Source organism: Pipistrellus kuhlii, unplaced genomic scaffold (assembly GCF_014108245.1).
Source record: "Pipistrellus kuhlii isolate mPipKuh1 unplaced genomic scaffold, mPipKuh1.p scaffold_m20_p_21, whole genome shotgun sequence".
Taxonomy (NCBI): Eukaryota; Metazoa; Chordata; class Mammalia; order Chiroptera; family Vespertilionidae; genus Pipistrellus; species Pipistrellus kuhlii.
Window position 1 is genome coordinate 4,067,904 of NW_023425520.1, and position 141,285 is coordinate 4,209,188.

The 141,285-nt window shown below is 52.6% G+C and overlaps 2 protein-coding genes across 4 annotated transcripts in view; both read right to left on the reverse strand.

The window, feature by feature from the left end:
- The window catches only part of EGR3 (early growth response 3), a 5,078-nt gene extending 875 nt beyond the window's left edge, over nt 1-4,203 (reverse strand). The window contains exons 1-3 of one of the 3 annotated variants that reach the window (XM_036450353.2): nt 3,799-3,936; nt 3,288-3,340; nt 1-2,422 (exon numbers count right to left, since the gene is read on the reverse strand). The exon at nt 1-2,422 is cut by the window's left edge and continues 875 nt beyond it. In XM_036450353.2, the coding sequence (XP_036306246.1) occupies nt 1,413-2,422; nt 3,288-3,327 (1,050 nt within the window). In that variant the 5' untranslated portion in view covers nt 3,328-3,340; nt 3,799-3,936 and the 3' untranslated portion in view covers nt 1-1,412. Of the gene's footprint in view, nt 2,423-3,287; nt 3,341-3,483; nt 3,652-3,798 lie in introns of those variants that run through there. The other 2 variants (XM_036450352.2, XM_045585898.1) reach the window with 2 other exon arrangements.
- A 19,596-nt stretch (nt 4,204-23,799) lies between these two features.
- PEBP4 (phosphatidylethanolamine binding protein 4) lies at nt 23,800-120,650 on the reverse strand. The gene is made up of 4 exons (XM_036450576.2): nt 120,479-120,650; nt 36,954-36,999; nt 34,509-34,622; nt 23,800-24,019 (listed from the first exon to the last, which is right to left on the reverse strand). Exons 1-4 carry the CDS (start codon nt 120,563-120,565, stop codon nt 23,811-23,813), a joined length of 456 nt encoding a protein of 151 aa, XP_036306469.2. The 5' UTR covers nt 120,566-120,650; the 3' UTR covers nt 23,800-23,810.
- Between the last annotated feature and the right edge of the window lie 20,635 nt (nt 120,651-141,285).

Consider the following 141,285-nt stretch of genomic DNA (forward strand, 5'->3'; position numbering starts at 1 on the left):
AAAAATCCCCATCTCTTTTAAGGAAAATTTGGACAGAGATGTGTATGTGTGTATATGTATATATATACACATATATAGGTATTTCATCAGTTAAGATTTTCATAAAAAATAAATCATTTAAAGATGTATATGCCTACAAATTCTCTTTATTCCAGTGCACTGCACTGGATAGCCAAGTACCTTAGAGATTTTATTTTGCTAGGAATACATATTGTATGTTATATATATGTATGTGTATGTGTATGTGTGTGTACACACACACACACACACACACACCATCTACTAGTACATAGATTTGAGGTCTACCTATTGGTGGCCAGGGGCAAAAATGAGCCTGCTTTCCCACCACCAATGGGAAGAAGAATATGTGAGAGAAAACAAAAAGATGGTGAAATAGGTGGCTGGTTGAGGCCTGCCTTTCTGGTAAAAGATTTTGAAAGAGATGGGAGAAAGTTTGGAGGGGAGAGGGTGGGGGAAGGGCAGAGGGCAAACTCAGGACCTAGATTTTTAAAAAGCGAGGCTGAGGAAATACATTTTTTTTTTTTTTAAAAAAGGCAGGTTCAGTGATAGCTGCTCCTTCTCCCTGCAGATCAAACTGCTCTGAGGCCTCATAGGGAAGTGCTCGGAAAAAGTGGGGTTCTGAGGGGCCAAACCTTAAGGGGCGGTAGTTACACCGCCCTCCGTGGTGGCATCCGAGGCATTTCTGTAAGAAACATTATTTCTGAGCAGATGGAAGACCCGTCTCATCTGGCCACGTGCAGGCACCCAGCCTGGGACAGTGCCCCCAGAGGCCTGGGGACTCGACGTGGGGAAGAGTTTGGGGTGCACATAGCCCAGTTCAGCTCAAAAGTCTGACACACACACACACACACACACACACGCACACTCACGCGAGCACGCACCCTCACGCGCAGGCGTGCGTGTGGCAGGCAGCAAGCTCTGCGCTTTGGTGCGCTTCTTACCCTCTCTCCCCTCTCGGGTCTTCCAGGGGGAACCGAGGGAGACGTACGTACGGGGATCATTGAGGTGCTTAGGTCAGGCGAGGTTTGCGTGGGCCCCGCCTTCAGTCCCCCCCCCGCAAGTCCTTGGTGCGGCCCCCCCTCTTCTCGCCCCCTCCCCCCACGGCCCCTGGATCAAGACGATCCGAACTGAACGAAGCGGGCTAGACGCCACTCTCTCACCCTCCACACCGCCGTGGCCAAAGGGGGGTGGGAGACAGCCAGAGGAAGGCGCCTCCTGCCCTGGCCCCCCTTGGCCGGTGAAAGGGTGGAAGCGGGGGACATCGAAGAATGACAAGGAGCCTTAGGTCCATGGAGAGGCCAAAGCACGGCCCCTGCGCCTCCGTGGCTGGCTTTCCCGCTGCTTTGAGGGCAGAGGGGAAATGTGGAAATCTGGGGGCCCCCCCCCGAGCCTCAGGCACAGGTGGTGACCACAGGGGCCAGGGTCACGGGGGGCGCGGAGGACGCCGAGGGCGCACCCCCCTTCTCGGACTTCTTCTCCTTCTGCTTGAGGTGGATCTTGGCGTGGCGCTTGCGCTCGTCGCTGCGCGCGAACTTGCGGCCGCAGAACTCGCAGGCGAAGGGCTTCTCGCCCGTGTGCGTGCGGATGTGGGTGGTGAGGTGGTCGCTGCGGCTGAAGCTCCGCATGCAGATGCGGCACTGGAAGGGCTTGTGGCCCGTGTGGATGCGCAGGTGCCGCGTCAGCTCGTCCGAGCGGCTGAAGCGGCGGTCGCAGCCCTCCGCCGGGCACGCGTGGGGCCGCTCGTGGAGCGGGGTCTTGCTGGGCCGGTTGGGGTACTTGCGGGGCCGGATGGGCTTGAGCGTGAGCGGCGGCTGGGGCAGGCTGCCGAAGCCGGGGTGGATCTGCTTGTCTTTGAACGCCTTGATGGTCTCCAGGGGGGTGATCGGGGGCGGGTTGACGCGGATGGGGTCCATGCCCTGGAAGGGCTTGTGCTCCGGCATGGAGCTCATGTCGCCGGGGTGGTGGTAGAGGTTGTAGTCGGGGATCATGGGGAAGAGGTTGCCGTCCAAGGCCGGCTTGGCCGATTGATAATCCTGGGGGGAGTAGGCGAGCCCGGGGTTGCCCTGGGGGTCGTGGAAGGACACGGGCTCCGAGTAGAGGTCGCTGCAGTTAGAATAGGGTGGCAGCGCCGGGTACATGGCCTCCACGTCGCTCTGCGGTGGCTGCACCATGCTGGCCGTGGAGGTCTGCGTGCTGAGTGCCCCTGAGGCCGGGGGCACCCCCAAGATGCCGGCGCTCATGAGGCTGATGATGTTGTCCTGGCACCAGTTAGAAGGGGAGTCGAAGGCGAACTTTCCCAAGTAGGTCACGGTCTTGTTGCCGGGAGCTGGCTGGAAGGAGCCCGAGTAGGAGAGTTCCGGGTTGGGCTTCTCGTTGGTCAGGCCGATGTCCATCACATTCTCTGCGGAGAGCGGAGGAGAGAGGGGAGGGGAGGGGTGAGTGAAGCAGCCAGAAGCCGGCTCGGGGCCCGGGTACCCCGGCGCCTGCCCAGGTGAGGAGGGCGCGGCCCCGGGCGGGGTGCGCAGCGCGTGGGGCAAGAGCAGAGCTGCGCCCGGCGCAAAGCGGGCGGCGCCGCGCTCCCGGGCGCAACCTGGAGACGGCGAAATACTACGGATCGGGCGTGGAGGGGCTGCCGCACACGCACCGCACACGCCGCGCACACACTCACGCACCACACACACACACACACACATACACATGCTCGCGCTCGCGCGCGCTCGCGAGCAGCATTGTTGTTTCGAGGTGGGGCGGGCAGGTAGCTGCAGCCACAGGTAGTTCCAGGCCAGGAGCGCGCCGGGCTCTCCCCTCTCCGGCGCACGCCACTCGGCCTCTTCCCCTAACCTGGTCCGCGCCCGGACGCCGCGCCTCTCCTGCCCCGGTGAAGCTCGCCTGGCGCGCTGCGCCCGGGCCGGGGACCCGGGGAGCTCCGGAGCTTTGTCCTCCGCGCGCGGAGGGGTGCTGCCCTCCCAGGGGGCTCGCCCGCCGCCTCCCCCCGGGCCCAGTCTCCTGGGGCCTGAAGAAGCTTTAGGCTCTGGCTGGTGGGAGAAAGCCCTGCCCAGCTGGCGAGGGTGGAGGGCGGCGGAAAATCCACCGATGTCTCCACGGCGGGAGTGGCCGCTCTTCCCAAGCTTCTCGGCCCAAGGATCGTTCCCCTCCCTCCCCCGCCCAGACCTCCGGGGCAGCCCCGTCGTGGATGGACCCTCTCCCCACCGTCCCCGCACCCCCACGGGCTTGCTGAACGCCCCGAAAAGGCAGCGTCGCAGTACCTCTCCCACCGCGGGGACTCCACGCCGCACACGGCTCCATCCCGGGTGGGGGGCTGAGGGAATAAGGGGAGAGAGCGCGGGTGAAGGGGACGCTCAGCTCCTCCCGGGAGAGGGGACGGCGGCACCACGCCTTGCGCGCAGCCCGGCGATCGCGCCCCCCGAGTGGAGAACCCCAGGGCCGAGAGCAAGCACCTACCTCCCTCCGGTCGGCGGCTGCCCCCACCCGGGAGAACAGAAGCCTCTCCCGTGGCGTAGCCAACCGAGCCTTCCCGAGCGGAGAGGGCGGGGGGCGGGGAGTGGGTGGGAAAAGCAACTCGCCCCCTGGAAAATTCCCAGCGCGCCCCCATCCATCCACCCATCCATCCATCCACCCATCCATCCATCCATCCATCCTTCCATCCACCCATCCATCCATCCTTCCATCCATCCATCGCTAGCTGGCTCCTTCCCTCCTCCCTTCCTCTCCCTTCCCTTCCTCGCTGCTGCTCCGCAGCCTCCCCGCCGCCCTTACCTGTAGCCATCTGATTGTAATGGGCCACCGAATCGCTGCTGCCGGAGAAGAGGTTGAGCGCGCTGGGGATCTCCTCGGGGTACAGGTTGTCAGGCAGTTGGTTGAGCAAACTGCTCATGGTCACCGGCAGCTTCTCGGCGAGTTTGCCGGTCATAGCACCCGCGAGCCGCCGCCGCCGCCGCCGCCGCCGCCGCCGCTCGCTCCTAACGCAGCTCCCAGGCGAGCGGCATCCGAGAGGCGATCCGTGGTGCAGGGGAACAGCATGCGAGAGGGAAAGTTCGGGGGGAGGAGAGAGGGAAAAGGGGAAGAAGGGGTGGGCCAGAGGAGGGGATCTTCTTTTTTTGGGGGGTGGGGTGGGGTGGGTGGGAGAGAGGGCAGAGGGGTAATCTTCTGGGCTGCCCGGCTGGTGCCTTAGGAGGCTGGGTCTCGCGGGGGGGCGTGTGCGGGGGGGCGGGCTGGGGTCCGGGGTGGGGTGGGGTCTCGGCGGAGGGGGTCGGACGCGGCTTCAGAATGGATCCTACAAACAGACGCGCTCCGAGCCCCCCTCCCCTCCCCCCCGATCCGCCGCTGCCACTGCCGCCGCCACCGCCGCTGCCTCTGCCGCCGCCGCTGCCGCTGCCGCCGCTGCTACCACCGCCACCACCAGCCCCGCCGCTTCCTAGCAAGCTCTCTGCTGCCCAAAAGCTCCCAGCCAGGGAACTCCACCAGCCTATTTATCCGGGCCCCGGGAAAGCTCCGTGACGTAGCTGCCCATATATGGACAGACAAAGCCCAGCCGAAGGGGCGCGACGTCACAATGGAAGCTCCTCACAATGGAACATTAGAAAGCAGGAAGCGGGCGGCCGGCGGCGCGCGGCGACCGCACCGCACGCGGATCTTGCAAAAAAAAAAAGAGAGAGAGAGAAATAGGGAAGTAGAAGAAAATCCATTTCGGAGAGGAGAGAGGACGGAGGGATGCACCTGAACGCAAAGCAAAGCGCAGAGCACGCAGCGCGCGTTTGAAAAAAGCCTTCACTGTCTGCGTGTTTATTTTGGGGTCTGCAACGAGGAGAACCTGCCGGGACTGCGGGGTGGAGGCGCGGACGGGAGTGTGTGTGTGTGTGTGTGTGTGTGTGTGTGTGTGTGTGTTTGCTCCAACACCCGTAGCAGGAAGCATGAGAATTGAAAACCCCGGGCTACCGTCCCTTTGCAGCCTGGGAACTTGCGGGGAACCCGGAAGGCGTGCCCTCCGACACCGCTCCCGCCGACTCCGCGCTGCGGCTCCGTTCGGGCCGAGACCTTGCCTGAGACCCGGAGAAAGGAAGCGCGTCTCTTCGCGGAGGAGAATTCCAGCGAGTCAGGGATGCCTGGTCGCACATCCCCCAGAACTTTGGTACCCCCATCTCTCTGATTCCCCCCCCCCCTCCCGCCTCTTTCCATGCCCCCCCTGCACCGACTCCTGGTGGAGCGCCGAGGCGGGGAGAGTCGTAGCTGCGAAGAGACTGAGCGGAAGGCGAGAACCCCGCGCATTTGGGGTCGAGAGATGTGTGGTTTTGTTGGCGAAGAAGAGAAAATGAAGTTGAACGGATAGGAAACACGTGCACCAAACCCTCGATGAATGCGCTAACGGTCCCTGAGCACCCCCTTTGGCCGTGGAGCGGCGGGAGGGCCTAGCAGGCTGGGGCGCAGCCGCTGTCTGCTGCCGCCTGGGAAGGGCCCGCCGCCGAGTCGCAGCAAGGATCTTGCCGAGCTCAGTGTCTGACACTAGGGTGGCTTCCCCGCGGCCTCCCCTGGTCTCCATCCCAACCATCGCCCCCTACAGGGCTGTCCCCGACGCCCCGCAGTCTCAGGCCGCCTGTGTGCCAGCCCGAGAGAGCTGTCACCTCCCGCCGCAGCAGATCCCGGGGGCGGCGGATGCTCCCCGAGGCCTGCTCCCGGAGCGCGCGCGGCCGGGCGCGGGGAGAGGGGAGGAGAGGGAGGGAGGTGGGGGAGCGACCCCGAATCACACCGGCTTGGCGTGGGAGGATTCCCTCCTCGGTGGCCGCGTGGGTGCGGTGAATCCCGTGTCCCCCGCTGAGGAGCCGGGCTGGGGGGGTGGGGGTGGAGCCGTGCATTTCTCAGGGGGAGGAGGAGTGTTGACAAGGAGGCAGAGAGGATCCCCGAGCCTCCCGCCGTGGGAGGGCCACGCGGGCCGGGGAACGCGTGGGAGGAACTCCCGGGCTGCACAGAGCGGTGGGGGTGGATGACAACCTCGCTTGCCCCCCTCCGTGTCACTCCGCGGAGAGCTGGGAGTGGGAGGGGTCCGTCTCCCCCGGATCTCCTCTAGTTCTTGGGAACGGAGGGATTCCCGCTGCCCGCGCACCCCTTCTCCCCCGCCCCTGCCGCCACTCTCGCCAGGCTCCCCCCAGCCTAACCCGGGGAAGCACTGCGCCCCTGGGCTCTCCTCCGCCCGCGCGGCGCCGGGAGCGGGAACGCTGCAGCCCGGGCTCCGGCCGGAATCAGGGCGTGCAGCGCCTCTGCCCCCGGCTCGCTCCCGGGGGGGCGGGCGGCCGGCCCGGCCGTGGGCGGCGGGCAGAGCGGGGCTGGGCGCAGGAGGGGCTCCGGCGGCTGCAGGGAGGGTCGCTGGGCGGCGCGCCAAGCCGGGAAGAGCCATACAAGGAGCGGATCCGGTGACGCGTCGGCCGCGCCCCTTCTCCTTGATTTGGCTGCAGATTCCGGTCCCCGGATTTGCATATTTTGGCATCCAGTGGAAAAGGAGAGACGAGCGGAACCCGCAGCCTTTAAAGGAACCGCACAGGCTGTAGCAGCGTCACCTCGGGAGGCGGTTTGGGGGCATGAAATAGTAGCCAGCGGCTCCGGCCAGTGGCCCCCGGACCTGGCCGAAGGGGCGAAGCGGGGGGCCGCTCCAGGCCCCAGCCACGGTCCCTCGGCGGCGGCGCCTCCGGCTGCGCGTGACCCCGGGGTGGCGGGGCTTCTCCGCGCGTTCCCGCGGGCCAGGCCCGGAGGCTCCGTGGGGTCCGCGGCCTTGGGCGAACCGCAGGTCCCGGTATTGAATGCAGTGCCCCGGTTTCCCCGCGAGAGGCAGAGCTTAGCCTGCGGGGGTGGCGGGAGGGAATGGAGAGACTTCCAGGCTTCTCAGCTCAACTCCGGAGGACCCTACAATGATGCACCCCCTCCCCACCTGTTGAAACCTCTCCTCAGGGGAGGAAAGTGAGAAGCTAGGACGCCCCCCCCCCCCACCCCCCAGTTTTGTTCAATTGAGACCCGCGTTAGGAAAGGCAATGGGAACGTTTGGGATCCTTGGGAGCTTCCAGGGCCCCCCAAAACGGTGGAGGAGTGTGGCTTCTTCAGAGAGGACCCCAGAGACTTTTAGGCTAGCTGCACTTGTTATATGCAAGGAGAAGAGCAAGCAGGACTTGCCGGTTTCCCGGGGGGGGGGGGGGGGGGGGGGGTAAGGGGGTGGGGGGGAGGGGGCCTTTGGATAGTTTGGTGAGATTGGATAGTTTTTTTTTTGGGGAGACACATGTCTTCCCCCTCCTTTCTACTAGTTCTTGACATGAAATGGGAGTCTTCAATTCAAATAAGTATTCATTAAAGCTTCAGTGTGATCTCGGACAAATTTCCTTCTTAGCCTCAGTTTCCTTATCTGTAAATTGGGATAATAATAGTACCTTAGGGAGCATTAACTTAGATAATCCTCAGAGTGCTTAGGCTAGACCCTTAGCAAGCACTCACTAAATGACAATTATTTATGTCCAATTGTATTCTCCCCCACCCTACCACGTGACAACAGCTTTTTCCTCTTGTGTGTCTTAGGAGGAAGTGAAAAGGGCCACGTTTGGAACTCCATCTCATATCAGTGTGATCATATGCCAGAGTATTAATGTTTATTGTTTAGAGGGGAAAAAGAAAGTTCTGTTTGAGAGCCAGGAACCTGCTGAGCCCTGCACCAAAGTGATGTTTAAGGAATGGTCTTCTGTGGGAGCCCAGGCAAAGACGGAACCTTTAGTAGCTGGCGGTGAAATAAGGCAGGGTACAAAGGAGTCACTCGGTTGCTCTAAAAAGAGCGTCTGGAGCACCCTTCTGGACATTCTAGAAGCACACATAAAGGGTGGCTATGGCTTTTAAAGTGGGTTAGGGGATTCAGTGCCCTTCCCTCCCTCCTCTGCCGTGGAAGGAGCCATGCTGGGGAAAGCCTGACTCTGCAAGCATAGGCCCTCACTGCCTGGCTCCTGTTCTGGCTGCAGCCCACCCTGATGATGGTGGCAGACGGAGACCAGGGTTCTGTGGCAGAAGGGGAAGACCCTGGGTATGATGAGTGGGGGGGAGGGTATTCGGACTGGCTGTTTGTAGACTAATAGCATTTTCCCTTCTGGTTGCCAAGCCTTCGATGCAGCATAGAAAAAAAGTTTCTCTCCTTCCCTCCCTCCTCCTCTTCTCTCTCCCTCCTGAACAGGCGCTGGGGTTGATTGTCTGGTTTACTGGCGGGCCCAGGTGAGATTGCCAAGGGCTTAATTACCTGAACTCCAAGCCCTGGACTTGTTGGGGAGCGAGTAGGCACTAGTTCAGGGCACCCTCACCCTGGAGATGGTGAAAGGCAGGCCAGACCCCTCTGCAGCAGGGCCAAGGCCGCCCAGGCGCTGGCTGCTCTCTGGAATCTGGCTGGCCTTACCCGTTGCACTTATGGGCACTGTGGCTGCTTGTGGGGGCAGGGGTGTGCTTGTCTTGGTGAGAGGATAAAGGAAGGGGGAGATGTGGCCCTAGACATCAACCGCAGAAAAAGGCCAGGCTGTTGCTGTCTTGCTTCTGTTTCTGTAGTCACCTCTGCCCTCTGAACTTTAGCTCCCCTTTTTGCTAAAGACGTCCAGGCTTTCTCTACTGTTTTAAAAGAAAGAAACCCCCAACTCATTTTGGGGTATTAGTGATTTAATGCATTTCCCTTCTCCGAGGGTATTTGCATTTCAAAAGAAAATGCTTAGAGAAGGTAATATTCACCCAGTGGATTTAAGGCCGATGCTTAGCACGATGCCTGGAAAATGGTAGGTGCTCATAAATGCTGGTGGAATGAGGTCTGATCATGGGATATCAGGCTCAGTGACAAAGAGTGGGCGATCTGGACACAGAGAGTGTCTGGGGTTCCTCAAATCGCACCAGGTACTATGTACAGGGCCCACTCCGGTGGGATTACTCCTGAATGACAGTTCTCTCAAGGGTCTTCAGTTGCTTTCCATTTTGGGGTGCCACACGGGAGATGGGTAAGTCACTGGTGGACTCTCCCTGGCCAGCCTTCCCTGATGCTTTAGAGAGCACCGCCGTTTCTTTGGTAATGACAGCCCTGAAGCTAGGTGAGTTCCGCCTGAAAGCTGGCAGAAGGGACATATTGTTGACAGACACGAGGATTTGGAGGATGGGCTCCAGGCTCAGAGCCCAAGCTGAGCCTCTTTTGGGGACTGCTGGAGACTGGGCTTGCAGAGCTTCTGTACCCACAGAAGATGGGGTAATGGGGGCCCTGGGGACATGCTTCGTTTTCTTCATTCTTTATAAGAACAATACCGTGAGGAAGCTTTTAGGACTGCCCCCTCAACATTTAAAAAAAATATTTCTATTGCTTTCAGAGAGTAAGGGAGAGAGAGAGAGATCAATGATTAGAGAGAATCATTGATTGGCTGCCTCCTGCAGGCCCCCTCCTGGGTCTCAGGGACCCTGATTGGAATTGAACTATGACCTCCTGGTTCATGGATCGGTGCTCAACCACAGAGTCTCATTGGCGGGGCAAACATTTTAATTAATTAATTTATTTTTTTAAATAAAGCATGTAAGGCATTGGAAAGAGTCTGAATATTTAGTTGGGAGGTACCTAGCCAGGAAGTGGCTGAACTGATATTTTAACTTAAGGCAATGACTCCAAAGCTGCTAATATATATATATTAATTTCAGAGAGGAAGGGAGAGAGAGAGAAACATCAATGATAAGAGAGAATCATTGACTGGCTGCCTCCTGCACACTCCACACTGGAGATCGAGCCTGCAACCTGGGCACGTGCCTTGACTGGGAATTGAACCTTGACCTCCTGGTTCACAGGTTGATGCTCAACCACTGAGCCACGCCGGCCCGGCCAAAGCTACTGTTCTTAATTGTGCTCTTTGTCTCCATTATGGCTGTCAGGGGAAGGAAATGAGATGGCAGATGTGGGGGAGAGGAGAGCTGGGTATAAAACTGGTGAAGGCAATGAGTAGAAGAAAGGCTAGCTGCAGTGTTGCCCCCCTTAACCCCTGGGGCCCAGCGTGGGATAGAGGAGGAGCCTCCATCCAGGAAAGTAAGGGGTTATAGCACTCAGGGAGGACAAGGGGACCCACCTTCTCTGGGCTCTCAGTCAATCATATATGTTTATTTTATTTTTATTTTTTAAAATATATTTTATTGATTTTTTACAGAGAGGAAGAGAGAGGGATAGAAAGCCAGAAACATCAATGAGAGAGTAACATCTATCAGCTGCCTCTTGCACACCTCCCACCGGGGACATGCCCACAACTCAGGTACATGCCCTTGACCGGAATCGAACTCGGGACCCTGGAGTCCGCAGGCTGACGCTCTATCCATTGAGCCAAACCGGTTTCGGCCATATATGCCCATTTTAAATCCCTGTTTGTGCCTAAGCTCAAACTAACTCATTATAATCATGTTAAATTTGGGGTGTTTTTGATCATACTTCAAGAGCATTGACTAGACTCTCCTCAGGATTTTGGGAGAGTCTGGTGACTAAAGGAGGAAGTCTTGTTACAAAACACGTTGCTGGTCCTGGAGGGCCCTCCTCGGACACAAGTCCAAGGCAGTGAGTAACTGCAAGGGGTCAGGGATGAGGGTTGTTAAGAGGACGAGGTTTCAGGGCCAGGCTGAGCTGGGGCAGGGAGGGAAGAAAGAATTTAAGAGAAAGGGAGACTTGGAAACATTAGGACAAGTACAAGCCCTGATCCAGGAATTGGGAGTTTTGGGTTATGCCACAAATCGTCTGTGTGACTCCGGCCTTGTGCTCTTGATCCTGGGCTTCTGGCAGGGGCTGGACTGCATAACCTATTTCTAAATTCCTCCTAGCTCGCCCTAACTAGTTTGGCTCAGTGCATAGAGCATCGGCCTGTGGACTGAAAGGTCCCAGGTTCGATTCCGGTTTGATTCAAGGGCACATTCCCAGTAGGAGGTGTGCAAGAGGCAGCTGATTGATGTTTCTCTCCCATCAATGTTTCTAACTCTCTATCCCTCTCCCTTTCTCTCTGTAAAAAAAAAATCAATAAAATATATTAAAAAATAAATAAATTCCTCAAGCTCTGTTAAGGCACACGTTTTGGATTCTATTGCAGAGAGGATTGAGAGGAGCACTAAGATATTCCTGGTAAGTTTGGGATCTTGAAAGGATTGGGCTGGGATCTTCAAGGGGAGAAGGGGTGGGTCAGGGGATGAGAGCTTGTAATGGGAACTTTTCAGGGGTTCTCACAGGGTAAGTGGAGTCATGTGCTCAGATGGCCTGTCATGCCCCTGGGGGCCACGGTGGGACAGCCCCCCTTACTCAGCTGGGAAAGGATGGTGTCTCTGCAGAAAGGACTCTTGGGGGATGGGGCTTTTTGCAAAGAGGAACTTTGTCATCTGAAATGAACCAGAAAAGGTGTGAATGTGGGGGGACAAGGAGGAGGCAGTCAGGGGGAGCAAAGAGGGAGTGAGAGATAGAAAAGGAGGGAGAGAGAGCTGTGAGAGAAGCTTTCAGAGCAGGGTCTTCCCCCCTTTCTCTCTCTCCACAGCCAGCCTCTTGCTGGGGGCAGGATGCACCCATGGGCCAGAGGCTGGATCCAAGAGGCTGGCAGGTCCTCTCCTCCTGGCCCTGTGAGGAAAGCCTTTGGGAAACCAGGCAGCCGTGGTCTTTAATCCTTGTCTCTTAGGCCCCAGCCTCAAGCTAGCAGGCCCTTTGCCTCTTTTCTCAGGGTGAGGAGTCGGAGTCAGCCTTTTGGGGTCTTTGTAGTTCTATGCAGTCAGAAACCTCTCTAGGGAAAAGCAGTTAGTGCCTCTCTTGGGCCCAGAATTTGAGCTCCTCTGGTGTGTTAACAACCTCTCACTAGGCAGCTTAGACATGGCCTCCCTACCATTGCCATGCCTTAGCTCTCCTAGAAAATGAACTGCTTTTCACCGCTATTGGGGTGAAGACAGATGCTGCTCCTGGCCCCATCCCACCCCCCTGAGGGCTGCGGATACAATGCAGCGATGTCTGCCCATCAGCATGAGCTTCCCTGCCAGGGCTCAGGGCAGGTGGGCAAAGGAGAAGGGGCATGACTTCCCCTTTCCATATTGCAGAACTATTTGGCCCCAGATCACCTCGAAAATCACTGGAAGATGAAAGATGGTATCAAGCTCCCCTAAGGCAGGGATTGAGTCCTTACTCCTCTTTGTCTCTTGTGCCCAGTAGCTGCTCCATCAGGCTCTGTTGACCCAATTCCAGTGTCCATGTTGGTAATTCTGAAACATGGTCTATGTGAGCAGCAGTTGGCCCTTCCCACGAGGTCCTTTCTTTTCTATGGCTCCAGCACTGACTCCTCCCCACAGACAGAGGATGGGGATCCATTGTTCACCCAAGTTCCATTTTGTGTGTGTGTGTGTGTGTGTGTGTGTGTGTGTGTGTGGGAGGGGTGGGCTGGGGGGTGGGCTGGGGGGTACTCCTGGGTCAGGGATTTACCTCTCTCTTTCAATGAAACAGATGTGTAGGAAGCACTTCCTGTGCCCTCTGTGGAGGGAACAGACCTGAGATATGGGTCCTGCTGTGGGTCAGGAGCAGGCCGTTCAAAGGGAAGTGAGAAGTGAGACTGTGGCAGTGATCGTACACAAGACAATGAATGTCTCAGAGAGGTGCAAGCAGGGAGCTCAGAGGAGAAAGGGCCACTGCCCGCTGGCAGAAGGACTTGTTCAAGGAGATGGGGAGTCCTGATTTGGGGGGGAGGGAGGTTTGATGAAGGCTTTGAGGTAGGACTAAGACCCATAAGTGAGGAGTGGAGCAGAGAGGAGGTGGAGAAGGGGATGAGAGGGGAGGGGGAAGGAGGGCAGGGGTATTCTGTGCTAGGCAAGGTGATCCCCCCATTTTCATGTTAGCAGTTACTTTTTTTTCACCTCTAAAACTAGAACCCATTAGCATTGACCTTCCAGACTTCTCTCTTCGTGCCTGGCCCAGGCCTGACAGGTGAGAAGTCCTCCAGGGGAAGAAGGGAGGCAGCACTGGGTCTGGGTGTGCTGGGTCCCATCAGGCATCCAGGCACCTAGGAGAATGGGAGTTCCGGGAAGGCAGAGGCCGGCTCTGAGCCCTGGACTGCTCTATCCCCAGCTCCAACGACACGCTTATGGCTGCTCCATAAATATTTGTTGAAGAATGACTGTGCCAGACACTCTACCAGGCCCCCATTCCTGTTGCCATGAGCAGGGACAGGAAAGGGGGTGACTCCCGGTGTGAAATCCAGGAGCAGAATGGGGCTTGAGGCCTCCAAGGCAACATGGATTCCAGGGAGGGGGTGGAGCAGGATTAATCAGACATAAACCCAAGTGGTAATAGCCCCGTTAATTGAGTGGTAATGATCCTTGGCATTTTTCATCTTCAAAGCTGGGAATAAACTGTAATTAATACTCCCGCCACCCGGGGGCAGGGTGGGGGGTGGTGTGGAGAATCTTGGGCTACTACTCACTCCTCAGTCCGGGGAAACCGAGGCACTGGCGGAGAAAGTGGGGTCAGGAGAGGTGGGTGCAAAGCTCTGCAGAGCCTGGGGTCAACGGCGGGGTGCAGAGCACACCAGAGCGGGCCCACTCCCTCCCCAGCCCCAGGCGGCGGGGGAACTGAGGCTCTGAGTAGGGAGGAGACGCGCAGGGCAGAGCCAGAAGTCTCAGCACCGGCCTGGGCCGCCAGGACAGCAGTGGGGCGCTGGGTTTGCGGTCCCAGCCCTGCGGGGGGGGGGCAGCGTTTTGAGGGCCTGAGGGCCGCGCCCCCGGAGGGGGCTGCAGGGGCGCGCGGAGCAGGGAAGGCGGCCAGTTGCTCCGCGCGCCTGGTGGCAGCAGGAGCCAGGCACAGTCAGCGTGAGTCACTGGCGGCTTTCCTCATCGCAGTCTGGCTGCCCCAGCCCGGAGGGAGTTCTTCATTAGGGTGATTACCCTGTCGTCATTAAAAGCCAGTAAATATTACCCAGGCTCCGAGGGCGCGAAGCCGCTTCTGAACTGCAGCTGGGTTCACAGGCCCTGGGCCGCCAGGTCCAATCCATTGTGTGTGTGTGTGTGTGTGTGTGTGTATGTGTGTGTGTGTGTGTGTGTGTGTGTGTGTGTGTGTGTGTGTGCCAGGGCTTAGGAACCCCCTCCCACCACCTTGCCACACACTCCAGGATCCTTTTCTCTTGGAGATGTCCCGAGGACGTGCATCCTGCAGCTCAGCCACCTCTAACTCAGAAAAGCTTTTCTTCTTCTCCTTCCCCCTTCCCCTCCCCTTCCCCCTTCCCCCTTCCCCCTTCCCCCTTCCCCTTCCCCCTTCCCCTTCCCCCTTCCCCTTCTCCTCCTCCTCCTTCCTCCTTCTCCTCCTCCTTCCCTCTTTCCCCTTCCCCTTCCCCTCTCCCTCTCCCTCTCCCTCTCCTCCTCCTCCTCCTCCTCCTCCTCCTCCTCCTCCTCCCTCCTCCTCCTCCTTCTCCTCCTTCTTCCCTCTTCCCCTTCCCTTCCCCTCTCTCCCTCTCCCTCTCCCTCTCCCTCTCCTCTTCTCCTTCTCCTTCTCCTTCTCCTTCTCCTTCTCCTTCTCCTTCTCCTTCTCCTTCTCCTTCTCCTTCTCCTTCTCCTTCTCCTTCTTCTCCTTCTCCTTCTCCTTCTCCTTCTCCTTCTCCTTCTCCTTCTCCTTCTCCTTCTCCTTCTTCTCCTTCTCCTTCTCCTTCTCCTCCTTCTTTTAAATCCTCACCTGAGGGGATTTTCCCATTGATTTTTAGGAAGAGTGGAAGAGAGAGGAAAAGACAGAAATATCAGTGGGAGAGAAACACATCCATTGGTTTCGCCTGACCAGGGCCCCTGCGAGGCGAGGCGGGATGGGGGTAGGGGGAGCCTACCACCCAGGTGCATGTCCTTGACTGAAATCGTACCTGGAGCCCTTTGATCCACAGGCCGATGCTCTACCCACTGAGCCAAACCGGCCAGGGCAGAAGAGCCTTTCTTCTGATGGCCCAGGTGACACATCAACACAGCTCCTAAGCCGCCTTAATCCTGCCGACCTTTTACATTCATTTGTGCAATGCTTAGATAACTATCTGCCTGCCACCCTCCTTCCCCAAACCTTCCAGAAGGTCTGGAAGCGCCTCTGGTTTTGTGCTGTATTCCCACTGCACCCCCCTCAGCCCCCCACCTCGCCTGCCCCGAGTGTCTGGTGTGTAGCAGGCCTCGGGATTTGGGGATGAACAAGTCCCCGTGAGGCAATAGAACTTTGTGATGACCATCCCTCCTCCCTATTGTCTTCAGCAGTTGACAATGACCTATTGTGCACCTGCTGTGTGTGAGGCATTGGGATCGCAGCTGTGAGGAAAACAGCCCAAGTTCTGGCTGTGGAGAGATGGTCTGAGGAGTGCTGAGGGTGGGGAGGGCAATAAGCAAACATATACGAGGTGGTGATGAGTGACATAAGGAAAAAGAAGTCAGTGTAAGGTGAGGGAGTGAGGGGAGTGCACGTTGAAATTTAGGAGCTAGCGTGAGTACCCCTGTCCTTCAAGTCCTGAACAGGACTTATGTGGGTCTGAAGCCCAGCCAGTTTATTGAATGATCTTTAAAACTATTTATGTAAATAAGATCTTTGTTTAAAGAGTTATATCAAAGTCCTCTTAGGAAAGTCTCTGAAGGCAAACCTGCCTGTGACTTGTCCCTTTATTCCTGGCATCAGCCCCTCGTCCCCGTGGACTCTTCCGCCTGCCAGCAGGTGGCCTGACAGTTCTGACGGCGCCCAGGGATGCAGTCCTTCACCCAGGCCTCCGGGGGAGGGAGGGTGGCGGGCCCAGGGTGCCTGTGGCTGTGGGTACCCCAGCCCCAATCTCAGAGCCGCACTCCCCTCGCGCACAGGCGCGTCCTCGGATCAATGGGAGCGCTTCGCTTAGACCCCAAATGAAAGAAAAAGTCGCCGCAATGGAAACTAAACCCTCCTCTCTTGCCCCACTTCCCTCCCGCGGTCACACTTCCGCCTGCAGACACAGGGTATTTTGGGTTCGAAAACAAAGCGTCAGATCTTATTTGAGCAACTTTTTTTCCATCGGAGTAGAAACCCTGGGCCTGTGGCCACCCCGGGCTCGGCCACTTCCCCAGGGAACTGACGCGTTTCCCCTTCTCCACTGAGGACTGATTTAGCAATTCGGATGCCACTTTTAGCTTCTTCTTTCCTTGGCCTGGCAGCCAGGGAGGGCCCAGAGGTCACGACGCTGGCTGTGTCTGGGTGCCTTCCTTGTGTACTTCAGGGGGAGGCCTGGGTCCCAGCCTCTGCAGAACCTTCCCTTGAACCCCCTCTCCCCCCTTGTGTACACACAAATCCTCCACAGATGCCGCACCCCAGCCACTTGCTAAATCCGTAGACTGGAAAGTGAGAGCTGGAGTTAGGCCTTATCTGGTCCTCCTCCGTTCAATCCCAAGGGTGGTGTGCCTGTGTCAGTGTGGGCTGGTCTGTACATAGGCTGTGAATGAAGTGGACGTGCATGTATGGAGACCGCATGTGTGTGCAAATCCTACAGCGGTGACGGCCCAGGCTGAACAATGCACGCACACACAGCTTGCATGGATGTCTAGAAAGAGCTTGGCAGAGTCGAAACCTCGGAGCGTCTAGCGGGTGCGTACACCATGTGATTGTGTGTGGGCTGGTGTATTTACAGTGTGTGTGTCTGTGTGTGTGTGTTCAGGATGCGTATAGTAGAGGTGTGTCTAAGTGTGCGCGCATGTCTGTATACGTGTGGACAAGCAGTGCCTGGATCCCGGGGTGGGGGTGGGGGATGGCAAGCTCTGGACAGTGGTGACCAGTGTCCTCATGGGGGCAGATGCAGGTGGTGTCTGTGGGTCAGGGGTGGGGGCAGGCTAGTGAACTGAAGTGTGAGCATGTCCCTGTGGGAGTGCTGGCTAGGGACCAGCAGTTTTCTCCTCATGCCTGTCTTTCGTCCTCACCACCTGCCAGGCCTCTCTCCTTGAGCCCCTTTCCCTTCACAGGCTGCCCCATCCCCTGGCTGGAACGCCTTCCCCTCCTACTTGTTAGCCCATCTTCCACCGCCTTTTCTGGTGCTGGACTCTTCCAGGCCTCACAGTCACACGATCCTGACAGTCTTTGTATCTGTCCATCTGCCCTCTCTCTCTGCCATGAAGAGCTTCTGGAAGACTGAGGCCTTCCCTTCCAGTCCCTTCAGCTCTTATGTAGCCGAGTTCCCACAAAGGCTAACGGATGGATGACCGCGTGCTGGTGTAGCAGCCACAGCACACGTATAAGGGATCCTTTGCTTTGTGATAATGTGCAGGTATATGTCCACTTGTTTCTGTGTGAGTGTGGTGTGTATATATGTGTGAGTGAGTGAATGTGTGTGAGTGAATGTATGAGTGTATATGTGTGTGTGTGTGCGTGAGTGAATGTGTATGTGTGAGAGTGAATGTGTGAGTGTATGCATGTGAGTGAATATGTGTGAGTGAATATGTGTGTGTGTGTGAGTGAATGTGTGTGTGTGTGTGAGAGAGTGAATGTGTGTGTGTGTGTGAATGTGTGTGTGTGAGAGAGTGAATGTGTGTGTGTGAATGTGTGTGTGAGTGAATGTGTGTGTGTGAGTGAATGTGTGAGTGTGTGTGTGTGAGTGAATGTGTGTGTGAGAGAGTGAATGTGTGAGTGTATGTGTGTGTGAGTGAATGTGTGTATGTGAGAGAGTGAATGTGTGAGTGTATGTGTGTGTGTGAGTGAATGTGTGTGTGTGAGTGAATGTGTGTGTGTAAGTGAATGTGTGTGTGTGAGTGAATGTGTGAGTGTGTGTGTGTGAGTGAATGTGTGTGTGAGTGAATGTGTGTGTGTGAGTGAATGTGTGAGTGTGTGTGAGTGAATGTGTGTGTGAGTGAATGTGTGTGTGTGCTCGAGAGAGTGAATGTGTGAGTGTGTGTGTGTGAGTGAATGTGTGTGTGAGTGAATGTGTGTGTGTGCTAGAGAGTGAATGTGTGAGTGTGAGTGTGGGGGGTGGAGGGTGTCTGGACTCCTTTAGGGCACTTCCCATGCTTGCCCTCCAGCTCGGGCCCTGAGGGAAGCCCACTTAACCCACTGTCTGCCTTCTTTGTGAGAACGAAAATGAAAGTTGGAGCTCAGGGCCCTGGTGAGGTTCTGACAGCTCAGCCTCTTCCCTTTGAACTCTCTGCTCCCTGACCACCTGACTTATGCCAGAGGCAGTGGGGTGGCTTCCTGCTCCTAACGAAAAAATGGGGTGCTTCTGTGTCCTGCTCCCCCCACTCCCTCTCTCCAGCAGGGCGTCTGATGGGGCTTCTGAGGCTGGGGTCCGGAAGGGTGAGCTTGTCTCTGGCTGCTGGGAAGGGACTCCTGAAACCCCGGGCTCTCCATCTGCCACATCCGCAGACTCCTCTCTCACCCGGGCCTCCTGGCCAGGTTTTCTGGCTCTTGCTCTATCCTACTGGCTTCTAATCACCTCACAGTCACAGGGACACCTCCCCCCCCCCATCCCCAATAACCACACAGAACTGCAGAACATTCAGAGAACACCCACCCCAAACTATTTCATCGCTGAGGACACTGGGGGCCCAGAGGGGGCCGCCGGCTTGCTCAGGCTCACACAGCAGGGAATGAGAGCACTGGCCCCAAATCGGTCTCCAGCGGCTCTCTCAGCTTCATCGGACCTGACAGCCATGGCCTTCTTTTCTGTTTCCTTCCCTTTCTGACTCTTTCTCTGCCTTTCTTTTGATATTAAAGTGTTTCCTTTTCCCTTTGAAATGCCCTCTCTGTGTTAAGCAGGACAGCTTGCGTGTGGCGGCAGCAGGTGGCATTCAGAGCCGGGACCTCTGTCCTGGCACAGTTTGGCAGTCCTTTCAAAGGAATCCTCTCCTCCCTGGGCTCCCCGTCCCTCAGGCTGCTCAGCAGCCGGGTCTCCCTCCTCCCTGGACTAACATATTCAGCTCCTGTTTCTCAGATGGGAATCCTGAAGGAGCTGGATCCTCTCTCCATTCTTGGTTTCCTGTTTCTAAAATGGGCAGGAGGAGAGGGTATCTGAAGGGGAAATATGGACTTTGGTGTGTGCATGCATGTATATGTGTGTGTGCATATGTGTGTGTGTGTGTGTGTGTGCACGTGCACGTGCACACACCTCATGTATCTCCTAGAAACAGCCCTGGGGGTAAATGTGAAAGGTAATTAGCACCAGGATGAAAGGTGCAGTGGGATAATGATCAGGACTGCTGGGAAGGTGGGGCAGGAGGCCCCTAGACCTCTGGGGGGTGTGGGTGGCCTGTAGCCCTACTCCTGCACTGAGATCAGACACCTGGAGCGGCGAAGGGGGAGTGAGAGGGAGCATTCTGAGTGCAGGGTCTTTGTCTTTACAGGGAAATGCTTGTTAGTTGCTAAGGAACTGAGTTATCTCTCCTGATCCAAGCCACCCAACGCTCTGCTGAGCTTGGGAGGGGGATCCTGGGCTGGGGCTTGGCCCTTTCGTGGGTCTCTGGAGAAGGACTGTCATCCGGGGAAAGTGATCTCCAATGACCGCACTGGGGAGCAGGACAGGTGCGGCGGAGGCAGGCAGGAGAGGGAGGAAAACCTGCCTCTCCGAGCAGTCTGCTGCTGGGCGTTGGGCCTGGGCACCACCCGTGTTATCTCACTGAGCCATTGCAACAGATCTTGAAGGAAGGCACTTCCACTTTTAAAGATTTTACTATTTTTGCAGTTGAAACACAGATCCAAACTAGTGAGTTGCCTGAGGTTACAGGACTATCAAGGAGCAGAGATTCTATGTGAATTCAGGTATACTAGGTAATAAAACTTGTGCTTTTTATTTATTTTTTATTAAGAGGTTTCTGGAATCCTAGTTTTTAAATATTTTTTAAAAAATATGTTTTTTTAAAAATTTGATTTTAGAGAGAGAGGAAGGAAGAAAGATAGAGAGATAGAAATATCAGTAAGAGAGAAACATCATCAATTGGCTACTTCCTGCATGCCCCCCAGCCCTCAACCTGGGATCCAGCCCAAAATCCTGGCATGTGCCCTAATCGGGAATCAAACCAATGACCTCTTGGTTCGTGGGATGATGCTCAACCACTGAACAATACTGGCCGGACAAAAAGTTGTGCTTTTAAAACTATACGATCTAATGCATTTACCAGGCTTTCTTCCTATGCCAGGGCTGCTCAGCCCTGATACCTGCACCCACCACTGCCATCACCACCGCCACCACTACCAACACCACCGCCACCACCATCATCACCACACCACTGCCACCATCAGGAAGTTTTCCTATATGGTTCCCCCTCCTTCCTCATCCCTCTTCCTTTCCTAAGAACAGTTACCACACAGGAGGGAGGGGTTAGTTCTGTGGGTTGAGGATGGCAAACGGTTGGGTAGTTGCCCTCGGCAGGTGGGGTGGGAGGATGATAATGACCTTGAGCTTGGCCAGGCCATTGCTGTGAGTGTCCAGGAACTGAGCCTCCCCACAAGTCACACTTGGTTGAGAATAGCTTCAACTTGGGGTGGTGGAGGCAAGATGCTTAGGGAAAGCACCCCTTAAATTCTTCTGGAACTTCCAGCCTTCCTTCTTGGCCCAACTGGCTTCTGAAGGAATGGAAGGTCTGCCTTTATTTTATGTAGCCCAGAGAGTAAAATTCCAGTCCTCTGGGCCTCTGAGCGCTGAGTGAGAAGGCTTGAGTTAACCCCAGATTTCCTCATTACTAGTTACAGAACAGGGAGTAGGTTCTTTAACCTAGCAGAACGCCAGTTTCCTCACCTATAAAAGGAGAATAGCAATGCCTACATTATCTCGTGACAATCGAGTGAGAGAATGAGCATGAAGGCCCATGGGCTGTGACGTTGTGCAGGAATGCGTGAGATGGGGTGCCACGTGCTAGGCATCTGGCATGCAGAAGATGCCCGACAACTGGTATCTGATGATGATGATGATGATGACGACAAAGGAATCAGTTCTCCTCATCCCTCTAGAGGGGTTCCTAATGCTCCCTTATGAGTTTTCGTAGCTGCTTCATTAGAGCTCTCTGAGCAATCTCCATGCTCATTTTGTTTCTGATTGGAGGAGGCAGTGGAAAGGGGCAAGGGCCCAGAGTGTTGTGCAGGCAGAGAGCCGAGTCAAGGGTGGGTTTCCCCCGAGGTCTCTTGGCGCCAGGTTTTCTCTCCCTGCCACTGAGTGAGAAGGCTCCCAGGACCATCTGCTAGGCTGTCTTTAGCCTATAGCCTGGGCCATCGCTGTTCTTTTACAGGGATGGCTCCTATAGCTGAACTAAAAGCCCAAAAGCACCAGGGGAAAGAAGGGATGGGGGTGGGGGGAGGGAGGAAGGAAAGCAAGCCGATAATTTCCTCGAAGGATAAACATCCGATTTTTTTTTCCTTCACCCAAAATAAACATGCTGGCCACAAAGAATTAAAAGCAGAAGAGGGGAGGATGTGTCTCGGTCTGGGGCTTGCTCTAGGAAGCCGACCTGCTATTTATTCCGGCCTCGGGCCCCAACAGGAGCTGCCAATTACACTCTGGGCCTGTGGGGCGGGGGCTGCGGGGAGTGTGAGGTCCGAATACACCCAGAAAGTCCCTTCTGAGGCTGCCTTCCACGACACTGCAAGCGGACACTTCCTTTTGCTTCTGCTTTTAGCTCTGCTGGCAAGCTTGTCCGGTGGGTAGAAGGGAGTAGGGAGTTTCTGCTGCCTGGGCTGGCATCCATGGATCTTCTGCGGAACGAGAGCTTGGTGTCCACCACTGAGGCGGGGCTTTGAATTTATCAATGAAGGGGAAACATGTCCGCCTCCCTCCCATTCGCCCAGGCAGTCTCCCAGCCCATTGTGTTCTTCAAACCCCACCGTGAAAGCCTTCCAGCGACTTGGGAGTGAGCGTAGCCTGGCGGAGGGGTGGCCAGGGCCCCTCTGCCTTCCTGCTAATGTGGGCCCTGGCCCTAAGAGGGTGATAACGTGGTGCCCGGCTGCAGCCTGCCCCTTTCACCTGGGGGGCTCGAGGCACTGTGCACACATGAGTCACAGCACTGCATATTTTAGCCAAGGAGTGTGTGTGTGTGTGTATGTGTGTATATGTATGTGTGTGTGTGCGTGTGTGTGTAGGGGTGTGGAAGCAGGAAGAGTTAACTCTTGGAGGGAAACTGAGCAGAGATTGAGGGGCTGAGAGGACTGGAGCTGGGGGTTGGGTAGTTGAGGTACCAGGGTTTAGGGTATGAATGAGACCATAGCTAAGAGGTGCTTCCAAGGGGTCCTTGGTGGGGAAGCTGAGATATTCAGGAGACACCCAGGGCAGGTAGTCACCGAGAATCCTTTCTTTGCAGAAACTAAGGAGTTTCTTTTTAGCTTTCTAAAAGCATAAATTAGATTATGCCCCCTCTTGCCCTCTAATCTACTTGTTTCACTAGAGGCCCGGTGCACGAAATTCCTGCACGGGTTCGGTCCCTAGGCCTGGCTGGCGATCGAAGCGCGAGTGTCTGGCATGGAAGGGCAGTTCCCAGCTGACCTCTGGGCCCTGGGCTGCACGTGAGCCCCTGGGCCCCCACGTGCCCCCCTCTGCCTGAGTCATGGTGCCCGAATCCCCACATGGGCAGCGTGCTCTCTCCCAACGGCCTCGCAGACCGGCTCCTGCATGAACCCACGGGGAGCCTGACTGGCCCCTGTGGCCCGGAAGCTGCCACCTGGCTCACCTGGAAGATACTGCACAGGTACAGGGCAGGCTCCTTGCAGTTGCTTGGCACCTGGGGAGGAGGGGGACTGAACTGGCATCCCAGGGGAGGGTAGCAGGAGGAGTGAGAGTGAGCTCAGAGGACACCCCGAATTCTCACTGCACCTTCATCCTTGTCACCCCTGCCTCCAGGTAGCCATCGAGAGAGGTAGCAGCCCCACGTCTGAGTGAGCACAGTCGAACTCCCAGTCTCCGGGTAGAACCCCGGTTGAACAACCGCCGAGGGGTCAATTTGCATATTAGGCCTTTATTATATAGGAAGATTTCCCCTTGCTTTCAGGGTACAATCCAAAACTTTACCCTGGTTGGAAGGCCTGGCATGTTCTGGTCCCTGCCCACTTGCCCCGGTGGCCACACCACTGGCCTTCATTTCCTGGAAGATGCCAGGCATGCCCCTGCTCACCATGGGAGCTCAGAGGTGCGCCCCCTCTCCGCCATGCTTGTCACCCCTGTGCCTACTCATAGCAAAGCTCCACCCGGCTTTTCAGCCATGAGGTCGGGTATCGCTTCTTCTGAGAGGCCTTGCCTGCCCTGCCCCCTGCGTCATCTAGCAAGTCCCCTCGGCACCCTCAGAGCATTTGTCACATCTGCTGTAATTTGTTTGTGGTCATCTGATGAAACTTCCTCTCCCCGACTGGATGGTAAGCCCCTGCCTTGTCTGCCATTTTCACACATGGGTCCCCAGCACCTAGCAGAAGGCCAGGCATGTAGTAGTTGCCAATGATAGTTGTTGAATGAATGGTGTTGGATGTCGGAGCTGGAAAGGACCCCAGAGATAAAGCAGCTGCCCCTCCCTCCTCCTCCTACCTCCACTTCATGGAGGAAGGAGGAAGCAGCACTCTAGAGAGGGTGGGTGATTCTCTTCACGTCACTCAATGCGCCTCATGGAGGTTCAGGGCTGGGATCTCCACCTCCTGCCTGTCCACTATCCCTGCCACTGTCCCCTCCGCACGTGCATGTATAGGCCTCAGGGTGGGGCACCAACTGAGTTCTTGCCCTGGGTGTTTGAAGGAGGACAGGCTAGGAAATAAAACATCCAACCAGTAAGCTTTAGACAATTCTTTCTTTTTAATTTGGAAGAGAAGGGGTTTCAGACCCAGACTATAGGTGGTGGGCAAGGTGGACACACACCAGAAAGGCGAAGCCTGACATCTTGAGTTTGTCTTTAGGCGCACTGACTCCTTGTGCGGGAGGGGCAGGTTCTGGCGAGACATCTGGCGAGTCCTCGTAATTCTGGGTCATGAACTGGGTTCTTGCTTCAGGGTTAGTCAGTTGGAAGCGAATCAGAAATTGTTCCAGTCCCCAAAAGCCTGGGAGGACAAACAGACCACAGGGAGGCAATGATTGAGAACCGTGGACTTGAGAGCTGTCAGGGGTGAGAGGGAGGCCCGCTCTGGGGGAGTGGAGACAGCAGGAGGTGGCCTTGGCCATTGGTCTGAGTACCTGGGGGTGCCCCTGGCTCCTCGCTGCAGGACACCCCTAAATGTTAGCAGAGCACCTAGGAAGGGGCTGCTCCCCAGAAAGCATTGGGGATGAGAATCTGGTCAGAGTCAAGTGCAGCCTTTGGTCCGTCCCCAGTGCCCTTTGTTTAGCATAACTCTGCTGCCTCGTTCACATGCAGAAAGGAAACTCCCAAGCAGGTTGTCAGCACCCTTCCCCACCCGCCCTGCAGGCTCTCTTGACCCCATGACTGAAGCCTTAAAGCTTCTTTCCTTCACACCTGGTCACCCCAGCTGCTGGGGTTGAGATTGACAGAAGTGCCGGCGCCATTCATTTAATCTCCTCCCCAGAACCCCAACCACCTTAGAGACTGTGCAACGGGTTTCTTTCCTGGCTGTGGCAGAAGTCAAGGGGCAAAGGGTACGGGCAGGACCCCTTCTCTCTGTTCCTGAACACCTGGATCCTGGAGGGGAGCTGCGTGTGGGTGAGACGCCCCCAGGTTGGGGCCTGGAGAAGCCCAGTCTGTGCCCAGGTCAGAGGGGCCCCCCTCAAGCTGAGAAAACACAGGGGCATCGAGGGAGGTGCATCTTCTGGGACAAGTGTGAACAGGCCCAGTAACCGGGCAGGGAGGACACGGCCCCGGGCACTGGGGAGAGGCCGAGGGAAGTGGTCAGAGGCATATTCCCACACTCTCGTTTCTCAAACTTGGTGCCTCAGGAACCCTTGTCAGCTGGTTGCCAGAGAAAATACAGGACACTCAGTTCAATTGACATTTCAGGTAAACAACAAATAATTTGATAGTGTATGTTTCACATACTGCATGGAACATACTTATAGTAAAAAATTATTCCTTGTTCACCTAAAATTCAAATTGAACTGGGCTTCCTGTATTTTCTTCTTCTCTCTTTCTTTCAATCCTCACCTGAGGATATGTTTTTATTGATGAGACAGAGACAGAGAGACAGAGAGAGAGAGAGAGAGAGAGAGAGAGAGAGAGAGAGAGAGAGAGAGAGATTCCGTGATTGGTTGCCTGCCTAACATATTCAATCCCTGACCAGGGATTGAACCTACAACCGAGGTATGTGCCATGACCAGAAATCGAACCATAACCTTTTGGTGGATGGGACAATTCTCCAACTGAGCCATCAGGCCAGGGCTTTCTTTCCTTTTCTTTTTTTCTTATTTTGCTAAATTCAGTAACCTTCCCTGGGGGGAGTGCTGCGGGAGAACCTTGTCCAGAACAGAGCTAGGCAGTGGCAGGTATGACCTGGACCACTGGAGGACAGAAATGCCCAGAGAGAACAAGGAGAGTGGCTGGCATCCTGGAATAACTCTCAGAGTTGCCCACTTACCCACCTGTGGCTCTCTGTCAGCACCCACCACCTGTTAATGTTCCATACTCCACCTGCCTTCCCTCCCTGCAGGGGCTGTTTGCATTTCAAAGATGTTCTCAAGGGGAGGACATTTTTTATCCAAATAAACAAAATAATAATAATGCCAAAAAAAAGGTAAAACACTGATGCAGTTTTTTTCTTTTTTTAAAAAAAAATGTTTTTATTGATTTTAGAGAGAAAGGAACATTGATTGGTTACCTCCCATATGCACCCTGACCAGGGATCAAACCCACAATCTGGGAATCAAACTGGAGACACTCAACTCACTGAACCACACCGGCCAGGGCTGACAGAGTGCTTTCTATGTGCTAGGCACAGTTCTAGGAACTCCATGCATATTCATTCAATTAATCTTCACAGGGAGACCATTTTTATCCCTAGTGCATAGATGGAGTTCTGGTGAGGTTGCTTCTTAGTGGTAAAAGGAAAAAAGGCCTCTTTGGGATCATCCAAATTTTATCGGGCTCAGTGACTGAGTGTTCAGATTGGGCTGGAGAGCAGCGGTTTCAGGAGTTCCTTTGGGGCGAGGGTGGCCGGGCCCCGGAGACAGCCTCTCCTATCTGCTGGGCTGCCGCTGGGCTGAGAGGTGTGTACCTGACGCTGTGGGTCTTCCACTGGGAGGCCTGGCCAGGCCTTCACACGCAGGGAGCCTGGCTGGCTGGAAAAATACTGTGGCTCATGACCCTATGTGCATGTGTGTGCACACGTGTGCACATGTGTGGATGCATGTGTGTGTGCATGTTCATGCCAGGGGAAGGGCTTTGGGTGAACTGGTGTGTGGCAGGCATGGGGACCAGCGGGCCTTCCCCACTGAGAAGGGCAGGAAGGAACCTGGGTGGCAGGAGGGAATTGAAACCCATCACGAGATCAGGGCAATGGCAGAAAGAAATCCCCTGTGCCCTGAGGGAGACCTGGCTTCCCGCTCCGGCCGTGCGCCCTCCCCCTAGCTCACATGGCTTCCCCAATGGAGCTTGCAGGGCCCTGGCAGCCTCGCAGCTCCTTCCTTGTCCTGCTTCCAACAAGCCTGTGGTCTTGAGCTTCGTGGGCAGCTCCTCAGACCTGCCCTCTGTCCCTCAGGTGGCTGCTGGCCTCCCGCTGCCTCCTCCCCTGGCTTGGCGGTGACTCCTTACACCCCCATTTCCTGCCACAAAGGGCAAGAGGAACTGACCCCGTGCAAGTTGTAGAAGGCATGGGGGTGAGTCAGGCCCTCAGGGGTGTGTGGGGAGTGACTGGGAGCTTGCGGGCTGTGGCTTCCATGGTCAGCCCATGGAGGAAAGCCCCATCCTGTATGGCACTGCTTGTCCGGGGCTGCAGGGGCCACTGCCACGCAGGAAGAGTGCTGCTGTCTGAGGTCTGGCCACTGGTGTGCCTTGGGTCCACCCAGGATGGGCTCTTCCTGTGACGGGTCATGAGGGGGGCGCGGGGCGGGGGGCGGGGGGAGTGCCCTTCAGAGGCCTGCCTTCCCTTCGGCTACAGGGAGAAAGAGCCAGGGTGTCTGATGTCTGTCTCCTGAGCCACCCAGGGACTGGAACACAGAGGTCTGGTCTCCTTAGGGCGGGGCTGCCACATATGAGGAGCAGGTGGGTCCCTACACAACCTTAGGGAGCATCGTTTCCGTCTTGCAGAATCAGACTCAAGCATCGTCTTACCTACTGGTTTTAGAGAGACAGAAACATTTATCCAGGCCCATTCTGGCCTCTGATGAGTTGCTAAGACAGTTAGCACTGGACTAATAAGCTAGACCGTCGAAGGGTGGCCTTGGCCAGCAGCTCAAAGTGCCCCCCTCCCCCAATTTCAGCTGATGAGACCCCACCCATATCAGGCCCGCCTCCCCCCCCCCCCCCCCCCGAGTCTCTCTAGCAGGCCCACTCTTAAATATATATATATATATATATATATATATATATATATATATATATATATATATATATTTTTTTTTTTTTTTTTTTTTTTTTTAAATTGATTTTTTACTGAGAGGAAGAGAGAGGGATTGAGAGTTAGAAACATCCCCCTACTGGGGATGTGCCCGCAACAGGGTACATGCCTTTGACCAGAATTGAACCTGGGACCTTTCAGTCTGCAGGCCATTGCTCTATCTATCCACTGAGCCAAACCGGTTTCGGCCAGCAGGCCCACTCTTAAGACTTCCCAACAGCATAGGAAAAAGTGTTCCCTGCGGGCCCTTGCTCTAGCCAAAGGACATTCCCCACCTGACCTGTCATTTAGTCCTTAGTAGGCCATCAAGTGTCCCCCTCTCAGCCTGGGAAGAGGGGGCTGGGAGGCAGGCCCCCATGCAGGCTGTAGAGCAGCAGGCAGGGTACTGAGTCTTGGGGTCCCCTCCTCTGAACCAGCATGTGAGCTGCCTGAGCCTTTGCTGGGACCCGGGGTGCCTGGCTCAGAGCCGCCCCGTCTCCACAGATGGGTGAGCTGTGTCTAACCAAGGTGGCCTGCCCTTACTCTCCCCCTCGGCTTTCAGTCAAGGGAAAACACAAAACATGACCGCCAGCCTGGTAACCGCCTCCCTCGGCGCAGATTCGCCCGCAATTTGTCTGGCTCTCCGCGGGGCTGGCCGTGGTGATGGGAGCGCTGATCCTTTCTGCCGAGATTAATGATGTCCTGGCGGTGGGGGCGGGAGGCCTGAGCCTTTTATTTTCGTGCTGTTAAATGACATCCGGAGACTTCCACTCGGGAGCTGAGAGGCCCGTGTTCCACCGCATCCAATTACTCCCGGGGAATATTTGCTGAGTGCTGATCATGCGGGCTCGAGAGGCTCAGGGCAGAGGGGACTGCTCTGACTTTGGCGGGAGTGAGGGGGTGGGGATGCCGGGGGGTGGGGGTGGGGGAGTTCCTGAGTGGGGAGGGGTGACCCGGCTCCTCTGGAGAACTGCAGTTCCTAGTGACCAGTAAGTGGACCCCCCTCCTCTCTGGTCCCTGTGGCTGGTGGCGGTGGGCAGGGGGTGAGAGGAGTGGAGGCTTGTGGCTGTGAGTTTTGCTCCCAGTTGTCAATTCCAGGATCTGGTGGTAGTGTTGGCCAGCGGGAATGTGGGGCAAAATTTGGCGCTGTTTCTCCTGAGGACGATGTGTTCGATATCGCTGTGGGTGGTTGATGTCTGGCTCAACGGCAGCCCGTGTCTCGATGAGGGCTGTGCGGGCCCTGTGGAGGGTGCAGGGTTCCCGGCCAGTGTGCCTGCCCCAGGGCTGCCCAGGATGGCCCCAACTGAGGTGCTGCCAGGTCCCCAGTCCTACCAGCTCTGCCAGGTGGGCAGGGCCCTTTGGAGCAGAAGAGGGCTGCCCCACACAAGCCCACACGGTGACTCAGGGGCTGGCCCCGGGGGCTTCTGGGGCCCGGCCAGGTGAACCGCCATGGGAGGCCATGGCGGGGAGTGGGGGCTGTTTTGCAGCGGGCCATGTGTGTGTTTGTGTCTGTCTGTGTGTGTGTTTGTGGCTGGGCTCCAGGCAGGCCCCCTTCCCTCCAGCTTTGCCTGCCCCGGCTGCTTCCCCCTCACTGTGCAGGCCTTTGTCCCTCCACACCGAGGCCACCTCCTGGCCTGGAGCTCTGCTGCCTTCATGCCCTCGGTCTGTGCTGTCAGGCATTTCCACGTAGCATCCCTCGTCTGAGTCACCCACGGCCTCCCAGTGGCCTTTAGGTGCCACAAGCAAGGCTTAAACTCTGCTGAGAGGCAAGTCTACTGTCCCTCCTCCTCTGACCCTGTGGGTGGGGGGCTCCCCTAAGCTGATTATATCAACCACCTGAGGTGCTGGAGAGCAGATTATGGCTGACTAGTCCAGAACCCAGACTCCGTCTCTGCCCCTCGCATCCCATTTTACTGGGAGCAGTCTCTGCAGGCCCCGGGGCTGCCCCTGGGAGGTGGTGACCGGAGCCTGGCATGGCCCATTAGCTCTCCTGGTGTGGACACACCGTCCCTGGCTCATGGCCTTGTAGAGGCTTCCAGAATGAGCTGTGGGAGGAGATTTCCCTGGCTCAGTTGCCAGAGGAGCGTGAGGCTGGCTCGGAACACCTCTGGGTGAGGTGTGTCCTGGCGCAGACCATAGTTCCACATGGCATTCAGCCACAAGGAAGGGGCTCGTGGGCCCGCTGCCTTGGGCGGCCGCTGCTGCTGGCCGAGGGTGCCGAGGGCAGGCAATTAGATTGGCTCCATGTCTGTCCCCACATCAGGGCCCAAGAGTCTGATGGTGCGGGTGGCAGGAGTGGGGATGATGGGCGAGTTGGTGACAGGTGCAAAGAGCTTTGTTCTAAAAGGCAGAAGAAAATTAACTTGCTATCCACAGAGGACCCTGGATCAACCAAGCCACCCACTGTCCTGGGCTTTGTTTCCGGTGTTGGGACAGGGAGGATGCGGATGTTGAAACTGTCCCTGGTGGGCCTGGTGCTCACAGAGGTGGCTGTCTCTCCAGGCTTTAGAGGAAGTTGACGGTGAGGTGTGCTGGGGAACATGGGGGTGTGAGAATGGGCGGGCCCGTGTGCTCCAGGCGTGTGAATGCGCTTACGTGGGTGTATCCTATACAAAAACACGCTCATTGACTGAACGTCCGCAGAGGGCTGAGCACAAGGACAGGTGGTAAGAGGGAGACAGAGACAGAAGTGAGCTCTTCCCTCGAGGAATTTACAGTCCCGTGATGGAAGTGGGGCCCATACGAATAAAAACGATTGAGCAACCCAAGAGATCAAAGCAGGTGACTAAAGAAGTGCAACAGAATGTTACGTGAGTGTCTCAGAGGAGCAGGAGAGGGCGGGTGGGGTCAGCTGAGGGGAGACAGGCCGAGGTCATGCCAACTCCAGACCTGGGGAGGTGAACTGTGCCTTTGCAGCACACGTCAGTGACACTGGGCTGCTCTGTCAGGGGCACCCGTTTGGGCTCCGTGAGCTTAAGCGCTGTCCTCTATTGGGAATGTGGTCGAGCCTGAGCCATGTGAATGTCCCTCCTCTCTCTGTGCTACCCTGGGTGACACACACATCCATGTGGCCCACGGCTCCTGCAACGGTGCCTCGAACGTGCCCGCGGCTCCTGGCATTGCTGGGATGAACATGGAGGTCTTTTCGGATCAAGCAAAGCATGGTGGGGGGAATGGCGGGCACAGGGAGGAGCTGTGGACAGGCAGGGGAGGGAGGTGGGGAGGATCAGGTGATCTTGCTTCATAAACCAGAAGCAAGATCACTCCGAATCCCCTTCTAGGGCTCTTGCTGTGGTGCTAGCAGCCCCGTCTCTGATCGAAGGCCTCCTCTGAGCAGCGTGTGTGTGTGTGTGTGTGTGTGTGGGGGGGGGGGGGGGTGAGGGTGTGGAGGGGGGCGTTGGGTGAGTCAGGCCTGACCCCTGCTCCCTGCATCTGTCTAGCAGAACTTGGACAAGGTGAGAGTGTGGTAAGCTGGGAGCAAATCTGCCCAGGGTCACTCAGTGGTGACCCACTAGCCCAACCCCTTATGCTGATGATGTAGAAACTGAGTCTCAGGGATGTGAGGTGGCTTGTTCAAGATCACACGGGAGTGTGGGTGTCAACATCCCCATTTATTGGCCCCATGTGTGTTGTCTTGGAGTCACAGAACAAAGAGGAATCCTGGAGAGGGTTTCAGCCTTTGGATCTGAGTAATACCCCCCCCCCCCCCCCCGCCCCCATACAAGTTTAACTAGAGCCGTGGTCGGCAAACTGCGGCTCGCGAGCCACATGTGGCTATTTGGCCCCTTGAGTGTGGCTCTTCCACAAAATACCACGGCCTGGGCGAGTCCATTTTGAAGAAGTGGCGTTAGAAGAGGTTTAAGTTTAAAACATTTGGCTCTCAAAAGAAATTTTAAATCGTTGTACTGTTGATATTTGGCTCTGTTGACGAATGAGTTTGCCGACCACTGGCCTAGCATCATCTCACATGCCCTTCTCATCCTAAACCTGCTATTCATACCTAAATCCCAGGGAGGAAGCCACCCAACAGGACTGGGCCAAGTTCACCTGGCTCCTGTGGGCGGACCTTTCCCCTCCAGTCTGAGAAGCTGTTCCTGCCTGCTCCTCCAGGGGCCTCAGCGGCTGGTTCTACCACTCACACCCCAGGACACACGGCTCCCTCCGCAGATACCTTCCCAGGGAAAGAAAACCAGAGCAAGGGGAGCCCCAGGGCCCGTGCCCATTGGCAGGGCTTCATGTCCTGGCCTCTCAAGGGCTGGTCCCGCCTGTGCAGGTGCTTCGGAGAGTGCCAGGCCCTGAGGAGTCCCCACGTCGCGCAAGGGCTGCTCCTGCCAGTGGAGCAGGTCCAACGACCCCAGGCCCCTCTTTGCAATCACACATCTCCGTGGCCCTGGAGCCCCCCCGCTCTCTTCCTCTGGCCGGTTGTACCCACTCCGGGATTCAAACCTCCTTCTTTCCCAGGGCCCAGCCCAGGCCCTCCCTGGTCCTCAGGGCCTCAAGGCCACATAGATTTGTAGATCATCTAGATCCAGATGAGGAAACTGAGGCTCACAGAGAGGTTAGCTGACTTGCTCAAAAGTCAAATCACCCGTTAGAGACTGAGATCGAGATCTCCTCCCCTGCAGCGAGGTCCTTCGGCCCCCTTCCTGGCTGAAGAGGGCATGTGTCCGGCAGGGAAGGGGGTCCCAGGAAGGGCCAATCCCTAAGTCTACACACCAACCGCCAGGCACACACAATTAACGGCTTAATTACAGGCTGCCCTGCATTGTGAGGTATTTCCAACGTTGGCTGTCAGGCTTTTGAGGGCAGGGGCCGTTCTCAGTGCCATCTTGTGTTCTCTGGGCCCTTGGCACAACGCGGGGCCCGTGGACGGCACCACACGGCGGGGCTTTATTTGGGAGGATGATCTCCCGCCTCCGTATCTGGCGGCAAACGAGGCAGCAGGGAAGCCAGCGGTGCTCTGTCCCAATGTGAGCCCGGCTCTGAGCGCTCATGTAGAGGAAAGGTGGGCGGTGGCAAGGGGCACCAGAAACCCTGGCTCTGGCAAAGACCCAAAGGGACTAATACTGCGTCTCAGGCCTGGTAGGCTTCCAGCATCCCTGCCTGCTTCCTTTCAGAGGAAGGGCCCATGGGCTGCTGTGTTCTTTCTTTCTTTCTCTTCTTTCTTTCTTTCTTTCTTTCTTTCTTTCTTTCTTTCTTTCTTTCTTTCTTTCTTTCTTTCTTAAAACATATTTTATTGATTTTTTAACAGATAGGAAGGGAGAGAGATAAAGTTAGAAACATCGATCAGCTGCCTCCTGCACACTCCCCACTGTGGATGTCCTTGCAATAGAGGTACATGCCCTTGACTGGAATCGAACCTGGGACCCTTCAGTCCGCAGGTTGATGCTCTATCCACTGAGCCAAACCGGTTAGGGCTTGTGGTGTTTTCTGGAGAGTGGGCTGGGCTCAAACCTCAGGACCCACCGTGGCAGGGGCAGGGGAGAGGGTTGGGCACACACCCTTCCTCCCTTGCCCTCTTCACGGCTCCTCCTGGCATCGCCTAATGCTCTCTCCTGCCCCCTCTGTCCGGCCCGCAGAAAGCACGTGGTCCAAGGGAGGCCCCTTCAGGGGACAGTCTGAGCCTTGTCCGGCCCAGGGCACTGCCCTGGGGCCCTGAGGGCTAACACAGGACCCACAGGCCCTGCCTTCCTTCAGGGGACTCCCTTGTGTGAGGGAGCAAGGCGGGCTCAGGTGCTAGTTCCCAGCCCCAGAAACCAGGAGGAAGGGGCTTCGTGACGGCTCAGGTGAGGCAGGGGTCCAGGGACAGGGAGAAATGGAGCTTGGCCCGGGGAAGACGCGTTTCTTTCTTTGTAGCCAAACTTCAAAGTGTGCCTTTGGGAAAGCTCTCGAAACAGATGTACAGATTGGCGAGGAGCTGAGGGCACCCGAGGAGGGTTCACCGGTGCAAAGGTTGCACCGGTGCGGCTCCCAGGGCGGCTGGGGCCTCCGGTGATTGGCGGCCTCGGCTCAGCGCATCTCAGCGCAGGGCTCCACCGCTCATCCAGGGCCTCTCTGGGCTCGGTCTCTGGGCCCCGGGCGGCAGGTTTGTTACAGTGTCGTCGCCGGCTTCCCAGTGGGTGGAGGTTGCTCAGGGTCACTGGGTGAGAGGAAATGGCTGACGACGCCCACTCACCCTCCTGCCAGCCTGGGGGATGTGCTCTCTGTACTCTCAGCCTGGCACTTGTGTGTTCACATTAGCTGCCCTTCCCTAAGATGGGGGCGGTGGTAGACGAACAGGAATTGTCTCGAGTCCCATTCTCCTGAGGAGAAATGGAAGGCCAGGAGAGGGGCTGTGGCTCCCACAGGGTCCGCTGGATCTCCTGGGGCACTGGAGTGGCCAGGTGGCCATGGCTCTCCCTGCCCTCTGCTTTGGAGGAGGAGCGAGGCCGGGCAGGCTGGGTTAGCCATTAGGAAGCTACGGGGTGGGTGGGTGGGGTAGTTCTCTCCAGAATGCCAGGAGGGCTGCTCGGAAAGCTGGTGGAGGGGCCATGGCTGGGGAAGCCTCTGCCCCACCACTGAGATGGCACCAGGCAGACAGAGCAATTAAAAGCCAATGAAGACAGACCGGCAGGATGGCATTCCAGGGCCCTCTTGCCCAGATCAGACTCAATTACAGGGTACAATTACCTGCGAAGTGTTGTGGGGTAGCTGCCTGCACATGCCATTCAAGGCTGCGGGGGAGATGCTTCTCTCCCGGGCTCCAGTTACTCCCCTTGAGATCCTACCTAATAGATTCCCCTTACCTGCCTCCCCCCACCCCCCCACCCACCCCCATCCAGCTAACGCCACCATCTTGGTCTATGGGACTTATTTCTGTGGAGAGACTACGTCTGACACCAGCGTTTCCTTTAGGTTCACTGATTCCAGTTCACTCCCAAGGAACACCACCCTTCGGCCTTAGCCTTCAAGGTTCATGCCTAGAGAGGTCAAGGTGCTGACTTCCCCATCAACGGAGTATCTGGTCCATCCCAGAATTCACGCTGGCTTTGAAGGGTGGAGGAAGCCTTACCTCGCGCTGCGCTTTCTTGCGGAAGGAGAGAGATGGCCTTGCCGTCCTGGAGAAAGACGCTGAACTGGTAGCGATGGAAGCCAGTTTGGGGAGGTGGGGTCGGAGGCTCGTAGGCTGTGGGCAGAGAAGGGAGAGAGGGTGGGTCCCACAGGACCCAGGAGCTCCTGGGTGCTCTGGGCCCGAGGAAAAGAGAATCATTTGTGCCTTTCCTGGTCCCAGCTGACCCTCCTGGGGTCCCAGGTGGGGGCTTACCCATTGCGCACCATTAGGCTTGTCTTTGTCAGGATCTCATCCTCAGAAGCTTCATTTAAGAAGCACATTTTGGGGGATGTGGGGGCGGGGAGGGGGAAGAGGTGTGGTAGTTTGAAGATTTTGGGTGCTGGTGGGCACCTGGGCCTTTCTGGGCCAGTGGCTGTCATCTTTTTTTTTTTTTGCTTTAGTCTATCCTGATAGATTTCCTGCCTCCAAAGAAACCCATCTTCCTCTGAGTACACTTGGCAGTGGATTTTTATTTATTTTTGCAGCATTTCCTTATGAACTCAATCCCCAAAGAAGTCAATTTCTTGGCTGGATCCGGAGGATCTGGAAGTGGTTACGGGGGTGGGTGGGACTCAGTTCAAAGGTTTGATCATGGAAGCCGTAGGCCCCAAGGCAATGGGAACCAACTCAGGCTCTTCCGGGGGAGAAGGCCAGCGCCCTCGCTTTCGTCCCCTGCACGGGAGGCAGATCTTTCCCGGGAGGACAGCAGAGGGAGGGGGCATCTTTTATCCTTCCCCCAAGACTGTTCAGGCTCCAGCAGGGCCTCCTCCCAAACATGCTGAGCCTCTGCCTCTTCCCCTCGCTCTCTTCCTCTCCCTCTCCTGGGAGCCGAGAACTTCCCTGGGGGTGGGTGTTAGCAATGAAGATGCTGGTGGGAGGGAGTGTGGGTATGTTATGGCCACCTCCCTCTCCTGAGCATTAGACAAGGGCCGCTTGCTGCGTGGAGCTGTTGGAGTGTTCCTCGCGATGCACTTCCGGCCAGGGCCTCCAGCTTGCCCGCAGCCAGGGGATTTCCTGACTATTCATCTCTCCCTGCGTTTTTGGATTGCATCAGATATATGTGTGTGTGTGTGTGTGTGTGTGTGTGTGTGTGTGTTCAGAGTGAGAACGGCACAGGGTGTTCCAGGAGCCATGAGGGTTTGTATACGCGGGGCAGGGGCAGGGGCAGGGGCAGGTGTTGGAGTAGCCAGTGAGCACGTGTGCTGAGGCTGTTTTGAAGGGTGTCTGCCAGTGTCGGTGCAAATGTGAGCAAGTCAGTTTTTTGTTTTTTGTTTTTTCCCCCCACACACATGGCCAGTGCTGAGAGACTTCTGAGCATGGGTGAGGGCTGCAATGTGTCTTTGCCTGCGTGGTGTGTGGAGGGTGGAGGTGGCCGGGCTGGCTTTTGGCGAGGAAGGTGGGTGTGAGGGTGGCCGAGTGAACCTGAGGGTGGGTATACCCCATGCTGCCAGAGACTGGTGGCCATGATTCCCAGTGGGTAAGGCGGGAGTTGTCACTTGCTGGTTCTATGCAGCTGGGAGTTAGCCTCAGGGGAGATGGAGCCGGAATCTCTTCACTAGGGAGCTTTCCTGAAGATCTCCCTCGGAAAGGAGAGGCGAAAGCAGAGGCGAAAGCAGAGATGAGAGCCATGACGGGGAAGGGAGGGCACACAGGTTCGGCCACTTCTCAGGGCCAGGCCCTGGCCAAGTGCCTCCCTTGTAACATCTCTTTAACCCTCCCTACACCCTGGTCGGGTGGGTGTCTTTGCCACGTTCTGGGTGAGGTAACCGAGGCGCTGAGAAGTGAAGCCCGGCCGACAGTGAGGGGTGGGGCTGGGGCTGGAATCTAGGCCTTCCTGGTGCCTGAACCGAGTTGGTTTCCAAAACCATGTGGCTCTGTTGGTCGTTTTGCTAAGCCCTTTGCCAGAGGCCAGCTTACCCCTGGGCATTCCCTGTAAGTCAGTGGAGGGCCTGCTCTTGCAGCCGGGATCTGAGAGGGAGGGGGACCTGGCGGGGAGGATGGGGTGAGAAGAGGAGGGCCTCAGAGAAGAGGGAAGTCCACGCAGCCACGTGCAACCATGTCAGTGGGGCCGGGAGCAGGAAAGAGGAGAGGCAGGCGGAGGGAAGAGCCGTCTGGGTGTTCTCCCGGAGGCCCCCGCATTGATACTGGCTCCTCACGCCAGCTGTGGGACACGGGGCAGGTGGGTCTGTGCCTCAGTGTCACTCTCTTTAAAATGGAGATATGGATGGCAGCGACTTGAAAAGGAAATTGTGAAGATTAAATCAGAGCGTACACACAAACGCTTGGATCAGTGCTTTCTTTGTACCCTGTGAAGCATCAACACAGAGTTGTACTGTTATCTGGCCATCATCATTGCCCTGGCTGCTGGGGTTGGGGGGAGAGGGGAGGTGGTAGGGTCTTACTCACTTGTTAACTCCTGGCCCTTTACCGTTCCTTTCTTCAAGTCAGCGCCCTGAAACAAGAGACAGGCACGGGTGTGGGTTACTCCTGGGGCAGCAGGAGGCCATGCCATCACCCTCAGTCCCAGTGGGCTCTGCTGAGCTTTCTCTCAGGGGTGGGGGTGGGCTGGGGGTGGGATGGAGGAGGATGAAGGTCCATGGCTGTTTCGGGGAGACGTTGCCAGAATGAGCCGTGGGATTTAGAATGGTGCCTCTGGGGAACTGGGAAGAGGGGGCAGACAGACCAGCTGAGGATGGCCTGGTGGTGAGGGGTGGACCCCTGATCTCTGGAGAGACCTGGAAGGACACTTCCGGATGGGCTGCCCCCCTCTTGCCATCTGTGCCCCCAGACTGGGCACAGGGCACACTGTCAGCTTGTGCAGTCCGGCCAGGTCTGAGGCAGGGGCTGACAGGGCCCAGAGGCTCGCTAGGCCAGACCATCCTTCGGGATGGCGTTGGGCCTCGGAACAGGAGGCCAGTGACGGCCTGAACCACCAGGAAGGGGAGGAGGAGGCCTGGCCCGAGGCAGCCTCTTCCCTAGCCTCCACCGAGCTCAGCCCGTACTGTCCAGGAAGAGTCTGTGGCTGCTGGGGCTGCCTCAGTTTCCCTCCTTTCTTTCCTTCCCCTCCCCTCTCCCCTCCGCTCAGTGTCTGTGGGATAATGAGGCGATCCCGGGGGCGGGTGCTAATTACTGTTTGTGCAGGCCTGGGAGATGCTCAGATGAAAGGGACTGGAGCCGGGCGCCTGGGTCCGTGCCACCGCTCGGGGCCTCGGGCCATGCCAGGGAGCCCCGCGGCCCCGAGGTGTGGGGTTTTATAGCCTTAATGATAGTGATTAGCGAGGCTCTTCGTGGGCTCTGCCAACACCTAACTGTGCCCTGGACACCTTTCCACCGGGCCCTTCCTGGTGCAGCCCCTGCTCCTCCCTGGGTGGTGGTGGAGGTGGGGGACGGAGGTGCTCAGGGTGGTGGTGGGGGGATGGGGGAGAGCAGTAGGGGGCGCCAAGGGGGAGTGTGAGATTCCCCCTCAGTTCTCTGTGGGGACATCTCAGGGTCAGCTCAGTGACCCAACCCCTGGTGCGGTTTGCTTCCTTCAAAACGAAAGCCCCGCCCCCTATTCTAGAGACCCCCGGTCTCCTCTCCCTTCGGCTGCAGCTTGCCCACCAACTGTTCTCACTCTGGACCTCCTTTGGGCTGGGTGTCCCTTGGGTGGCAAAAGGGCAGGAGACCATAGAGGGACGGACCCCTTCACCTTTGGCCCCTTCCCGCTTTGCTATCATCACCCCATGCAGGTGAGATCTCTCTCCTTGGGCGTTTTCCACCTCCCTCACCCGAGTCCTGTCTGCTCAGGTGCATCCAGCAGCCTTCACATTCCATCCCTCAGCGCAGCTCAGCATGCTCTGCCCCTGCCTTGGCCCTCCCAGCTCAGCTCCCCGACCCCCTCAATATTGGGTCTTGCTTTATCCAGGGCTAGCGTGAGGCCCAGGTGTGGCCAGGGGCTGGGATGCCATGGGCAACAGGATGGAGGGACAGAGTGGGGAATGGAGGCTCCTCGATACCCATCTCTCCTAGGAAAGGAGCTGAGGCCTGAGGCCTAGCAGCCGCTCTCCTGAAATAGCTCTCTGGCCGCCCCAGCAAGATGGAGAGAAGGGGGCTGAGCCCAGGGAAGCCCGGCCGGCCAGGCCCAGCCCAGCTCCGAGCTCCCAGCCTCCCCCTCATTCCTTTCCAAGTCAGTCCAGCCAGCGGTTTGTTTAAATAAAACAATAGCAACCTAAGCTGGCTGTTTCTTTTCAATTCCCCACGGGCTTGGGTCCCACCCAGAGTCATAAACAGGCCTCTCTCTCCTCTGAGTGGAGCGGGAGAGCGGGGGTGGGGGCTGGGCCTGTAAGGTCAGGGAGTTAGTGTGCAGAGCAGGGTGGAAAGTCTGATCTGCAGCCCTGGTCAGGGTGGGAAGACTCTCCTCCCCTCCCTTTCCCTCTGGGGAGTCTTTTCTCATCAGCTGGGGCCAGCTCTTCAGACACACAAACCCTGGGACTTGTGTGAAGCCAGTGGCCTTTCCTGCCGCCTTCACTGGGCTTGCTGACCTAAGCTCGGCCGAGGCAGCTGCCAGGGGTGAGGGGGGAGGGTGGGAGGTGTATGTGTGGGGGCTGAGCAGAGAGCTTCAATCGCCTTCAGAGGCTTTTTGGGTCTTTCTGGAGCTTGGCCTATGGAAGGGGGAGCATGTGGTCAGTGTGGCTGGTATTTGCTCTCGTTGGTTTGAGCATCAGCTAAGCCCCCTTTTCCTCATTGTTCTGTTCTGGGGCTTAAAATATCCACCATAGTATCAACACTTTGGAGGAGCCCGAGGAAACCAAATTCAAAGGGTGAGAAAGTTGAGCCCCAAAGAGCTCAAACTCCTCCTCCAGAGCTGCGGGAGCAAATGGGAGAGTCCCAGAATGTTCTAGGAAGTAGGGGCCTTTGACCGTTTGACCTTTGAGACCCACTGGCTCAAGGTCTCATGCCTTTTGGCCTGCAGAGCTGTCCTGTGCTTTTGTTGTTGCTGTCTTTTAGTTTGCATCCTTGAGTATATGTGTGTGTGTATGTGTGTGTCTCTCTGTGTGTATGTGTGTGTCTCTCTCTCTCTCTCTGTGTCTGTGTGTGTGTCTGTGTGTGTCTCTGTGGGTATGCTTTTTCTATGCCATCATGACAATCCCATCACTTCTCTAAGAGTCTTTAAAAAAAACACAAAGCCATTATTAAAATACACAGATATTACCAGGAAGGCTGGGGTTATGGTGGAAGTGGTTGCCCCCGCATCTCTATGAAACACGAGCTCTCCTAAAGCATCTTCGTGGATCACAAGATCACATTTAGCCTGAGATCACCTTTGAGAGCTGGACCTCTCTGGGGAGGGAAGGAACGCGGGGGTGTTTCCAGAGGGCAGAGGGAGAAATCTATTCTTCAGAATGCTCCTCAGGGAGACAGGGCCGAGGGAAGTGCCCTGAGAGCTGAAGATGAGCCCAGCTTTTGAGGGACAGACCTCAGACCTGTTACGTCTGAGCAGAGAGGGGCTTTGGAACGAGAGCCTGCAGGAGGGGAGGGGCTGCTGAGAGCCCATCTTGCTGCCTGACCTGGACCCCGACCCCCACCCCAACCCCCAGGTATGCTGCTGCTCTTTAAGGTGGGCTCAGGGCAGACAAATCCTCTTAAAACAACTGACATTTTTCAAAAGCAACTTGTCTAAATGGTAACGTTGAAAAAAGGAAATAATTACAGAATTTGTAGAAATAGCTTTCTTTTAAAACGTATTTTTATTTATTTCAGAAAGGAAGAGAGAGAAACATCAATGACGAGAGAATCTTTGATCGGCTGCTTCCCCGCACCTACTGGGGATAGAACCCATAACCCAGGCATGTGCCCTGACCAGGAATTGGGACTGGAACAGTGACCTCTCGGTTCATAGGTGGACACTCAACCACTGAGCCACCCTGGCCTGGGGAAATAGTCAGCTCTCTGATCCTCAAGAGCACTGACTGCCCAGGATGGTTTTGCAGGCTCTCAGGACAGGCGCACTCCAGGTGTTTGGGCTCGGGAGTTGTCCTGGGCCCTCCTTAGGTGCCAGGGATGGAGAAGGCAACCCCTTTCCTTATCATGAGATTTTCTCTCCTGCTCTCTGATGCCTCAGAGCCCACTGCTGCTCCGTCAAGATGGCTGGGAACTGGCACGTGAGATGCTTAAGAAAGTTGGGGCTCAACCGATAGACATAGCAACTCCATCCTTGGACCAAGGTGATGCAGGCAGTCTTGCTCTGACTGACTTGTCTCAGGCCCAGTGAAGAGCACAGCGAAGGAGGCTGGGCACCTGCCCCACCACTATTACCTTACATTGGTAACGAGCGTTCAGTGTTTATCCTGAAAGCCACTGTCCAACCGCTGGCTCTCCCATGGGAAGGGCAGAGATCGGCCTCCCCATTCGACTGAAAGAAGCCAGAGAAGCTTCTCGAGGTCAGGGGCTGCACTCTGCCCATCTTTGTAGCCTGTAGGATGCTGTGCATGTAATCTGGATAGTAGGCAATAGTTGATGCCCTGGACCGTCCCCTGACCCTTGCCCTGGCAGCGCTTACCAGCTCCTCTTCCAACCTGCTTATCCTGGCCAGCCCGGGCCCCAGAGTTCCCTGAGAGGATTGGTCCCTGATATATTAAGCACTTGGAGAGCTACCAATAGATAAGCCAACGAGATAGAAGTCACTTCTATTTGTTGTTTCTTGTCCCTACAGGGCTAGCCAGACAGCTCCATTTTCTGAGAATTGAGTGTCCAGAGACGCCCCTCCCTCCCCAGGCCCGGGGCTGCTTTAGGTAAGGGCTCTTTGAGACACGGTGGCCGGATTTGTGCAGCCTGGTGGATGGGGAAGGGCCTGGATCAGCGGGAAGGTCGGCCCCGTTTCCTCATTTCGCTTCAATTACCTGCAAGCAGCTGGCCGCCCACCTGGGTGTTGGTGAAGGCCCCGGGTACTTGGGCTTGCTGACCCCCGAAGCGAAGGGTCAGCTGCACATTTCCCTGAGTTTGAGGGAGACGATTTAATCTCTTTATCCACCTCTTCTTCCCATCTGGACGGGAGGATTCAATCACTCTGGCCTGCCCGCAAACCCGCCAGAGTGGGCAGTTCCACTTTTTGATCTCTGGGTGTGTGTGTGTGTGGGGGTCATCAGAAGAGTCCTGAACTTGATAGGTGAGGTACGGAGAGAAGTCACGGAGATAAGGGAGAGTGGAGGGAGAAATGAGCAACACAGAGCACTTGGCGGTGGGGGTGGGGGGATGAAAAAAAAAGGGAAAAATAGAAACAAGAGTTCCAGGCTCTGTGACACTGGCACCGAATGAGAAAGCTCCTTGCTGTTTTTGCACAGCTGCCTGCAAGCTGCCAAGTGGCAAAGGAGCCAGCAAAAGGCACAGGATTGGAAAGTGCTACCCAGCAGTCTGTGTGTTCTGCAATTAACAAGGGCTAAGTGAGTGGAAGGCACTGACAGCTCTCCGGCTCAGGGAGCCCCAGGGGGCTAGCACCAGCCTGGAGAGGACCCAGCCTCAGAGAAGAGTGCCTGCTCCAAGGGAAAGGCTGTGATCAATTCATCCCATGGCCTGCCTTTTTTTTTTTTAGTCATTATTATTATTTTTTTGCCCCAGGGCCAGGAAAAGGAGGGCCAGCCGCTGCAGTGGGTGGAACGAAGTCCGTGGGAAGTGGTGAGAAGAAGGCACAGACCTGAGCCCTCCTGGGAGCCTCTAGACACCAGGATGTAGGACGGCCAATTTGTGCCCCAGTTTCCCCTCAAGAAGTGTTAGCATCAAAGACTGGATATGCCTCCTCCTGGCACCGTCGTGGGCAGTGGGGGCCAAAACCAGAGAATATTGATTTTAGAATACACCGACAACGGAGAGCTCACACCAGGAGATTCTGGTATTCTTGGCACCAGTTGGCAAATAGGACCTGTGCAATTCTGATCCCTAGTTTGGCGTCAGATCTACTTCTCTAGATCTCCGGATGCCAACATAGGATGGGGTGTGCTGTGGCTGAGGGGGAATGATCATGGCCACCCACGGGAGGGGCTTCACCACACTCCCTGAGACTGGGTGAAGAGGCATGATTTCCCAAGGTCCTCTGCCCCAGGCCACGTGGAAGCACATGTGTTCCCAAGTAAGTCATGCTGTCTTGCACCTGCGTGAATGTGATAGTATCTAGCAGCGACTTGGCCCCAAGGAATCATGGCTGGGGAGATGGGTCGATAAATGAAAATAAATGAATGAAAAGCTCTGTGTTGGAGAGAGAAATATGAATGAGACACAGTATATGGTATTGCGGATCTCAGGGTCTAGTAGGACAGTTAAACCGACAAAGAAATAATCGTCATAGGCTTAAATAACGGAAGTCTATATAGATCCACAGGTTGAGAACCGCTGCTGTAGAGCCTAAGACCATCGGAAAACACAGGTATTTACATGACGATCCATAACAGTAGCAAAATTACAGCGATGAAGTAGCAACGAAAATAATTTCATGGTTGGGGGTCACCACAACACGAGGAGCTGTATTAAAGGGCTGCGGCATTAGGAAGGTTGAGAGCCACTGCTATAGACAATGCTGGAGGAGCACAGAGGAAGGAAGTTGTAGCTGCATGGGGGAAGTAACCAGGGAAAGCTGTTGAGAGGAGGGGGTACATGCTACCTGGGCCTTGAAGGCTATGCAGGGGTTTTTCAGTTTTCCAGTGGACACGATAAGGGAGGGGAAGGGCAGCTTAAGTTGACACTGCATAAGCAATATATAAATATGTAAACAAGCCGTGAAAAAACAGTTGGGTCTGGAAGAAGCGCAAGATAAGGTTGGGGATGTGGACTGGGGTTGGGCTTGAACAGCAGGCAATGCTTATGACTTCTGAGAATCAAAGCTGTCAGCCACCTAAACCTTGGGACTATGGACCCTGGGCAAAACTGTCAACCATGTCCTAGGAGGGTCATCAGAAGGGGATGGTGGAGCTGCCTCTCTGGTCAAGAGAGGATCTGGGGGTGAACAGGATTTGGGACACTGCCTGTGTGGCAGGTCAGAGCTTGGTGGAGCTGAACCCCATCACCGTAGCCTCTCTCAGAGCAGGGGAGTCTATGGCCCCCCAACCCCCAAACTTCCCTCTTACAAACTGTAACTTTCCCCCCAGGTCATTCAAGTATGATGTGTTCACTGTAAAAAAATAATTAAAAAATGGGAAAATAAAACTAGGAGGAAAAAGGCTCCCCCGGACTATCCACATAGAGACGACTGCCTTAAGGACACGTGACTCTCTTCTATGCATTTGGGTCCCCAAGGTTCTGGTCACATAGGTGCCAGCTTCGAACCCAGCTCCCCTTCGAGCCTGCACTGGTTGGACTCCCCTCCGACCCCCTGTTTGGGGGAAACTTGCTCGAGTCACTTCCAGTTTCTGAAGCTCAGAGACTGGTTTGAATGTCAGGAGCCCACACCTCTTTGCCCCTTGCCTGTGGCAGGTCACCCATTCTCTGACTGTGGCTCTAAAGCTGAGTTAGGAGGAAGGTGGGATGTAGAAAAGGAATAAAGAACACAATGCATGGTCTTATTAAACCGGTTCCACTTAGAAGTAGACAAGAAATACTAAGATAGGTTGAGAGCAAGTATCATGAGTCGATAGCTAAGTATAATTATTATGCATCAATGTCAGTTTAGACTAAAGAGTGCCATTTCTAGGTACAAGGAACAAAAGCTGCAGCTTTTAGCATCAACAACAGTTTGCTGGAATGCCTCATGTACCTGGAATTCTGGAGGGAATTGGGTATTCTTCATAGGCACACTTCCCTGATCTCTTGATTCTTATACTTTCAGTTTCCCAACTCCTTTTATCTTAACTATTTTAAAAAAATTTATTAACATATTTTATTGATTTTTCACAGAGAGGAAGGGAGAGGGACAGAGAACTAGAAACATCGATGAGAGAGAAACATCAACCAGCTGCCTCTGCACACCCCCCACTGGGGATGTGCCCGCAACCAAGGTACATGCCCTTGACCAGAATTGAACCTGGGACCTTTCAGTCTGCAGACCGACGCTCTATCCACTGAGCCAAACCGGTTTCGGCTCTCTGAACTATTTTGGATAATGATTTTATAAAAACACGAGTCCCTGTCTTCTTAATCACACATGGAGAGAAAACCTTGTGTGCCTTTAAACACCACTGCTGTGGTTGTCACAGTGAATAACTGATTCTGCACCCTCTAAGCACCAGGCTGCAATGCTGAAAAAACAGAGAAAAAGAATGGCCATTCAAGCTTCCACCTGCTCAAACCTCCTAAGGAGCCAGTAGTGTAATATTTGTGAACTAGAGGCCCGATGCACAAAATTCGTGCAAGGGGCATGGCTAAGGTGACCAGATGTCCCACTTTTGGCAGTACAGTCCCATTTTTAACAATTTGTCCGGTGTCCCGCGACGTTTTAAAAAAGTCCCGATTTTTGGAAAGATTCTTTTAAATCTTTTGGACTTCTTTAAAACGCCATGGGACATGGGACAAATTGTTAAAAATCGGGACTGTTCTGCCAAAAGTGGGACGTCTGGTCACCTTAGGCTTGGCCTGCAGCCAGTGCCTCTGCCTCAGCCCCCGTGGCTTTGTCCCGAAGGTCGTCCGGAAGGACGTCTGGTCTAATTAGTATCTGCTTCTATTATGACAGGTTAGTGGCCAGTACACAGAGAAAGGAAAATCACCTCTTGCGACAGACGTTCCCCATTCAGCATCTTTACACAAGTGAGCTCACTCGGGTCCCCCCACCCCCACCCCCGGTTTCAGGACACTTTCTGCTAAGCTAAGGGACCCACAGGAGCCCCCACACTGGGGGGGGGGCAGAGGCCCGCTGCCCCCTGAAAGAAGCTGTGCTTCGTGGTCTGATATCCTGCAGCCGCAAGAACGAGGGAAATCCCGTTGCAGCAGCCCCACTCCATTGGGGACTGAGCTGCTAACACAGCGGTTCCAGAGTGCAGCCTGGGCTTGGGTCCGGGGTCATTACCAATTAGCTACAAGACTTTGGACAAGACACTTAATTCCTCAGCACCTCGGTTTCTGTTCCAACAAAGTGGCCACGATACCTGCCCCGCTTCCCTCGCTGTTGCTGCGAAGACGAAATTAGGAAAGGAACTATTCTCAGGTCCCGCAGTGCCGTCCAAGTGCACGGGTCATTATGGCTCCCCTTCCCCGCGCTCAGCAGAGGGAGAGGGAGCGCGGTGGCCAGAGCCCATCCTGCGAGCTTTCTTTTGCCATGACGGGCCTTAAGGAGTCTCCTGGCAGGGTCAGCCTCATGGGGCTAATGGCTGTGCCGTGGGCTCCGTGGGCTGGGAGGTTACTCAGCTGTGAATGTGGGGCCCATCCTGCTGGGTCCTCACTCACCCGGCACGGGAAGTGCATGGTACATAATGTTTATTAATAGGCCTTGATGAAGGGCATTAATATCTCCTAATGACACCATCTGAGCCCGGCCTCCTTCCTTCTCTTGCTCCTTTCTCTCCCCGCTACCCCATGGGGACACACACATGCACAGACAGAGTGTGCCGGGCACAGGCGGCCTAGAGGAGGGTCAGGAGAGAGAGCAGTGGGGGGGTGTGCCCTCGGGCGGGGCCAGCCACAGGGGTCAGACACAGGGTCCCCGGGCGAGGGAGGAAGAAGCTGCCTGCTCTGCTGTCAGGTGGAAACTTGGCCAGAAACGGCTTGGTGGTGGGAGAAAGGGAAGGAAAACAGTGGCAAGACTTTTCCAAGCTCGGGGGAAGGGTAGGGAGTGGCAGGGGCTAGAGAGGAGCAGCTGGAGCTGGAGGCCTGGGCTCCTGAGAGGGGGAAGTAGTCCAAGGCTGCAGCTCACTGGGTCTGAGATGTGGGGGACAGGGGTGAGAGCCAGAGAAGGGGAGAGTGGTGAATCACACTCACTGCTCCTCACACATTTACACACTCACATAGACAGACACTCTCACACTCACACAACACTCCCGAGAGGTCAAACTCATGCTCACATACATACACATATAACACACATGCACATGCACACATGTTCATAAACACGCATGCTTGCACACATGCTCACAGACATCCATGCTCTTATAATGAATACTCTCAAATATGCACTCATAATGCTCATACACGCTCAGACATGCATTCACATACCCATCCTCACACACACGTGTACATTTACACACACTGTACACTCTTACACACACTCATATATACACACTCACACATACACACCTAGACTCATATGCATATACTCAAATATACACAGTCACACACACAAGACAGACATGATTGCACACACACACACACACACACACACACATCCCTCTCCCAGGCAGCCTTTCGCTGGTGGGCATGTCGGGGCTGAACATGGGGGAGGGGGCACTTGGGAGAGGGCCAGCGGTGAGTCTCCGGATTGGACTGTGGGATTGGGAAGGGCGGGTGTGGGAAGGGATCGCCAGGCCTCTGGCAGGAGACCAGGATGGAGATGACTGATTAGGACTGAGGTCTGTGAGTAAGAACTGAGCTGGTCTGTTACCTCCCAGAGTCTGAGCGCCAATAGCAGGGGTGCAGGAGGAAGGGGGACCTCTGGGGGAGCTGGAAGTGGTGGCACCTAGGAGCACTGGACCCTGCGCCCCTGCACTCCTCCCGACACTGGCCCCTCTCCGACCCTACCTCCTCCCCATGCCTAGCAGGAGACTGCAGGTTGGCCTGCTCCCTTCTCCTTGGAGCCATGGAGCAATTAGGAAATGGGTGCAGCTAATCCCCTAACAAACAGGGCTTGGGCAATTATGACCCAACCAGAGGGGGGAGAGCTGCCGGCCTGCCTCCTCAGGCCTGGCCCTTATCACCTCCATCTCCAGCATGCGGTCTTTCTGGCTGGGCGGCTGCCACCCCAGGAGAGGACAGGAAGAACTGGGGAGGACCCACAAGCTGGGAGGAGGCGACCTGAGCAGACCTGGGTTTCCTAACGTCAACTGGACAAAGGGGCCCAGAGGCCTCCTGGCCTGGGAAGTGGTACCCCAGGGCTTACAAATGGTCAGGGGGCTGCTGTTGTCTGGACTGCTCCCAGGGGCTGTGAGAACCGCATGGGGCTCTCCCAGGTTCTATGGAGTGGAGACGCCTCCACTGACTGCTTCTCAGAGTGCCTGGCTCAGCAGTGTCCTCTGCCTTCTGCCCTACTAATCTTTCTACCTCCTCTCTTTGTGCCTAAGACGCGCCCCTCACCCTCCCACCCTACTCTCTACTGCCAACTAGGAAATGGGCCACTGTCTGCTCTGGCTGCTCTGCCCTCCTGGGCACCATCTAACATGTGGGTGGCCCTGGAGGACCCAGGCCACAAGGAGGGAGAAGGGAGTAGGCAGGGGGAGCCCAGTAATCATGAGACCCTTCATGCCTCCTTGGGGGAAGCTGGCAGGAGTGGTGAGAGTCAGGCCCTTCTGCTTTGTCTCCCTCCTTCATCCTATTTAGGTACCATACACGGCTTTAGTGAGGAGATAAAGCATAATTCAAACTTTTGGACCTCCTTTCTCCTTCCCTACCAAAAAGCTCAAGGAAGGAAGGAAGGAGAGAGAAAGAAGGAGGAGAAGGAGGGGAAGGAGGAGGAGGAGGAGGAGGAGGAGAGAGACACACGCACACTTTTTGGAAGGAAGGTTAGGGATCAAGAATTTTGAGCTAGAAAAGTTGCTGGTAAGATTTGGAGGCTCAGTGAAACCCAATGCTCCTTAGACTGTGTGACAATAAGGAGAAACAGTCAAAATCTAATTCCGATCACATCTTGGTCTTTTCAGAGGGACTGAGCGTGACCTTGGTCCCGGTGCCCCAGCCCCTGGTTACTCAGAGCAGCAGCACCTGGGAGCTCTTTAGAAATGCAGAGCCCTAGGGCTCCACCCCTGGCCCAGTGAACCAGATTCTTCCTTTTCGCCAGAACCCGAGGTCATTCCCATGCACCCTAAGGTCTGAGAAGCTCTGCCCCCCAGTTCTGCTCTGTGGCCCCAAGTCTCTAGATTGGGCAGGGGCCTCCTCATTAGACCTGTCATGCAGCAGGGGGACCCATCTTCGCTTTGTCCCTGACCCCCTCCCCTTTCAGGTCTCTTCCAGGCTCAGAAGTACCCTTGTCACCATCCTTCCTGGGGCAGGACCTGGCTGACCTTTAGGTCCTGAGGAGCTTCAGCTCCCAACTCAGATTATCCCACTGGTCAGGCTCCTGGTCAGAGGAGGTGGGTAGATTGGAGGGGCTGGGGCTCGGCCAGGACCAGGAGACACCAGGGCTGGTGTGTACACCCTCTTCCCTGCACCTCTTCCTAGAGCTGCGAAAGCACCCCCAGCTCAGCGACTCTTGGCATTACTCCCTGTTTGAGCCTCTGAGTCTCTGGAGTTTGGCAAGGCAGCTGCTCCCCTGGGGGACCTGTGTGGCCACCGCTGGGTGCACTGATGACAGTGCTCCTGGGAGAGGGAGAACGAGACTTTCTGGAAGGAAGACTGAGGATCAAGGATTTTGAGCTGACACACCCACTGGTGCTCCCTTCTCCTGGTCATGCTCTGCACTTCCAACCCTATTTGAGGAGAGAAATGGAAATTCCCAAGGAGCTAGGGATTGTGGGAAAGGAGGAGGCAAGAGAGAAAGGCGTGCGAGGTTGCCTGTGGACCAGTGGCAGGCGTGCGAGTTGGCCTAGTTTTGTGGGTCAGGGTCTGCTTTAGGGTCCTGGTCCCAGCAGGAGACCTGCAGCCAAGAGACATCTTCAGGTTTCTCTCCTCAGAGATGCCTCAGCAAAGCTGCCATCTTGACAAGCTGCCCCCGCTTGCCTGTGTCAAGCCAAGCTCATTGGCCTGAGCCAGGAGAACAGCGAATGTGGCCCCCTAGAAGCCTGCAGGGTTCAGGGTCCAGGGCCACACAGACGTCAGTGGGACCAGGGCGTGCTCTCATTCTGTTGTGTCACCCTTTACAGTGCCCGCCGGGCAAATGCCAATCTGGGGAGCTTGGCAATTACAACGAAAAAACAACCGAGACTGAGCTCAGTAAACTCCACCCTGACCTCACAGTTGGTCCCATCCGTCTCTGGAATGCTTGGGGACTGACATAACCCCGGGGAGAGGAGGGAGGCCTGGCTTTCTCTGGCAAGGCAGCTGAACCTGGTCCCCAAGCTGCCCCTTTACTAGGTGGTCACCTGCTAAGGGCCACTCCGCTGGGCTCCGCGGGCCAATGGGAAGGTTTGTGAGCCGAGGGCCCTGGTTGCCTCGGGGGCTGGCGCCCGCCTTCCTCCTGGCAGGTGAGGAGCTGGGCCGGGGACAGGAGCAATGCTTGGCTTCCAGCCCCACGGAATCATCATCTCAGGAGTGTGTTGAAATGAGCTTTGCACAACCTTGAGGAGGGCCCAGAAATTCCAGGTGACAGTGCCCAGGGCCACGAGGAGATGGGAGGAAAGGGGACAGGGTGACAGCCGGGAAGAAGCCCAAAGGGGTCAAGGGCCCATGGCCTTGGGCTCCACACTTGCTGACTCCCCAGACTCCTGGGTCCAGGGCTCAGCTTGCCTCCTTCAGTCCTCACCAAGGGAGCTGGACCGCAGGGGCCTTCCACCCGAGGGGTCTGGGATTCTGGGCTGCCAGGCCCATCCCTAGGCTGTGGCCCGGGGTGGCGGGGTGACACAAACTTCTCCCCAGAACTTTCTGTTGTGAGCAGTGAATTGCCCTGGCCTCTAATGAATGCAAACGATGGCTGATGAGTCTGCCAGCTCCGCAGTCCTGCTCCTCTCTGCGGGGTCTGCCCACGCTCCGTTCAGCCTCTGTGGCCCGCACCAGCGGAGTGAGCTCCAAACTGTTACTACCGAGGCTTCCAGGCCTGATGGGGAGGAGGGCATGCCCCGCCCCTCCTCTGCATCCTGCGCCTGCGGCTTGGCATGCATGAGGGGCTGGCTTGCCCCCCCCACCCCCCACTTGACTCTGTCACTGGGTGTTCCCTACAGGAAGGGCCAGCAGTAAGGAGAGATCCCACTAGCTGCTCAATGAGATTGGTAAGAAGGGATCAAATTTAGAGGTAAGAGGGGGCACTGTCTGGACCCGTGGTCAGCAAACAGCGGCTCTCGAGCCACATGCGACTCTTTGGCCCCTTGAGTGTGGCTCTCCCACAAAATACCACGGCCTGGGAGAGTCTATTTTGAAGAAGTGGCGTTAGAAGAGGTTTAAGTTTAAAAAATTTGGCTCTCACAAGAAATTTTCATCGTTGTCCTGTTGATATTTGGCTCTGTTGACTAATGAGTTTGCTGACCACTGGTCTAGACAATGGCAGGTAGCTTGCTTTCCAGGTGCTGGCTAACGAAGGCCTTGAGAAAGCAGCCAGACCACCAGGTCACTCCCACTGTGGGGAAAGGCAGAGAGAGGACAACCGGGGCTAGGGGAGAGCCCCTCTTTTTATCCCAGCTTCCCTGCCCTGGCTCCTGAGCTCCTGCTAAGTGCCACACACTGGGCCACGTGTGGGTGGGGACACGAGAGTAACGAGGTAATTACAGGTGTGATGAGTTCTAGGAAGAATTCTTAGGGAGGGCTGCGTCTGGGGAGCAGGGAGGGCTTCCTGGAGGAGGCACGCACAGGCTGTCCACTTGAGAAGAGGGGTGCCAGGCAGGGGAACGGGAGGGATGGAAAGGCCCCTATTCCCAGACTCCAGCCACCTGGCCCTGGGCTCTTCCAGGGCCTCCTCACTCCCAAGGAGCGCAGGCCCTTATCTCCTGGAGCTGCCTGACCCTCCCTTGGGCTGCTTGGCTCCTGGGGAAGGAAGGAAGGATTGGGGGTGGAGGAGCAGGAAAGGGAGTGAGATTCAGGCTGAGGGGCTACTGACCTTCTGGGCAGGTCCCCCTGACAGGAAGAGAAGCAGAACTCCCTTTGCGGGAGAAACACCCCAGTTTCTACTGCAATAAAGAAAGGGCCCGAGCTCTCCCTGCAGCCTCTAATGACGGGGTTGGGGTGTAATGAATATCTGGGTGCTCATAAAACAGGCTAATGACCGCCCTTCTTTAATGGACCCCTTTCATCCTCACCTGTTCCCAAACCAGAAGGGACCATCCTGGGGGCTGAGCCACACAGCCCAGCTGTTTGGGGGGGGGGGTAGGGGCACGGGCCAGTTGGTCCCTGAGCCCTGGGACCCTCAGAGGCTGCCTTCTCCTCCTCCAGCTCTTATCTGTTTGAACCAGCCCCAGGAATTCAGGTCGATGTCTGAGCAGCCTTAGGAAGTGGGCAGGGGTTGGGGAGGGAGGAAGCACACCCTGATTCTTTAGAACCGTGTCGACACTGGTACCACGTGGTGGTGGTGGTGGTGATGGCAGTGGCAGAGAGAGAGCGTTTAGCACCGCTGGAGGCACCACGCCCCTTTCCTCTGCCCAGGGACCGATAGGATCTCCCAGCATCATCCCAGCCTCAACTCAAGCACCTGAGAAGCCCTGGACTCGGGAGGGAGGGACTGGCCTGCTGAATCACCAGCAGCACCTGTGTTTTGCTTGGGAGACTCAGGGCCTAGCCAAGCCTGACCCTGTTTGGCTTCCTGGAACTTGGTGAGATCACAGCCTGGGGTGTTGTGGCTGCAGGCCAGGGTGACCTGCTGTGCAGGGAGGGTTTTTAAGAGAGATACTTGCCCCTGTGTTCCCAGGCTTCTCTCTGAGAAACTCAGATTGTTCCCCGAGCCCCACCTCCACCCCGATTTGGCTGTAGGAATTGGTCAGGGGAACAGGAAATCACTTGGGATAAAAATGTGTAGTGGGAAGAAACAACCCCTTTGCCATGGACAAGAGCCCGGGTAGTTGCAGGAGGTCTTGGTGACTGGCAGCATCCAGGGGAGGTGGTTTGGGCAGAATCAGAATCCCCAAACCCCTTAAGATGGAGAGAGACAGCCTCGTTTGCTTTCCCCAGAGTTCTGGAGCTGCCGAACTGTGCTCTTCTGGTCCGAGCTTGGGCAGCAGCCACGGACCACCATGACAGGGTCTGCCGGTGGCAAAAACTCATTAGTGAGTCAGCCGGTAGCCTCCATGTTCCCATCTGAGCGCGGCCCCGCCCTGCCTCCAGGCCATCTGTAGATAATTGGGGTTCGTGGAGGGCCGAGGATCCCAAGAACGCCCCACCTTCCTCCGCTTAAGAGGCAATGGCCCCCTCACCATGAGGGCAGAGAAAGCACTGCCCCAGGTCCCACTTAGCCTCTCCGCCCGGCCAGCACAGTGTGAGAGGAACACTCAGAGAGGCGCAGGTTAAAGCCCTGGGTTTGGAGAGTGGGAAGTGACAGGTAGGGTGTGTCACTCAGCGGGGTGACGGGTGTTAGAGAGTTACAACCACTGTCCCAGACGCGTGTCGGGCACTCTCCACTCTCCCACTCTCCCCGTCTCGGGCGCTTGACACCACTGTGTCCTGTAATCCTCCTCAGGAGGAGGCAGAAAGGGCAGAGGTGAGCACCACAATTTGCAGGTGAGGTCACAGCCCTGAAGAGGTGAAGTGACTTGCTTGAGATCAGAGTCCCAATCGGAGGCAGGTCTGGGAATGGGGTCCAGGGGTGCTGGCCTGTGACCTAACCCCCGACCCACAGTTCAGCGTTCTTTGGCCCACACTGCATAACAGAAGGGGCTGTGTGAGGGGACCCCATTCTGAAGGGAAGAGGTGGTTTCTTCCCTCGTTGCTGGAATCACTCAGGTGTCTCCTGATGTGCTCAGATTGGGCTAAAAGACCCGTCTAGACCTTCCCAAGTCTCTCCTGGGCTATGGCCAGGCCTGGGGGCAGGGAACAGGGACAGGCCACTTTCTCCAGCTCCCTTCAGACTGAGAGGACTCTGAGTGAGACCATGGGGGAGGTCTGAGAGGGGTGCAGGCTGTGATTCCTTATTTTTCCGGTCTGGTTCACACTTCTCTTCTGCCCTGACGCCTTCTTCAATAGCCCTTCTCCTACTGCTTCCTCCTTCACACTCTGGCTTGGCTCTGCGGTGGTGTGAACCCCACTTGAGCTAGAACTGCAGCAGCCTGCTCCTCTCTCCTCTCACCCTGAGTTCCTCCAGAGCATCCCTCCCCATACTTCTCCCTCTTCTGCTCGCAGGAAGTGCCTGGGATAGATGGGAGGGTCTGACACGCACACTGCCGTGTCCATGCCATCCACATCCACTGCCATGTCCATGCCATCCACATCCACTAGCACCCTTGGTCATCCCAAAGGCCCTGCAAGGCAGGAAACCGAAGAGGGGGAGGCGGTGGGAAGGCAGCGACGTGTCCAAGTCATTAGGCAGTGGAACTGGAATTAAACCCAGGTATTGTGATTTCAGACATAATTCTATTTGCTCAGCTCAATGCTGTCTCTCAAATGTTTGCTTAAAAGAATGTGGGAGGAAGTGACAACATGGATTCCGTGTCTATGGAATTGCATCAAGGTGTTGTACCCTGGCTTGAAAAATGCACCCAACTTGTGGCAGGAGAAGCAGCCTCATTTCACTAGATTCCCCTCCCTCCCTGCCTCCCTGCCTCCCTCCCTGCCTCCCTCCCTGCCTCCCTCCCTCCCTCCCTCCCTCCCTCCTTTCTTTCTTCTTTCCAAGAAACATTTGTTCGTTTGCTGCAGTGACCCATGAAGGGACTGCGGGGTCATCCCTGCTTGCTGTGGCCTCCGTTGGGAGGAGGAGGGCCACCTCTCTGGGAATCCAGGTGCTCAGCTGGGGAGCCGTCCTGTGTGATGAAGAGCCCTGGGCACAAGGGCTAATCAGTCTGGGACAGGTTGGGCTTTTAGGTCCGGAAACGCCCAGATATGGTATCTGCAGGCCCTGGCTGCCGGTCTGTGATTCTGTTTTCTGGCCCTTCTGGAGTAGGGTTAGGGGGACAGTGCCAGGCCCCCCCGGGACTAGGGACAGTTGGTTAGATCTCTGCCACAGGAGAAAGCCATTGGATTTCTCCTCCCCTCCCGTCTTATTCCAGCCTCCTCCACTGTCCTCTCCTCTCTCCAGACTCTTTCCCTGCACCCCTCTCCTTCTCTCCTTCCTTCACAGGGTACCCCAGCCCTCTGTCAAGAAACAGCTCCTTTAGGCCATCTGAGCCCCAAGTCTGCCTCCTCCTGGTCAGCACCGCCCAACAACATTCTGTGATGGAGGCAATGTCCTAGCTCCGACTGTCCCATGCAGACCTGCTGGCCACAGGTGGCTACTGTTGAGCGCGCCAGTGTAGCTCATGCTGCCAAGGAACCGAATTTTTAAACATTTCATTACATTTTAATTGATTTCCATTTTGGTAGACTAGTGGCCACTGAACTGGACAGCAGAGCTCTAAGTGGTACTGAATGCTGGACTCCCAGGAGATCCCTGGAGGCACCCCGACCTCTGTCGAGGCCTGACTCCTCCCTCCAAATGCCTTCCTACTCAGTATCCTGATCGGCAGCTTGTGAGAGACCCTAGAGGCCTGGAGCTAGGTGACCCTCGCCACTGGATCTGTGAGACTCAGTGGCCGCTTCTGTGAAATAAGGAGGATAATTTCTTGCAAGCTTCCGGGCTTCCTTTCAGCTCTAAGTTCCACGCCTCTTTGGGTCACAGCCTGCTCTGACCAGATCTGGTGAGTCAGTTAGAGCAGCAGGACAGGCAGAGTGTGAGTGTGTGTGTGTGTGTGTGTGCGCGCGCGCGCGCATGCACTCATGCACAGATGTGTCTGCACGCCTGGAAAGGGGGCTCTGAGGGACAGCAGTGAGATCCCCGGGGATCCTGCTTATGGAGCCTGACAGCATCCCGGGATGAAGAAAAGGGTTAAAAGCTCCGTCATTAGGGGAGGTTGCAGCCTGACTACACTGTTGGCAGCGTTTGCTGCTCCCTGGCTCCGGGCTGTTCCAGTGATGCCCCAGACTTCCGCTTTTGCCATAAAAGTATCCCGGAAAGCCTTCCCACAGAGGCCCCCTGGGGCTTTCGTAGGGAATGTGTAAGTGTGTGCGCGCGCACATGTGCGCGCTCCCCGCGGAGCTGTGGGCCCTGGCACTGGAGGGGTGTGTGTTTCAGCTTGGGCGGAGGCAGGAGGAGGGACTTCGCCAGGACCATGGCTTATGCAATGCTTCGCCTCTTAGTCAACTTGGACAACTTGGACCCACTGCACACACTCACTACACTGTGTGCGAAAGGGAGATCAGTTAACCTTTGCTGCTTTGCCCCTGTCCAAGCCTCTGCTGCAGATCCCCAACCTCCCCCCTGCCCGCCCCCCCCACCCCCCCAAAAAAATCAGGAAGAAGTTGGAGACTCCCCTAGACAGGGCTGTTCTTAGGCTCCTTGAGTGTGATGGAGGCTTCAAGCCTGTGGCTGAGGTCGGAGTGACATGGCCAGCAGAGAGAAGAGGCTGGCTTCTTGTCTGCCCCGGAAGGTGCCCAGGCCTCCAGGGATCTCAGGTTATAGAACCCGCCTGGCGGAGAGTTGCATCAGAGTGAAACTGCTTGCTAGATGCCTTGGGGGAGAGGGCACTGAGGGCCTGCGATCCTAATTTCCCAACTTTAGGGTGCTCAGGGTCAAGTGCCAGTCCTCCAGCAGCTCTGCCCCGCACCAGCATTCTTCTGCACGTGACTGCACGCAGATGGAGGTGGTCTCTGGGATGAGGGAGGAGTGTGTGTGTGTGTGTGTGTGTGTGTGTGTGTGTGAATCAGAGGTCACAGGCTTTAATCAGCCCTGAGTCAGGCAGGTGGGTGGAAACAACCTCAGGTAGTCTTGGGGTTCCCCACAAGCAAGAGTTTCCCAGGAAAAGAGGGCCCTGCCTGCATGCTAAGTCTTTCTCTGCCATCACTGTCCACTCCAGGAGAACACAGAGGCCTGTACAAGGGAGTGAGATAGAAGCAGGCCAGCCTGGAGGCAGGGAGCCGGACCAGAGGACCCGTTGGGTTCCTTCTCTGTAATTCCACGCAGAGGACTCACCACATCAATGCCTCTTGGTTCTGCGGGCCTGCCTTGGTCCACTGAGAGCTTGGGGAGGCCTGCTGGTGGGTGGGTCTACCCCACAGAGCTCTGTTGGACTTTCTGAATTTGCTTCAGGGTTTTCACTTCCCTGGAAGTAGGTATGAGAGTGGGGATAGTTAGAAAGGTCTGCAAGTTGCTCTTCAGCTACGCATGGTCTTGGCAAGAAAGCCATGGGGTGTGTTCCTCCATCATTATAGCTGCCGCCAGATTTCCCACAGTACGGTGAGTGAGAGCCTGAGGTCTGGCTGGCTGACACCTCCCCCACACACCTCTGGGGGCCTCTGTGTCTCTTTTTGATGAAATCTGTGGACAAGAGGGCCCCTCTATGCGATGTCAGTCGTAGGAGCACAGCTATCTTCCTGGAATGTCTCCCTACTCTGCTAGAGGTGGAAGCCATGCCTTCCCCAGCCAGGGGACAGGGGAATCACTATCCAGGAGACGATCCCCATTTGCCTCTTGGTCTGAACATTGCCATGCCTTCCTTCCTTGATCAGATTCCCCATAGAGTTGGGCAGCTGCAGACAGCTGTGGAAGCCCAGGTGAGCCATGGATGCTGAGATCTGAAGGGGGTTTGGGAATCCCTTAGCGAGGCCCACCCTCTGCATTTTACTGTCCAAACAATGCAGGCCCTGGCACCACAGGACCACTTTGGCAGGGGTGGGGAACGTCCAGCTGGAGGGCCGTATAAGGCCCACGAAATCATTTGGTCTGGCCCTGCCAAGGCATGAGGCTGAGTTGATTAAATGTTTGACCAAATACAGCAGGCTAATTTTTAAGTTGATAATTTAGTATGGCCCACAGATGATATTATAAGTGCGCAAATGGCCCTTGGCAGAAAAAAGTTTCCCCACCCTGACTTATAGGGTCTAGGACCTCATTTTACTGATTCCCAGAATGAGACAATTTATAATAAATTAACTCCTGCCCAGGGTCTTGAATGTGCAATGGAGCTGGAATTTGGAAGTTTCTCTTCTTCCAAAATCCAGGTGGATGGTTCTGGGCATATGTCTGATGTTTAATAAATGACTGTTGATTGACCTGAATCTCTGGTGACTCCTCTCTCACCTTCTGTAGGGAGGAGGGGCTTAGCCTAGTAGACCTTGGCTTGTTCCCTCACTGCTGTCATCCTCCACATTCCCACTCTCGCTGGGCAGTTGGGAAGGAGAATGCCAGATGCCCTGTTCCCCCATCCCGAGGGTCCCACTTTGCTCTCTCAGGACCTAAGCTGAGGAGTCAGCCACCCCTGACTAACTGCAGAGAAGTAAACAAGATGGTATTGTGCCAGGGGAGAGGAGTTACATCAAAAGTATCTCAGAGAGGAAGAAAGCCAAATTTTTATATGAGATGCATGGACGGTAGGGGGGGGGGGGGGGAAGAAAAAAAAAGCCTGGGTAATTAAGTTAATAGGTTCCTTAAAGAATGCCCTTGTGAGTGATGTTCAACACATTCAAGTGTTGACAAGAAGGTATTGAACCCGACGCCCACACAGCGGGCAGAAGCATGCTTTCGGCTCCGACACACCTTCTTTGTCTGAAACCAGTAGTAAAACTGCGCTGGGTTGTGAAATCAGTCCCAGGCCATCTGTGCCTCAGGGGTTCGAGGTCAAGCCCCCTGCTTCCAGGTAGGGTTGGGGGGGGGCAACTGAGGACCCAAGATGAAGAGACCAAAGGCTGGGGTCCACTCAGAAGCCTTGCTCTGCCCTTGTGAGACCTGGGGACCTCTGAGGTTCCCGGAGACACCTTGTGGGCCTCGCGGGTGTTCAGCACGAAGCCCTGGCCCTCCCCTCTGAGCCCCGGCTGCCTTGGGCACCCTGAGTATGATGCTCAGGGACATCTCTTCCATCCTAGGGCCAGGGCTTCCCTGTCGTGATGCGCTAGTGGAAGAATCTAGGTGGATGGGTGAGCATGTATTTTCCCTTTCCCTTAAAATCTGTAGTAGGAAGAGAGAGAAACCCTAATTGGTGGTGGGCTGGTGGAAAGGAGCCTTGCCTCTCTGTCTACATATCTGCATTTAAAGAAAGCTTTGGATTGATGTCAAAGGTATGTTTGGAGCATCAATGGAGCATCCTTAAAACAAAGGAGCACCTCCCTTTGCCCAGCAGCCTGCCCCAAAGGCCCCATGCGAGGACGGGGCTCGGCCTGCTGCTGACTTCTCAGCCTGCCTGCCCCGGCTGGCATCCATCCTCTCGTCATCAGCCACCGACTCACCCTTCTTCTCTCTCTGTTATATTAGGCTCAGACTTATCGGGTGATCAGAGTTTTCAGGTTGGGACCTGAATCGCGGGGACTCCGTCACAGTTACGGTGGCCAGGTTTGCAGAGCGGAAACATGGTGACCGCTTATATCTTTGTGAGAGGCGTTTTCTGCCTTAGATACTGAACAAAACACCTTGAAAACAAAGTCACCCATGTCTGGGTGGTTGTCTGGTCACCCTGAGGAAGCTCACCTTAAGAGAGCGATTTAAAAACACCTGAATCAGCGCCAGCAGCAGAAAGCCTGGCGGAAAAACCAGCCCTGCACTCACCTCAAGTCCTATCCAAGGCTGTGTGTGTGTGTTGTGGCGGGAGAGCATGTGGCCTGGAATTTGCCCTCATCTAAGATGGCGGCCAAGGAAGGCAGGCCCCTCTTGCACCCGGACATTAGGGTGAGCTCTTGTTCTGGGCACCAGCCCTTGTTCGGGGGGCTCATTTCTGCCTGGAGGAGCCAGTTCCCACCCCACACTCCCACTGTTCAGGGCTTTGCATGTGCTCCTAAGATAGTGGTCGGCAAACTCATTAGTCAAGAGAGCCAAATATCAACAGTATAATGATTGAAATTTCTTTGGAGAGCCAAATTTTTAAAACATAAACTTCTTCTAATGCTACTTCTTCAAAATAGACTCACCCATACTCATGGTATTTTGTGGAAGAGCCACACTCAAGGGGCCAAAGAGCCGCATGTGGCTCGAGAGCCGCAGTTTGCCTACCACTGTCCTAAGACATTTCTGTTTCTCATCATTCTGCCTAACTTCCAATGCATCAGGACACAGGATTGAAGAGAGGGCTCTGGGTTGAGTGTTCAGCCCCTGGGAGCCACAGAGTGGCCTGCACCATTCCCCCCCTCCCCTCTTCCCACCAAGGAGCCAGGAGAGAGATGTGAGCACCCAGAAACATGCAGCTTTTCAGAGCAGTCACCTCCTTAGGCAACTTCCCATTCCCACCAACTCCCAGCATCGAAACTGGGGAAGCAGCTATGGATTTTGATAAGGAGTCAGTGATTCCGGGGCATGAGGACAGACTCTTAGTAGGGACATCTTTTTGCATCAAACTCTTTCTTAAAACAGTTGTTTTCTTCCCTTGGAGAACATTTACCTAAGCGCAGAGCAGACTTCATAGCCCTGATGAAATAACGACTCCGGATCTACAGTATCGCTGGTGTACAGCATGGGCAAATGGTGCTGGGAGGCCTTGAGAGCTGGGCAGTTCCCTCAGCTGCCTAGAGGCTGAGGTTGGCCTCCGAGGCAGAGCCCTCCAGAGTGACCACCTTGCTGCAGTCCTGCCCCGGCCCCCATTCCTGCGGAGGGTGGTGGAGGGCGGGAGCCAGGGTCCTGGTCTTGGTCCAGGCTTTGCTGTGCTGCCAGGGGCCTCAGCACTGGCTTTTGGACCAGACTTCCCAGCCCCTGTGTGGAGGTGTGAGGGGCTGGAGCCGGGAGGCAGGAAGTGAGCACAGATGGGTTGCTGGGACAGCTGTGCAGGAACTGAGCACATCTGTCCGGGTGAGTCTGGTGGGGCCCCTCCCCACAACTTCTACACCCAGTCTACCGGCTCACTGGTGGGGTGTGGACTGGGCTCGGGTCCCAAATAGGGAAAATGATGGAAAAGGAAAGTCTGAAGATAGAGGCTGGAGCTAGGGGGTGGCTCAGCTCCCAAAGGGCAAAATGGAAAATGGAAACAAACAGGTCAGGTTGCATCTGCCCAAAATGGGCTCTGGCTTTTCATGGTGCCAGAGAGCCCAGGGTCCCATGTGTCCCACCACCTCTCCCCAGTAAAGCTTCCAAGCCCACCTCTCCCCAGTAAATGGATGGTATCCCCTTCTCAGAAATATTTGGGAGATGGAAGCTGGGTGGCCTTTTATCAGGAACTAGAGGCCCGGTGCATAAAATTTGTGCAGGGGTGTGTGTGTCCCTCAGCCCAGCCTGCATCATCTCCAATCTGGGACCCCTGGAGGGATGCCTACCAGGATCAGGCCTAAATGGGCAATCGGACATCCCTCTCACAATCCAGGACTGCTGACTCCCAACTGCTCGCCTGCCTGCCTTCCTGATTGCCCCTACCTGCTCCTGCCTGCTAGCTTGATCACTCCCTAACCATTCCCATACAAGCCTGATTGATGTTTAACTGCTCCCCTGCCAGACTGTTTGCCCCTAACTTCCCTCCTCTGCTGGCCTGCTTCCTCCCAACTGCCCTCCCCTGCTGGCCATCTTGTGGCTGCCATCTTATGTCCACATGGGGGCAGGATCTTTGACCACATGGGGGCAGCCATATTGTGTGTTGGAGTGATGGTCAATCTGCATATTACTCTTTTATTAGATAGGATTAGCTTGCTTTCCCTGCTAGCTCTTTCCTAGGAAGCTGGGCAGAGAGAAAGGGCTCATTGTTCTAGAAACTGTATGCAGGGACTCGGCATCATGACCATTTGCATGTGCAATCAGGGCAGTTGCCCCTCCTTCTGTGCAAAGCTGTTACCCTTCTGGTGTTGAGCCAGAGTGGCAGGAATTATGGATCACATGGAGCTCTGTAAGTTTGGAGGGCCCAGGGTTCCCCTGCATCTATCCCCACCCCCTACCCCCGCCGCCATCACCTCTCTCTGGCTGGTTTTCACATTGTAATGAAAGAAGATGGGAGTCTGAGTCTCAGATCTGCTGTGGCCATGGGTGAGTCATTTCTGCCCTATGGCCTCAGTTTTCTCACCTGTACAATGGGAAAGCTGGACTAGATGACCTCTGAGATCTCTTCCAGTGTTCATAGCCATAAACCTGGTAGGGTGACAAGTAGGAAATAGGGCCCTTGATGTTGTCACTGTCCCCTGAGAGTCTGGGCTGGGGACTTTCCCTTAATTTAGGCTTGGGGAAGGGAGGAGAGGCCAGAGAAGGCCCCGTCCCACTCACTGACTCTTTTTCCCAGCCCTCGCTGCCGTGGCGACTCTTCCTGGATGAGATAGTCGAGTCCTGCTCGGAGCCAGAAGGTCTGTGTGAATGAGTCTTACATTTCTCAAGCTTCTACTCCTGTTTCCCATTATCCAGGGAGTGTAATAGAAATGCCAGTGGGAAGGAAGGAGGGATCCAAGTCCCAAGGGCTTGAGGCCAAAACAAGACATAGATATTCACTCGCCTCTAACATTATTTTTGTCATTGTCATCATCATCATCATCGCCATCACCCATTGTTAATACTGTGAAACATTTATTTTTCTTGTAATTCGGTCATGTTCAGAGGAATGGATAAATAAGCAGGAACATTTGGTTACGAGAAGCCTGCACTGTACTTGGTACGTCTCAGGTCAAGGCTGGTGACTCCAATCCTCTCAGAGAGGTTGAGTCTGACCCCTCAGTGGTTAGTGGCCAGTGGCTTAGTGCTCCTCTGGGAGGGAGTGCTCTGCTCTTCGGAGGAAAGGCCTTACAAACCCAGGCCCCATCCACTGCTGCACATCCGTGTCTTACTCATCTTCGCAGCCCGCACAATGCCTTGGACAGGGCCACCACCAAAGGTGCTTACTAAATGCTTACTGGTAATTATTATGGTGGTGCCCTATAATAAATTCAGTAGGGGAAGTGGGCTGGGAGTGCTCAGAGCGCTACTGAGCTGAGAAACATTAATTCCTCGTCTGGGGCATGTTCCCTACTAAGGACTAGTGTCCTGGGTTGCAAGACCAGCATGGGCTTGTTTGGGAGGCCGGGTAGCAGAGACTCAGACAGGAGGTGAACGGCTGGCGCCTCCTTCTGGCCCCGCAGGGCTGGCGCAGGCCTGGGAAGGGCTTGTGTGGACACCTTAGCCCAGAGGTGGGGAGGGGTGTGCTCCCAGACCCTGCCTGCCCCAGACCCTTCACCTGGAGAGCCCAGCTCAGGAGAGCCAATGGCGAGGGAGGGAGGCAGTTATGTAACCCTCTTCACTCCCTGTCAGAACTGGTGACTAATTCAGAGCGCCTGGGCCAGATTGGCTCTGCAGCTTTGCTGCTAGCTGCAGGAGGCCTCAGCCAGTTTGTGGCTGCTTCTCACCCCCTCTGCTGGAGTGATCTCTCAGCTTCCTTGCTGGCCTCACTCCGTCAAGCTCAACCACGCCCCATCACCAGTCTGGTTCCCACTTAGACCGGTTCCACGTGTGTCCAGCCCCCACCTTTCCACCCCTTCCTGCCCTACAAAGAGAGGCCAGAGAGAGAGTTCATGTACGCCTGCCCCCAAGAGCCATTACCATCCGGTGGCCTGCTGCCTTGGACAGCGGCCAGGCAGGGCGTTTCGGCTCGCTGAGGTTGGGACTGTTGGGTTCAGAACTCGGGGCCTCTCTCTACCACTCCCCAAGGGGGAAGGGCTTCAGGGAACATCTGGCCTCACCCAGTCCTCTGGCCTTACACCCTTGGCCCTGCAGGTCGCCAGCTGCCCGGGCAACGCCTGGGAGAGGGCTGTGCTCACTTGCTCCGTCCTCCACGTTTCTTTTCCCACAGGAGGTGCTTGGTAAGCCCGCCCGGCCCTGCTGCGGAAGGCTGCCGGAGAGACACATGGGTGGAGGGCGTTTGCGCTTACATGGAGGCAGATCGTAGAGAAACCCAACTAAGAGTCTGACAGGGCCCACGGCGTCCATCATCCTGAGTGCCAGGGATGGTTTATGTAGCCCTTAACCAAACAGCCCCCGGCCACGGGGGTTGCTCCCGGTTTACAGGCGAGGAGACAGGCCGAAAGAGTCCGGGAAGCGGCTGAGCTGGGCTTGATCTCATTGCCCAGTGACTCGGAAGCTCACGCTGGCTCTGACATACTGCCCGCCCATCGCATTCCCGAGGAGAAGTTCAGAGGCCCCTGAAATGCCTAAGCATCACAGCAACTTCATGGCAACCGCCCAAGTCAACTCAGAAAATAATGCTACCTTGTACTCCTCCTGCTGCTTCCTTCCGCCAAGCGGCACACAGACGTGATCTCATTCACTCTCACACGGCCCATGCGGGCTGAGGGGGCGGGGGGGAGGAAGGGGGAGGGCCACTGAGCCCATTTCCTGGGGAGGAAAGGGAGGCACAGAGTGGAACAGTGGCCTGCCCTAGTCACACAGCCAGCTGGCCGGAGAACGGGGACTGTTATTTAGCTTGATGGGTGTGAGCTAGAATCACACACCCATCCCCCCGCCCAGATCAAGAAAATTGGGGTGTTCTTGAGGGGTGACTCAGTGGCTGAAAGAGCTCCAAGAGGCTTGTGTTGGAAAAGGAAATCTGAGATGCGTACAAATCCAGTCTTCGTGAAAAGAGGGAGGCAGCAGGGACTACACAGTCACCACAGCTGCTCCCCGAGTGGCCGGTCTCCTGCAGCCCCGTGTCTGCCTCTGGTCCCCGCTTCCCGCCCAGGTGTCCTGGGGCCCAGAACCCCAGCCTTGAAGCCATGGGACCTGGGGAGAATATGCACCTGGGCCCCTCGAAATTAGTCATCTCACCCCTCAGCCTTCCCATTTTTCACTCAAATCAAACGGGGATACTAGCTACATGAGATAGACATGGCGTGGGAAATACGCCATCATAAACTCTGCATGGAGAGGAACTACTGGCCTTGTTCCCTCTCGCACAGTTCCATCTCTAATAAGACCTTCTTAAAGATGGGTTTGGAGCTCTGGGCCACACAACAGGATAGTCCTGGTCACAGGTCGGTCTTCCTTAACGTGGCTTTTTCACATGGCATCTCTGGTTACCCAATGTCTGGCACCGAATCTAACGTCTGCAAACTTGCTGTGGAGGCCCGGGTAGTAAATATCGGGGCCCGCGGTCACATGATTGTGGTCACATGCTCTTTGCACTTCTTACAACTCTTCAAAAATGTAAAAAGCAGTCTTAGCTCACAGGTCCTACAAAAACAGGCTGATGTGGCCTGTGGCCTATGGTTTGCTGCCCCTGGTCTAGTTAGTGTAAAGGTGGGTGGATGGGTGGGTGAGTGGGAACTGGAAATAGACAGAGAAGGCCCAGAACCCCAGTTTGCCACCTGCCTGGTTGTGGACTTCCTGGATCACTGGAGTTCTGGCTTCTTATCAAGTGAAAACCCAGACAGGGACGGTGGTTCTGAAGAAGATGTAGACCAGAACCAGCTCTTTTCATTAGTAATACAAGGGACCATAGACTAAGGGACTTGTGTGTCCCAGGGCTGTCCGAGGCAGACCGTGGCAATGCAGAAGTGTTAGGGCTCATGGCTGCGGGGGCTGGAGTGGGTGAGGTGGGCCTGAGCCATGGTCCTGCCGTCTGCCATGTCCTGCTGTCTCCCTGCGCACCCAGCTCTGCTGTGGGTTCAGCTTTGGGTGGCTTACCCAGGCCAGGGGTGTTTGAGATCTTAACTCTCCTTTCCGAGAACCACAGGGCAGAGCCACTGGTTTCTAGGCTGTTAGAATAATGCCTTGCCACTAACCCAGAGCCCTGCCTTCTGTATGCCTGTGCCATCCCATGGCTGGTTCTAAAGAGCTCACCTGGGACCAGCCTCCCAGGCTGTGACAGTGATTCCAGGAGGATGACACAGAGCACAGGGCCAGGTCTTCATACTCAAACATCCTTTTCCTCTCTGTGCCACCTCCCACCTGTAATGTGCTGTTTCTTTATCTAGAAAGCCCTTGGTCACTTCCTTACCTATTAAACTTCAACGTAGCCCTCCGATACACAGCTCAGATGTCACCTCCTCCAGGAAGCCCTCCAAGACTACCTAGGCATAGTTAGTAACTCTCTCTTCCACCTTCAGGCATTTTGATTGAGCTCCTGTTGTTGCACTAGTTGAGTTGAGCACTGATTGTACCTAAGCCTTGCGCTGGGTGCTTTACTGAATTATCTCATTTGACATTAAAAAAAAAAAACCAAACAAAAACCTATGAGATAGATATTCACACCTTCATTTTACAGAGAAGGAAGTGGAGGCCCAGAGCATCTAAATAACCTGCCCAAGGTTACTTAGCTGTTAAGTGGTAAGGTTGGGGTTTGACTCCAGGGCCCTCCCTCCTAACCACTAAATTACATTGCCTCCCTTACACTTCTCATAATTACCCCCAACTGTAATGGTTGGTTGATGTGTCTGTAAATGCCTCAGGCGCTGAGGCCACAACTTAATCATCTTTGTTGCCCTAGAATGCAACCCAATGCAACTGCACACAGTAGGTACTCAGGCGACGCCTCTGGCAGGAATGTTGAATAAAGAGGCTGTGGGTGTTGAGGTTACTGAAGGAAAGTGGGGTGCCTGGGAGTGGGGAAAGGAAGGCCTATGGGGGAGACAGTTGAGGGGGGCACAGGGGGGCACTTGACCCTTGAGGGGAAGGAGATCCCTGCTGCCATCCCGTCTTGGAACTACGGGCCTGGCAAGATCAGCAGAATGTGTCCTGACCCACCCTTAGCGAGCATGTCCAACATGCCAGGAAGCATTTTACACGCAGGCATGCTAAGCCCAGAATGAAGGAGAGCTAGTTCAAGTCCCTGCGGCTCACACGGCCAGAGCCTGGCCCAGGTGCCCCTGGACGCAGAGCCTGGCCAGCGCGCTGTGGGTCTGGGCTGGACGGGAAGTCATGGTTGGATTTCCTGAGTGTGAGTCTGTCTTGCCCGGAGCAGCTCTGCGTACAGGGGGCTGAGCTTCCAGGTGAGCGGGCAGATGCGTTTCAGGATGTCTCTTGTCCGTCTCTTCACCGCCCTCTTCAGCACAGGGCGAGGGACCCTGTGCCCTCAAGCTCACAGCCTCCCAGCAAGCCCAGATGGGCGGCGAGGGCATGCCTCCTGTCACCCGCGCAGGTGGCCCTGTCCTGGGGCGCGCCAGGCTCAGGGGCGGAGGTGGTGTGGTGTGCGGGGAACCCCTTTAGCGTTCGCAGTCCAGCCTGGGGGCTGGCGGTGCCCCTTGAAGCCAAGCAGAAAGCTCTTTTCTTGCCCAGAAGAAGTCCAAAGCCCGTGTGGCTGCCGGCACCGGGGAGGCGGGGACGTGGGGGAGGCGGGGAGAGCGCCGAGACCCCCCTGCAAGCCGCGTTCATACAAAATGCATTTCCCAGCGTATCCCTCTGGCCTGTCGGAGCCCCTTCTGCTCGCTGCTCTGTTTATACATGATAGACAACTAATTAACATCCAAGCCTCCTGAAAGGTCTTTTCGGAGGTAATGTTCTGACAGATTATGTCAGCAAGGAGCACTGATTTGTCTAAGCATGGATCACATTGTTTCAGATTGAATGAGGTGAATATTAAACTGCTTTAAATGTACTCTTCATAAAGTACTAATTACACACTCCCAAGGGAGAACAGCCAAGGAATACTAAACAGCAGAGAAGTCAACAGAAGGTTCTTTTTATAGTATGTTGCTGGGCTCTGTGTTTTTCTGTCTCCTTTCTCGCGCTCGCTCTCTCTCTTTTACAGTAAAATCACAGCACGCTAAAGAATACACATTTATAGCACAATGCCTCTCATCTAATTATATGGCAATCATTAGTTTTAAGCTGGATGCATTATATTTCCTTTGATATATTATGCCCGAGGCATAATTCTACATTTATTGCAGCTACTGGCAGATTCCAGTAGGACCTCCCTTCCCCCCTGCAACCTTCTTTCCCACCCCCATCTCCTCTCTACTCTCCATCCTGGAACAAATTATTTAACCCCTACCATTAGTGTGCTTATTGTTTTGGATTAAAAAAAAAAATCTCAATTTAAATCGGCAACAATGGGAGAAACAATACACTCTTTGTTATTTAAAGGGAAAATTAAAAAAGAAAAAGGAATGAGATCGTATGTGTTCTTGGGAGCTGTGCAGTGTTTTATTAACCAGGTGATGTCCTGAATACCTCACCTCTGCTCCACACCCCGGTGAGATTCCTTCGCAACCTATTCCACCGGATCACACTGAGCTCCCATTTGGCTGAGTTCACTGCCCCTCAGGGAAAGAGATATTTATAGGTGGACAAATATCTATCTGTAAAAGCAACAGAGGGGTGGCACACCATGTGGCAGGGGGCACTCCAGCAAAAATGCAGGGTGGTCCTCCAAAATGCCCATCTACGGATGGAGCAGGGATTCTGCTCCACTGGCTTTTCTGGGTATTTCTGACATCAGCCCCAGCCCCTGGTTGAGAAAAAGCATGATCCATTTGAGATGCCTTAGCCTGTCAGATTCTCAGCCCCGAAGGGAGGAAAAGGCCAAGTTCCATGGGGATGGGGGGCCTGATAGGGACCCCACTGGTTTCTTCTGGGCCAGGCCCTCCAATGATCACGTCTCTAAAGTAAAAGGAGCTGTAGGGGCTCAGAGAGGAAGTCACTTCTGGGAAGCAAAATGGTGTCGTTACCCTACCATAGTCTTCCTTTCTCTTCCAAACACCAAGTCCAAGAAGTGTGGGATCTGGGAGCTGAAGGAATGAGAGGTTTCCTATCCTCTTTGTTTTATGCTGAGGAACCTTGGCCAAGGGGGCTTTTAATTCACCTCATATTGCCGGGTTGCCTGCAGTTCAGGCTGGAACTGAGGTTGACTCCACGCCAGAATTCTTTCCACTTTAGAATAACTGAGCAACTCTTCCCTTGCAAGAACAGTCAAGGACAAAGCAATAAAAAGACAGCAGGTCGAGGGAATGAATGTTGGTGTTCCCTCCCCTCCAGTTCATATGATGCACTCTCACCTCGGTGTGGTGATGGCAGGAGGTGAGGGTTGGGAGGTGATGAGGTCCTGGGGGGGGGGGGGAGCTCTCCTGATGGGATTATCGTCCTTATAAGATACTAGAGGCCCAGTACACAAAATTTGTGCACAGGAGGTGGGGTGTCCCTCAGCCCAGCCTGCACCCTCTCCAAGCTGGGACTCCTTACGCAGTCAGACATCCCTCTCACAATCCAGGACTGCTGGCTTCTAACCACTTGCCAGACTGATTACCCCCAACTGCCCACCCCTGCTGGCCATCTTGTGACAATATGGGGGGCAGCCATCTTGTGGCAGCCATCTTGTGATGATATGGGGGTGGCCATTTTTGTGAGGGCATGAGGATCAATTTGCATATTACCCCTTTATTATATAGGATGACGTGAGAGAGAGCTTGGTTCCTCTCTGCTCTCTCGGCCACTTGAGGGTACAAGGAGAAGGTAGCTGTCACCAGACACTGGATCTACCTTGGTCTTGGACTTCTGAGAAGTAAACATTTATTTTTTAGGCCACACAGTCAATGGAGTTTTAGTACAGGGGTGGAAAACGTCTGGCTTCTGAGCCATGTGAGGCCTGGAAATCATTTGGTCTGGCCCTGCCAAGGCATTAGGGATGAGTTAATGAAATGTTTGACCAAACATGGCAGGCACATTTTTAAGTTGATAATACTGTGTGGCCCCAGAATGGAGTTATAAATATACAAATGGCCCTTGGCAGTTCCCCACACCTGCTATAAGCTCAGATGGACCAAGATGCACTTATTTTCTTTGAGAGCGGGGAGAAATCCAGACAGGCATCTGCCCACCCCTCTGGTTGCTGCGGGCCTCCCTCCCTCATCTCCCGCAGTCAACACTCCAGAGCTTGTGGCTGTCTGCGCAGGCTCTCCTCCCCATGGGAAGTGCCCAGCAGTTTCTTTGTGTGCTCCTTACTTAACTTTTTTCTGGCCCATTTTCCTTATGTGAAATAATTTGAAGGAAAATGGCAGCAAATCTGAGCTTCAGTGCAGGGCATGCCTGTGTCTGCTACCCAAGCAGCCTATGAGCTTGTTAAACAAAACTGGGATTGCACTGAGTGAAGGGCGCCCACAGGTGGGTGTGTGTTTTTTAAGCTCCTCATTAAAACACATTTTTAAAAATTGGGTTGACATTCAATATTATTTTATGTTAGTTTCAGGTGCACAGCAGAGTTTACAAAGTGGTCCAGCAATTCCAGCATTCACCTGGCACCATATGTAGTTGTTACAATATTATTGATTCTCATTCTTGAATCCAATATATGTGTTTGCACATGGAAGCATCTGTGTGTGTGTGCACATGTGTGCACCTCCCCACTCCCTCACACACAGTTGCACACGCATAGCCCCTCCCCCCTGGGTAAATTGAGAAGGCTGCCTTCCTATGTGTCTGCTTCTCTGGGACACACCTTCTCCCCGGGGCCGACTCCCACCTTCTCCTGCAGTCTCTCAAGTCCAGGTGGTTCTCTGCGGAGGTATTAGTCGATAGGCTAAGTTAGTGGTCGGCAAACTGCAGCTGGCGAGCCACTCGCAGCTCTTTGCCCCTTGAGTGTGGCTCTTCCATAAAATACCACGTACCCTATTATAGTTAAGTTCATAACAATGTACCTACCTATATAGTTTAAGTTTAAAAATTTTGGCTCTCAAGAGAAATTTCAACTGTACTGTTGATATTTGGCTCTGTTGACTGAGTTTGCTGACCACGGGGCTAAGGGCTGGTGAATGACACGAGAACCCTCCAGCATGCGTGAGTTAGTTGACAGTGCCACCGCCTACGCCGTAAGTCTATCCTCCCCATCACTGATGCTGCCACAGAGAGCACCATAGAGGATACATTTGACTTTGTTGCTCTCCTGCTAAAACCCCTTCCACGAGATTCCTCATCTGCCCCAGGATCACATGTCAGCTCCCTGGTCTGTGTGCCTGCATATATGTGCATGTCTGATCGGCGCCTCCGCCAGGCCTAAGCGCCTCACACATGTTAGCCCGGCCTCCGGGGCTGTTCCCATAGCCCATAGCAATCATGTGCCAGTGTCTCTCCTTTTCTAGACCCTGACTACGCCACTGCATTCTGTTTGCTTTGGTATCTCACAGCGTCACACAGTGCTGGGCGCAGAGTGGGTTTGGTGAATCGTGTACCTTGACCCTCACTGTTGAAGACTGCCCCTTCCTCCCCCCTCGCCCCCCAAGGGAGTAAACATACATGGCAGCATTGGGGCAGTACAGGTGCTATTTAAAAAAAATATATATATATATTTTATTGATTTTTTACAGAGAGGAAGGAAGAGGGATAAAGAGCTAGAAACATCAATGAGGGAGAAACATCAACCAGCTGCCTCCTGCACACCCCCCACTGGGGATGCGCCTGCAACCAATGCACATGCCACTGGCTGGAATCGAACCCGGGACCCCTCAGTCCGCAGATCGACACTCTATCCACTGAGCCAAACCGGTTTCGGCTTAGGGGCTATTTTTGAGGAAGCGCTCTTGCCTCCCACCGACAGATGTGGCAGCTCCTTGGCCCACCTTGATGAACTCATTAAAGACCCCCTCTTCCTTCCCCAGAGCCGGGCCTTCCTCACCCTACCCTGGGTCTGTGCCCAGCTCTGTCACAGTGAGACTGTTTGGTGATCAGGACATGCTCTTTTCAGGGCCAGGCACACTTGCCATATACCTCTGAGTGGCAGAGGGGAAACAGGACCAGTACAGTATATGCCAGGCATGGTGGTACAGGCCTCTGCCTTCATGGAGTTTGCAGCCTCGTGGAGATGCACTCAACTCTCCAAGCGCTAGCTTTCTCACTTGCAGAGGGGCCTCAGAGTGCCCATTTCTCCAGGGCTGCTGTAGAGAAATCATGCACGTAGGGTGCTTGGTATGGAGTTCATGCCTCATGAAGTTCCCAAATGAGCATTTTTCTGCACCCCAAGAGGTACATGTAAAAAACTGGCCCTTCAGAGACGGGAATGCCTCTGCACATCTCTGTAGGGACATGACCTGGTATGTGACGCATCCCTGCACTTGGCCTTGGTGGTCTCCAGGAACGGAGTGGGCGTTGGTGCTGATGGTGGATAGATCATCGAAATGACACACGTGCCACTGGTTCCGGGGCAGCCGTGTCTTGGAGAATGTGAAGTCCAATAGGAAGGTGCTCTCCTTTTCCTCTGATGCTTTGATTTATGGCCCAGGCGTCACTTTTTCTCCTTGGCACAGCATCTTCTTTCTATGTCCTCTCTCTCCTCGCTCATAGGTGCCTAATGCATCTGCACCCCCTACCCCTTGGGTCTCAACAAGGGCCTCAGAGGAGACTAAACTGGGTTTGAATGATTGCTCTGCAACAGAATGGCTGTGTGGCCTTAGGCTAGTGTTTTCATCTCCCCAAGCCTCAGTTTCCTTATCTGCAAAATGGGGAGATTAATACCATCCTCATGACCTCACTGTGGGGACGGAGAGAGGAAGTGTGAGAAAAGTGTCCCACCCGGTGCCAGGAGTTTTCAGTTCCCCTTTCAGTCACACTAAGGTAAGTGGGTTTAATGGATTCTCTCCCCTCAGGAGCTCTTGTATTTTAAAAGAAGAACCCTGGGGCTGTTTGACAAAGCACAATAAGTCCACTGGTTGGGGGGATTTCAGGGAAAGCAGTGGGCTAGAGGAAAGAGATATTTTGGGGACAGGAAATGACCTTCCTCTACCTGAATTCACACCACTTAGACTAGCAGTTCTCCGCCTAAAAGCTGTGACACCTGGGGTGGTACCAGCAGTTGTGAGATGTATCGCAAATATGTTACTAATAATAAAGTGCCATTGTTTTCTAATAATCCTCCCACCCCCCTTTTTTTTTTGTAAATTAGAGGGAATTCAAGGTTATCCCCATGATATCATTATGCCCACTCCCGTTCCTATGTGATTTTTCTAGTGGGACAGAACAGTGCGCCTCAGAACGGAGCACAACCTGGGCATGGAGGTCTGCAGGGCATGTGGCCTGGAGATGACAGCTAAGTCGCTGACTGGGAGAAGGACACGCATGTGAAAGCCCTGGAGAGGTTTAGAAGCACTAGGTGTGCTGTGGAGCACAAGAAAAGAATGACCCCTGCCTTCTGCCATACCAGGGTTGGCCCTCAGGACAGCACACTGTGAAGCAACCACACACAGAGGACCACCACTCTATGGGCCCATTTACATGAGCTTAACCACAAGCCTAATTGAGGTGACAGCTCTCAGAATAATGTTGCCATGCTAGGAGGGGCAGGGGACGGGGGAGGGAGGATGTTGACTGGGAGAGGCAGGTGGGAGCCTTTTGGTGTTTCATAAATACTCCACGTCTTTAACTTGGTGATGGTTACATGTGTTAGGAATTGAATGTTTGTGTCCCCACAATGTGCATATGTGGAAACTCAACCCCCCTCCCCCCAATGTATTAGGAAGTAGGGCCTCTGGGAGGTAATTAGGAACAATTGTAAAGGTGGGGCCCCCATGGCTGGATTAGTGCCCTTGTGGGAGCCACAAGAGAGCTTGCTTCTCTCCTCTTGTGAACGTGCACGGAGAAACTGACCTTGCTGGACCCTGACCTCAGACTTCCAGCCCCCAGGACTGTGAGAAATACATGCCAGTTGTTTATAAGCCACCCAGCCTATGGTATTCTGACTAAGACAATGGCTAAAAGCCATGATGTTTTACACTTAAGACCTGTGTATTTGGCGCATACATTTTTAATGTAACTAGAGGCCCAGGGCACTAAACGGGGGGGTTTAGTTCCTCAGCCCCAGCCTGAGCCCTCTCACATTCTGAGAGCCCTTGGGGGATGTCCAACTGATGGCTTAGGCCTGCCCCCATGGGAAGCGGGCCTAAGCCATCAGTCGGACATCCTTAGCACTGCCATGGAGGCAGGAGAGGCTCCTAGCACTGCCACTGCGCTCACCTGCCATGAGCCTGGCTTCTGGCTGAGTGGTGCTCCCCCTGAGGGAGTGCTCTGACCACCAGGGGGCAGCTCATGCATTGCGTGTCTGCCCCCTGGTGGTCAGTGCGTGTCATAGCGACGAGTCATTCCGCTATTCTGTCGATTTGCATATTAGCCTATTATCATATAGGATAACTTTTTTTTTTTTTGAAAAGTCCTTTGGAATCATAGGTCCACACCCATCAGGGTTTTCCTACGGCACCCACTGAAAATTCCCCGAATGTGCCAGGGCCTTGGTGAGGACACCTAGAGTAGGAGCCTGGGAGCGCTGGGCCACATCAGCCCGTTTCTGGCAGGCTCTGCCCTGCAGGGACTGGCCAGGAGCACTCCGCAGTGGCTCTGGGCTCCTCCTGGTAGCTTCTGGGGCTGTGGCTCAGCCTCATCTGCCCCCTGGGTGCAGAAGCAGGACCCTCCACGTGATAATGGTGATAATCTCATTTCTCCTGGCAACACGGCTCCCAGCAGAGCAAGAGCACGGATGCTGCCCTGTGTTGTGAAGTGCTCCTTGCCTGGGGTTTTGGCGGGGCTCATGGAGCCCCCAGAACAGCCTCGGAAAGATAGCCCCACGATGCTGAGGGGACTCTCCCAGTCACCCATGTGGAGCTCACGATGTTTGCTTTGTGAGTTACTTTGCAACTACCCTTTCGGTTGCCAAGGAAACAGTGACGCAGCCTCAGCCTCAGGCTCAGTCTATGCGGAGCCTTCAAGGCAATGGTGGTTCAGTGAGGGCTCCGGGGCTGGTGCAGGGCTGATGGGGACCTGGAGAGGGGTGACCCACATGGGAGAGGTGGCAGGTTCGCTGCTGGCCGCTGGGCGGCGCTAGTCAGGATGCACCTTTTTCCTCGGAGCCTCAGGGAGCCCACCCTTGGCCACGCACCCCAGACACAAGGCAGGGGTTCTATAGGCCAGAGGGTGTCTGCGGGGACCTGGGACCGTTGGTCTCTGGGACTCCGGCAGGTCCAAAGCCTCTGTAGACCATCAAGCCAGCAGCAGGCGGAATGGGTTTCTGGGCACTGGCAGGGCATCTGTGGACAATGGGGAGTGAGGGACTTGGCTGGGAACTAAAATTCAGGGCCTCCTTCTCAGTGTGGGGAATGGTTCCTGTCCCCTTCAGAAGGGAGTCGCCTCACTTTACATCCTCACATCGCCATCACTGATGACACTGGGACCTTCCAGCCATTGTATTCTGTCTCCTGTAGCCTTGACCTGCATGCAGGGCCTCAGGTCTCCACTCCTGGCACGGCTGAGGGTCATCATTAAGTCTGTCCTGGCCTCCTCAGCCCATGCTCCTTAGCTGGTCCACTAGGTCAGGTCGCCTCAGGGCCCTGTCTTGGGGGCTTTCTGCGGCTCTGGACTTAGCATTTTGGGGAGGGGATCCCAAGTCTCATGGGGACCCCAGGCTGCCCTGCAGCCCTGAGAGCACAGCCTCTCCCCGCTGCGCCCCGGTTCTCCCTCTCCGCTGCGTGAACACCCTCCAGCCCCCGCCATCTTGCCGGCAGCTCGGCTGCACAGCCTGAAGTTGAAAGGATCGTCCCCGTTCTCCAACTCCCCCTTTTCACTGTCATTTCCCCTATCACCCAGTCTTGAAACCTGAGTTATTTTTGATTCATCGTTCTCCTTTATCACCCTTATCTAGTCACTTATCAAATTCTGTCAGTTCTTCCTTCAAAATATCTCTAGCATATGTCCCTTCTTTTTTCCCGAAGTTTCATTGTTTTTCTTAGTATAAAAGAGAAATGTGCTCAGTATAGAAAATTCAGAAAAATATCAACAACCAAAAAGAAAAATACCCTAAAATTACCCATAATTCATCCCACCATAGCTAACTATCATTTTTATTTTGGCACATGCCCAGTTAGTCCCTTGTTCATGCTTCATAGCTACACCCTTTCCTTCCTTCCTTCCTTCCTTCTTTCCTTTCTTATTTTTATTTTTTAATCCTCATGAAGCCCACCCTTGGCCATGCACCCCAGACACAAGTGGGATATTTTTGTATCTGGATATATTTTTGCCACTGATTTTCAAAGAGAGAGTGGAAGAGAGAGGAAAAGACAGACAGAAATATCGATGTGAGAGAAACACATCAATTGGTTGCCTCCTGCACACACCCTGACCAGGGAGGGCCCTGGCCGGGGAGGAGCCTGCAATTGAGGTACGTGCCTTGATCGGAATTGAATCTGGGACCCTTCAGCCCATGACTGATGCTCTATCCACTGAGCCATACTGGCTAGGGCCCTTTTTGTTTCTTTCCACATCTTTCTATTCCTGCCTCTGTCACCTCATCTACATCCTCCTCCTCCTCAGTCTCTCTAACTCCTCCACCCTGACACTTTGTCCAGTCCAACCTTTTTAAACACTATCTTTGAAAGATGTCAAATCAAGGGCAGCCGCTAGCCCACAGAACATGGGCTTCCCTCTGGTAGAAGGCCACAGCTTGGCCGGCATCCGATGGATGCCCCATGGGGTTAGAAAGAAGGCGTCCCTTCCTCGGAGCCTGCGCTGGTGCCCCTTCTGTGGGGCAGTAAATAACTGTAGGAGGTGGCTCTGGTCAAACCTGCCCTCTCGCCCTAGCCAGTTTGCTCAGTTTGCAGGCCCCCAGGACTGAAGGGTCTTGGGTTTGATTTTGGTCAAGGACATGTACCTCGGTTGCATGCAGGCTTGATCCCTGGCTCTGGCCAGGGCGTGTGGGGGAGGCAACCAATTGATGTGTCTCTTTCACATCGATGTTTCTTTCTCTTTCCCCCACTCTTCCACTCTCTCTAAAAATCAACGGAAAAAATATCGTCAGGTGAGGAATAACAATACAAACAAACAAACCATATATTGATAAAAACCCCTGCCCTCTGCCATGTGGTTGCCAAAGCCACCTTACTAACCAGGGCCCCACCCTTCCCCAGCGCTTACCCTCTAGAGCTGCCAGACCAGCCTATTCCCCTCGCCTCAAACGCCGTGCTCAGGCCCCTGCGAGGGTCTTTGACGAAGCCATATCCCCTACACCCTCCTCCCCTTCCCTGCCTTCATATGCTCTGTCATATGGCCGAGGGGGCACCTCACATGCCTACAAGGTCCCGACAGCTCCCCTGTGGGGGCGGGGTGGGGTCTGTGAGGACAGGCGGTGGCATGTGTTGCTGGATGTGCATCAAGATGATTAAATGCAGCCTCGCAATTCTCAATGTCGCCTGCTAACTTACACATCACCAGATCTTGTCCAGGCCGAGCGGAGCTGCCCAGTCCCGTCACTGCCCTTCGCTGCCCTGAAGCTTTCCCTGCCTTGCCCGCCTCCCCTTCCTCGGCCTTGCTCCTCACGCGAGGGCACCTCCTACCAGTTGGCCGCTTAGATGATAGGGCTCAGTGGAAAGCGCACTCGTTCACCCATTCAAGCATCTGAGTGAGTGCCACGCGGGTTTGGCAGCAAAAAGCCTGGGTTCGGGTCTGAGTCCACCACCCTCGTGAGCAAGTCCCTTAAATTCTCTGAGCCTCCTTTTCCCACCTGTAAAATGGGGTTTCGATAATCCTCAACCCACTCGCTTGTAAGAAGGCATTGGAACCATGCACGCGATAGCATTTTGAGAGCGGGCTCCCTCAGCAGTGCGGACACGTCGGGCGTTTGTTAAGTCCCGTGCGTTAGTCAGTAAAAGTCCTTCCAGACCACGGCTACCTCTGTCAGTAGAGAATTTGTGGAATGAAATGATATAATGATATTGATAGTGACCACGGAGCCCCTTCTCCATGCTGGTGCTGTGGCGTCTATAAACCGTTGTCTCCTTTTAATCTTCACAACATCTCTAACGGGGGTGCTGTTACCACCCCATCCTGCAGGTGAGGAGGCTGAGACTCCGTGAAACGTCTCCGGAGTTGTGGAGCTGGTGACAGGGAGGACCGGAGAGGAAACAGGGACCTAAACGAGCTGGCGAATCAGCCGTGTAGCTTGGAGGGTTAGAGATAACAATACAAAGTCTTCTATAAAGAGTCTCCGGCAGATGGTAAGCACTCATAAACCTATACCTGTTATTCCTGGGTTCTAGGCCCATTATAAACATGGCTTTATTTGAATCAATCCCTACATGTCTGTCCATTTTGCAAATGAGGAGACGGTTGTCCAGAGCCTCTGACAAGGCCACACAGCTGCAGACTGAGAGGCTGGCCTGGGACCCAGGCCCCACGGTCCCATTCTCCCCTCAGTGGTTTGGGGCTCACAAACCTTTCCCCAGACAAACCGGAATGCTGACTACTGTGCTGTTGCTGGTGGTACTTTTGTGAGCCTGCCAGTGGGAGGGGCCTGGTTGAGGCACTTCTCCTGGGGCCCACCTGTCTCTCAGAAATGCCTGGACAGGTCAGGTGCTGAAGGCTGGGATCTCAGAGCTAACCTGGGCCCTTTTTTTAAACCTCAAGGGAACAAAGACTTAACAGAACCTATCTTGGCTTTCCCCATCCCCCACCCATTTTTTTCCCCCCCAAAGAAAAATGAAAGAATCTGATAATTATTTCTATCTACCACCCAACTGTACTAATTACCAACCTATTTCTTCACAGTGTGACAGACACCAGCTCTGGAAAACACATAGAGATAAATTAGCACTAATTGGTTTTCCTCTGGCTGTTTGAATTAGTATTTAAAGCTCCAATTACAAAGCAGAATAATTGCTATTAATGTCCTATTGCAGTACAAAAGGCAGGTCGATGGAGAACCAGCCCAGGTGTGCTATTACTCTGATTGCTGCGTATTTAACCTGGCTCGTTAAGAGGAAGAGGCGGCGCGGGGGGGGCAGTCTCACTATGGCAGACAGACCACTTCCTGTGGGATGGAGAGGGAAGACAGGACCATGACTCCAGGGAAGAAAGAGGTGGCAACAGAGAAATTAGAGGAAGGAAGTGGGAAAACCTGGGTCTGGAAGTCTGTGGGATCTTTTTCTCTCCCCCGCTCCCTCCCTCCCTCCCTCTCTCCTTCCCTCTTTTCCTTCCTCCTCCCTTCCTCCCTTCCTTCCCTCCCTCCTTTCCTCCCTCCCTCCCTCCCTCTCTCCCTCCCTTCTTCCCTCCCTTCTCCCTTCCTTCCTTCCTCCCTCCCTCCCTTCCTCCCTTCCTTTTTAATTGATTTTTATAGAGAGAAGAAGGGAGAGATTTAGAGAGAGAAACATCAATGAGAGATAATCACTGATCAGCCACCTCCTGCATGCCCCCTACTGGGGGTCAAGCCCACAATCGGGGCATGTGCCCTGACGGGGAACCAAACCAATGACCCTCGGTTCATGGGTCGATGCTCAACCACTGAGCAACACTGGCCTGGCCTGTGGGATCTCTTCGCAGAGCTCCTGGGTCTCTTCCTGCTTCTCTCTGTCTCTCTGGGGACCTTTCTGGGTCCAGCTTACCCCACTCTGTCTGGAACGGCCTCCTCCGCATGCCCAAGGCCAGCAAAGTGCTCCTCAGGCCGCCTGGCCCTTGCGTGGATGCTTGGGGGGAAGGTAGAGCTGCCAACAGAAGGACCCATGGGATGTGCCAGCTGTTGGCAGCAGGCTTGTTACTAGTGAGCAAGTGGGGGCTCTGACCTTCACCACGCCTTCTCTCCATGTGGAGTCTAGGGCAGAAACTTTAGGACGGGGAGTGTGCTTGCTGCCCGCCCTGAGGAAGGCCTTGCCTTTCTCCCTTCTGTCCCCCACACCCTTCCTGGCGCTGTTCCATTCCTGTTCCTCTACTGGGACTCCCCCGTTCTGAACAGAGGGCTGTGGGGAACGGGCGAGAAGGTGAGCTCGGTGAGGGCACCTTGAAGGTTCTGTACCGAGGCGGTAGAGGGAGCTGGCTCCCCTGCTCACAGGCCAGAGGGCATGTCCTCCAAAGCCCAGGAGCCTCCGTCTCTCCACCTGTACCCTGGGCACATGACCCTCCCTCTTCCCGCTTCACAGAGCGGTGAGGGTGGAAACGGAAGCAGCGTGTCACTCACAGAGCGCTGTCCTGCACCAGGGGGTTTCTGAGTCATCGGGGAGCAGCCATGACCCGTGGCAGGTGGCCCAGGACAGAGGGGCCGCTCACGGGTCCTTTCCGGGGTCTCGTCTTCTCTGTAAAGCCTCCCTTCCTCCGCTGCGTCTCCTTCTCCACTCGCACTTCCTCCTCTCCCCTCGGCCTCCCAGATCTCCTCTCTCGAGCCCCATTCACTCCAGGATGCTGAGAGCTCAATGAGCTACCCTTTCCTCGAGCAGCTGCGGTGAAAGAGGGAGGGCTATGTTTAACCCAGAGACGTGAGTCACTAATGGTGAACTTTCAGGCAAACTGAGATGATATTCTGTGGGGGAGAATGAGATGTCACGGCGCTCCGCACAGCCCCGTCGGCAGCTGTCTGCTCACTGACACACGGGTTTGCTCTGGCCCGGCGCCAGGCTCCGTGTGGCAGAAGAGCCAGCCGGAGAGAAGCCCCTCCCTGGCAGGGAGAGTTGGGCAAGAAAATCACCATCATCATCATCATCATCATCATCATCATCATTGCTGTTGTTGGCGGAACTAACGGAGGCTGCTGACCCCGAGTGCCGAGGTCACATGAGGCTTGGGGGTTTCCTGTCTGGAGGTGCCTGAGCCTTTCTGACCCGTCTGCCCCCACCAGCACGTGGATCCTGGGCAGAGCCCCCGAGGGAGTCCTACGATGGACCGCCTTCCCAGGCAGCATCACCCCGACCTCTGGCTGCCCCGATCGCTGGCCTGGACCTTCTCTGTGGTCGCACGGAAATAAACCAAGCCCCTTCCCCCATAAGAAAGCCTCAGTTCCACCCCCCTTTTGGTTCCTGCCCTTGTGTGCCCCTCAGCGTCTCCCTTGCTTTACCTCAGGAGTCCCCTGCCTCAGTCCTGCCGCCTCCCACACCCCGGATGGGACAGATGCCACAGCCTAAGGGGAAGGGAGAACCGGTTGGGCCCGGCTCTGGGTGACAGGTTGCCCACCTGTGCCGTGACAGGGGGTTCCTCGGGGCTCTCGTAGGGGCACTGTTCTCCTCGCCTGCCCCTTCACATCGGCTGAGGTCTGCTACCCAGGCAGCCAGCTCCACCCAGCACCCTTCAGGGACCCTGGCGCTCCAAGAGCTTCGTCTGGGGGCTCCTGAGGTGGGGAATGGGTTGGCAGTCGAGGCGCGCCTGCCAGGGAGAAGCTGCTGGGTGGTCTCCGCTGGGTGGGCCCAGCTGGAGCAGCCCAGGAAGAGCGCGTCACCGCCAGCGAGTCTCTCCTTTACAACCATGCTGGGAGGGACGTGTGAGGGCCTGTGGGTGGGTGTTCACGTATGGGGGGGGGGATTTCTTTTTAAGAGACAAGGTGGGTGGAATGGGGGAAGCCAGCTGGCTGTGGGCTCTATTTCTACTGACAAGGCTTTACCCTGTAGGTGTGAGGAATTCCAATTAAATATGCAGCCTATTTGTCTGTGTGTGGGAGAGGGTTTGCTGGGAAGGAGGGGAACGGAGGCAGTCTCTGCGGCATACCAGCAAACCAGAAATTAGCTCCGTTCATCACAGGCGCATGGGGCTTCCCTCAGCCCTCCTGTGCACTCGCAGGAGTCTCGAGGAGACAGACAGAGGAAGCGGGAGAGGTTGGGGAGGCGGGTTCTCCAGACTCCAAGGGCTTCCGGAATCTCTGAGTGGGCAGGAAGGCTTGCCTGACTCCTTGGCTCTTGGGGGTGTTTCCCGTTCTGGAGGCGCTGGCAGTGAGCTTCCCTGGCCCATCTGTCCCCACCGGGACCACTTGCATCCTCCCCTCTCCTCCCTTTTCCTCTTCTCCCCTCCCCTCCCCTCCCTTCTCTTCCTCAACATCAGAGGCGCACTCTGAAAGCCTCAGTTAGGGGAGGGGCTCCTCTGGAGAACAGAACCCTGAAAGGCTGATGCTGGGGCTCACGTGTTGGGTGGGAGGGTCACACCAAGGAGTTTTGGGGTCACGTGGGCCTCCTTTGCCATCCTTCATTCCTCTTTTTTACTCATAGATATTATCTGGTGGAAAGCGTGAATGCTCTCCAAGGCTCAAAGAGCAAGCCATGTTGGAGCTGGTAGTAGTCTTTAAATAGCAACATGATGTGGTTTTGAGGGGCTTTCCATGGGTGCCCCACACATGGGACCCCTTGAACAGCAGCTAGGCTGGTTGCAGGGTGTGCTGCCCTCCCCCCCCCTCCCCCCCCGGGTACACCAGCCGCCATCAAACCACTGGCCTTTCATCCAGGTGGCCACTCCATCCTCCTCCACCACCGCTTGCTCCACGAGTCCAGTCCTCTCTGCACATTGGCTTATCTTTTTTTGATGTTATTTCTCCTTCTGTTTTGCAAACACTTGATTCCTCCCTAACTCTGATCCTGCTGTCCCTTTCCCAACTAGTTAAAACACAACCACTTGTGGACATAATGAACTTAGTAACAGATGATGAAGTGGGAGACGAAGAAGAGGTGGCATTTACTGGTCCAGGCACCCAAGATGGTGGCCGACATGGGCTCACCCTAGTGGCTGGACCTACTTGAGGGATGGCATGGAAGCATGGCTCGGGGTGGAGGGGTGGGGTTGGGACACTTGGATGGTTTGTAATGGGTTCCAGGGAGGGTAGGCTTGGGTGGAAACAGGGGTAGGGGAAGGGGAAGCACCAGCTGAGGTGTGGAGGGGAGGGGGCTGCGGAGGAGGCAATTGCGCGGGTAAGCAGCGAGGGCCAGAGAAAACAAGGGGAAGGCTTGGGAAAGGAGGTTAGTTGGGCAGGCGCAACTGATTTCCTCACCCCACCCTCCTTACACTCCATTTCCCAGCTATAACTTCTCCCTTTCAGATGGAAAAGGGGGTGTGGCTGCTCCAGGAGAACTTCTGGGGATAGAGGAGATGAGACCTGCCGCCCTAGCCCTACAGCATTCCTTATTCTGCACCAATAAGATGGGCAGATGGGCCTACACTAGCTGCTGTAGCCCCTGCCCTCTCTCCTCTACCTCACCCCCCTGGACAGAGAGTGGCTTAGAGGAAAGGGCGAGAGGTGGAGAGGGAGGCAGGAGGCTAGGGTCAGAGGAGGAGGAAAAGAGGAGAAAATATGGGGGAGGTGGGGGAGAAAGAGATGTATATCTCCATTGGGAATGGTCACATGATCATATGATAAAATCAGCAATATGTAAGGTTTTTCCCTCCTCCTCCTCCTTCAAGTATTTCCTTAAGTAGGTATAGGGCAAGGAGGGTGATGACCAAAGTGTGTGGGAACTTGGCCCAAAAGCTATTTTTGAGTGTCCATGGGATAAATCAAATCTTGATGCCAGTGGAACCTTGGGAGCACTGGAGGCTTAGGTGAGTGCCTGGCCCGGTGGTAGCGCCAGGAGACAGGACTTGGGTGTGGCCCGCTCAGCGGCCAGCACCTCCTCCTGCCCTTTCCTCAGGACCTGGGACTGCAAGGTGACAAGTGACCTCCTTTCCCAAACGTTTGGGTCCACTCCCTGCTGGGCCCCCTGGGCCACCTGGGGTTGGTAGAGACAGCCCTGGGCTCTGCCTGGGACAGACAAGGGTGGCAGGGCCTGGCCAAGGTTGGCTGTCCTAAGTGGACATCAGTCCACTGTGGGGACCTTGGGACGAAGGGGCGGTGCCATCACACTTTCCTGGGGCCCCACTTCCCTTTGTTGAGTGATGTCAGCTGTGGTCCGAATAGTGCACAACCAATCACTAACAGGCCTTTCGGGGCCCCCTCAGGAGGGAGGTCAGAGGGGCGCAAGAGTGGCCCTGACCCCAGGAGGAACTCTCCGGAAGGAGGATGATGAGGGTGGGATCCCCCTCTAGGCTGAGTCAGGGGTGTAAGAGGAACAGTGAGGAGAGGGGGAAGCAGCCCTTGGGCCCTCGGGGGAGAGCTAGGCTCCTGCAAGAGGCAGTGCACCTTCAGTGGAACTGCATTGGCAGGGTCTCCAGGTCATAGCTCAGCTCCTGGCTCTGGGCCTGCCCTGCGCTGTGGTGGCCAGACTTCTATCCTCACTCACCCTGGATGACACTCCTGTCGCTGGCTCCCAGAACTGGGGGCGGTGACAGGGGCGCCGGCAGAGTTGTCAATGGCAGAGCTCTGAGTCCCAGGGGAGAGAGAATGCACCCGGGAGGCATTTTCCTGGCGCTAAGGATGACCTTGCAGGAGGCTGGAGGAGCCAAGTGGGGCGAGCTATGGAGGCTGAGGGCGTGCTGAGGGGTGAGCTGTTTCCTGTTGCCCTCCGGCTTCCCTGGGCCCTACATGAGAAATCACAGCCCGGCTCCCTCATTCCAGTCCTACCTGCCCTTCTCGGAGCCATCATCGCACACTCTGAGGCCTCCTCTCACGCATCTCTCCATAACTCAGGGCGGGACAGTCCCCCACAGGCAGGGCACAGAGTCCCACAGGGCAGAGCCCTCAGACAGCGGCACTCCCAGGCCAGCAGCCACCACCGGTCCCTTCCTCTCTGCTGGCTTCCTGGCTCTGGAGTGGCGGGGGGCTGCCTCCTGCAACCCTGAGCTGGGAGCCTCTCTGTACGTGGGCTCTTCTGTTTGTTCAGATCCTAGCTCTATAGAGAGTGTCCATGTCACCCAGCTCAGCATTGGGAAGGTGACAAGTGACCTCATTCTCCTGGTCCCAGTGATCCCCCAGGGCCTCAGCCCAGTCAGTAAATCCAGGGTCCTGAGCCCTCTAAGACATGTCTCAGTTTTCTTTAGAGGCAGTCCTGGGGCACACAGGAGCGTGTGTAGGAGGGCGGACACACGCAGGAGTCCCTCTGTCTCCTCCAGCCCTCGCCAGGTGCCCTGCGCACAGTAGGAGCTGCTCTACCCAAGCGACTTCTCTTGGCCTTCTTGCTGTCCCCATTTCCCTCTCTTGTGATCCTGGGAGGGGAAAGACGCCTCCTGGGATGGAGCTGGGCTGGGGCCCCTCTTTCTACTGAGTGGAGATCTTCTCAGCAAGGGAAGTTCTTAGGAGAAAGTTCTGGAAGTCCTGTCTTGTCTGAGTACTGGGCACTGAGACAGATTCCCAGCCTTCTCTCCCTGCTCAGCTGAGGCCACCTGGAGGCTGCCTTTTTGGAGAAAGCAAGGCCCTCGGCCCATTGTGGGCACCCCATTCAGGTCAGGGCCGTTGTGGGGCACAGGGTCCCTGTCATCTCGCAGGAGGCTGTCCTGCGAGGTGTGCAGAACTCCAATTAAGCGCTCAGCCAGTCTGCCTGTGTGGGGGCCTGGGCTGTGGGGGAGGCAGCCTAGCGCTGGGCTGGCTTGGTGACTAATCCTCGCAACTCCAGTGATGAGCCTCTGAGGAGGAGGTGGTGGGAAGGTGGCAGGAGGCAGAGGAGGTGGGGGCTGGGGTTCCCCCACTCCATCAGCTGCCTGGCTGCATGTGCTGCTTGGGCCAGAGGAGAGACTAAGATCCCAAGAAAGGAAACCCATGTGGACCCAGACTCCACACAGGACAACTCTGCGCTTCTGTGGGGTCCAGGGTGCCCCCATGGGGTCCAGGGAGCTCCCTGCTTGGACTCCCCTAATATTTCCTGAGGACCTTGGCATGTCCCATGGGCCACACAACCCCAGGTCACTGGTACTGGCCTCTGCATACAGAGGAAGAATCTGAGGGTGCAGAGAAGCAGGTGCCTCGCCACCCAGCCAGAGGTGATCAGGCTGGCTGCATATATGCCCCTGACTCCAAGACTGTGTCTTTTATGGTGTCTTGGAGGTGCGGGACAGAAAGCACTAAGGGTCTTAGAAGATCATCTAGAGTAGGGGTGTCGAACTCAATCAGAGAAGGGGCCAAAATCTAAAATCCAGCCTAAATCGCGGGCCGAATGGTTTACTGAACAGTCATAAACTGTCATTGTGATGGAAACGCAGCGGAGTGCAGTGATGACAGCGCGGTGCGGGCCACATTGCAAGGCCTGGTGGGACGGATTTGGCCCCCGGGCCTTGTGTTTGACACATGTGATCTAGAGCGACGGCCACAAGTTTCCTGGCTCCCCATTATAGGAGGCTCCCCAAGGCCTCCCGCCAAGAGGAAGATTCTTCTCTGGGAGGCCAGGCGATGTATCACTGGGAATGGTCCCTGGCCCAGCGCGTGCCCGCTGACCACTTATTGTGGGCCTGGGAAGGGCGAGGCAGGGTCAGCTGGAATTCCGCAGCACATGGGAGAGGTGCTGAGGGTCCCAGCTGGGCCTGGGAGAAGGTGGATTCGAACCCGAGTGTGGGGCGGAGTGTTACAGGATCTGCGAGTGGGCATTGGCGAGGGAGGGCAGCGAAGATCCCAGGTGGCCACGCCTCTGCCAAGGGGTCTCTCCTCTTCTCCCAGGGCCGCTGCTGCGGAGCCAGCCCAGCCGCCCCATGGCCCCGGGCGCCCTGTTAAGGGTCAGTCCAGGAGAAGTGCTGGGGACGGCGTGTGACAAAGACCTAAAGGCTTTCCCAATCCCTTGGGCCTCCTGGAAATGTCAGGTTTCAGGCCTCCATCCCTCAGTGACGTTTTCCTTTGTGTTTTGGTTTAGGCAGCGTAAGCATACGGAGGGCGATTAGCTACTTTTATTTTCCAAGAAGGACGGATGAGAAGACGCACGGCTTAAGTGACATCCCAGGGTGTTTTGATTACATGTGCAAACCCTCCCGAGAGAGAGGCCGGCTCCCTGGCCTGCTGGGGATAGTGCTGGTGAGGTCACGGTCCACGTTTTGGTATCCTGTGGCAGGGGACAGATCACAACGTGCGCCCTGCCCCCTTTCCGGACTCAGGCTGATCACCCCACTGGTGACAGAGGCCCTTGTTCCCCAGGTGTTTCTGTAGCTTTTTAAGACCCAAAGTGGCTCATGCCTTGAAATCCACTTGACCAGAGTAACCAGGTCCTCTTCCCTCCCCGGGGATGCACTACAGGAAGAAGGAAGGAGCCAGAGGCGTTTGTATCAATATTTCTGCCTAAACCACAGATAGGTGTTTTTGGGGCAACAACATCTCATGGAGGCTGTGAGGTCTCCCTGCTCTCCTGGGAACCGGGAGATTATTCCTGGGGTGGGAATACGAGGCCGTGGCACAGGCTCACCCTGCCAGATGCCCACCGGGCAGAGAGGGTCCCGCACCAGCGGCCCTGCATCAGCTGGAAGAACGTGGACAGAGGCACTGAAGTGACAACTAGACGCCTCCCATCCCAAGGGATTCTACTGACCGTGGACTTCCTGGAAATGTCAGGTTTCAGGCCTTCATCCCTAAGGGATGTTTTCCTTTGTACTTTGGGTTCGGAAGTAGACGCGTACACTTAATGACCAGCCTCAGACTTTCCCTCCCATGAAAGGGCCGGCGGGTCCCGAGAGCGCTCCCTACTGTGGGAGAGACAACTAACAGGTGTCTCACTGTACCGGGAACTCTCCACGCGCTGTCTCAGTTTCTTACCCCAGTGGCCTTTGGCAGGGGGTAGGGTTGGGGGTGGGGGAGAGAGGAAAGGGGAGATGGATCTCTCCCTCCCATCTACAGCCCAGGAAACTGGCTCAAAGACGTTCACTAACTTGCCCAAGCTCACAGTCAGCCACCAGCTATGTCGGGGTTCAAATCTGGAGCTCTGTGTCTTGGGAAGAGCCCCGGATTCTGGGGTGGCAAGTGACCCCCTGCCCACTGCTGGGCTGCCCCTGGGTGGCCTGTTCTGGGAAAGGGAAGGCACCCCTCCTCTGAGTCCTGCCCACCATCTTTGGGTGCCCTTGGCAGTGAGAGCCCGCCAGGCTGGGGCTGCTCCTGGGGGGGAGGAGGAAGTTCCGGGGAGGAGCGGGGAGGGCTGGTGGAAACTCCCCGAGGCAGCAGGAACGGGGTTGGGAGTGGGGAGGAGGGACACGGGGGTGGGTTCCAGGCTTTTCCCCACACTTCCTCAGGGATCGCTTTACATAACCAGGCCTGCTTAGTCACCGCTTTTTACTTTTTTTTTGGAAACAATTTTCTCAGCATCACAGCTCCCATCTCCATCCCTTACTAGTCACCGGTGCTAGGGAAGTCCCTTTCCTTCCGTTCCCTAGGCAACCCAGCACATTTGCCTTCCAAATGATCCAAGGCCTGGGCGGGGGTAGGAGTTCCCTCCCCCTGTACCCGGCCTCCCACACAGCCACACCCCGCCTCCGTGGGCGATGTCATGTGGCTCAGCCGCAGAGAAACCTGGGAGACCAAATGCCCTGCTGGCGTCAGCCCCCATTCCAGACCCTCACATTTCCAGGCCTAGGGGGTGGCCCAGGCCCAGGGCTCCCAGCTCCTGTCTGGAGGTGCCCAGGCTAGACTTTACACTTGGCAGACCCTCCTCATTTCTCTCCTGGGGGAGGTGGCAGAGCTGGGACCAGGAGACCTGGGGGTGTGGTGGCAGGGGTTCAAATCTGGAACTCTGTGTCTTGGGAAGAGCCCCGGATTCTGGGGTGGCAAATGACCCCCTGCCCACTGCTGGGCTGCCCCTGGGTGGCCTGTTCTGGGAAAGGGAAGGCACCCCTCCTCTGAGCCCTACCCACCACCTTTGGGTGCCCCCACACCCCAAGAACAGGGCCTGGGTCCCCTTCTTAACTCTCGATGTCTTCTAGGGAGGGGTGGGGGAGTAGGATTTGGGATGCTGTGCTCTTTCTTCAGTCCCTCTCTGGCTCCCTTCATATTGCCCCTGCCATCCCAGCCAGAGGGAGATGCCCAACTGCTAGTGAAACAGACTGGGGTGCAGGCGAGGTAGGGAGGGCCCTGGGATGGATACCACTGATTAAGAGCAATCGTGGGAGCTAGGAAAGCAACGTGGCACAGAATCACAGAGCAGGTAGGACCCCTCACTCACTCACTTACATGAATCTTCAGAGAACCCACTATGTGTGCTCAGCATGGCGCAGGCCCAGACCTCTACCTTCGGGGCATGGAAATGCCCTAAATTACAAACGTACACACAGATTTTCATATGCGTGTGTGTGTGTGTGTGTGTGTGTGTGTGTGTGTGTAATTTCTCTTGGGAGAGGCCCATCACTGTCATCAGGCGGGTGTCTGTGATCCTGTGAGAGTTAAGGACCCTTCCTGCTATTAGGGTCTGGCCAGCTTGGGAGCGGCATGCCCCAGGGCACTCCTGAGAGCGCGAGTCCACACGTGCGACAGGCCTCGGGGGCAGCATCGCAGTAACTTAGGGATCAGCTTCTCAGGATCCTGGAGCTCATCTCTGCCAGAGTCATAAGAAGACCCACGGGCTCCCTCAGGCTTCAACTCAGGCGCCAGGCCCCATCTTAGTCCGAGGGCCTGCCGGTGCCCTCTCATCCTGCACGGGCCACCCGGCCTCTGCTGAGCAGGGCTCACCGAGGTTTGGGGCCAGGGGCGGGTCTCCTGCTTCACTGCGGAAGGCTGGCCAACCTGGGGATTGGCAGGGTTCTGCCTCCCCTATTCCAACTTCACTTTGAGTTCCTTTCTATCAATAGATGTATTTTAGAATAAGCAATTCTTTTTGTGTTTCCAGTCCTTCTTCCCATAAGGAGAGATGGGCTCTTCCATGCAGCTGGGAGGGCAGGAGTCTGCAGAGCACGCCTTCTGAGAGATCTGCATGGCCCTCTCCCTCTGGTCCTGGCCCAGCTCAGCCTCCTCACTAGACTAGGGGGCCGGGTGGCCCTGGAGGGACTCACAAAGGGCCAGGCCCTCCAAGGACAGCTGCTTGGCTGTTCCTGCAGGTGCCTGGGAGAGGCCCGCAAGATCTGGGAGGAATCAGATTCTAGGATGGAACTAGGATTCGCCCGGGGTGCTTGGGCTCCACGTGACCTCTCAGAGCAGCGATCATTATAAGGAGCACTCACTTGGCACACCTATTGTTCAAGCGATTCTTGTATACACGGGGTGGGGGGGCGCAGGCCTCAGAGCCAGGCCTGGAGGGGGAGGCCAGAGCGACTCTCGCTGCTGAGTGACCTCGGGAGGCTCAGGAGGCCAGACACCCCAGCTGTGGGCCGCTGTGAGGATCACACTGATCACTCATGTCAGTGCTCACCTGGACCCTGGAGGCAGCAGGGGCTCCATCCTGGTTGGTTTTCTTCTGTCCCCATCACTGGACTCCCACTACCCAAGCTGAGCACATAGCAACGTGTAAGGAGAGACCATGCCGGGGGGTGGGGGGGGGTGGGGGAGGGACATATGAAGAAAGGCTCAGTGGAAGAAGTGGGGATGGGGTAGAACAGTAACCAGGTTAAACCTAACACTGCACTTGAAGTGAGGATGCGTTCAGACTGAAAAGCAGGAAAAAGGATCAGGCAGCCCAGAAAAGGCAGGCCATGGCTACCTTGCAGTTTGTCGTCAATGCCTATTTGTAAAGAAACCAAGGCCGTGGCCGGGACTGGCCTCCTAGCCTTGAATCCTGGCCCTGCCATCTAGCCTCTGGACGTGACCTCGCAGCCACCCTCCCGACCCCGGGAGACGTGCCAGGCCTGGGCGCTGCCTGATTTAGCGCACGCCTCGTTAAGAGGAGCTAATTAACAAACCTGCATTTAAATAAGCAGCCACCCGGGTGTTTGTAACCACCGCCTTATTGAATTGTGGCAAGTTATTAGCCTTTGCATGTTAAATGAAACAGAAGCATCCAGGAGAAACCCCCAGCCCAGCCTGCAAAAAGCAGATGCCTGCCGAGAAAAAACGAGAAAACGGTGGCAGCCGGAACGGAGTCACTCGCCGCTGTGGGGAGAACTCCAGACCTCCCTTCCTTGGAGGTTACATAATCTTCCATCAACAGCGGTGACGTCAGGAGAAAGGCAGGGAGCAGGAGGGGAGGATCATCAGACGTCCTCTGAGCTCGGTCTGGGCTCCCCCACCTTTGGAGGTGCCGGTGACACGGCCGGGGACTGGGGGCCGAGGTGGGCCATGCAGCGCCTGCTCGAGCCCCAAACAGGCCCCGTGGGCTTGTGAGCTGCGGCTCTGCTGCTTCCCGCCCCCCCCATCCCCCCTCCCCCCAGTGTGCCCACAACACTTTGTCGCCCTGAGTGGCTCCTCTTTTGGTCAACAGAACCGCTTACCATAGACCCACGGAGGGGGGAGGGGAGGCACAGTGCTCTTTGCTCAGGGAGTGTCTCTCTTCCTGTAGACGGTGGGAAGATGTGAGCAAGGGCCACATTCAGCGGTATCTCGACAACCCTCCTTTTTGAGAACAAGGCCATTCGTCCTCAAGGGTCCCTCAGGGTGGTGGGCCTTCGGCAGTGGAGTTGGGACCTGCCACGTCCTCAGGCCCCACCCTTCCGGGGCACCTGGCCCAGACCTCTCCTTGGCACCTCCTGCCCAGGGTGCAGTACAGAACCATGGTCATAGCAAAGCCTGAGCACCCCCCAGTGTGGCATCTACATGTCTGGGACGGGGTCCAGAAGGCCAGGACCTGGGGTGAGAGATGTCAAGGTTCAGTCTGGTTTGGGACAAATCTGCTGCGTGGGGACCACCCCACAGATGCTGCTTCTATGATTTGGGGGTGCGGGAGGAGAATGGAGAGGAAAGCCGTTAGGGAAGCAGGGCTGATGTGTGGTCCTCAAGACCCGGACAGACCCAGCTCGGCCCCGTGTTAGCACCCTGTCTGAGCCTGCTTCCCAGGCAGATGAAGCCGTAGCCACCTCCTAGGAGCCACGGGGGGCCCGTGGGACAGATTTCTGACATGAGGTCATTACTGAGCACGAGCAGAGGAGTGACAGGACACAGGCAAACGCTCGGTCACGTTTCCAGGCTCCCTGCTGCTCAGGGCGGAGCCTGGAGCCAGTTCAGCTTTGGCTCTGCTTCGTAGTATAGGGGTGTGGAACTCAATCAGAGAAGGGGCCAAAATCTAAAATCCAGCCTAAATCGCGGGCCGAATGGTTTACTGAACAGTCATAAACTGTCATTGTGATGGGAACGCAGCGGAGTGCAGTGATGACAGCGCGGTGCGGGCCACATTGCAAGGCCTGGCGGGACGGATTTGGCCCGCGGGCCTTGTGTTTGACACATGTGCAGTAGTAGCTCCGAGACCCTGGGTGAGGCAATGAGCTTCTCCGAACCCCAGTCTCCTCCTCTGCCAAGCAGTGCGCCTCCGTGTTGCCGTGAGAATGAAATGGGATCGTGGGCCTTTCGAAAGTGCCCCACCCAGAGTAGGAACTGGATGAATGCTGGCTCTTTCCCCGCCTTCCTCTTCCCACCGCACCCCTCTTTTCGCCTCCCGCAAAGAGAGCCGCTAAGCCGCCCACTCCGGAGGTTTCTGAATGAGAGCTACCTGGGAAGGAATACTCCGATACTGCGCAGTCTTCCGGGCACACTTCTCCTGAGGATTGAGGTGGGCCTATGGGAGATTAGATATATCTCTGCACTTGAAAACCCACTTATTCGTGGCTTTGTAAAAGTTGCCACAGGCCTGATCAGCGTAGCTCAGTGGTTGAGCATCAACCTATGAACCAGGAGGTCATGGTTGATTCCCGGTCAGGGCATGTGCCTGGGTTGCGGGCTTGATCCCCAGTGGGGGCATACAGTCGGCAGTTGATCAATGATTCTCTCTCATCATTGATGTTTCTATCTCTCTTTCCCTCTCTCTTTCTCTCTGAAATCAACGAAAACTATACTTAGAAAAAAAAAAAAAAAGTTGCCGGGACAGGCTTAGCTCAATGGATAGAGCGTCGGCTTGGGGACTGAAAGGCCCTGGGTTCGATTCTGGTCAAGGGCATATACCTTGATTGCGGGCACATCCCCAGTAGGGGGTATGCAAGAGGCAGCTGATCGATGACTCTCTCTCATCGATGTTTCTAACTCTCTATCTCTCTCCCTTCCTCTCTGTACAAAAATCAATAAAATATATATATATTTTTTAAAAAGTTGCCACGGCAGTTTGAGGGTACAGAGAGGAAAGGAATTCTCTTTAGTTTCTCTAACAGCCATATTTTCAACCGACGGAGCAAAGGTTGTCCATCAGAGCGCACACTCCTTACTAAGCTCTGTGGCTGGGGGAGGGCGCTGCCAGGGAAAGTGGCTGATCAGTGCCCGGGAGCCGTGCAAAGGGGCCGGTCCCCTCTGATTCAGGGTGGGTTCCTCCAGGAACACTCCCCCAGGCCCCTGTCATGGCAAGGAGAGGGTGTGCGCAGGTGGGGAGAGGGGCGGCTTTCTAGAAGAATGGAATTCAGCGAGTAGAAGCGAAGAACTAGGGTCTGTTTATAGATGCCGGCTAAGTTTGCGCTAACGGTTTGTACTGGCGCCGTGGTCAGAAGGGCAGGAATGACACTGAGTCTTAAAATCTCAACCCGACCTTGCCCCGACATCCTCCAGGGTTGGGAGCTGGCAGAAGTGGAGGAAGGGGCACCAGCATCCACTTGGGCCATTTTAGTTCCGGAGAACTCCCAGCTCCTCCTTTCAGCCAAAGATTGCTCTGTGTACAGAGTCCCAGTTGGCGGTGACGGCAAAGAGAAGAGGCATTACCTGGTGACAACGACACCCCCCTTTTTCTGCCACTGAAACTCAGCCAACGAACACACACTGGGGATAAGAAGGATTAAATATGGCGCCCCTCTCATGTCCTAGCACACGTGTCAAACACAAGGCCCGAGGGCCAAATCCGTCCCGCCAGGCCTTGCAATGTGGCCCGCACCGCGCTGTCATCACTGCACTCTGCTGCGTTTCCATCACAATGACAGTTTATGACTGTTCAGTAAACCATTCGGCCCGCGATTTAGGCTGGATTTTAGATTTTGGCCCCTTCTCTGATTGAGTTCCACACCCCTATCCTAGAGTCTCGTTGGGGAGTCAGAGCGATAAGCTGTTCCAGGATGGACAGTGTCTGAGCCTTGGGTTTCCTAGGGGAGAGGGCTCAGCGCTGCCTGAGGAAGGCAGGCCCCGGTAGGCCTGTGGAAGGGTGCGATGTCTCAGTTCGGTCTTAGCCGATAAGCTAGGCAGACCCGGGGCTGAGGCGAGGGCTGGGAAGGAAGAGCTTCTCGTATGAGATGCTGAGGAGGAGCCCAGGAGGTCTGCCATTGCTGAGGTGGGAATGGGGGGACCTGCCAAGAAATGGGGCTGGAGAGGAGGCCTGGCGGGTCAGGCTGGGAGAGCCCTCCATGCCGCACCAGAGTGTGCGGGCGTAACTCCCCATGGGAAGCAGTTGAGGGGTCAAGGAGGGGAAGGTCTCTTGGAGAAGAGTGTCCAGTGATGAGCTGGAGGGCAGGCTAGAGGACACAGGGGCTAGAGACAGGTGAGCAGTTAGGAAGTGGCTGCCTTGCTCCAGACCAGCGCTGGGTGGGGGCCTGCAGAGGTGAGACAAGAGACCCTGGAGGCCCGGGGGAGGGGGAGGCTGGACGGGAGGATGGGTGAAGCAGGGGAAAGGGAGGCCCCAGGATGAGTCACAGGTTTTCCCAGGGTGCAGTGGTGCTGCAGAGCAGGGGTGGGGAACCACTTTTCTGCCAAGGGCCATTTGGATATTTATAGCCTCATTCGTGAACCACACAGAACGATCAGCTTTAAAATTAGCCTGCTACCTCTGGCCAGACCTTTCACTCACCCTTGATGCCTCGGCAGGGCCGGACCAATGATTTCCAAGGCCTAATGTGGCCCGTGGGCCTGGCATTCCCCGCCCCTGCTGTGGAAGATGGGGGGTCAGAGGTGGGGTGGCAGAATGGAGTGGGGAAGTTAATCATTTTCATTTTTTTTTTTAAGATCTCATCTTTTTTTATACATTTTTTTAAAATTGATTTTTCACAGAGAGGAAGAGAGAGGGGTAGAGAGTTAGAAACATAGATGAGAGAGCTGCCTCTTGTACACCCCCTGCTGGGGATGTGACCGCAACCAAGTCACATGCCCTTGACGGGAATCGAACCTGGGACCTTTCAGTCTGCAGGCCGACACTCTATCCACTGAGCCAAACCGGTTTCGGCTTTTTTTTTTTTTTTTTTTTTTCCTTTTTATTTTAATTTTGGATGCACTGAGAATGGGCTTGCAGAGCACCCAGAGAGACACCCAGGCCAGGGGCACCCAGGTCTGGACCTCAGGAGAGGTCCCGGGTGTGCTGGAAGCGGTTGGAATGGACATGCCCATCCTGGGAAGGTCTGATGGGGAAGGGGATGCCAGCAGAACCCAGAGCAGCAGCGTCGGAAGTCGGGTGGAGGGAAGCTGGGAAGAACACCACAGCAGCCCAGGAGAAGCACATTGCAACATGGGAGATGCCATCTAAAGGTCACAGGGGTGCCACGGGGATGAGAACTGGCAAGTCTCCATCAGCTGTGGCAGGAAGAGGGTCAGAGGAGGAAGAGTGTCAGTGTGGGAGAGGGGAACGAGCAGTGAATAGGGAGAAATTGTACCTGCTGCCTGGTCTGAGCAGCAGCTGGGCTGGGAAAGGCAGGCCCCAGGTGAGGTGGCCACGGCTGGAGCTGGGGGTGGGGGGAGGCCTCTGGGAGCCCCTGCGTTCTGGCAGCGGGGACTGAGGCTGGCAGGGCTGTGGCATGAACCATGTTGGGTGCTTCCTGGCTGTGTTCAAAGTCTCACACACGCCTGTGGGAGTGCCCAGCGCACACATCTGGCCCCCACACCTCCCCGCGCCTCAGTTTCCTTGTGTGGAAGAAGGGGCTGGACCACACAGCATTGCTAGGTCTCCTCTCAGCGCTAAAATTGGATTGTCCTGATGGTTCTTCATATGCTATCGGCAGGATTCTAGATTGACAGAATTTCTGAATTCTGGATGGCATTTCAGTAATACCATAATAACAAAAAGACTTCAAAATGAGAGAACCCTTTGACCTCTGAGAATTTACCCTAGGAAAATCACTGCAAAGGTGAATGAAAAGCGGGCAGTCACAACTTGATTCACTGTAGTATTGTTAATAATATATGGGGGGAAAAAGACACAACCTAATGTCCAATAGTAAAGGATCGGCTGAGTAAATTATAGTACATCCATATGGTAAACTACTTCTGCACTAAAAATCACGCTTTAGAAGAATATGTGTTGACATGGAAAATGTTAATGATATATTGCTAAGTAAAAAAAAAAAAGCAGGCTACATTACAGAACGTACAGTATGATACATTCATTTTTAAAATTTTTGATTAGGACACAGACCAAATCTTTAATTAATGTCATTTTTTTTCTCCCTTCTCTTGGCAAGCAAGCAGAGTATTATCGGGAATATTGTAACTAAGAAACTAAACAGAAAGACAGTGATACACCAAGTGTGTTCCTGTGACTTTTTAAGTCATTAGGATGGAGAGTAGGCTGTCGTTGAATCAAGGAAGTAGAGAAAGTCTGCAATTAGAGAACTTTAGAAGTGGAATTCACCCTACAGATCATGGGGCCCAACCTCCTCACTTTTTATTTATTTATTTTATTTTATTTTTAAAAAATTTTTTTAAATGTTTTTTCCTCCTCACTTTTTAGATGAAGAAACTCAAGCTTAGGGGGCGTCTGGCACAGTTACTAGCCTGGGAGGTGGCTGGGAGACGAGGCTTAGACCAACCTCAGGTTTATGTCAACACACCGCCGGTCAGAGGCCTGCAGATGCCCACGAAGTGACTGCATCCTCAGCAGCTGGGTTGGGACTGTGGCTCCTCCATTCCCTTCAAGCCTGGAGGCCTGTGCAGTGCCTGGCCGCTCCAGGCTGCAGGACTGTGCCTGGGTCTACTGCACTCTTCATCTGCAGCCAGCTGAACTTTGCACAGATGCAAATGTCCTGTATGTTCATGCAATGACACTGCAGCCCTCTTTCTAATGCAGGAGAGAAGGGTGTTGGGCCTGTCTCTTCTCTGGTCCTGTGGTCAGTTGCCCGCCATGGCCGCTCCATCAGCTCCTACCCAGAGCAATCAGAGAGACCCTGCTAAAACCCTCCTCTGCTCACATGCCCAGTGCCTCCCAGTACACACACAGTGTAAGCCTGAGCCTGGACCAGGCTCTGCCTCGTCTGGTTCCCTTACCTCCCAGCTCTCCTCCTCACATTTCCTCACCTGCCTTCCCCACCGAGATAGCCACACCATCCTCCCAGATCTTGCTTGGACACAGCAAGCATGCACCTGCCCAGCTCTTTGCACTAGCTGTTCCCTCTTCCTGGAGGGCCCTCCTCCCACATTTCTGCGCTTTGCTCCCTCACCTCCTCTAAGTCTTCATTCCAATATCACCTTCTTAACGAGCCCCTCACTGAGCACAATAATCCTGTACACTGTGTATCCCCCCCTGCCCTGCAATCCTATTCCGAACCCTCCATAATCTTTTAATGCTTTCTAATGCACTATTAGAAACTAATAACTAATGTTATTTATAAATTTATTATGCTTAGTGAGATCTGTTTGTCTTCCTCCTCTAGAAAATAAGCTCCATGGAGAGAAGGAATCTTGGCACTGATGTACCCAACGTGCCCAGGATAGAAGGGCACAGAGTAGCCATTCAGAAAAATCTCTCTCTCTATATAAAAGCCTAATATGTAAATTATCCCCACAGGAGTTCGATCAGAAGACCAATCACCCACTATGAAGTGTGCTGATCACCAGGGGTTGACACAGAATGAAAGAAGGCCCTGGCTGGCAGCCAGAAGGAAAGGCCCAGCCAGCAGCTGGAATGCCCTGATTGGCCCTGATCTCCTGCCAGGCCTAGAGATCCTACTTGTGCATGAATTTCGTGCACTGGGACTCTAATTTGTTAAATAAAAGCAAACAACAGGTAAAAGAACTTAGAAACATTTCCCCTTTCGGGAAAGCATCCAGAAGGAATTTAAGATAGCTCTCAATGAGAAGTACCTTGGCACGGAGGGGTCAAAAACACTGGTTTAAGTCTACATGAAAATTTGCCTGCACCAAACCACCAGCTCTCCACCCTGAAACCACAGTCTTCATTCCACGTTCCCAGAAGCCTCCTGAGTTGGCTTTCAACTCAGCCTTCAGTTGTGTGGACTGTCTCGTCATTCATTCACTCGTCTACTCACTCACTTATTCATCACTTACGCAGGCACAGAGCCAGATGCAGTGATGGCCTTGCGATAAGTCTTTAGGGGAGTAGAGATCTGTGGAACTCACTGCTTCATGAGGCTTGTAAGGGGCAGTGGACAGGGAGCCTTCCCAAGTCTCGGAGTTTGAACGAGCCTGGGAGTATGGGCAGGGAAGAGAGGGAAGAGGAAGGAAGACGTCTTAGCAAGCACACCTGGCAGATGCTTAGGTGTGAGCAAAACACTAGGAATATTTTGGGTTTGCTGTGGCTGGTTGGAATGAAGGGCTCATGTGGGGTCGGGAGGGGCATATACAAGCTGGGCCGGGGCCTGACCTTGAAGGGTCAGGCGGCTACCTTTGAAGTCTTGGTTTTCTTGTTCTGAATTTGTGCATTTTACAGGCTTCTTTCTGGAGAAACAGAGAGTTGGCTCCTTTCTCAGCAAACAGACGGGGTTTAATTGCTGTTACTGTCAGTGTAGTTGCAAATACCATATAAAAAGGGCTTTTTGGCTAATTGTTTTTAGAATAAAAATTCAAGAACTATGTATAGATAGCATGCATCCAGGGTACTTTAAAGATCAAACTGTTTATGTTACCCTTAAATACAGTCTTTAGCGTGAGGCGCTAGGATCTGTAAGTTACTGGGACACACAGTCATCCTCCTGGGCTTAAGATGCTGGAACAAAATGACAGCAGTAACTTTTCACTGGGGGTGGGGGAGGGTTCAGCCAGTGCCCTTTGATTGGCCAGAGGCCCATGAGACTAGCCAGCTAAGCTGGGTAATCCTCAGGCACCATTAACCTAAAGTGCTTCAGGAAGACCTGCCCCTCCCCTCAGAAAGCTGAATTCCATGGACTTCTGGGGGTGAGCCCGGTTGGGGATGGGGGGTAGGAGAGGAGAGGCTGCACTGCCCCTGGGCTTCCGGAGAATCTCAGGCTGTGGGGCAGAGGAGGCGGCCAGAGGCAGCCGGCCACAGGTGAGCCTCAGCACTTCCATCTTGCCTCCTTTCCTCTACCATCTGGTATGGGGAGGATTTCTGAGCCACACAAATAAAGCAAACTCATATGTAGTCATTGCCATCCTGCCTTCATGCTCAAGCCTCTCTCAGATTTTAATTTGGGAGCTTTTAGAAAGGCAAATTTATCTGTGACACCATCCAAATTCTATTTTATTGGAATCCTAGTCTCCAAGGATGCAACTGACTGCCGAGAAAGCTGTGGGCATCTCCTTTTGATATCTTCCCAAACGCCGTGTGTGTGTGTGTGTGCACGTACGCCCATATACTCATGCATGCACATTAGTTTTAGTGTGATCTGCTTATCTTAGGCACAAACACATAATACATATTCACAAGGCAGCTTCAGAAGTCTATATATCTTATACACTGTATATATCATATACATCATATATATGTATTAGTCATATGTATGTGTGTAATACAGCACAGACTCCCATAAGCCAATATTTAAATTGTCATATTTAATTTGCTCAACAAACATGTAATTAGCCCTTCCTATTCCTGAACCACTGTCCTAGGTTCTGGGGGGTAAAGCCCCTCTCTTACAGGCTATCATTGAAGCCACTGGAGCCCAAACACACAGTTTCCAGCCACGTGCAGAAATCTGTATTGACAGCCATCAGTGAGCTAGTAGGATATGCCAACATACCAACCTTAACACAAGAGAGACTGCCCATTTGGGTGAAAAAGTGGAAAATAGGGGTGGTATTGGGGTTCCCCTGAGATGACCTCTCAGGGTGGCAGGGCCATGCCTTATAGAACACTTCCAGGTGCTTTTAAGTGGAAGAGCTTGGGTCAGCAGGAGAGGGTGACATATCCTATCCATGCTTCCAGGTGTTTTTTAATGACTTCCTCCTCTGTGAAGCCTTCCCTGCTCATCCCAGGCACACCTTAGGTCTTCCTCTCCAGAGCTTATCCCACTGTCTGTGCGACTCATCAGACACTTGACATGCCTTGCCCTGTGGTGATGGGTACCATGTTTTGCTCTGAGCATCTGTTGCTCTGTAGAAGAACACCCAGGGGTTTCTACTCAGTGCCTGGCCATGTGCTCTGAGGGACCCTGGCTCTGCCCATAAAGGACTCCCAGTCCAGTATGGCAGAGTGCCAGGGGTGTCTAGGGTACTCTGGGGGCAGGATGAAGGGACGGAGTTACCCTCATGGCTTTGCACCCAAGGAGAAGCGAAGAAACCACAGACTCCTGGAAACAGGGTCCTTACCTAATTCTCTTTATAGTCCCCATGGTGGTAATGGCCATATTTCTTTCTCTGCAGTTTAACTTTTAAATAGCATTTTAAAGTCTGATTGTAAAACTAAATATATTATAGGAAAATTTGAAAAATAGCTAATCCCAAAAAAGAATATAAAGATCACTCACAATCCTACTGTTTCAATCTAACTACTATGAATATTTTGGTGCATATACTTTCCAGTTTGTTTTCCTTAGGTATATTTTCTCATGCAACAAATATAGGTTGTGCTCTACATAATTATTTTTAATTTGTTTTTCTTTTCTCATAACAATATGGCACGAATATCTATTGTTGGCCTTACATATTCATCTCTAGTCACTTTAATGGCTGCATAATATTCCATAGATCATATTCCAATCATATCTTATTGGACAAATGATCCGTTCTAATTTTTCACTATTATAAGCAACACTGAGATGGATAGCATTGTGAATAAATTGCTGATCACGTCTATTATAATTTCCTTAGCATCAGTCTCTAGCAGGAGACTGTTGGGTCAAAGGCTATATACATGTGAAGGAGTTTGATGGTTGATTCATACTACCAAAATAACCTGCAAAAAGGTTTTTAATAATTTACACTCCCATTAGCATTATAGGAGAGGACACCGAATGCTGCTATTATTGTTTTAAGAAACAAAACCAAATATTGTCAATTTAATGGCCACAATAGGTATGGTGCTTTCTTGTTTTCATTTGCATTTCTAGGTACCAGTGTAGATTTTCATTTTTTACATGTTTATGTTGTATTTCTTTTTAAAGAATTTTCTATTTATGTCCTTTGCCCATTTTTCTATTCATTAAAAAATAAATTAACAACAGCCAACATTTATGTCAAGCATTGCCCTAAGCATTTTGTATACTGCTTTATTTCTTTAATCCTTCCCATAGCCCCATGAGTTACCTAAAAATATTATCTTATTGATTTGCACGTGCCTTATATGTTAAGGACAGTAATTCTTTCTCCTATATATCACATTTCCCCTCAAAATTTTGATTTTCTTTACTTAACCTCTTTGCAAATATGTGTTTAAATATCTTTCTATCTTGAGATCAGAGCAATATATACTAATGTATATTTTCTTTGGTTCCTTTTTGGTCCAATTTGAAAAAAAAAATTCTCACCCAAAGGTATATTATTGATTTTATAGAGAGGAAGGGAGGGAGAGAGGGAAAGAGAGAGAGAGAAACACACAGAGAGAAAGAAACATCGATGTGAGAGAAAAACATCAATTGGTGCCTCCTACTCATTCCTCAACCAGGGATTGAACTTGCAACCTGGGTATGTGTCCTGAGTAGGAATCAAACCAACCACCTTTTGGGGTATGGAATGATGCTTCAACCAGTTGGGCCACACCAGCCAGAGCTTTAAGGTCTAAATTTAGGATTAAAATAATTAATTCATTTAGAATTTATTTTGATTATAGTGTGAAAAAGAGCTTCAACATTATTGTTTGCCTCCAAATGATTAGCCAATGATCCCCAAACCAGTTTGGAAATGACTTCTTTATCAGCTGCTGAGTATATTAATCATTCTCTTTTGCTTTAATGGTATGTCTGTGTATTCTCTCACCAGTACCATACTTTTTAATAACTGTAGTTTTAGAATATGTACTAATATCTCGAAGTAACCTTAAGTTACAACACAAAATATTTTGACTAGTTCCAATAAACATTTCTTATTAACTAGGAGCATATTTGAAAATTGATTTGGGAAATATTCATTTATATATTAAAGAAAGACTTTATGTATTATATGTTATATATTAATTATATATTATGTATATGTATTTTTATGTATATGTATTATATAACAGTTGTATATAAAATATATTTATATATTTAATGAGTATACAAATATATATAAAATATTATACATATTTATGTATGAAATAAAATTTTATATATTAAAGTTTTTCATATTCTCTATAAGGGTTTTTAATTGAAAGTCTTCACATTTATTGGATAGTTTATTTATCAGTATTTTATACTGTTTAATAGTATAAAATATAGAGGGATTTATCACATTTTCTGAACCAAAAATCAACACCCACATGGATAAGTTTTTGTGTGCTTTCCAAGTGTCAAAAACATTTTAAGAGGTGCAGTTTGTATGCTGAAATGTGATCATTTCCAAGTAGTTCTATGGTTATGAGGACAATGTTTAAAATTGGGGATTTAGAATTTAAAATTTGGCGTGGGGATATTTAACATGGGAAGAGCATTGGCCATATTCTAGTATAGTGCCCATGATATGGTAAACTGGCATAGTGTCTGATACTTAAGAGTCGAATGTTGACAAATCCAAAGTAAGGATTAAAAGCAGCCACTCAAGTTTTCCCTTTAACCTATATGTAGATTCATTCAGTTCCCTTGGCGGTTCTAAAGTAAAATATATATAGTTGGGTCTCTGCATCCTTGGATTCAACCAGCTGCCAATGGAAAATATTTAAAAAATATATATTTTATTGATTTTTTACAGAGAGGAAGGGAGAGGGATAGAGAGCCAGAAACATCGATGAGAGAGAAACATCAACCAGCTGCTTCCTGCACACCCCTCACTGGGAATGTGCCCACATCCAATGCACATGCCCTTGACTGGAATCGAACCTGGGACCCTTCAGTCCTCAGGCTGACGCTCTATCCACTGAGCCAAACCAGTTCCGGCAGATGGAAAATATTTTTAAAAAAGTTATATTGTTGTTGATGTGTGCTATGTAGATAGGCCTACGGGGTGGTTGTACCTACACTGAACATGAGCAGACTTTTTTCTTGTTATTATTCCCTAAACAATACAATATAACAACTATTTACATGCACTGACGTTGCATTAGGTATTATAGGTAATCTAGAGTATGCGCGTGGGTTCTATAGAAAAAAATGTGCCAACTATAATAATAAAAGAGTAATATGCAAATCAACTGAACAGCCAAAGAGCAGAACAACCGTCCAGACAACCTTCCAAATGACCTTCTGGATAAAGGTCATTAAATTAAACATCTACAATATAAATTAAATTCTAGGTACAACCAAAACACTAGGAAGGGAACAGCCCTTGTACTTTAATTAAATTATCTTATTTAATAATTTCATGCATCAGGCCTCTAGTTTTACATAAGGGAGCTGACCGTCCACAGATTTGGGTATCTGCGGGGGTCCTGGCACCAGTCCCCAGCAGACATGAGGGAACGTGTGTGTGTGTGTGTGTGTGTGTGTGTGTGTGTGTGTAGGTGTAACTAATTTCTCCACCGAGTTTTAAGTTCCTTGAGGGCAGGAATTTAATCCTATCATTTCAGAGCCCCCACAATACCCAGCAGAGAGCTGAACTCAGGTTGAGTTGAATGAAATCGTATCTTGCTATCATAACTCGTGCCAGTTTGGTCTGTAATAAGAGCCGAGGGGGCTTTTCTGGGCTGAGCCCTGCCTTGGCTCTGTGGAGAGGATACAGCAAGCATAAAAGACCTATCCTTTGCCTGCATGTTGCCTCACACTTTCCACACCCCAAGCGACAGGTCTATAGAGAATGTCAGCTCCCCAGATGGTTAGAGCTAAAAGGGACCCAAGGGACTTGGCAGGCCAACTCTCATTTTACCTGGGAGGCACCACGGACCAGGGGACGTCCCCTCAGCCAGGGAACCAGCTGGCAGGACTCCAGTGTGGTTCTGAAGGTGGTGCGATGGAAGCTTTTTTCATTTTTATTTTTTTATTTTTTAAATATATTTTATTGATTTTGTACAGAGAGGAAGGGAGAGAGAGAGAAAGCTAGAAACATCGATAAGAGAGAGTCATCGATCAGCTGCCTCTTGCACACCCCCTACTGGGAATATGCCCGCAACCAAGGTACATGCCCTTGACCGGAATCGAACCCGGGTCCCTTCAGTCCCCAAGCCAACGCTCTATCCATTGAGCCAAACTGGTCTCGGCTGGAAGCTTTGATTTGGGAGAAAAGAAGGGAGAGGATACTTTGGGGGAGGGGACGGTAAGAGAAGACTTAGGGAGGTGGGAGTCAGTCACGGCTGTGGTCGGTGGTGGGTTGTCTGTCGAGAGAGCAGGCCGTTGGCAGACTGCTGCGGGGCCTGGGTAGTCAGAAGGCGGGGAGAAGATAGCTTTGCTGTTTGTTGTCTGTGTGGGACGATTGTGACAGACTGGCCAGGAGATGGAGACGTGACAGGCCAGGTGGTGAGGGTGACCAGCCTGGCTGGGATGGTGGGCAGGGAGGGTGATGCCATGAAGAACAGTCACCCAGAGGGCTGGGCGTACACCGGGCAGGAGGCAGGGGAGCAGAGTCTCCCCAAGGGGCTGGGAAACTAGGGCAAGTGCGCTGGGACAACTAGCAAACCAGACAGTGTGCAATCCGGTGCTCAATTGTGCGGCGCAGGCTGAGTGCTAGGTGGGAGGCTGGAGAAGGAGAGGGGTCTGGGATCACCGGAAGGCAGGCTGGAAAAGGTGGGTTTTGAGCAGAACTTTTTTTAAAAAAGAGCAGCTTTTGGAGGAAAGAGGGTCCTGGGTATATTGATGATGCTCTTTATTTTCTGTTTAAGATGCTTTGACATCCTGGAGCCTGGAGAGATTGCCCTGGGCTAGCTAATTCTTAGAGAGCAGACAACTTCACTGCAAGCAAGCCTTTCCTATGCAAACCAACCAATGCAAAGCTCAGACCTCACCACCACCACCACCACCACCACCACCACCACCACTACCTCTGGTACCTTTTACTACCAAGTCAATGTCCCCTACCCTAATTAGCCCAGGGCCAGCTACCAGACAACTAACTAGAGAGCATTGCTAGAGCCCGGAGCCTGCTGTCCTGATTCAAACTGCCCAATCCTCAACTCTCTCAAACTTGCCTGCCTGCCTCACCCATTCCTTCCCACAGAAACCACAGCAAAGGCCCCAGGCCATGCTTACACCTTCCTCCTTCCATCTCCTGACCAACACCCTGGTGCTTCCCCAGGTGGTCCTGCAGGGCGTGGCCTGGCAGGGCGTGGCCTGGCCCTTCCTTCTCTTGGGAACTGTGAGTAATGAATGGCATTGATCTCTGCGTCATCACTCAGTCACGTCTATAAATTAAATTCTAGGCACAACCAAAACACTAGGAAGAAAACAGCCATTGTGTTATGGTGTACAGCAGTGGTCGGCAAACTCTTTAGTCAACAGAGCCAAATATCAACAGTACAATGATTGAAATTTCTTTTGGGAGCTAGATTTTTTAAACTTAAACTATATAGATAGGTAACATTGTTATTAACTTAATTAGGGCACTCCTAAGCTGGCCTTTGCTAAAAACTCAAGGGGCCAAAGAGCCGCATGGTGGCTTGTGAGCCGCAGTTTGCCGACCACTGGTGTTGAGGAAAGAGCATGCACCTTGGGAGGAGACACAGCGAGCGTCAGACCCCCTCCTCTCCTTTGACTCCCCTCTTGCACTGTCTCCCCCATGTCTGACTTTCCTTCCCTGCCCACTGGCCTGCTGTTTTCCAGCCCAAGTTCCCGTATTGTTTGCTGCTCCTTCAAGTCAGTCCACGACCTGCCCCCAAAAGCACTTTCAGCCTCCCCTGCAATCAGGACGTGATCCCTTCCCTGCTGTGAAGGAGTTTTAGGCACCCCCAAAGCCAGTGGGGTCAGGAACTGGGGAGGCAGGGATGATGGGTTGGGAGGACTTCCTGAGAGTCGCTAAATTGCAGTTCTTGGCTGGTCCGGGTGAAACTCACACAATGCCAGCTGTCAATCTGAGGGACAGGAGGTGGAGCTGAGCAGCCAGGGTGCACAGTCCCTGTCCCTTCCCTGGGGACTTGTGACTGCCCAGGCCTGAGGGGCCTGTGCCAGGTAGTGGCTTCTCTCACTGAGGGAGCTTGGGGCAGAGACAGGAAAGAGCAGTGGGACTGAGAGCAGGGACACCTCGGTTCTGGCCCACACCCTCACCGATCGGCTTATGGTTTGGGCCTCAGCTTCTCCGTCTGTGGAATGGAGGAGCCGGACCACGTAAATCTGGGGCCCTCCCAGCTCTGGAGATTTAGGAATAGTGGCCAGGCAGTCCCTCAGCCATGCCGCCAACCCTGTCCCAGCTCAGGCGTGTGGGGACCCTACTGCGCTGGCAAAGGAGAACCAAGGACCCCCTGTGGTGCCCTTCAGGGCACAGTCCCTGGCAGGCTGGCTCCACCTTGCTTCTCTGGGGCGAAGGACACCTCAGGCTGCACCATCTACGTGGCGGGGAGCCGGGGACTATTCCTCAGCGCCCCCGGATGGCAGCTCCGTTTCATTTCCTGGAATTGGAGCTGGACCTGGCTGGCTGGTTGCTGTCCTGCCCAAGGCGGGGCTGCAGAGGGCAGCAGACCTGCTTCTTGAAGCCTGCATTCAGGACTCCTGGATCCTGCAGAAGAGCACGTTTCCTAGTCACCTTTCACACGTGGGGACGGCCCGGAATTTTGGGGGCTTCCCTGAGGATGAATGTGTGCCCCCTTTTCTTGGACATCTCCTCCCTGCCCACCCCAATCCCACTGGCCGTCAAAGCCCCGCCCACCCCTGCCCCTTCCACTCCCTCCCTGCCCACCCCTTGTGTGGCCCCTCTCCCCCTTGCTGTCCCTCACACCTGCCCACCCCCTGCCTGCCCACCCACTGGGAGCTGCTATAGCTCTTGTCTACCCAGCTCAGTACTTCCGGGTGATGTTCCTGGGTTTTAAAGTCTCCTCCCCCACTCCCCCAATGATGGTGACCTCCCTGAGGGTAGGCTGTGTCCTAACATCACTCGGACCTCCCCCTGAACCTTGCACAGCAGGTACGCGTGGGAGCCTGTGTGGACGGATGCTGCCGGGGAGGGTCAGCCCGGGCCTGGAAAGTCTGTGAGATCACAGTTATGCAAGAGGACAGGCCCCCTCCCCACGCCCAGGATCGGGGCTTGTCACCATCAACATACACTTCATCTGTTATCGCATCAGCCCTGGGAGGTGTTTGCTGTGTTTGCCTTTCATGGGTTGGGGCTCACCGAGACAGGTCACCGGCTGAGAATCCCAGAGCAGCCATATGGACACGGGTCCCCCTGATGTCAGTGTCCTGTGCCCACCCCTCACCGCACCGTCCCCCCCAGGGCAGAGGGCCCTGCCTCCTGGAGCTGGGCCTCAGGAGCGCCTGGTCCTGACGGGCTGTGGAGGGGGACTGGGCACAGCAGTGGGGGAGCGTTAGGGGGAGGCTGGCTCTTGGCCTCTGCCACCTGGGGGCCAGTTCTCGAGGAAACGGAGGGATTTTTTTGGGGGGGTAATGTGTGAATTTCTTAGGGAAAAGGCAGAATATGAGTTTACTCTCTGGGAGACGCTTTTACTAAAGCACACGCAGACACCCATCCACACACACACATGCACACCACACACACATCGACACGCAGCATCGCTCCCAGCCACTGAGGCCCTCCCCACCGAAGCCCGCTCTCCCTCCTATCCTACATGTGCAATCTTGTGAAAACTCCACCACTCTTAAGGTTAATAAGGCTCATTTGCTTAAGATAGCACCTGTTTCTATGGTGACTCTTGCCACCCAGAATCTGTTCATCAGCGGAGACAAGAAAACAGTGACTTCCACCCTCTTTGAAAGAAAAAAATCTAATTCTTAGCTGAGGGCTCGACAGGCCGGCGGCCCAAGGAGCTCTGGGTGGCTGTCCTGCCACCCCACTGGAGTCCCTGCCCTCAGCCCTTCCCCGCACCCATGCAGAGTCCCAGATTCTTCCCAACCCAGGACCAGCTCCCTCCTCTTCACCCCTGGGAAGCAGCAGAGCCCACTGCTCTGATGGGGGTGGGGGGTGGGAGGGAGAGGGAACAGCTTCCTCTGCCCTCGGTGGCCTTGAGTCTCCACACTGACTCTGCCTGTATTTCCGGGCTGAGGCTGGCGGAGAGTGCCAGGAAGCACCCTGACCCTTCGTCCATCCTGCACTCCATCCCCACTCCAGGCTTGCCGCCATCCTGGCCTGGCTGCAGGGACCCGGCCACCCCCGACGCCCCTCTTGTCCTGGGCTTGTCCTCCTTTTGGTGCTGGCCGACTCTCTCCTGGACCAGAGCCGTTGGGCCCTGGCTCTGCTCACTGGGCCAGTCTAGTCCGCTCAGCTCTGTAGCTGAGGTTTGCAACACCCACCTGAGGTTTGCAAATCACTGGGGAGGCTGGTTCCCGGGCAGGTGTTGCTAATAAGGAAGCTCCGGCTAGTGGTTTCCCTTTTAAGATACATGGGAGCAGCTTCCCGGCTCTCCCTCTAATAGTATCAGTCTCCGGCCAGCTGGAGAGCAAGTGTGCGGGGACCTGCCCGGAACAGGGTGCCGGTTCTATGTGTGGGGGTGCCTAGGGTGTGTGCACAACATTTTGGCAGAAAGAAAGGATGGGGACTGCTGACCAGAGGATGGATTTTGGAACCATAGACCCCTGGAGCTGGTCGTTATCAACCCAATCTACTTAATGGCCTCATTTTGCACACGCCCTGTGGCCCCCAAGGCCCTCCGCTCCGCCCCCTCCCTCTCCCCTCTATGGCACCCTGCTCATAGCAGGCTGTGAGGCTCATTAATAAAATCAAAGCAGCTGAGAGCTAGAGGAAGCCGCTTAGAGCCAATCACACCCAACATTTTGCCCGGTCCCTGGCAGATGGCTTCTTCTTGAACATCTCCAAAGACAGCTCAGCCCACTCCTCAGGAGACGGCCTCACCCGGCCTCAGCCCAAGGCGACAAATGCCCCCAGTGTAGCCCAGTGCCAGGCGTCTCTCCTGCCTGCCAGACTCATTCGATCTCCCACCTGAAACACCCAAAGGGGAGCAGAAGCACATCTCAGGAGCAACGTGTCTGAGAGAACTTCAGATTTCCTTCCCTGCCCCGACCAGCCCATCCTCTGGTGTGCCATTCTCAGGAATGGCACTGCCATTCATTCGCTCAGGCCCCAAAGCTAGACGTCACCCCTGGAGTACCCTGCGCCCTCCATCTCTAACTCATTGGCAGGGCCTGTTGGCAATCTCGAAATAGACCCCGAAGCTGTCCTCGCCAAGTTCACTGCTCTCACCTTGGTGCCAGCCACGCTCCCAAAGGAGCAAAATGACCTCTTGTGGCCACCTCAGCAGCAGTCAGAGTGATCTTTTAAAAACAGAAGGCAGTTTTCACCCACCTGTTCAGTGCCCTCTGATAGCTCATGTGCCAAACTCCTTGCCCAGGCCTGGAGACAAGGCCCTACAACAGTGGTTCTCAATTCCAGTTGTACATTGTTTTTGCTTCTTTTTTTATTTACTTACTAGAGGCCCGGTGCATGAAATTCGTGCATGGGTAGGGGCCCTAGGCTTGGCTGGTGATCAGGGCTGGTCTGTGGGGCAACTGGTGGGGGGGACCCACTTTGGCCTGGCACTGCCCGCTCACCTGTTTCACCATCCTGCCACATCCCACTCTCATCAGGGCACATTGGGGCTGGCATCACCTCCACTGCCACCTGATGCCAGCATTGCATCGCCAACACCCACCATGTTTCATGTTGTCCCATGGTGGTTAGCACACATCTAACTCTGGATGGGTCAAACTCCTGCCCATGGGGACAATTTGCATATTAGCCTTTTATTATATAGGATTGTGTAAGAAAACTTAACATGAGACTTAACCCTCTTAACACATTTCTAAGTTTACAATACAGTATTGATGTTGTACAGTAGATCTCTAGAGTTTAATCATTTTGTGTTACTGAAACTTGACACATTGAATAGCATCTCCTATTTCCCCTCCCCTCACCCAGATGCACTTTTGTATCCTCTGAAGAGTCTCAAAATTAATCATGTCTGGGCTCTACTCCCAGAGATTCTGATTGAGTTGGTCTGGGTATGGTCTCCCAGGTGATCTACAGCAGCAGTTGCCAACTGGTGGTCCATGAGGAAGGTTGGTGACCACTGATCTACAGAGTATGCTGTCAGCTTCCCCTGATGCCCTCACTGAGCACATCACCTGTGCACTCCCCCCAGATCCCTCTGTTCCAGCTGCACCGGCTGTCTTTCTGTTCCTGGAAAATACTCAATCTGTTCCTACCCCAGGACCTTTGTTCCTGCTGGTTCCTTTGCTAGATTTCCTTTCCTCACGTGTTCACCTGGTGGACTCCTACCTGCTCAAGGTCACCCTCTGTGATGACCTTCCTTGCCCACCTTCTTTTCTCCCATGGTTTTAACTCTATCCTAACACTCCCTACTCTATACTGTAGTCATTGATTTACTTCTCTGCTCCCTTGCTACACACTGGAATGGATTAACAACTTTCAATCCACAGTGCTTGAATAAAACTATTGCCAAGGATGTGCTAACACATCCTGAATGACCAATGCAGAAAAAAAGAAACTATAGTTTTCAGTGATCTAAAAGCCTCCACTTCCATCGATCTGATCTAAGATTATATTAACTTTCTTAACTCCTGCATTATGGTTTGACATTCTATTATTAGCTTAAAATTAGCTTAAAAATTAACTAAAACTCCTGCGAGATCTTCCCCTGTGATGTTTCATGAACTCCTGCTATGCCAGATCTTTCTCATTCTGTCCTTGTGAAATTGATTTGGAACCTAAATATAGAACTTTAGAATAATCCCCATTAAACTTATTTTTTCCCCCCAGTACAGGCACATCCTTCCAATTTGCTAAAAGTAACTGTTTTGTGCCACCCATAGTAGTTCCTTGAAACTTGTATGTCCAGCAAATTTGTTGAACATGCTATCTTTAAAAGACTGAATAAGCTGGGGCCTAGGACAGGATTCTGTCCTTAAGGGACTGCCCTTAAGGTTGACACTAAATCATTAGTCAGCATTCCTCAGGAATGGTTTGTTCACAAGCCACAAACTCACCTAACACAACAGTAATTGAAGCCATATTTCTCCCCCTTCCCCACCAGGTTACCATGATTGACTTGGTCTAATGCCTTGGTTAGTCAAGATGTATTGCGCATACTTATAGCTTCTTCCTGGTCCACTGGACTCGTGCATTTATCACCAAAGAAATCTGAGTGGCCAGGTGTGACTTGTTTTTAGTGAATCTATGCCAACTCTTGATGTTCATTGTTTTCTGTGTAGTCTCAGACCACCTGCTTATTACATTTAATTGAATTTCGATGTGGATTGATATTACTCTCATGAACCTACATTCAGGAACCCACATTTTCCTCTTCTATTTCTGTAAATGACTTTGTGATTTTAAATCGACGTTCTTGCCTGACCTTGAAGATGTAATTCATCTAGAAATCTTAGTTCGTGTAAAGCAACTAAGTGTTTGCAGATTACAGAAGGGCTTCCTAGAAGAGGAACAGAGCAAATAATGGTCCACAGAAGCCAGAGACAGTCAGAAGTTTGAGATGCCATGAGCAGTGCAACAGGAGAGCCAGTGGGCTGGGGTGGGGGAGGCAGGGGTAAGGCCTTGAATAAAACGCTGACCAGATAGAACCCTGTCCTGAGACACCGAGGAGTCGCTGAAGGGTTTTGCCTAGGGAAGTAACATGATCATATTTCGGTTTTAGAAGAATCACCCCTTGAAGGAAAGATACTTTTGTAGGGGATGAGATTACAGGAGGGGAACAGTCAGTATCCTTTTGCAATAACATCCAGAGAGAGGTGAAAAGTTCTTAAATACCTCAGCCATGCTGGCTTTTCATTCTATGTTTATACTTATTTTTCTATCCCAAATGTCTGAGTTTTTAGTTATTTTGTTCACTTTCTGAAATGCAGTCTCTTATATCCATTGACTTTGTCAGGGTTACTCATAATTTCACTCAACTTCTATCTCCCCTAGAAAATCATCACAGAGTGATGTCACCCATCTGTCCATCCAGTCACCCACCCAACCACTATCCATCCACCCATCTATCTATCCCTTCCTTCATTTTTTATCCATTCATTCTTTTATGCCTTCATTCACTGACTCAACATTTTCTGAGGGCCTTCTACTAGTATGTCCTGGGCACGGTGCTAAGTGCTGGGGATAGAATAAGAATAAGATGCTGCTCTGCTTTCCAGGAACTCACGTTCTAATTGTGGAAAAGAGACTTAACTAATACTAAACCCATGTGATGAGGGTGCTAATAAAGGTTTGACTGACTGTGGTAGGAACACAGGTGTGACTGACTAACTCAATTTGGGGGCATCAGGGTGAGCTTTTCAGTGGAGGTGACATTTGAACTGAGCCCTGAAGGAAGGGGTTGCATCGCCACAGAGGGTAGAATGCTCCGAACTCTCTCAGCCATTTGAGTTGAAAGAGGCCAGCTGGAGTTTACTTTATACCCCATGAGTTCCTCTCTTTATTTCCTATTTGTTGACTTTGTCTTTCCAATTGGGGATCAGAGAAAACATATTTTATATTCACTTAACAGTTTATTTGTTGAATTATCTTTTATCTATTTATCTATCATCTATCATTAGTTTAAAGAATATTTTTATTGATTTCAGAGAGGAAGGGAGAGGGAGAGAGAAATACAAACATCAATAATGAGAGAGAATCATTGATCAGCTGCCTCCTACACATCCCCCATGGGGGATGGAGCCCTGACCTGGGAATTGAACCATAATCTTCTGGTTCATAGGTTGATGCTCAACCACTGAGGCACACCAGCCGGGCTATTGTTACTCTTTAATAGCCACAGTGCTGAGTACAATGGAAATAAAAAACACCTCCCTATTAAGTCCTATTCCCAAATGTCTTTTCCCTTCAAAGTGTTTTATGTGGTGGCCACGTGAGCAGTACACTCTCTTGGCCAGGCCCTGTCCTGCCTCTAGGGGGCCACATATGCTCCTTACCGTAAAGGTCCTATTTTCTAAGCTTCATGGTGGGGGGGGGGGGGGGGCGGGGGGGGGCGGGGGGGGGGGGACGACAAAGAGTGGGGGTGGCGGGGGTAGTGGGATTTAGGGCGACCCTAGTATATACTATGTGCTGGATGCTGAGTGCTTTACATATTCATCTCATTGAGTCCTCACAACTTCCCTGTGCGGTCGATGCTAATGTCTTTTACAGATGAGGGAACAGACTCAGGGAGGCATATAATTTTCTCACAGCAAGTCAGAGAGTCTCCTGCCTGGGTCCATGTTGCACTCCAAGGCCCAGGTTCAGAGCTGCACTGTGGCTGAAGAGGGTGTGGCCAAGAATGGAGGCTGAGGGTCAAGGGCCAGGAACTTCTCACTGCACACCACTCACACCAGCACCAGTGCCTCCAGGAGCCATCCTTGGCCCTGACATAAGCTGTCACATGCACTGGGCCTGGGATGGGGGTGAAATCTACCTGAACTCTCTGGGGAGGTGATCCAAATTCACAATTATAAGTTCAGGCTCTGGGTTCAAATATCAATCAGCCACTCGCTTAGCCCCTCTAGGTCTTGATTTTCTTGTTTATATTGCTTTCCTCTTTGGGCTTTTGTGAAGATTAAAGGAGATATTCATGGAAGCACAATGCCACATGCTAAGTGTATGAATGATTTATTTTCTTTCTTCCTTTTTCTTTCCCTTCTCTTTTTATTCTCCATTCTTTAATTATTATTTTTAATATGTTATATAGATACTAGAGGCCCAGTGCACAAATTCGTGCACAGGTGGGGTCCCTCAGCCTGGCCGGCAATCGGGGCCAATCAGGGCCATCTCACCCAGTCTTGCCCAGGCTGGCCTCGGGGAGGCTGGCTGTGGGAGTGCACTGACCACCAGGGGGCAGTTCCTCCATTGAGCACTTCCCCCTTGGTGGTCAGTGTGTGTCAAAGCAACCAGTTGACCAGTCATTCAGTGGCTTAGGCTTTTATATATATAGATAAATTGTAAGAAGAGCATCGCTAGCCAGGAGAAGAAATATGGTGGGTAGAGACACTGTTTGTAGATGCTGAGGGGCGCCTCTAGCCCTCTATGCAGGGGGAAAGTTCCTGGGTGATCCAGGAATAAGTCCTTTCAGTGATAAAAAGCTTCCCTGCAGAGTGCATGCTCCGCTCTTAGGCTGTTCAAATTCTTCGAAAGTTTTTTCTTACATGCAGCCCAAACTGAGTTCCATGTAAATGCCACCCATTAGATCGCATTCTGTCCAGTGGAGCACAGCAGGATCGCCTGTTTTCCAACTTGATTTCTTCAGACTTTTCAGGAAATCTTTAACTCATCTTTGAAGGCAGCTCTTGTGTCCTCCCTAACTCTTTCCGCTCCTGCTCACCTGGTATGATTTCTCAGAGCCCCACTGTTCTGGTTGCTTTCCTGATGTCGCACCCGAGCTTTCTCAGAATAGCGTGGCCGGGGCAGAAGACAATATTTCAGGGTGGTACAGGCAGTGTGCACTAAGGGAACTTTCCTGGGATCAAGGAAAGGTCACTGTTTCGAACGTGCTGCCCCCACTCCCCTACGTCTCTTCCTAAGTGAATGTGCTCAGGGTGGAGGCTGAGGCCTGTGGACAGCGATGAGCCCAGGTTCCTCATGTTTGGGAGGGTGGGTTTGGTCTGTTGTCTCAGTCCTGTCAGTTTTTACAGCTTTGCCCACTGCGGGAAGCCAGGGTGCCACTCTGTCCCCGTCAGAGATGAGTTTAAAACTGGGTGAGCAAGATTATGCTGTTCCTTTTGGTGTGTGTGTGTGTGTGTGTGTGTGTGTGTGTGTGTGTGTCAGAGAGACTGAAAGAGAGAGAAGGAAAGAAAGAGAGAGTTTTCTGCATGATCTAGGAATTCTCCAGGATGGCAGAATTGGTTTCCATAACGACTTTCTGATATAAACATATTTGATAAAAATAAGTTAATAGCAGAGAGCACAGAAATCTCAGAGGAGAACGAGAGAGAGAGAGAGAGAGAGAGAGAGAGAGAGAGAGAGAGAGAGAGAGGGAGAGAGAGAGAGAGAGATAATTTTTTGCCTGCTCCAGGAATTCTCCTGGATGGCAGAATTGGTTTCCATAACGACTTTCTGATATAAACATATTTGATAAAAATAAGTTAACAGCGGAGAGCACAGAATCTCAGAGTGGAGAGAGAGAGAGAGAGAGAGAGAGAGAGAGTGAGCAATTGGGCTCTTCAAAGAACAGCATTTTTCCTTTTTTTTTTTTTTTCCACCCCTCACAGTCAGCCTTTCTCTACATACTTTCCATAAACCAACTAAAAAGCTTTGTTTACCATATTCCTGTATGTACGGGCCCCTCCCTGCCTGTAGACATTCTATTCCTATTCTCCCTCTTGCCTTTCTCCTTAGTTACCTGAAGCACTACAGTATGCATGGCATAATATGATAAATTCATTTCCAATTCACTGCATTATCCCTTGAATATTTTAATGACTCATTGAATGGAGTAAAAAAAAAAAAAAAGCTATTTCAAATGAACAATTATGCTGCATTAGTCTAAGGGCTGATTATATTTAAACACCGCTCACTGGATAACAGGACACGGCGACCTCAGCGTACGAGAGCTAATTTGGCTCTTATCTCCAAATAATTTTACACTGCAAATTGCCATGAAAACCTAAAGGGCTTTAAAAACATTCATCAAAAGATAATATCCCACTTTGGAGCAACATTTTATTTAAATTATTTTGAATGGGACCTAAGGCATCTCTGGGGTGGGACAGTGACAGCAAGGTGGGGACGGTGAGTGATAAGGAGGTGGTGAGGGCTGCTGGGTCGTGTAAGAGAGAAAAGCTGCAGATGTTGGGGTAAAGCACAGCAGTGGGCGTGGGAAGCACACAGCAGGCCTGCCACTTGTAGCTCAGCCTCTTGCCCAGGCTGTGGTCTGGAATGCCTCCAGCGGGTCCTGACCTGGCCCAGAGGTCACGGGGCAATTCCCAGAGGCTGAGTTGTGGAATAGATCCCTCTCTCCCAACGACGACCATCCCCCAAATAAGTCTGGGTCAGGCCAGGTGCTCCAGGCTGGGCCGAATCCGTCTAGAATCCAAAGGCAAAAGAATGGGTGCCCCCTCCTCTTGGTCTGTGAGTTGGGGCATTGGAGCAGTGGTTCCCAACCTTTCTAATGCCACGACCCTTTAAAACAGATCCTCATGTTGTGGTGACCCCCAACCATAGAATTATTTTCCTTGCTACTTCATAACTGTAATTTTGCTACTGCTATGAATTGTAATGTAAATATCTGTGTTTTCCGATGGTCTTAGGCTCTACAGCAGCGGTTCTCAACCTGAACTTCTCTTAACGCCACTTCTTCAAAATGGACTCACCCAGGCCATGGTATTTTGTGGAAGAGCCACACTCAAGGGGCCAAAGAGCCGCATGTGGCTCTCGAGCCGCAGTTTGCCGACCGCTGGCCTAAGGGAAGTGGCTGCTGGGGTCAGATTTCCCAGTTTGAGTTGTGGCAGAGAGAATCACATTTATTGAGGTCCTGCTCCTATTCCATCTGCTTCAGGAGTCTTAATCTCAGTGAACCCTGGGAAATAGATATTATCATGCCTGTTTCAATGGTGAAGAAACCGAGGCTCAGAGATTACCACCTGAGAATGGCAGAGTCTGGAACCTCCCCTGGGTCGTCTGACCCAAAAGTGCAGGCTCTTTGCCCCCCTCTCTGGTGGCATGCACAAGTCTGGTTTATAACCAAGGCCCCTCTGCATTGTCCCCATCACCAAATGCTTGTGAGGCCCATAGATCTAAACCCACATGCTCTGAGGGGGCATTAGCCATGCCTTGCAAGGTGGACCTTCACAGTATAAGGCAAAGCGTGCACAGACGAGGGCACAAATATCAGCAGCACAATGAATAATACAGGTCTAAATACAGAAATTAAAGAATTAATTCTATTTCCTTGGCCTGACCTCTTTGTCCGAACCTGTGGTCCTGATAAAGTGTGTTTATTTCTTCTGTTTACTTATGAGCACATAGAAAATCCAGTTATGTGAATATATATATATATATATCCACTGCTTGACTGATTAGAAATGAGGATAAATTTGCTGCTTTCCACAGTGCCTGTCTCAGGGGAGGCGTCTCCTCTTTGCATATGTAATTTCCTTTTTCCTTGTCTCCGTCTTGAGGAGCAGGGATGTGTGTCAGTTTTGCAGACAAGCAGCTCTCTCAGAGAGGTCAACTAACTTGCCTGAGATCTCTCAGGAAGTGAGAGCGATAATCCAAATACAAGAGTCTTGCTCACATCACCGGAAAGCAAGAGGCTATGACCCTGGTCCTGTTTATTGGGTTTCCCATTGATTTTATTTACACGTGGAGGACCTTTAGAAAAAAAAACACACAAAAACCCTCTTATTGTGGAAAAATCCAACCCTCTAGAAAATTGTAGATGGAATAATAAAACCTGAGAGGTCCTTTTAATTCAACCAGAATCGGTTGCCTTTAGAGCTGCCATAGGCTGAGGACATTGAACAAAAGGGACCCTTGAACTTGCCGTGTCCTTTACTCTCTTAAACAAAAAAACAATAACAAAAAATACATTCAGGACACATTTTCCAATCATTGACGATTTTTAGGAGGATTTTCATTTTTGGAAGGAAAAAGGTACTCTTTCCTTTTTAATTGTTCTCAGTGTTCTTTGTTACCAATCACGATGTTCTTTGTGGAAAGTCTTAATATACCGTCTTCCTGTGCTCAGTATTCCCGTTAACAATAAAAAGTCTAATGAACATGTCTGAGCACTATATTCAGAGACAAATAGAAGACAAACCAATAAGTGTCTCTTATGAAAGGAATGATGCAAATTAATTGATATCTTAATTAGGCTTTAGCATGAAGATGATTAGATTGAATCAGAATCGAAAAACTTAAAGGAAAAGCTGAGGGCGTGGCCCTGGGGAGAGAGAGGTATTATGTGTGCCGGTGCTCTCTGAAAATCTCTTTTACTCAGGAGAGATTTTCCAAGAGGGGGATGGAAATCTAGTCCTGCCCCGGAGCTAATGGGCACCCGCAGGTGTGGGGAGTTTGCCCGGAGTGAGCCGGGTGCCCTTGCAGTCCCACCCCGTGCTGCCGCCCCCTGCCCCTGCCTCCCCTGAACAGAAGCCCTCGGAGAACAGAGACACCCCCTCCCTTGTTTGCCTCTGGAACCCCAGTGCTAGCACAGCCCCTGACTTCATGCCACAATGATAAGGTCACAGCAGACAGGTATGTAGAGCTTACTATGCGTTCTGGATACTGTTCTAAGCACTTGATTTAAAATAACTCATTTAAGCTTCCAAACTACAGGGTGAGGCAGGGACTGCTGGTATCCTCACTTGGCGAGCCAGCAGACTGAGACACGGGTTGAGCAACTTGCCGCCTGCAATCATATGGTTGATACGGGTGGATTCAGATGGGAATGACAGAGGTCCGGCACCAGGGTCCTTGCTCTTACACACGATAACACAGCAGGTAGTGGTCAATCCATTTTTTTTTTTTGCGGAGTGAAAGGAGCAATGTGTACCACTAATGCATGGTTCCTACTCATGGACTGCTCTCAAGTTTTTAGTTCTACTCATGGACTATTCTGTCATAGACTCTGCCAGCCTCTCTACGGGGGTGGGGGAAGGGGGGTTGTGGATGCTTCCTGTATTGAACTGGTTGCTGTCTTGTTTCAACCGGAAAAGACAGACCCTACGCAGGGACTACCCCAGGCATGGCCCAGTCCATCACCCAATTAGGCCTGGACCCTAATATTCAGGCCCAACAAGGCTCCACCAAGTTTGCCCCTGTGGTCACTATGGCTCACAGAGCATTGTTACTCCACATGTGCAGTGCTTTATGGCTGCCTTACAGCTGGGCCGCTTACTGCTGAGGGGAATGACAGCATGTAGGGTGTACCTTCACGGGGTTCCCTACGCTGGTCAGGTGTGCTTTATTTACCAAGATGGTGTCTTCTGGGGAGGGTGCCTGGATTCATCTACCCATAAAAATAATCAGAAATAGGGCCCTGGGATGGGGGGGTGGTTTAAAGAGATCAGTTTTCCACTCTGCAGAGGGCAAGGTGGCACGCCCTTGCCTCAGTGGAGCTGCTAGAAGAGGTGTGCTGTGGACCCAAACCACGAGGCATGGCAGGAAGGGCGTACGGCTTGGAGGTGGGGTCCTGGATTGAAGACCCACCCCTACAACCCATCTCCAAAATGGGGATAATGCCCAGTTCCCAAAATCATTATGAGGACCCAAAGGACGTTTCAAAGTGCCTTTCATTTGAAAATTGCTCCACAAATGGCCACTATGAACAATGACCCAGGCATTCTGACAGGGAACTCTTTCGTCTTTCTTCAAGCTGCCGAGCCCTCTCTGCCTGTCTGCAGTGGCGCCCGGGAATCTGTGTTTGATAAGCTGACCTGAAGGTGCTCTAAATGTTTGAGATCACCCAGGAGCAGCTAACACCAACACAAAGGAAGCGCCTCTGCATGTAATTACCGCTTGTCTTCCTTTGGCCAAGGTCCACAGCCTGAGACCCAAAAGGGCCTGGCTTGCGTGGGCTCTGTGGCTGGCAGAAACTGTGGGCTGGCGGGCAGGCTAAGTGGATATAGCGGAGAGCTGCTCCTTCCTGCTGGCCCCTTGGATCGGGGAAAAGGGGGTGAAAATGCGGCCGAAACCCAAGCCTTCTCCAGCCTGAGCGCGAAGACAGAGGGCTGTGCCTGGCCAGGTGACCTTGGTAAGCTCTGCGGCTTAGCAGCCTTGCCGACAGCTGCCACCTGCCAGGTACCACCTGCTCTGCTTCTGAGCTGGGCTACTGAGGAAGAACCTATGTGTGCACCACAGGCTGTGTGAGAGAACTGTCTTGAGTGAGTATCGTGTGAAGGGAATGGGCAGGGAGACTTCAGGCTTAGGAGAGAGGCAGCCTCAGTGCTGACATTATTTTATCCCCAACAGCTCCTGATTTCTGGCCTCAGAATCACCCCATAGAACCATCTTAGAGACAGCCATGTGTGGATGGTGAACTGAGGTGTAACAGCTTTTCTGAGAGTTTCAGCCCCTATGACCACCAAGCTCAGAGAATGACAACACCCTAGATTGGGGCAAGATCCAGTATCTTCCTTTTGTGCCCTCAGCTCTCCTCCCTCCCCTGATGGCATAGGTCTCCCCAAGCTCTGCTCCTTCGAATGCTGCTGGTGTTTCCAAGGCTCCTCAGCAGGCCGAAGGGTGCTCGGCTGGGCAGTGCGGAGCACCTGAGCATCCTGGGAGGGGCCTGTGGTCACTGGACAGGGTCGGTTGTCAGGGTAACTCCCCCCTCCCCCGCTATTCCAGTGGCAATGAGAGCTCTTGCCTTGCTCAGGAATGCCAATAGCTAGTTTAGACGGACACCCCCTCTGCCCCATAGCTCTAGAAGGGAGAACACAAACTCCTCATATCTGTGGTAGCCTTTGTGTTTTCCAAATGCTCGCCGTATGTTCTCACTGGGTCATCATGACAACCTCCTCGGATGATGGACACTAAACGCCCAGAGGGCTTCCAAGTGACTTGCCCATGGTCATTGAGTTGGGAACCAGCCAAGCCTGGATCCAAACTTTGTCTTTCCCACAATCTTATGGGGTTGATGCCTTTGTACCCTCTATGCAATGGTCTTTGGTGGGCTTTCTGGCCAGAGCTGTATGAACGCTCGAAGCTAATGTGGATTTGCCCAGCGTGCACTGCCAGGTGCTCATGCACAAAAGGTTCAGTGGTCAAATGAGTTTGGAAAAGAAATGCATACTATAGAGTGCATATCAGGATACCAAAAGCTCTAAAAAGCTCCTCAGTGAGCTTGTCTGTCATTTGAACCTTCCCTCCACCCATCCCCACATAATGCCCATTGACAATCTACCAGATTTGAGTTCCTCAGACCTACACCAGAAAGTGTGAGGCAGGCTCCTTCATGAATATGACAGCAAAGGGACAAAGATGAGGGGAGGACATTTGTTTCTGCACAAAGAAAGGAAATGTCTGCCTATCAGAAGGAGGTTCTGCCAGATGCCCCCCACCAATTCTGCCACCTGGACTGCACAGAATCACCTCAATGCCCCGAACCCATCCCCTGGCAGTGGGGTGCCAGAGCCAATTATTAAATTTTCAGAAATTATTCAGTAGCTTGACTGGCTATGGTGGAAGTATTTGCACTATAGAACTCAGCAAACGCTACAGATTGGGGTTTCTCCCCCTGTTCTTCTGACTGCCCACTTGCCTGTGCACCACTGATCCTGACAGGTAGGTGCTGGGGAGTGGCCTGACACAGAACTTTTTGCTCATCAGAGTCCTCAACCCTCATGAGTAAGAACTGAGAACAGCAGAGAATGATAGCAACCTTCCAGCCATAATCCTCATGAATCAGAAAGTGCCTCTTGGCTGACTTACTTTGATATCTACCACCAGCCAATGTCTCCAGTACCGAGCTTGGGGCGAAGCCCTGCTAGGGGCGTCTGGATCCACCATCACCAGCATGTAGGTTGAATTCTGTAATATATTCACCAAAAAAGAAATGCATCATTATGGCTAGAATAGTAATGGGAAAACTACCTAGTGCAGACCATCCTTTAGCTCTATTCTCACCTATAATGGCTGACCCACCCCTATTGCTTCCTTCCTACGTCATCTTGGTTCTCGTGACATTCCTCGTGTGCCTCATGTTTGTGCTCAGAGGAAGGAAATTCACTAAGAAGATAGCTTAATAAGTTGGATTTCCCTGTATGAAATGGACTAAGTCAAACAAGCATATTTGCTAAGCACCTGGAAATCCTATGCTAGGGATTTCCTGTGGAGAAAACAAAGGAACCTAAAACAGGGCTCTGCTCTCAAGAAGCTCACAGTGTAGTTGGAGCGGCTTATCTATTAATCCAGCAAATATAGGAGATCTGACTCTGGGTCAGGAACTATTCCAGGTACTAGGATTCCAACAAATAACAAGATACTATGGTCCATACTTTCAGGAAGCTCTTATTCTAGGTAAAATATACGTATTTGAAAAACAAAAACAAAACCATACCCAAACAAACAAACAAAACCCAAGGAAATGTTAAGTTTGATTAGTACTATGATTAATAAAATAGGGTAGAGTGAGAGGGAGTAAGCATTCTAAGAAGAAGAAATAGCTGCTACAATACATAGGCCTTCAGGCAGAAAAAAGTTAAGGTTGGAGGAACAGAAAGAATGCCATGTGGCTGGTGGCAGGCAGGCAAGGGTGTACGTGTGTGGATATGGCAGGGTTGGAGAGGTGGATGGAGCAAAACAACAGAGGGCTTTGTGGGCCTGGATGAGGATGGGGGTTAAGTGCAATGCAGAATCAATGGAAGGATTTAGTCAAGAGACTAAATCAGGAGGGTGATATGCTCTGATTTCCATTTTTAAAAAGTTGTTTTGGTGGCTGCGTGGAGAATGAATGGTTGGCATGAAGCAAGAGAGGATGCTAGAAGACTAGTTTGGAGGCTACTTGATGGCATCTTGGACTAGGATGGCAGCAATAGGGACAGAAGCAGGTAGATGGATTAGGGAAGTATTTTCAGGTAGAATCTAAGGGATTTGCTGATGAACTACATAGTAGAGCAGTGAGGAAGGGGTAGGGGAAGAGAAATCAAGGATGATACCTGGGTTTTTGGCTTGAGCAATTGGGAGAAGAGTACTATTTAATGACATAGAGAAGACTTGGAGAGAAGACTGTTTGAAAGGGAACACCAAGAGATCTGTTTTAGACATGTTAAGTTAGAAATGCTTCTTAGAGGACAAGTATATAAGTCATAGTCTAGAGTTCTGGACCAGATATATAAATTTGGGAGTCGTTAACACATAGATGAGCCTAAATCCATAGAATCCGATGAAATTATTCATGGAAAGATCAGACACGGAGAGGAAAAGAGGTCTGATGACTGAACTCTAACACTGAGAAGAGATAAGAAGGAAAGGGAAGGGAAGGGAAGGGAAGGGAAGGGAAGGGGAGGAGAGGGGAGAGAAAAGGAGGGGAGAGGAAAGGAGGAGAGAGGAGAGGAGAGGAGAAGAGAGGAGAGGAGAGGAGAAGAGAAGAGAGGAGAGGAGAGGAGAGGAGAGGAGAGGAGAGGAGAGGAGAAGAGAAGAGAGGAGAGGAGAGGAGAGGAGAGGAGAGGAGAGGAGAGGAGAGGAGAGAAGAGAAGAGAAGAGAAGAGAAGAGAAGAGAAGAGAAGAGAAGAGAAGAGAAGAGAAGAGAAGAGAAGAGAAGAGAAGGAAAATTGAACAAAGGCGACCAGGGAGGTAGGGGGCACACCTGAATAGTAGGTATTATGAAATCTGAGACAGGAAGTATTTTAAGAAGGAGCAAGTGGTCAACTGTGTCTAATGCAGCTGAAAGATAGAGCAAGCTGGGGACACAGTTGAGACAACGTGATTTGATAACTATAATAGAAGACCACTGTTATCTTGGCAAGACCAGTTTCAGTGGAGTGGAAAGGACTGAAGTTTGACTGGAGATGAGATGGGAGATGAAGAATTGGAGATAGTTATTAAAGATGATTTTTGAAAAGTTTTGAAGAACAGCTGAAACATAGAGTGGTTCTTATTAGTATGGAGGAAGAGTCAAGAGACCTTTTTATTTTTATTCTTGTATTTTAAGAGACAGATGACAGAGAGGCAGGCTTGCCGGCTAATGGAAATGATCCAGTAGAAAGAAAGATATATTATATGCTAAAGAAGAAAAAGGAGACCATTGCAAGAGCAAAGACTGGGAAGTGGGAGGGGACAGGATACAGAGAAAAAGTGGAAGCTGGGCCTTTGGTGGGAGCAGAGGATACAGGGTATTGGAAGATGTGGTGGTAGGGAGTGAGGAAATTGTGTTCTGGTTGCTTGTATTTTCTCAGTGAATTAGTTGCAAGATCATCAGGGGAAGAAGAATTTTAGGAAGTTTGAAGACAGAGAGGAAGGTATAAAATAATGAGAAATAGCTGGAAAGTGAGAAGCTGAATATACCATAGGTATATAGTAAGGTTACCGGGTAATATTACATGCTCCAGATGGGTGCTTTTTTAATTGTTCAGTGCAGGCATGGAATAAGTGGTAGTTGGGTTTAACTTAAGTAGAAACTTAGACTGGTGAGTATGCTGGAGAGAAGGGTGCACAAGAGTGAGCAGTGAGCAAGATAGATAGAGGAGTCCTGGGCTTCCTCTTGATCTGAAGGGAGAGATAGACATAACTGCAGTCCCATGCAAAGTGCCTGAGTAAAGGAGCATTTATCAGATAGAGCACAGAGGAGGGATCCTAAACCTCTCCATCTCAGGAGACCAGGAAGGCTTCGTGGATTGTCTTTTGAACTTAATCTTGAAGGACAAAGTTCATCAGGAAAAGCACACTATATGCAAAGGGAAGAGACTGTGCAAAGCTGACTGGGAGATGGTGAGAGTCTTGGCGTGCTGGAGCATAGGGTGCCTAGAAGGAATGGCAGGTGAAAAAGTGGAAGGGTTATTGGAACCAGATAGCAGAAAGCCCTATCTGTCCTAAGTCATTTGGAATTTGTTTTGCAACAGAATCCACTGAAATTGTTTAAACAAACAACTGGCATGGCAGGACTAAATGTGTTTTGGGAAGGCATGTGACCAGGATGAGTAAAAGACTAAAAGTAGAGTGGGGAAAAAGACAACTGGGATGCTCTGGAGATCCTGAATGCCTGAAAAGTCAAGTAGGAGAGAGAGAGAGAGAGAGAGAAAAGAGAGAGAGAGAGGAAAGAGAGAGAGAGGGAGGGGGAGAGAGAGAGAAAGAGAGAGAAAGAAGAAGAAGGAGGAGGAGGAGGAAGAGGAGGAGGAGAGGAAGAAGGAGAAGAAGGAGAAGAAGAGGAAGAAGAAGAAGAAGAAGAAGAAGAAGAAGAAGAAGAAGAAGAAGAAGAAGAAGAAGAAGAAGAAGTTTTTGTTGTTGAGGAGGAGGAGAAGAAGAGGAGAAGAGGAGAAGGTAGAGGAGGGGAGGGGAGAAGAGAGGAGAGGAAAGGAGAGGAGAGGAGAGGAGAGGAGAGGAGAGGAGGGAGAGAGAGGAGAGGAGAGGAGAGGAGAGGAGAGGAGAGGAGAGGAGAGGAGAGGAGAGGAGAGGAGAGGAGAGGGAGGAGAGGAGAGGAGAGGAGAGGAGAGGAGAGGAGAGGAGAGTCATTTGTACCACTGAGTCAACAGCATGAAGTGACTGGATAGGGCAGACATACAAGAGAGAGGGAGTTGTCTAGGATGCTGCTGAGGTTCTACCTTGGGCAACTAGGTGGATTATGGCATTGCGAATAGTAGGAGTAACACATTTGGAAGACAGTGGGTTTGGTGTTAAAACATCCAGGCAGGGATGTACCTTAAATGGAACCGTGAGGCTGGAACCCTCTCAAAACCTGGCCTGTGGGTGGTGGGCGTGGGGGTGGATGAGATTGTCAGTGAGAACTTGTAGAGTGAGAATAGAAGAACTAGAGTGGAACTTGGGAACTCAGAGGGGAGGACGGAGAGACTGAGGAGGAGAGAGTTAGAGGGAGAATCAGGGAGCACAGTGGCATGGATGCCAACAGAAAATGAAGTTCTAGGAAGCAGTGGGGATCAGAATAACAGAGCCATCAAGGGATAAGGACCGTTGGTTTTGACAAATGGGAGAAAGTTTGGCAACTTTATGAAAATGAGTATTTTAGAGAAAAATGATTGTTGAATATTAAAATCCAAAAGAAGCAGTGAACCACATATTATATACTATAGAAAATTAAATCAGGAAATATGAAGATAAACCCAAGAAAATCTCCAAGAACTCAGAAGAAAAAGTAAAGAGATGAAAATATTAGAAAAAAATAGTTATTATTATATTTTTTGCAAATGACATGATTATCTACATGAGAAATCCACAAGAATTAGCTGAAAACAATTAAACTAATATTCAGTATAGTGAGTTGTTAAAAAATGAACATTTGAATATTTCCTACAGATAATAATAATGGACTGTTGGAAAATATACTTTTAAAATTTTATTTAAAATTTTAATAAAAATATAAAATATCTAGGAATGAACTTGAGGAAAAAATGCAATTCTTACACAGAAAACAAAAATATTACTAAGTGTACATAAAAACAAAACTTGATGAGATGGAGAGAGACATACTATGTTTTTAAACTGAAATAAGCATTAGCAAATTATGTCACTTGTTCTTTATTTAATTAGTCAGTTTAACATAATTCCAATCAAAACTCTAAATAGATACTTTGGGAACTTCATAAAATGATTCTAAAGTTCAGAATAAATGCAGAAAAAACATTAAGTCAAGGCAATATTGAAAAAAACAAAATGGGATAATGTTGACTTTGTAGACATCAAAATATATTATAAACTAAAATAATTACAACCATGTTGTTCTGATTATGAAATAAATGAACAAATGAAGTAAAATAGAAAATCTAGAGAGAAATCAGTGTTAAATATAGGTGTATTTAGGGGTATTTAATTTGTTATCAATGTACGATATTAAATATATGATTAAGTTATTTCAGTTCAGTGGGGAAACGATAGATTATTTTACAAGTACTATTGAGACAACTGGTTCAACACATGGAATAAATAAACTTCAGTCTATTTCTCTCAACCCCCAAACTTAAATGTGAAAATAAAAAATTTTTTAAAAACTGATTCAATAAAATTATAGTAGTTCCCATAATGGAATATCACATTAGAGTTAGAACTTTATATTTTAATTAGAGGCCCAGTGCACAAAATTTATGCACAGGTAGGGTCCCTAGGCTTGGCTGGTGATCAAGGCCAATTTGTGGGGTGATCAGTGGGGCGATCAGGGCCACCTGCTCACCTGCTCCACCATCTTGCCACAGTCCTGCTCTTGTCAGGGCCCATGGGGGCAGGCAGGCCTCCACTGACACTCCCTGCCAGCACCACATCACCAACACCCCCCATGTTCTGTGCTGCCCCCTGGTGGTAGGTGCACATCTAACACTTGCCCATGTGGACAATTTGCATATTAGCCTTTTATTATATAGGATATGGGAAATATCCACAATTATACTAGTAATTGAAATGAGTAAGTTTCAGAATAATTTGTATAATATAATCTAAAATGTGCAGGAAAACTTTACATATTTAACTATATATCTCTATCTCTATATCTATATCTATATCTATATATCTATATCTATATCTATACATATAAATATATTTGCAATGCATAGTATATACCAAATTGTTAACAGTAAATGGCATGAAGGAAAAGACTGATAAATTTAACTAAATATAATTTTGAAACTTTTCTATGACAAATAAAACAAAATAAAATTCAAAGATAATAAGCTGGAAGAAAATATTTATAAGACCTATGAAAAAGGATTAATACCCTTACTACATAAAGTAGCTTTTACGTCAGTAAGAAAATGAGTAATGATGGGGGTGAGGGTGAGGGGGCGAGCTGGGAAAAGGGGGGCCATATGCAATACTTTCGACAATAAAGATTCAAGTATCTTAGAATAAAAATAAATTAATTAAAAGGAAAGGAAAAAGAGTACTAACCTAATGGAAAAATAGACATGGAAAGACAATTCATAAAATAAGAAATGCAAATGATCAATAAAAGCACAAACGTTTGATTTCAAAGATATGCAAATTATAAAATAAAATCTCTCTCTCTTTTTTTTTTTTTTTTTTTTGCCTATAAAATTGACATATGTGTTTCTTTCTGTTGATCCCCAGAGTTTTTAAGGTACGTAGAAACAATTGGTAGGTTACAAAATCTCACAAAACCCTCTCTGCATCTCAGCAGTACCCGGGCAGAGGGACTTTACTGACGTGCAGGTGAAATCTACAGAGGCTCCGAGACCTCCCCCGACCTTGCTATGAGAGGAGTCTGTGCGTAGCTTTCTTTTTCAGAGGGAAGGAGTGAAGGTATTCTTTGGACAGATGTGACAGGATGCCTGTGGAGAGTCTCAAGTCCTAGAAGTACTGAGAAGGTGGGACCAGTATTAATCATGTATTTTGTTTCCTGATGCTTTGACATAGGGCCTTGCTGACCCTGGAGAGGCTGCCCGTTTCTAGAGACAGCAAACGCTCACCTGAGAGCAGGCTCTTCAAGTGCACTCACCAGTCCACACCCTACACCCTGCATCACCTCTATGATCGGGCTGAGCCACTATCTCCCAGACATAATGATCCCAGGGCCAGGAGCCTGGCAACTGAGTCCACCAGAATTATTCAAACCAGTCAACCCTGGACTGGTAATCCTGCTAATCCTGCCTCACCCATCGCTTCCCACAAAAATCACGATAAAGGCTCTCGCCCATGCTTTCTGCTTGTGACCGACCTTGGTGCTTCCCCGTGTGATCCTGTGTGGCTGCCATGACTCCTGTTTCTGGGGACCTGTGAGTTACAGGTCCTTCTTCCTTCATGACCATCGCGTCCATCTGTGTGTCTTACCCTTTCCGATTAAAACAACCCCAAGTGCTTTTTAGAACCTCCTTGTGATTCAGATATTTCATCCAGCTCACTTGGAGACCACAGGGAACTTGAGAGTATCTGGCTTTGTATTTCTCTAGATTCTGATATAATTATGTAGGTGATTTGTTGCCTACAGCACTCACGCATCCTTAAATGAGAAATTGAGCTGGCCTGATAAGGTTAAAGTTCATGGTCAAGTTGAGTGGAGAGCCAATCTTTTCCAGGCAGTAGTTCTTATGGAAGCACCAGGGGAGATTTTCAAAGCTACCAAAGCTTGACTTATGGGATCTGGAGTGGGGCCCAGGCATTGGTGTCAATCTGGAAGTTTCCCCAGGTGACACTCTATAGAGTTATGGGCGAGATTTGCAGTGAAACCCAGGTTTCTCCTCCTGCGTAGTGCACTCGTGGAGAAGATCAGGTGCCCTCTACATGAAGGGGACAGGCTTCCATGACCTCGGCCGGGGTCCCTTGTGCCTGGGCTCTGAAGATTAAGGGCCTCGGGCACCGAATCAAGAAGCTGAAGTCACCCCCCCGCTCCCACTATTCATTATGATGTTGGTTGGCATACAAATTTAGCCTCTGGTGGGTTGGTTGTGTTTGAACCTCCCCCACAAAGTTCTGCATGGGAAATCTAGTTAAGAGCCTTCTTCCTGAGGGAGGTTGAGTGTAACAGCTGCTCCTCGCCAGGGCTGACGGTCCCACCAGGATGCAGTCGGTGGTGCCCCTTGAGCCTAAAGCCTTTCCTTTCCGAGGACAGACTCACATTTCAAGCTGGCATCCAGGAGGCCATCCTCTCTCTCCATGGCTGCTGACAAAGACACTTCCTGGGCTGTGGTGACAGAAGCACCTTGACCCAGGAGGTGGGGCTCATGTCACGCTTTGACCCATTTGGGCAGAGGTGTTGTGTAGTCACTGTGGCTCCGCTACCCTTCCTCCTTGCCTTCCTCTACTAGAGAGACTGGAAAGCTGCAGTAGTGGATCTCCCAGCCTTCCTTGCACCGAGGGGAGGCCACATTCTGGCCAAGAAGATGTAGGAGAAAGTCCACTAGGAGGGGATCTCCTACTGAACAAAGGACAAGGACTCACTAGGAGAAAACTGTTGTTGCCTTTTGTCCCTTCTTGGAATATGGATGTGATGTTGGGTGTGCAGCAGCCATCCTGTGACCAAGAGGGGACAATTATAAGGCTGGAGGTCTATGTATTAGGGATGGTGAAACAGAAAGATGGGAAGAACTCGGGTCCTGGAGCAGCTCAATCCACCCAGGATTGCCAGCCCCTAGACTTGCTGCTGCATGAAACAAATAAAGCCTCCGAGTCCCTGTGGTAGGGACTTTTCTTCCTCGCACCCAAGCACATTCCTACTTGATGCATACTTCAGTTTTCTGAGCTGGTTTTGGCAAGTGAGTGCCAGAGGCTGCTCTTCAGAGAGGCACCCGATGTCGTGGAAAGATGACAAGTACTGGACAGAGGGCCTGGATGCTGGCCTGAATGGTTCCTGAATAGGCTGAGCGCTGGGGTTGAGGCTATTCACTCTCACCAAGGGGCGGTTTACTGTTTGCAAAATGGCAACAATTTATGTCTCATACAACAGGGTTATTCCCAAAAGAAAACGAGTTAAAAGAGTGGGAGTATTTTTTCAGACTGCGAAGCAGTGTCTATGGGTCAAGTTTTGCTGCTGTGAACAAATGGCCTCTGTGTTGGTTCCTGGTGGTCCCTGGAATAGCAGTTACCTTAACGGCCAGCAGACTTGCCCCAAGAAGACCTGTCTCCAGTGCCTGGGGCCTGAGAGATGGAGCCCCTGGCATCCCCAGGGCAGGCTGGGGACATGGAGCACACAGAGGCTGTGGGCTGGGCGACTAAGCTTGCCCGGGAGTGGGACAGATCACCGAATCCTGGATCAATGGAGGAAACTGGGGCCACATTTCCTTTACTGCAACCCATTCAGCCACCACCCCGCATGGCCATGACACTACCAGCAAAGGGTGACCCCCACTCCCTGTGAATGCGACTCATTCAAGCCCAGCAAGGCCACATCTCATGGGGCCGAACACGGCCCCTTGAAGCTCACACTTGTTCCTGCTCTTTCTTTGAGAGCTGCCTAGAACAAGGGCTGCCTTCCTGGCACATGGTAGCCTCTTAAGCATTGGAAGGCAGTCCTCCCTTTTGTTCAGCCTGAAGATCCCCATTTCTTCGATGAGTTTGGCACCCTGGCCCAACATCCTACATTCTGTCTGTGCAAAGATGCCCTGGCAGGTTCACAAACCATCAGCGGATCTGTAAACAACAGTACAGTGTGACATGCTGGGGAGACCTATGTCAGGGGCTGTGGGGAGGGACAAAACACTCCCGGGCAGACTGTGAGTGGCAGTGGGGGCACTTCCATCCAGAGAAGGTCAGCGTAAGAATAAAATATAATTCAGCAGGGGCCAGCGGTTGTGGTCAGAGGTGGCAGGTGATATGGGTCTGAGTCAGTGAAGGCCATAATTTGATGTGGACAAGAGCCACATTACTGGAAACAAGGGGTCACTATAGGAAAAATCCCCTAAATAGAGGTTATTTTTTCTGAGTCTATAGATGGAAAAATGGGGGCTTGGAAGAATCAGAGAATCTGTCTGAGGCCATAGACCTTAGTGGTGTGAATCCTATCTAGTTACTGTGCAGCCTTGGGCAAGTTGCCTAAGCTCTCTGAGCCTCAGGATCACTATAAAATAGAGATTATGCTGAAACTGATTTGGCTCAGTGGTTAAGAGTGTTGGCCGGCCGACTGAAAGGTACCGGTTTCGATTCTAGTCAAGGGCATGTACCTTAGTTGCAGGCATATCCCCAGTAGGGGGTGTGCAAGAGGCAGCTGATCGATGATTCTCTCTCATCGACGTTTCTAACTCTCTATCCCTCTCTCTTCCTCTCAGTAAAAAATCAATAAAATATATTTTTAAAAAAATAGAGATTATAACCATCATCATGCTTTTCTCTTACGAGTGTTATGCACATCAAGTTCATAAATGGCTCAGAACAGCACCCGGCACGTACTAAGTCATCAATAAATTCCAGTCATTGTGAGCAAGTGAAAAGCTTCTCCAATTCCTCCCTCTTCTCCCTGAAGGGCGGGCACATGCCAGGAAGTTGGAGGACAGGATTGGGCTTGACTCCTATTCACAACACCATGGTTTTTGTTTGCGTTTTGCCAGTTCCTCCCCACCTAGGTCTCCTGGGCATTCGTGTAATTTTAAAACATACATACTGCAAGGATGAACTTATTGGCAACATGTGCCAGCATCTCTGAATCAAATGCCTTATGCCACTGTGCTGCCCAGTCCTCTGGGGAGGATGGTTGCTCCGTAGCATCCGCCTACTCAAGATGTCTGGGGGAAGGAATGCTATTGCCTGGCTCAGCGGTTCTGGCTGCATGCCAGGGAGACTGAAGCAGTGAGTGGCGAGTTCAAATCCTGCCAAGTTCACGATATTCTATTCCCTCCCCAGAGCCCGCACTCTGTCCCTCTGGCCCAGAGCAACTTTTCTGGCTTTAATAAAGCTGAGGGACGTACTATGTAAATATCAAAGCCTCCTACACAGCCAAGCAGGCAGCAGAAATACACGCATGCCAGGTGAAGAATGTTTTGTTATTGGTTCTGCATAGGAGGGAGGAGAAAAGGGAAACTAAAGAAAGTGAAAGGGAAAGGGGAGCACATGAGAAACATCGGGTGTGGATCCTTTCTTTAATTCGTTATCAGATGAATAATTCTACTTCCAGAAGCTACATTCACATCCACCCCACTCACTACTTCCTCCTCTGACTTACCTGTTTCTATGAAAGGCACTACCAATTCGTCACCCATCAAATTCAAAATATGAATCATCTGTTGACTCTTCCCTCTCCAATCACGTTCGATTCTTTCGCAGTCCGTTTTCTGGAGCCCATTCTCACCGATCTCATTCTCTCTGACCCCTTGGGTGAGGTCTGAACTAGCTCTTGTCTCTGCTTGATTTCAACAGCCTTCCAACCGGCCCATGACCTGTCTACCTCCCTTCCTACTCATTTGCTCTGGCTTCTGTGAGAGCAATCCAGGGGGTCTTGGTAAGCAAGCTCTTTAGAAAACAAAGAAATAAGGAAACAAACACGCTCCCGGATCTGCAGTGCTAGCTCATTTTCATGAGTGAATATTCACACCATGGCCTATCCAAGCTACCAACACGAGGTCACAGAATTGCCTCTTACAAGCACACAGCGACCGATCATCTTTCTGAGCAACAGCTCTCCACAGACTTTTGACTTAAATATAAACGCTTTGACCTGGCATTGGAGGCCTTCTAGAGCGTGCTTTCAATCAGCCTGCCAGCTGATCCCACCGTCGCACCACGCATGCCCGCACAAACTGGGATGGTTCTGCCCTCAAGTGTGATTCTGCTTCCCCACTTCTGTGCCCACCAGAAAGTCCACCCCATTCTTCAGGACACATCTCAAATGCCACCCACCCCCTCCTTGAGGACGTCTTCCAAGCCCCTTGGACAAGACACGCTGTCCTTGCTATTGGAACCACAGGAACATGCTATTAGTACCTTCGCTGGGCATTTACCATGGCCTGCTATGCACTCGATTACATGTGGGCCTCTCTTGGTCCCTCTTATTAGATTGTCATTTTCTTAAAGGTAGGGACAATTATTTCTTTGTTGTTCCTAAGGAGCCTGGCATATTTTCTCGCACACAGTAGGCGCTTAAGAAATATTTGTCGGAAAAAAAAAATGTACCCATTTCCTCTGTCAAGATAAGCCATTGTTTTCTTTTCGTGTTCTGGAAGGGGGAAGAAATGTTTGGTTCCAGAGCTGGGCAAGCCCTTTGTATTGCTGCTCCCGACTGACCGTATAACACTCAGCACAGAGACTGGCCTTTGTCCTGCTGGACCTGGGCCTGGGGGAGCCGAAGCCTCTGGCTCCTGAGCCAGGCCTCTCACTCACCCACTGCCTCCCAGGGAGTCAAGGTTAGCTCAGCTGGACCTAAGGTTTCCTCCCAGAGCATGGCTATGAAGTCCTGGTTGGACTGGCTCCCTGCTAGGGCCCGTATTTGCCTAGAAGCTGGGTCTGGGCCTCAGCCAGCCCAGGAGGCCTTGGCATCTGAACCAGAGTTAGGGAAATTCTGCTAGGCCTGGCGCTGAGCTGTGGCTCGGCTTCCTCTGCTCTCGGCCTGAGCCACCGCAGTCGCCAGGGCCCCTAGTGTGAAGGAATTTGAGTTCTAACTTTAGGTGGCTACGTGGCTGATGGCTGTGTTTGTGAATATCTCATTCCTACTTTGGTTGCCCAGCTGGTGGGAACAGAACGGGTAGTCATGGGACTGTCATCGTGTGCTGTCCAGGTTAACATGTAGCATTTCTATTACTATTAACAGACTTTCTGCTCCTCACTCCATCTGTTCTCTGAAATAATTGCAGTTGTACAGACCATGCCTTTGCTACAGGCAAGCTCTGGGGAAGAGGATAGTGCTTTTATGAGGGGAAAAAAATGTGTTAAAAAATAACAGCAAACATGAGAAGAGAGTGGGAATGGAGCTAACAGCAGGTTTCCAATTTCTTTCGGATTCAGGCCTGCAAAGGTGGTGTTTTCACACTTGTTTGGGGTGACCAAGCCCAGCCAGATGGGGGTGAGTGGCTAGGGGCTGGTGGCTCAGCCTTTTGGAGGTGGTGCTGGTCACCAGGGGATTTGGCCCCAGTTCAGGTGGGCGGAGCCATGGTCACGCTACCCAATCAGGAGATGCTGAGCAGAATGGTGCTGTTAGGCAGAGACAGAAGCATTTTAGGTGGCATGGCATGTCCTGCTTGAAGAAGCGAGAGGCTATCCAGGCCTGGAGGAAATGCTGGGGAATCCAAAAGGGCTGGTGGGAAGGTGAAGGTTTAAGCTAAATGACTGGGCCTCGCATTCTTCTCACACAAGATGGGAGGAGATCATCCAGTGACCTCCTGCCCTGGAGGGCTGTAGGAGAATAATCAGGTTACTACACAATATTAAGGGTTCGTCTGATAGCGGGTCAAGAGAACTACAAAGAACAATTAAGACTTGGTGTGTGAGATATCATAACTATTAAAAGCATTATACTTGTGGATTTGAGGTCCTCTGATTTGTAAGCATCGTGTGTGGGGTTTCTGTCTTTTTCTGAGGTCCAAACAAGGCATAAGTGAGTACAATGACCTGGTGTGTCTTTGTTCTGGGGCCTTTCTTCCCACTGCCTGGCTCATCCATAAGAGGGGCCTGACTCCGTGACACATCTCCTCCGTGAAGCTGGAAATGGTGGTCTTCCCTGCTTGCCCAACCCGAGCACATGTGTCAAACACAAGGCCCGCGGGCCAAATCCGTCCCGCCAGGCCTTGCAATGTGGCCCGCACCACGCTGTCATCACTGCACTCCGCTGCGTTTCCATCACAATGACAGTTTATGACTGTTCAGTAAACCATTCGGCCCGCGATTTAGGCTGGATTTCAGATTTTGGCCCCTTCTCTGATTGAGTTCGACACCCCTACGCCTACGGGAATACTCAGGAGGAAGGCACTGTTGAGCTTTCCTAGGGGTACATTTGATAGGAAAAGAAAAAAAAAATGAATCAAGAGAATACAGCCAGGTGATTTCTAGGTTTTCTTCCAATTTCAAGGAAATATTTTTATTTGAGAGAAACCTACAGAAAGTGACTGGTCAGCTGCAAACAAGATATTTGTTGGGAAAAATTGTGTGTGTGTGTGTGTGTGTGTGTGTGTGTGTGTAGTCAATATTATTCTCCAAACCCATACTATGATTTTTTTTTTATTTTTTTATTTCTGGAGAAGCTCAGGTGGAGAATCTGATGATGGTCACAGTGCAAAACATTTCCTAGGAATTGGACAGATTTAACATGTCTTTCCCATTTCCAATCACCCTCAAAATGAACAGGACATTCTAGACATACTTTACAACTAGTTTTAGTGAGACCCAGAGATTGGCAGGCCTTTATTTAAGAATTTTTACCAAAACACATAGGTTTGAAGGGATACACTATTGGCAGCCCCCCACCATGTGATTTTTTAAATATAAAATAATATTAATAAATTGGGAAGGGGAGGGTTCTAAAAAAATCTTTATTGTTGAAAATATCATCTATATCCACCCCCTCCCCAATTGACCTCTTCTAGACTGCCCCTTTCCCTCCCCCAGGCTGTCACCACCCTATTATCTGTGCCCATGGATTATGCATAAATGCATACAAGTTCTTCAGTTTATCTCTTCCAACCCTCCCCCATCTTCCCTCTGTGATTCCATGCTGTTATTCCATACACAGTCTATTCCATGCTTCTATGTCTCTGGATCTATTTTTTTTTTTTTGAAGGGGAGGGTTTTGAGCTATCTCTACCTTTGGATACATTTCTAGAGTTATGTTGGGAACATTTACATCTTTTGGCTAAAGACTTGATTGGAAAGAATGTGAATTAATTCCTTGAGAGGATATTTGTGTTAAAGACTTGTTTGTTACATTATATCAGTTTTTGGTATACTTGCTTCTATCACCAGGCCTGGGATCTCTACATACACGAGATAGATGTGTGTGGTGAATGCATGAACAAAATATATCATTAAATGTACTAACAGCCAAGAAGTTTACCACTAAATAATTGCCTTTCCATATAAAATGAACCCCGATGTACAAATTGATGTACTCCTCAAGTAAAGATTATCAAACAAATAACAGCTACCGTTAGTTGAGCCCTATTGTATTAGATTCCAACCATTCCATATATTTTACTTCATTTAATTCCATAGCCAACATAGAGATCACCACAATTATTCCCACTTTAAAGACGAGAAAACTGAGGCTTAGGAAGATTGAGGAACCCGTCCAAGGGCACATGGTTAGTAAGTGGCAAAGGGAAAAATCAAGGCCAGTTTGGTGTGATTCTGAGCCAGGGCTCTCCAGCACTCGCCCTGCCTCCCTCTGAGAGAGAGGAAGTGGGACTTCCGTAAGTGCAGTTATGCCTCCTTAATTTGGTTACAGTTCTTTGAGGAGGTAAATAAATGAGTGGGAAATGAAATTGCATTCAGTCTTTCAAAGGCTTTTGACAAGGTTGCTTTCAAAATTAGAACTTTGGGTGCCAAATATTTTGTGACTGACAAGGAAGTGCTTAGAGACAGCAATAAGCAAAGCCACAGAAGGACCTCTTTCTCTGTTCACCACTAGATTAAAGTTCTTGGGGCTCCATTTTAAACTTTTTATTCTACAAAGATTGCGATGAAACTTCCAGATAATCAGATGATGGGGGAATCCTTTCTCGGATAGAAATGCTCCTACTTCCCCCGACTCTGTGGGGAGAAATCCAAGCTGGTCCTGAGAGATTGTGTGAGAGCACAGGGGGGCAGGCCTGTGCTTTGGCTGGGCCTTGGCCGACAGAATCCTGGGTAATTTGGGAAGACAACTCAGACAAGTATATCACAGTTGCTAGACAGTTGGAGGCACTGTCCTCAGTTTCCAGTGCTACCCAAAGGGGCCACTAACATGGTCAAATAGAAGAAATGGGAGGGAGAGAGGGAGCAGCCAGTGAAGGATGGGAGACGGAGATAAGGAAGGAGCAAAGTCTTTCAAATCACTAAGAGCACAAATGTTCAAACCCAGTCTTGGTCTTCAAATCCTGGGAGACAGAACTGCAGGGAACTCTTGGGCACTTGAAAAGGAAGCAGTTAGCACAGAAAAAGGAACAGCTAACATACACAGTGGGTGGTAAGCTCATCTACTTCATTATCCAAGAGGTGAGACTGGTTGAAAATACAAATTGCTCCTTGAAAGGTTAGGAGAAATCTATGGTATATGATGCACAGTGGCTGCTTGGGTAAATTGTGACTTTCAGGAGGTGATCCTTAAGGGTTGATAGCAGAGCAGAGCGCTGGGGCCATTATAAGTCTCTGAGTGAAAAATAAGTAAATAAAAGTCTCTGGGTGTGGTGGCCAGAGGAAGCCATCATAACTGTCCCATGGCGCTGCTTCTGAAGCTCTTCTTGGGCTGAAAGAGGTAAGAACTATTATGCATATACACTTAGTGGCTAGATTATTATGATCTCTGAACACATATTAATCTGGTCACTCAGTGTATATTCTATATAATAAAAGGCTAATATGCAAATTGTCCCCTCTACCAGGAGTTCGACCAGCAGGCAAGCTGGCCAACCGCCCATGTCCCCCCCCTGCCCCTGGCCAGGCACACACACACACACACACACACACACACACACACACACTGAGTGGCCAGATTATTATGCATTCAGAGATCATAATAATCTGGCTACTCAGAGTAGTCTGAGTAGAGTAAATATGGTTTACAAAAATATGGTTTACAAAAAAGTAATGCCTGGTTCCTACAGTTATGTATGAGCCCTGCCTCTTCGGGATCATCATGAAGAGCCTTAAAAATCTGTGGGTTGTGCATGTGTATGGAGCTTTGGGAAGCTATTACGATGAAACAGAAGAAGCATGTCTCTGTCACCAGCTCAGGATCCCCGTAGCCCAATGAGCCATAGGGAGGTGCAGGGCCACACCTACTGCCATTAGGAGAAGGCCGGTTTTGTGGGCCCCAGGCCTGTGTAGCCCTGAGAAGAGCAGGGCTTGGTTTCATTTTGAAATTCTCAATCATGTTTCAACTAGGGGTCCTGTGTTTTCATTTTGCACTGGAGCCCACGAATTATGTAGCCAGTCCCTGTTAGGAGCTACTCCATTGGCATAAAATGGTGGCGGTGGTGGTGGGGTGTGGAAAGAAGGCTAAAGAAGAAGGCCAATTGAGGCAGCTGGACCCAAATTGTACCAGGAAGTGGAACACATGTAGAATGGACAGTTTCCTAGGCAACTAGTTGTTCTAAGTGTCACACAAACGCTTTGCTATAAACATTACTTAATGGCAGGGAATAAAACAAGAGAAATCAGGCCCAGGGGAGCTGGGGGCACATCTGAGGGTGCTCAGTAATCTGCTGCATGCCATGTCCAACATCGGAATCATACAGAAGAGAGGAAAAAGTAGGTCTTAATGGGCCCGGTCTCCAGTGCATGTTTTGGGGTTGACTGGCACCTTTTGCCTTTCCTGGCCTCTCCCCCTAACATACTAGCACATATTATTCAGAGACATTAAGTAATGAGTTTAGCTTATGAGAAGGGCCATTCCCGAGTTCTCTGGGAAGCTTGAAGAGCCCGGATTCTGAATCAGGGATAAGGAGGATATTATGGAATGAAAAAAAGACACACTCGCAGGAGCCCTAGGCCAGGCTGTGCCTCTTCACTCCTCTCATCTATCCTGTCTCCACATCAAAGTGACTTTTCTAACAGTCACTTCACTCTCGGAGGCCTTGGCTTCTCCATCTTCAGTGCAAGTTATCTTAAAGCCTCCTCAGAAAGCACAGAGGTGCTGATTCTTGGCGGAAGTGTAGTTGAGAAAGAAAAGAAAAAAAAGAAGAAATCATTAGCTTTCAGCGCTCATGTTGTCCCAGGAATCATTAGAGAAGAAAAACCAAGAGGAGGCCCCAGAAACTCTCCACAGACATTTATACATCTAGATACTTGCATTTTTCAGCTGAGAGGAGAGGAAGTTGCTGCAAATTATGGTGAAGTCACACCACAGGGAAATCCCAAACCATGAGGCTTTGCATGGTTAGAAAATTCCAAGTATTCCAATAAGGTTTTGCCTGCTTCCTTCCTACATTTTCACTTAATTTTTCTACTTTTTATTTTATTTCCCATTTAGAAAATTAGCATTGATTGGGATAATGGAGTCTCTGGGAGGGGGAGGAGAGAAAGAGAGACAGAGAAAGAGAGAGAGAAGGGGAGAGAGAGAGAGAGAAGGAGAGAGAGAGAGGGAAAGAGAGAGTGGGAGAGAGGGAGAGAGAGGGGGAGAGAAAGAGAAATCCTTTCTAGCTGAGGGGATTTTAGAGGTGGATCCCTAACCCACTCACAGGATAGCCACCTTGTCTTCCTTAGTTGATTGGACCATGGTAGACACTTGCCCTGGGGAAGGCAATCCATAAACCAAGGAGTGTATGCCCTGGCACAAGAAAAACTGGGCTGGATCCATCTTATTCTGTTCTTAGTCCTTTGAACCAGACCCATTAGCAGGGGGTGGTCAAAGCCAGGGTGACTCAAAATCATAAATGGGTGAGACTCATGAGGATTGAGGGGAGCAGAGTTTGCCACCCCAAAATATGATGTTTTGGAATATGAATTATTTGAAGTTGGTTATTTAAAAAACAAAAAAAACAAAGACCCTCACTCTGTGGTCTATTGTGGAAAATGCTTTGCCATCCTGAAGATTGAGGATCCATCCTAAATACAGTGGTTATTCCACCAGATTCCCCCTAATTCTAAAAGAATTTAGAGGTCTGCTCCAGAATAGGAGCTATTATCATAGATAACGATAATTTATATGAACTAGGTGAGAGCAGGGAGGGACTTAAAAAGGCCCGTTAGGTCCAAGTTCTCTCTGTGTTCCATTGTTAAAGATGGCCCTGCAACACTTATTTATTAAACATTTGCTTCTTCATCTCTGTGTGATGAATTGCCTTCCTGCCCTTTGAAGCCCAAACCATGAGCCCCCTTTCTTGAAGCTCTAGCATATAAGCATCAATGCCACATTTGTTCTGAAGCCCCATATTCGTATGGAACTCCTGTATGTCCCTATGGGATTAAATTTGATTATTTTTCTCCTGTTAATCTGTCTGATGTCATTTTAATTCTTTTACCAGCCAGAAGAACTAGGAGGGGAAAAGAGAAGTTTCCTCCTCCCCCACAGGAGCCAGAATGACCAGAGTCCAAGGGTGAGGGCAGGGGTGCAGAGGGAATTCTGTTCCCAGGACCACCTGGGGCCTGCCAGCCTTCCACTCCCTGTCTGGTCCTCACAAATCCCCCACATAAGCCTTCTTTTTCTTGGAGGGTAGAGCAGGTTCCTCAGTGGAAAGGATGAGACCTGATGGAAGGCTTTCTAAGAGTCAGCATTGAGCAGACATGGAATGGGTTGCTTGGGAGTGGGGGGTGGGATGGAGTGGGGGGAGAGTAAGTTCACCACTACATGTAGGAAACTGTAGGCTCTCTCCCATCCTGCCATCCTGTGAGTGTATTGAGAAGATGGCCCATTCTGTACCTGGCTCTACGGTCTATTGGGGGAAATGCTTTGCCATCCTTAAGGTTGAGGGTCCATCCTAAATATCACAGTTATTACACCATCTTTGCCCTGCTCCCTGCACCATATGGCACCTCTCACTCCCCCCACCTCAACCCCTCATCAGACATCATTTCTTCAGAAGTCTGTCTTCTGACCAGATCAAGGGCTTCTCTGGGCAAGCTGCTCAGTTATCCTTGGGGTCTGGCACAGTGTCTGGCCAGGTGTGGAATGAATGCACGGATCAAAACATGAGTGAATGATGTGGTTCCTAAGGTTTGGGAAGTATGGGCTTCCTGTTCTTCTCTTTCTTGTTTGAATCAGGCCTACCTGGAAGGTGAGTTGAGTCACAGAGTCTGGGACAGAGAGTAGCACATGGAAAAATGGCTGGAAGCATGCTCTTTAGTTTGAGTTCTTCTCCTACGTGGACCTTCACCCTTGGACAGGTGCCGAGGATGCCCTTCTCCTGTTCATGTCCTCTGTCACTCCCTACACACACACACACACACACACACACACACACACACAGATCACAGTGTCCCTCCTATGGACACTGGTACCCCAAATGCACCAGAAGAGGCAGCTTACACAAAGGCGAATTGGTTTAGCAGAAGAATCTGGTCACTCTAGTCACCCCAACATGAGCTCCTCACCACCCCACGCAGAGAAATCAGGTCTTCTCCCACCCAGGCTCACCCAGCATTTGGCTGCTGAAGCAGCGGTGCATGAAGTCACCTTGCTGCCATTCTCACAGCCCTTCCTCCGGGACAGGAGAGGCTGGATGGCAGAGCGCCTAGGTCTACACCCCCCACACCCTGGTAAGCAGCACGGCACAATCCCAAGCACCCCACTCTGCTCCCTCCCGAGAAGGAGGCATGTGGGCCTGGGCTCCTGCTCCCTGTCGGTCTCTACCAAGAACCGGAGAGTGGCCAACGCTGGGGAGTTGCTGAAAGGGGATCTGATGGAAATGAGACGTTAATGCAAACACTGTTTGCTCAGCCCTTGCCTTGGGCTCAGGCTCAGCACTGACAGCACATGGGGGCAGTGAAGGAGAGTAGCAGGGGCAACAAACAGACGGTATCTTGGTGGACTCGGCCTAAAAAAATAAGTAACATGGCTCCTATTCCCACGAGTGATGTTCATCTCTGGTCCCCAGGCCCCAGGTTGTATTTTTCTTTACGGCATTTCTGGACAGCAGGGAGGGCGGGTTTGGTCTTTCCGTCCAAGGCAGAGAAAGGAAGTCTGTTCGAAGGCCCACTGCAGGGAAGGGAGACTCAGAGCCTGAAGCTGGATCTTGTCGTTTTCTATCCTGTCATCCTCTGTAGTGTGTGAGGGGTTTCTTCTGCTTTGGCGATCTCTACCTTGGAAAAGAATCCCCCCTGCCTCCACACACACCCGTCTCTCTGGTCCCTCACTGTCCTCATTGTCCTAGAGGTTTTGTGGGGTCTGTCTGGCAGGAAGAGCAGAGTACCCCCGTGTGGTGAGAGGAACAGCCATCCTGAGGAAGAGGCCACCCAGTTCCAGTTCTGGTTTGGCAACTACTAGGTCACTTCGGGCCTCCTCATGGGGGAAAGGAGGGCATGCCTGAGGCCATGGGCTAGGTCCTCTCTGCTTCACTCATGCATTTTTATTT

What these genes read in the sequence shown, in the direction of transcription:
- PEBP4 (XM_036450576.2), bottom strand. Translation starts at nt 120,565, where the DNA reads ATGCTGGTGATGGTGGATCCAGACGCCCCTAGCAGGGCTTCGCCCCAA. An exon ending in GGCTGGTGGTAGATATCAAA is followed by an intron (nt 37,000 to 120,478) that starts GTAAGTCAGCCA and finishes CTCTTGTTTCAG; the next exon opens with GGCGCTGACTTGAAGAAAGG. An exon ending in GCAAGAAAGCGCAGCGCGAG is followed by an intron (nt 24,020 to 34,508) that starts GTAAGGCTTCCT and finishes TTGTCCTCCCAG; the next exon opens with GCTTTTGGGGACTGGAACAA.